Raw genomic sequence first — 144,179 nt, 5'->3', positions numbered from 1 at the left:
ATGACCACTTAACAAACGTAGTGTACTGTGTGCTGGGCTCTGGCCTTAAATTATTCCTGGCCCTCCCTCATCATATCATGAAGCTATCTTTTCTTCACCTGGGACTGACTTAGTCTCTATTTGGGCAATTCCTCATCACACAACATCTAGATATTATCTCCTGCAAGCCCAAGAGTAAAAGAGGGAACTGGTTTAGGAAACCGGGAAAAAGAGGTCCATTTTCTTGGCGCTTTCCAATGTCATGGTATTTAAAATTAGCAGGCTGTCTCTCTATAAGTCGTTAAGAGCTCAAGCCCAGGGAAAATAAGTTGAAGACCAAGAAGACCCCACCTTCACTTCTTGTCCCTCTTAGGGCTAATGTGCCAAGAAGCAGGGAGAGCGACAAGCCAAAGAGCAGGGCTAACCCCAGGGATCCCTAGAGCAGCAGTGAGAGCCAAGCTCCCTCAAAATTTTGACCAGAGGGTCAGAAGGGCTATAGGCATGTCACATAACAGTGTCCAACATTTTCACAAAGGTCTTTGAAGCCCACCCCAAAGCAATTTTCCATTATGTGACAATAAGGTTAGACTTATCCTATTTCTAAACAGATAGAAATTTAGGAAATGCAGCACAATTCATGATTGTCAGAGAGATTTACTTCTCAAGCAAAACTGCACAAAAACGCTCATGTGCCAATTTCTCTGGGACTCTTGCCAAACCTGATTGATGGCAATTCTTTTATTATGAGTGCCTCCTTCCACTGGAACTCACACTTGGCTCAGTAATTGTTTATAAAATTGACTTTACTGAGTTTGATAAAGGAGGTGTAAGGACCAGAAAATGTTATGTGTTTTCAGCAGCATGGAACAAGTGGGAAAAAAAAAAAAACAACTAAACTAAACTAAATTTTTAAGTCAGACAAATCTGAGATCCAACACTGGACTTTCAAAAAAAAATAAGTATTACCTATGCCATAAGAACGTTGGGAGAATTCAACCTAAAAGAAATATGTGGCACCTGTTCTGTACTATTTTGCTGAGTGCTGTAGGTATAATGACAGACAAAACAAACATATATTTCAGTTCAGTGAGAGGATAGAGACAAGTAAAAGGCCATTCTGATATGGACATATATTATAGCAAGAGAAAACAGCACATAAAATGTAAATGAATAAAATAATTTCAAGTGACAACCATAAAGAGAAAAAAAACAGGGTACGGATACTTGAATGAGGAAAAGGAACAAAAAAAGGCAAAGTTATTCAGGAAGAATTTCTGAGAAGAGGGAGTAGTGAGTAACTAAGCCCTGCAGTGAGAAAGAGCTGGTTATATTTTTTCAGAGAGAGAGAGAGAGAGATCAGTGCAGCTGGGACTTGGTGAACAAGAAGCTGAACAGTAGAAAAGACACAAAAAGCAAGTCAGGTGTTCTACCATTTCAGCCCTGTGTGTAATACTGAAGAGTTTGGATTTTATTTTAAGTACACAAGGAAACCGGTGGAGGGTTTTTAGCCAGACATGGTTAGAATCAGTGAGGGTGACAAAAAGACAGATTTGAGCTAGAGGTGAGGAAGGAGATACTGAAATTAGAACCACTGAATGAACTATCATCTTGCAACCATTCTGGAGCTTATGGTAAAGGAAGAGATTGTGTGCCTTCCAAAGTCTTCAATAGGTAGTATTAGCACATTGTTTAGGTAAGCAGCCTCCTGCGTCAGATTCTTTAGATTAAAATATTGGATTTATCATTTGCTAGCCTTGCAACACTGGGCAATTTGCTCAGCCTTAGTGTCATTGTGTAATAAAATGGAGGTTAGAAGTTATATCTACTACATAAGGGCATTGGGATGATTTAACATGATGAGGAATGTAGGTTTTTTAGTACAGTGCTTGGAACACATTAAAGTTTAAGAACACATAAAGGCAGGTCAACTTCTGGAATGGCTGATTGAGGGGCTTAGAAAATTCTTTCTATAAAAAGCAGTGATAAACCAAAAACACAATCAATGAAAGAAATGATTGATTAGTTGGACTTCATTAAAACTCAAAAACTTCTGCTCTTGGAAAGACATTGTTAAGGGAATGAAAAGACAAGCCACAGACTGGAAGAAAATATTTGTAAAACATGTATTTGTCAAAGAACTAGTATCCAAAATATACAAAGAACTCTTAAAACTCAACAATAAGAGGGGCGTCTGGGTCAGATGAAGTCAATTAAGTGGCCCACTCGATTTCAGCTCAGGTCATGAGCACAGGGTTGTGAGACTGATCCCCACATCAGGCTCTGTGCTAAGTGTGGAGTCTGCTTAAGACTCTCTCTCCCTTTCCCTCTGCCCCTCTCTTGTGCTCTGTCTCTGCTCTCTCTCTCTCTCTCTCAAATAAATAAATAAATAAATAATCTTTTTAAAAAATCAACAGTAAGAAAACAAACAATCCAGCTTTTAAAATGTGTAAAATGTCTGAGTAAGTATCTTGCCAAATAAGATATATGGATGTCAAATAAACATATAAAATGTTGTTCACCATCATATGTCATCAGACAAATGCAAATTAAAACAAGGAGATGCCACTACATACCTATTAAAATGACCAAAATCCAGAGCATTGATAATACCAAATGCTGGTGAAGATATGGAGCAAAAAAGAACTCTTATCTATTGCTGGTGGGAATACAAAATAGTATAGCCACTTTAGAATACAGTTTGGCTGTTTCTTACACAACTAACCATTCTCTTACCAGTGGTCCAGTAATCACGATATTTGGTAATTACCCAAATTAGTTGAAAACTTATGTCCACATAAAAACTCTCGCATGAATTTTTATAGCAGCTTTATTCATATTATTCAAAACTTGGACACAACATAGATGTCCTTCAACAGGTGAATAAATAAACTGCAGTATATCCAGAAATGAACTATCAAGGCATAAAAAAACATGGAAGAACCTTAAATGAGTTATTCATAAGTAAAAGAAGCCAATAAAAAAGGCTATATAATGCATGATTCCAATTATATGGCATTCTGGAAAAGGCAACACTATGGAGCCAGTACAAAGATCAGTAGTTTCCAAGGATTGGTAGAGGTTGAGGAGGAATGAATAGGCTGAGTATAGATGATTTTTAGGACAGTGAAAATATTCTATATGATATAGTAATGGTGGATCCATGTCATTATACATTTGTCAAACCCAGCACAAGTGAACCCTAACATAAACTGTGGACTTTGGTTAATAATATGTCAATATGTCAATAATATGTCAAAATAATAATAATATGTCAACATTGGCAAGTTAGTTATAAAAAATGTACCATTCTAATGAAAAATGTTACTTACTAATAAGGGAAACTGTGTAGGTGGGTAGGGAGGGAAAGTAATCTGTACTTTTCACTCAATTTTTGTGTAAAACTAAAACCACCCTAAAGCTCTGAATTGTGTAAGGTGGTTGAATCACAGACCTGTACCTCTGAAACAAATAATACATTATATGTTAAAAAAAAAAAAAAGAAGAAGATAGTAGGAAGGGAAAAATGAAGGGGGGTAATCAGAGGGGGAGACGAACCATGAGAGACTATGGACTCTGAGAAACAAACTGAGGGTTCTAGAGGGGAAGACGGTGGGGGATGGGTTAGCCTGGTGATGGGTATTAAAGAGGGCACTTATTGAATGGAGCACTGGGTGTTATATGCAAACAATGAATCATGGAACACTACATCAAAAACTAATGATGTAATATATGGTGATTAACATAACATAATAAAAAAATAAAATAAAATAAAACTACCCTAAATATAAAGTTTATTAATTAAAAAAAAAAGAACCAGCAATAATAAAACTTTGCAGAATTGTCAGAAACAAAAACTTCAAGACTCTGGAAATTGACCACAGGCATGCAACAATTTGAGAAGCAGTTATTCGAGAGAAAACATTGAACCCTGGTAAGAACAGTGGGATTTCATAACATTTTAGCCTGAGTCTGCTTCCATCTCCCCTACCAGCTCTAATTCCATGGAACTATTGTCCTAGAAGGGCTGGGCAGGTCATGGGGACCATGAGGCTTGGTAAATTAAAGAATCCAGACTCAAAAGGGGGCATATTATATTCCATTCATATGATATTCTGGAAAACACTAAAAAATAGGAAGAGAAAGTAGGCAGTGGTTGCCTGGGGCTGGAAGTTGTGGAAGGGTTTGTCTACCAAGGGGAAATAATGAAGAAATTTTTGAAGAAAACTGAATTTTCTCAGTTTTCATTTTGGTAATGGTTAAACAACTGCATGTGTTTGTCAAAAGTCATAGAACTATTTATCAGAGAGAGAAAATTTTTCTTTCAGAAATAAAAATGTGAATAAGAAATAGACAACCTGAACCTTATGAACACATGTATAACTTGATGACTAATGAGCACTCAAATGGCTTATAGGAAGACATTAGGATTACACTGCTTCACCAGTTATTTATTTATTTTTTTGGAGGGGGCAAATCATTTACTGTCTCCTTTCTCAGTTTACTCATATATAAGATGGTAATAACAATAGTTATTTAGATTTAATCTCATAAGGATTTAATAAGAAAGTGAGTTAATCATAGGGATTTAATAAGAATAAAGTGAGTTAATCAATGTTAAATGCTTAGGATATTATGTAAATAAAATGAGTATTAGGTTTTTAAAAATTTCATGTTGATTGGAAAGTAAAAGTAAAACTGTCTTATTCTTTTTTTTTATTGTTATGTTAATCCCCATACATTACATCATTAGTTTTAGATATAGTGTTCCATGATTCATTGTTTGTGCATAACACCCAGTGCTCCATGCAGAACGTGCCCTCCTCAATACCCATCACCAGGCTAACCCATCCTCCCACCCCCCTCCCCTCTAGAACCCTCAGTTTGTTTTTCAGAGTCCATCGTCTCTCATGGTTCTTCTCCCCCTCCGATTTCCCCCCCTTCATTCTTCCCCTCCTGCTACATTCTTCTTCTTTTTTTCTTTCTTAACATATATTGCATTATTTGTTTCAGAGGTACAGATCTGAGATTCAACAGTCTTGCACAATTCACAGCGCTTACCAGAACACATACCCTCCCCAGTGTCCATCACCCAGTCACCCCATCCCTCCCACCCCACCCCCCACTCCAGCAACCCTCAGTTTGTTTCCTGAGATTAAGAATTCCTCATATCAGTGAGGTCATATGATACATGTCTTTCTCTGTTTGACTTATTTCGCTCAGCATAATACCCTCCAGTTCCATCCACGTCATTGCAAATGGCAAGATCTCATTCCTTTTGATGGCTGCATAATATTCCATTGTATATATATACCACCTCTTCTTTATCCATTCATCTGTTGATGGACATCTTGGCTCTTTCCACAGTTTGGCTATTGTGGACATTGCTGCTATAAACATCGGGGTGCACGTAGCCTTTCGGGTCCCTACTTTTGTATCTTTGGGGTAAATACCCAGTAGTGCAATTGCTGGATCATATGGTAGCTCTATTTTCAACTTTTTGAGGAACCTCCATACTGTTTTCCAGAGTGGCTGCACCAGCTTGCATTCCCACCAACAGTGTAGGAGGGTTCCCCTTTCTCCGCATCCCCGCCAACATCTGTCATTTCCTGACTTGTTAATTTTAGCCATTCTGACTGGTGTGAGGTAGTATCTCATTGAGGTTTTGATTTGGATTTCCCTGATGCCGAGCGATATTGAACACTTTTTCATGTGTCTGTGGGCCATTTGGATGTCTTCTTTGGAAAAATCTCTGTTCATGTCTTCTCCCCATTTCTTGATTGGATTCTTTGTTCTTTTGGTGTTGAGTTTGATGAGTTCTTTATAGATTTTGGATACTAGCCCTTTATCTGATATGTCATTTGCAAATATCTTCTCCCATTCTGTCAGTTGTCTTTTGGTTTTGTTGACTGTTTCCTTTGCTTTGCAAAAGCTTTTTATCTTGATGAAGTCCCAATAGTTCATTTTTGCCCTTGCTTCCCTTGCCTTTGGCGATGTTTCTAGGAAGAAGTTGCTGCGGCTGAGGTCGAAGAGGTTGCTGCCTGTGTTCTCCTTTAGGATTTTGATGGACTCCTGTCTCACATTGAGGTCTTTCAACCATTTGGAGTCTATTTTTGTGTGTGGTGTAAGGAAATGGTCCAGTTTCATTCTTCTGCATGTGGCTGTCCAATTTTCCCAACACCATTTGTTGAAGAGACTGTCTTTTTTCCATTGGACATTCTTTCCTGCTTTGTCAAAGATTAGTTGACCATATAGTTGAGGGTCCATTTCTGGGCTCTCTATTCTGTTCCATTGATCTAAGTGTCTGTTTTTGTGCCAGTACCATACTGTCTTGATGATGACAGCTTTGTAGTAGAGCTGAAAGTCTGGAATTGTGATGCCACCAGCTTTGCTTTTCTTTTTCAACATTCCTCTGGCTATGCGGGGTCTTTTCTGGTTCCATACAAATTTTAGGATTATTTGTTCCATTTCTTGGAAGAAAGTGGATGGTATTTTGATGGGGATTGCATTGAATGTGTAGATTGCTCTAGGTAGGATTGACATCTTCACAATATTTGTTCTTCCAATCCATGAGCATGGAACGTTTTTCCATTTCTTTGTGTCTTCCTCAATTTCTTTCATGAGTATTTTATAGTTTTCTGAGTACAGATCCTTTGCCTCTTTGGTTAGATTTATTCCTAGGTATCTTATGGTTTTGGGTGCAATTGTAAATGGGATCGACTCCTTAATTTCTCTTTCTTCTGACTTGTTGTTGGTATATAGGAATGCCACTGACTTCTGTGCATTGATTTTATATCCTGCCACTTGACTGAATTCCTGTATGAGTTCTAGCAGTTTTGGGGTGGAGTCTTTTGGGTTTTCCACATAAAGTATCATATCATCTGCAAAGAGTGAGAGTTTGACTTCTTCTTTGCCAATTTGGATGCCTTTGATTTCTTTTTGTTGTCTGATTGCTGTGGCTAGGACTTCCAATACTATGTTGAATAGCAGTGGTGATAGTGGACATCCCTGCCGCGTTCCTGACCTTAGGGGGAAAGCTCTCAGTTTTTCCCCATTGAGAATGATATTCGCTGTAGGTTTTTCATAGATGGCTTTTATGATATTGAGGTATGTACCCTCTATCCCTATACTCTGAAGAGTTTTGATCAAGAAAGGATGCTGTACTTTGTCAAATGCTTTTTCTGCATCTATTGAGAAGATCATATGATTCTTGTTCTTTCTTTTGTTAATGTATTGTATCACGTTGATTGATTTGCGGATGTTGAACCAACCTTGCAGCCCAGGGATAAATCCGACTTGGTCGTGGTGAATAATCCTTTTAATGTACTGTTGGATCCTATTGGCTAGTATTTTGGTGAGAATTTTTGCATCCATGTTCATCAGGGATGTTGGTCTGTAATTCTCCTTTTTGATGGGGTCTTTGTCTGGTTTTGGGATCAAGGTAATGCTGGCCTCATAAAATGAGTTTGGAAGTTTTCCTTCCATTTCTATTTTTTGGAACAGTTTCAGAAGGATAGGTATTAATTCTTCTTGAAATGTTTGGTAGAATTCCCCTGGGAAGCTATCTGGCCCTGGGCTTTTTTGTTTTGGGAAATTTTTGATGACTGCTTCTATTTCCTTAGTGGTTATAGGTCTGTTCAGGTTTTCTATTTCTTCCTGGTTCAGTTTTGGTAGTTGATACATCTCTAGGAATGCATCCATTACTTCCAGGTTATCTAATTTGCTGGCATAGAGTTGCTCATAATATGTTCTTATAATTGTTTGTATTTCTTTGGTGTTGGTTGTGATTTCTCCTCTTTCATTCATGATTTTGTTGATTTGGGTCATTTCTCTTTTCTTTTTGATAAGTCTGGCCAGGGGCTTATCAATCTTGTTAATTCTTTCAAAGAACCAGCTCCTAGTTTCGTTGATCTGTTCTACTGTTCTTTTGGTTTCTATTTCATTGATTTCTGCTCTGATCTTTATTATTTCTCTTCTCCTGCTGGGTTTCGGCTTTATTTGCTGTTCTTTCTCCAGCTCCTTTAGGTGTAGGGTTAGGTTGTGTACTTGAGACCTTTCTTGTTTCTTGAGAAAGGCTTGTATTGCTATATACTTTCCTCTTAGGACTGCCTTTGCTGTATCCCAAAGATTTTGAATAGTTGTGTTTTCATTTTCATTGGTTTCCATGAATTTTTTAAATTCTTCTTTAATTTCCTGGTTGACCCATTCATTCTTCAGTAGGATACTCTTTAGCCTCCATGTATTTGAGTTCTTTCCGACTTTCCTCTTGTGATTGAGTTCTAGTTTCAAAGCATTGTGGTCTGAAAATAGGCAGGGGATGATCCCATCTTCTGGTACCGGTTGAGACCTGATTTATGACCTAGGATGTGATCTATTCTGGAGAATGTTCCATGGGCACTAGAGAAGAATGTGTATTCCGTTGCTTTGGGATGGAATGTTCTGAGTATGTCTGTGAAGTCCATTTGGTCCAGTGTGTCATTTAAAGTCTTTATTTCCTTGTTGATCTTTTGCTTAGACGATCTGTCCATTTCAGTGAGGGGGGTGTTAAAGTCCCCCACTATTATTGTATTGTTGTCGATGTGTTTCTTTGCTTTTGTTATTAATTGCCTTATATAATTGGCTGCTCCCATGTTAGGGGCATAGATATTTACAATTGTTAGATCTTCTTGTTGGATAGACCCTTTAAGTATGATATAGTGTCCTTCCTCATCTCTTATTACAGTCTTTGGTTTAAAATCTAATTTGTCTGATATAAGGATTGCCACCCCAGCTTTCTTTTGGTGTCCATTAGCATGGTAAATGGTTTTCCACCCCTTCACTTTCAATCTGTGGGTGTCTTTGGGTCTGAAACGAGTCTCTTGCAGACAGCATATCGATGGGTCTTGTTTTTTAATCCAATCTGATAGCCTGTGTCTTTTGATTGGGGCATTTAGCCCATTTACATTCAGGGTAACTATTGAAAGATAGGAAATTAGTGCCATTGTATTGCCTGTAAAGTGACTGTTACTGTATATTGTTTGTGTTCCTTTCTGGTCTATGTTGCTTTTAGGCTCTCTCTTTGCTTAGAGGATCCCTTTCAATATTTGTTGTAGGGCTGGTTTCGTGTTAGCAAATTCCTTTAGGTTTTGTTTGTCCTGGAAGCTTTTGATCTCTCCTTCAATTTTCAATGACAGCCTAGCTGGATATAGTATTCTTGGCTGCATATTTTTCTCATTTAGTGCTCTGAATATGTCCTGCCAGTCCTTTCTGGCCTGCCAGGTCTCTGTGGATAAGTCTGTTGCCAATCTAATGTTTCTACCATTGTAGGTTACATATCTCTTCTCCCGAGCTGCTTTCAGGATTTTCTCTTTGTCTTTGAGACTCGTAAGTTTTACTATTAGATGTCGGGGTGTTGACCTATTTTTATTGATTTTGAGAGGGGTTCTCTGTGCTTCCTGGATTTTGATGCCTGTTTCCTTCCCCAAATTAGGGAAGTTCTCTGCTATAATTTGCTCCATTATACCTTCTGCCCCTCTCTCTCTTTCTTCTTCTTCTGGGATCCCAATTATTCTAATGTTGTTTCGTCTTATGGTATCGTTTATCTCTCGAATTCTGCCCTCGTGATCCAGTAGTTGTTTATCTCTCTTTTTCTAAGCTTCTTTATTTTCCATCATTTGGTCTTCTATCTCACTGATTCTTTCTTCTGCCTCATTTATCCTAGCAGTTAGCGCCCCCATATTTGATTGCACCTCATTGATAGCCTTTTTGATTTCTACTTGGTTAGATTTTAGTTCTTTTACTTCTCCAGAAAGGGTTTCTCTAATAACTTCCATGTTTTTTTCAAGCCCAGCTAGTATCTTTAAAGTGATGATTCTGAACTCTAGATCTGACATCGTACTAATGTCCGTATTGAGTAGGTCCCTGGCAGTCGGTACTACCTCTTGTTCTTTTTGTTGAGGTGATTTTTCCGTCTTGTCATTTTGTGCAGAGGAGAATAGATTAATGAGAGAACAAAATGCTAGCAGGGTAACAACGTCCCCAGAAAATATACTCTAAACAAATCAGAAAAGACCTGAAGCAGTGGGAAAAGAAAGGGAAAGAGAGAAAAAAGAAAAGGAAAGAAAAAAAGAAAAAAGAAAAAGATAGAGTAAAAACAAACAAAAGCAGAACAAAACAAAACAAAACAAAAACAGAATGTGATCAAATATGATCAGGCTGGATTATAGATCAGTGCCACACACTAGATTTTGGGTGTATTTTGGTCTGTTAAAAGAAAGTCCCTCCCAAAATTTTAAAGAAAGAAAAACTTATATATGTACAAAAATAAGGGTTGATATGATGAAGGGATGGAAATTGACTGTAAAGATGGAAATTATAAAAAATTTTAAAAAAGGATTTGATAAGTTGTTTGTAAAAAGAAAGAAGAGGATTAAAAAAAAAAAAGAAAGAGAAAAGGGAGAGAATGTGATCAGGCAGGGGAGTAGAAAAAAACCATACACTAGAGATTTAGAGTATATTTTGATCTGTTAGAAGAAACTATCTCAAGATTTTAAAGAGAGAACAACTCATATATATATGCCAAAAATACAGGTAACTACTATGAAGGGATAGAATATGACTTTAAAAATGAAAAATAAAAATGATTTTTTTTAAAAAAGGGATTGATAAGATGTTGGTTGAAAGAGGGAAAAAGAAAAATTCAAAAAAAAAGAAAAAAGGGAAAAAGAAAAAAAGACAGTTAAAAAAAATAATTAACTTTGAAAGACTAAAGAATCATGGTAAAAAAGCCATGAATTCTATGTGCAGTATTCCCCTAGCTCTGGAGTTCTGCCGTTCTCATTGATCAGTAAACTTGGTCTTGGCTGGCCGTTCTCGCTGATCTTCTGGGGGAGGGGCCTGTTGCCGTGGTTCCCAAATGTCTTTGCCGGAGGCGGAACTGCCCCGCCCTTGCCGGTCCTAGCTAAGTAATCTGCTGGGGTTTGCTCTCCGGAGCTTTTGTTCCCTGCAAGCTTTCCGTACATCTTTGGAGGTGGAGAGTGAGAATGGCGGCCTCCCAGTCTCCGCCCCGGCGGAGCTGAGAACTCGGGGTCCCGCTCCTCAGCGAGCCCCCAGAGAAAAGCAGTCAGTCACTCCCGTCTCCCCGGTCTCCGGCCACACTCCGCGCTCACCCGGCCTGTGACCGCGCCTTTCTATCTGGCACCTGACCCCGGGTGGAGTCTCCAAACCCAGCAGATCCCCGCGGTGCGTTCCTGCACCTCTCCTCCCGGGGGGAAGAAGGTGAGTCTCTTCGGATCTGCCACTTGTTGGGTCCCTGCTGGAGGAGCAGTGGCCCGACTGTGTCACGGATCATGGTTTATAGCAACCCCGAGCTGAGAGCCCGCGCCTGGGCTCCGTCTCTGCAGCCGGCTTCCCTGCTCCGATACCTGGGAGCTCTGCCGCACTCAGGCACCCACGGTCTTTCTGTGACCCCGAGGGTCCTGAGACCACACTGTCCCGCGAGGGTTCCACCCCCCACTTCACCACCAGAGTGATGTCCCTCAGCGGAGCAGACTTCTAAAAGTTCCGATTTTGTGCTCCATGGCTCTATCACTTGCCAGAAGCGGCCGACGGAGGACCCTCCCCCGCCGTCTATCCTCCCGAATATCGCCTCGGATTCACTTCTCCGCACGTCCTACCTTCCAGAAAGTGGTTGCTTTTCTGTTCAGAGAGTTGTTGCTCTTCTTTTCATCGATCTCCTGTTGAGTTTGTAGGTGTTCAGAATGGTTTGATCCCTATCCAGCTGAATTCCTGAGAGGAGAGGAAATCCAGGTCTCCTACTCCTCCGCCATCTTGCTCCGCCCCCAAAACTGTCTTATTCTTATAAGACATCCTTGTCTAAGCAAAAACAAAAGCTAAGAAATCTTAAAACAATATATAGAATTACCAAATACATTTAAAGATGTCACAATATGCCATACTGACTTTTTTTTTAAGGATTTTTATTTATTTATTTGAGAGAGAGTGAGATAAAGGGAGCATTAGCAGGGGGGGATGGACAGAGAGAGAGAGGGAGAAGCAGACTCCCTGCTGAGCAGGGAGCCACATGCGGGACTCAATCCCAGGATCATGACCCGAGCTGAAGGCGGTTGCCCAACTGGCTGAGCCACCCAGGTGCCCCTGCCATACCAACTTTTAAAAATTGCATTTTTGTATACTAGTAGCAAACCAGTTTTTGTGACATTTTTAATTTTTAAATTATCTTTATTCAAGTATAATTAACCCACAATAAAGCTCAACAATTTTGAATGTACAATTTGATGAGTTTTAACAAATATAGTCATGCAATTACCACCACATTCATAATATAAAATATTTCCTTCACTCTAAAAATTTCCTCAGAAATCCTTTGCTTCTATCCCTTCCCTACAGTCTCAGCTTCTGGCAAACATTGATCTGCTTTGCTATATATAGTTTTTCTTTTTCCAGAAATTCATAAATTATTAATCTAAAAAATGCCCTATCTCGTATCTAGCTTTTCCCTTCAAATATATGCCCTTTAGAATGGTGAAAATTGCATCTATCTATCTATCATCTATCTATCTATCTATCATCTATCATCTATCTATCTATCTACCCTCAGTTTGTTTTTCCGAGTCCATCATCTCTCATGGTTCATCTCCCCCCTCCAATTTCCCCTGCTTCTGAGGGGAAGAATGAAGGGGGTCATATAGTTTTTAAAATACAGGTCTTTCACTTCCTTGTTAAAAATTTATTACTAGGTAGTTTATTATTTTTTATGCAATTGTAAATGAGATTGTTTTCTTAATTTCTTTTTTCTCTTTTTTCTTGATGAGTCTGGCTAAACATTCATTGATTTTGTTTATCTTTTCTAAGTAACAGCTCTCAGTTTCATTGGTCTTTTTAAATTTCTATTTCAGTTTCTATTTCACTTATTTTCATTCTGATATTTATTATTTCTTTCCTTGTCACCTTGGCATTATTTATTTATTTTTTCATGCATTTATTTATTTATTTTAGTTTCTTTAAATATAAAATTAGATTGTTTATAGTTGGTTTTTCTTGTTTCTCGAAGTAGGCCTGTATTGCTATGGATATCCCTCTTAGAACTGTTTTTGCTGCCTCCCACAGATTTTAGAATGTCGTGTTTCCTTTTCATTTGTATTAAGATACTTTTTAAAAATTTTCTCCTGATTTCATTACTAACCCATTGGTTGTTTAATAGCATGTTGTTTAGGGGCGACTGGGTGGCTTAATCAGTTAAGTATCTGTCTTTGGCTCATGTCATGACCTCAGGGTCCTGGGTTTGAGCCAGGGAGTCTGCTTCTACCTCTCCCTCTATCCTTCCCCTCCTGCCCCTGCTCTCTCTTTCTCTGTCAAATAGATAAATAAAATATTTTAAAAAATATCAGGTTGTTTAGTTTCCATGTGTTTATGTTTTTCCAATTTTCTTCTTGTAATTGATTTCTAGTTCCATAATGTGTGGATTATGAAACTAGAAAGAAAGAAAAGATGATTGATATTATTTCATTCTTTTTAAATTTATTGAGACTTGTTTTGTGGCCTAACATGACCTGTCCTGGAAAATGTTCTACATGCACTTGAAAAGAATGTGTATTCTGTGTTTGGATGGAATATGCTTTATATATATATATTAAGTTTATCTGGTCTAATGTGTCATTCAAGACTACTGTTTCTTTCTTGATTTTCTTTCTGGATAATCTGTTCATTGATGTAAGTGGGCTATTAAAATCCACTGAGTTTGACATTTTTAAATAAAGTTGAACATACACTTAAATTATGATACTGCAATCCTCTCAGACTTATTTACCTACTAAAATTGAAACATATGTCCACAAAAATACTTACATCTAAATGCAAAGAAGAAAAAGTAGCAAAGCTTTTCAGAACTAAACATATAATATATTCATGACTTTGGGGTATTCATAATAGTAAAAAAACTGATCACAAGCCAATTGCCCATCAACTGGTTAATGGATATACAATTTGTGATATATTCATACAATGGAATATAACTTAGCAATTATGTATAGATCAAACTAATACAAAACCATAAAATAAACATTATACACAGTGGTGAAAAACTAAAAATTTACGAACCAAAATTAGAAACCAGAAAGAAGGTCTGCTATCACAACTTCTATTTTACATTGTACTGGTCATCCTAACCCATGTAAAAGAGGCAAATAAAAAAATAGAATATATGTGAACTGGAAGGGAAGAAATAAAGTGTTAGCATTTATAGAAGTTTGGTTACTAACACAGAAAACCAGCAAAATCTATGGAAAATTTGAGGATAAATAAGTGAATTTAACAAATATTTTGGATACAAAGTCAGTGTACAGATATATGCAATATACAAGATATTTTTATATACCTCCAAAAAACAGGTAGAAAAAGAAAATTTAATTTCACAATAGCACAAAAACTTCAAATTTTTAGGAATAAAGCTGAAAAACATGTGCAAGATCTCTATTCAGAGAACTATAAATATTACTGACAAAAGCTAAAGACAAATAAATGGTGATTCGATATTCATATATTGAAAATTTTGCTATTGCTAAGATATCAATTTCCAAATTGAAATGATCTTTAGATTTAATACAATCCAATCAGGACCCCAGCTCTGTATTGTGTGTGTGTGTGTGTGTGTATCAACATGTTGATTCTGTAATTGACATGAAAATGAAAGAATCACAATACAATATTGATGGAGAAGAGCAAAGGTAGTGGATATTGAATGCCAAATATTAAGACCTACTATAAAAGTAGAGTGTTAAGAATAGATAAATATATATCTATCTAAGAATATTTAAAAATCAAGAATAGATAAATATATATCTATCTAAGAATATTTAAAAATCAAGAATAGATAAATATGTCAGTGGAGCATAATAGAGTCCAGAAACAGACGCATAGACTTATGTGGTCAGCTAAATTATGGAAAAGGTAACACTGCAGTGTCTTCTCAATACACATTTCTGGAACATTTAAATATCCATATAAAAAATGATAAATCCTTATTGCTACCTCATATCATACAAAAAGTTAATTCCCCCTAATAAAACTATATGTAAAAAAAATAAATCATACAAAATTAAACAAAGAAGACTATATTAATGACCTTAGGTAAGATTTTTCTTGGTACCCAAAAAGCACTACTACTTATATGTAGGAAAAAAGTACACATGATAAACTGGATTGCACTGAGATTAAGAATTGCTGCTGATCAAAGATAACTTTGAGTGAAAATGCAAGAGAGGAAGAAAAATATTTGCATACATATACACAGCAAAGGACTCACTGAGAATATATAAAGAACTTTTATAAATTAGAAATAAAAAGGCAGTACAATAGGAAAAAAACTAGCTGAAGGCTAGAATGGAACTTCACAAAAGAGTCTATGCAAATTACTAATATGCCCATGAAAAGATGCTCCACTTTCTTAGCCACAGGACCCTTATTAATTTAAAACCACAATAAGGGGGCTCCTGTGTGGCTCAGTTAAGCATCTGACTTCAGCTCAGGTCCTGGGATCTAGCCCTGCTTCTGCTTCCTTGGGCTCCCTGCTCAGTGGGGAGTCTGCTTGTCTCTCTCCCTCTGCCCCTCCCCCTGCTTGTGCTCCCTCTCTCTCTGCCAAATAAATAAATAAAATCTTTGAAAAAATAAAACCACAATAAGGTATTACCACACATCAATCAAAATGGCCAAAATGAAACAATAACTAAATTAACAACAGCACTACTATTATTTTTTTATAATGAACCAGCATAATCGAAACCTTTATATACTCCTCATGGAGGGATAAATTGGTAAAACCATTTTTTGCCATAGGTAACATTATCTATTAATCCTGAAGATACTATCATGACCTGCAATTCCACATATACTTATATAAACAAAATGCTTATATGTGTGCACTGAAAGACGTATACGAGAATGTTCCCAGCATGGCGCCTGGGTGGCTCAGTCATTAAGCGTCTGCCTTCCGCTCAGGTCATGATCCCAGAGTCCGGGGATCAAGCCCCACATTGGGCTCCCTGCTCGGCGGGAAGCCTGCTTCTCCCTCTCCCACTCCCCTGCTTGTGTTCGTGCTCTCGCTCTTTGCCAAATAAGTATATAAAATCTTAAAAAAAAAAAAAAAAGGTTCCCAGCAGCATTTTTAGTAATAGAATGGAAACAAAATCAGTTAAAAAGGGAAAAAAAAATCTAAATATCCATCAGCAGAAGAATAGAAATAGCTTGTGACATATTCATACAACAGAATACTATGTATCAGTGAGAATGAATGAATTACAAATACATCAGCATGAAGTAATCTGTCAAAAATTAATAAGAGAGGAAAAAAGGCCAGGCACAAAATGGCACAGAAACAGACAAATAGAAACAGATAGACAATCTGTTATTTTTTAATTCAGGATAGTTGTTATCCTCAGTGGAGCCTTAATGGCTGAAAAGTGCACAAGGGTGACTTTTGCTGGTAATATTGCTTCTTCATCTGGGTAGTGCTTACAGGGATGTGTTAACTTGATCAAAATTAATCTAGATGTATACTTAAGATTTGTGCACTTTTAATATATTTTAAATGAAACAAAACTGTTTTGTCATATAATCACAGGCTGATCTGAACAAACAATTGCCCAGTCCCCCCAACAACCATCTTCAAAGGAAGATTATCTGGTTCGACCCTGAAATTCTGTCATTGGCTTCTTTATTCCAGGCATTGTTCTTGGCCTCTCAGGGATGGGAGGGGGAACTAATGTTCTAATTATAATACAGAAAACACACTACCAACTAACTCAACTTTTTGTTATGTATCTTATTCCTCACTCCATGGAACTGGAGGATAATCATTTACTTTGCCTTTACCTCCCAACCCCCCCCCCCCAACAGCATACACTTATTCCTTCCCCTTTATGCAGCTGACTGATCAACACTTTAAAGATGTTCTATTTTCATCTAAGCCTCCAACATTTCTGATGAGAAGTCATTCATTTCTGTTTCTCTGCATATGCCATATCTTTTTCCCGTAGGATTTAAAAAATATATATATTCTCTTTACTCTTGGTTTTTAACAGTTTGACTGTGATATGCCAAGTTGTATTCTTTGTATATATCCCATTTGTGGTTACCTGCACTTTTTGGATCACTAAATTGTGAGTCCCTATGCAGGTATCTGACTCCAAACCATGTACAGCTTCTTCTTTTTGAGGGTCCTGCCTTACAATTTCCAGTCACTTCAGCTGCCTGGAATTCTGATTTCTGACTTCCACTGTCTTTCTCTTGAGATTTATCTCCTGTGCCAAGGCAGGAGAATGCCAACAGGGAGAAAATTGGATTGATTATCAGGGTTTCCTTCATGTGTCTCTCTTCTCCCAGGGATAACAGTCCCAGCTGCTTGTTGTTCAGTGTCCCTCCTATCATGTCCAGCTTATGAAGAGATGGTAAGTACCATGCTATTTATTCCATCAAGGCCTAAATCAGAAGCCTTCACTCTTTGTTGTTTATTTGTGAAAAATATGAATCTATGTTCTGTGATAGTCTGTCTCTATTCCCATTCCTCACTTTTGTGCAAACCTTTAATTTTCTTCGCCATCATTTCCCATGTTCTGTTCAATTTGATGTCTAGTTTCAGATCAATTTGTTTTTTTGCCTAGAATAGATATTCAGCTGTTTTGTTGTAAAAGTTCAAGGGCTCAAACTGCTTCATACCCTTCAGACCTTTCCATAGACTTTTCACAATAATCTACATTTTGGTGCAGACAAAGACCCAGCACCTCCCTGTTTCAGTTACTGTTCTCAAATGACCAATGATTATTTCCAGTAAATCCCTGTTGGCTCTTTGAGGATTCTACTTGTCTCAGTTCTATCAAAGACCCTTGATACCCTCTGCTTCCTCTCATACAGATGCGGGTATGATATAGGGCTTTTTACTGTCAGAAGTTGGTCTCCAACTGCTTATATTTTGGGAGTCTTGGAAAGATATTGCCACTTGACTTCTTGTAGATGTAAATAGTTTTTGGTTTTCTTAACCTATTTTTTTTAAATGATTAGATTTAGTGATATTCAAAATTACACTATAGAGAGGGGGCAGTTTAATATGGCAGCATAAGAACACCCAAAACTAGGGGCACCTGGATGGCTCAGTTGGTTAAGCATCTGTCTTCGGCTCAGGTCATGATCCCAGGGTCCTGGGATCGAGTCCTGCATCGGGCTCCCTGCTCAGTGAGTTGCCTGCTTCTCCCTCTCCCTCTGCTGCTCTCCCTGCTTGTTCTCTCCCTCTTTCTTTCTCTCTCAAATAAATAAATTAAATTAAAAATGAGCACCCCAATCTCACTTCTTCCCACAAACACATAAAATCTATAGTGATATATGGGATAATTCTTGCTGAAAAAGAACTGAAAACTGGCTGAACAACTCCCTCCACAAAAAGAGGTAAAAAAAACATGTATCAAGACATGTAGGAGAGCAAAAATTTGGTCTCATCAAAAACCCCACCACTGGTATAGTGACACATTATGTAGAGGGATCTCACTGGTCAGGAGCTTTTAAGGAGTGAGGTGTTTCTGCACCACATAGGGCACTCCAAACCTTGGGACCTGCACTAGAGAGATGAGGCCCAAAAACATTTGGCTTAAAAAAAATGGGGCTTATGTCCAGAGGCCACAGGAGCTGTAGGGATCTGAGATATTTCTTTTGAGGGGCTTGCACACAGACTTACCCATCTTGGGATCCAGCACAAAGGGAGCAGTTTAATATGTGACTGGATTATATGTGAAGGAAATTTATTTGTTAATGCTAAAGCATCTGCCAGATAGGCAGATACCAGTTGAGACATTCTTCAGGGACAGAAGTGCTGATGAGTATCATTTTTACACACTCCTTCTGCCTTGCTAAGTGCAGGTGAGCATGCACAGACACAGCCTCGCTAAAGTTGTGGGTTTGCCCCACCTCTAGTGGTCGTCACTAAGGCCACACAATGTGCCCCACCCCAGTGATCATTCCCAATCTTGCTAAAACTGCAGGCATGCTCTGCCCCCAGCACTCTTCCCCTACATCTCTAAAGCTGCAGAAATGCTCTTCCCTCAAAACTCTCGCACAGCCTTGCTAAAGTCAGTGGGCAAATGCAGTCCACACAGAGGATGCCTCTAGATCACTGGGATCTGGTGTCCAGAAGGCCTTGCATTCCTGGGCCCCATGGACTGTAAAAATTAAAAAAAGATCGTTAAGGACAGGCTACCAGTCCCAGGGTACTACACTGAGAACAGACTGAAACATAGCTCATCTGTCTGTGAAAAAGGCCCATTTACTTGTCCTGGAGCTTCAACTGGAGGGACATTCTTCAGGTTTGCCACATATATAGAGGCTACCAGGGGTGCTCTCAGAGAACATAGGCAAGGATACATTATGTTTTTGCTCTCCTTTAAGGGTTACCTCCAAGAAAGGAGCTTGTACTCTTGTTTGAAGGCCTGATTCTTTCACCTGTCACCCAAGTGTCACTTTCAGATCTCCTAATCTAGAGGTCGCAGGGTCTACAATTATGATTCCACAGGACTATATATATTTGCACACTTTAAAAGCTGATGCCTGAGGATCTGGTTTCCAGTTGGCCTGAAACTAAGTACTGACTTACCACTGCCCTTAGAACACTGACAGGTCTTGCTACTCACTCAACAATTGGGACGCATCAAGAATAAATCAGGCTAGGGGTGCCTGGGTGGCTCAGTGGTTAGGAGTCTGGCTTCGGCTCAGGTCATGATCCCAGGATCCTGGGATCAAGCCCTGCATCGGGCTTCCTGCTCAGTGGGAAGCCTGCTTCTCCCTCTCCCACTCCCCCTGCTTGTGTTCCCTCTCTCGCTGTGTATCTCTCTATCAAATAAATAAATAAAATCTTTTTAAAAAAAGAATAAATCAGGCTACTTAGACAATCACGAAGGTTTGAGAGATAACCAACTGCTAAGACAAGGTTGATGATAAGGCTCATCGCCTACACAAGACCACTCCTTCAAGACAGGAAGAGACATAATGCATAGAAACAAGCATAGAAACAAGCACAGAGAGTCAAGCAAAATGAAGAAAACAGGAATATGTTCCAAATGAAAGAACAAGACAAAATCTCAGTGAATGATCTTAATGAAATGGAAATAAGTAATCTACCTGATAAAAAGTTCAAAGTAATGGTCGTAAAGATGCTCACCAAAAAGAATGGATGAGCAGTGAGAACAAACAGATAAAAAAATATGAGAAAGTATCAAAAAGAAGTCACAGAGCTTTTAAGAATACAGTAACTGAACTGAGAAATACACTAGAGTGGTTCACCAGCAGATGAGCTGAAGCAAAAGAAGGGATCAGTGACCTGGAGACTGGGCAGTGGAACTCACTCAAACAGAGCAGCAAAAAGCAAAAAAAAAAAAAAAGAATTTAAAAAGTGAAGTAGAGGTATGTATATATATGGTAACCACCAAGCAAAAACCTATAGATAAACAGAAGATAATGAGAAAGTATTCTAAACATAACACTAAAGAAAGTCATCAAACTACAAAGGAAGAGAACAAGAGAAAAATACAGAAACAGAGAGGAACTATAAAAAGAGCCAGAAAACAATTAATAAAATGACAATAAGTATATACCTATAAAATTACTTTAAATATGAATGGACTAAAGTATCCAATCAAAAGATATGGAATAGCTGAATAGATTTTAAAAAATACAAGAGTCATCTATATGTTGCCTGTAAGAGACTCACTTCAGATTTAACAACACAGAGAGACTGAAAGGGAAGGGATGAAAAAAGATATTCCATGTAAATGGAAACAAAAAGAAAGTTAGTGTAGCTATATTTATATCAGACAAAATAGACTTTAAAACAAAGACTATACTAAAAGACAAAGAAGGGCCTCACATAATGATAAATGGGTCAATCCAACAAGAGGATATACTAAATATCTATGCACTCCACATAGGAACACCTAAATATATAAAGCAACTACTAACAGACCTAAATGGAAAAACTTGACAGTAATACAATAATATTAAGGGATCTTAATACACCATTTACATCAATGGATAGATCATCCGGACAGAAAATCAACAAGGAAACATCAGCTTTAAATGACACATTAGATCAGATGGACTTAACAGATATATACAGAACATTCTATCCCAAAGCAGCAGAATACACTTTCTTTTCAAATTCACATGAAACATTCTCCATGATAGATCACATATTAAGCCACAAAACAAGTCACAATAAATTTAAGAAGATTGAAATCATATCAAGAATCTTTTCTGACCACAATGGTATAAAACTAGAAGTCAATTACAGGAAGAGAACTTGAAAAATTACAAATATGTGGAAACCAAATAACATGCTACTGAACAACCAGTGGTCAATGAAAAAATCAAAATGGAAATCATAAATACCTTGAGGCAAATGAAAATGGAAATACAACAACCCCAAATCCATGAGATGCACTGAAACTAGTTCTAAGAGAAAAGTGCATAGTGATACAAGCCTACCTCAAGAAATAAGAAAAATCTCAAATAAACAAATTTTATACCAGAGAAACTAGACAAAGAACAAACAAAGCCCCAAATTAGTAGAAAAAATAATAAAGATCAGAGCAGAAATAAATGAAATTAAGACTAAAAAGACAATCAAAAAGATTAATAAAACCAAAAGTTGGTTCTTTGAAAAATCAGCAAAATAGGAAAAACTTTAACTAAACTCACAAAGAAAAAAAAGAAGACAAAGACTGAAATAAATAAAATCAGAAATAGAAGAGGAGATTTTACAACTAATACACAGACACAAAGGATTGCAAGAGACTACTAAAAACAATTAAACACCAACAAATTGGAGAATCTAAAAGAGATAGATAAAGTCATAAATATATAATCTTCTAAGACTGAATCATGAAGAAATAGAAAATCTGAATAGAATGATTACTAGTAAGAAGATTAAATAAATAATCAAAAAGCTCCCAGAAAACAAAGGTTTTGAACCACACAGCTCCCAAAAAAACAAAAGTCTTGAACCACACACCTTCAATGATGGATTTCACCAAACATTCAAAGATTTTATAACTTCCTCAAAGTCTTCCAAAAAATTGAAGTGGAGATAATACTTCTTAAGTAATTTTATGAGGCTAGTGTTACCCTAATACCAAATAAGGACACATGCAGACACACACACACACACACACACATACACATGCACACACATGCACACAAAGAAAGAGAGAAAAGAAGAAAGAGAAGAAAAGAAAGAAAATTACACGCTAATATCCCTGATGAGCAAAGATGTAAAAATCCTCAACAAAATATTAGCAAACTTAATTCAACAACACATTAAAAGCATCATACACTATGATAAAGTGGGATTTATTCTAAGGATGAAAGAATGGTTCAACATCCACAAATCAATCAGCATGATACAACACATTAACAAAATGAAGGATAAAAATCATTTGTCATATCAAGAGATGCAGAAAAAGCATTTGATAAAACCCAACATCTATGTATGATTTAAAAAAATCAACAAAATTAATATAGAGGGAATGTACTTCAGCATAAGAAATGTCATATGTGACAAAACCACAGCTAGCATTATATTAAATGGTGCAAAGCTGAAAGTTTTTCCTTAAGATCCAGGAACAGAACAAGGTTGCCCACTCCCATCACTTTTATTCAACATAATATTGAAAGTCTTAGCTACAGAAATTAAGCAAGAAAAAGATATAAAAGCAACCTGATTGGAAAGGAAAATATAAAACTGTCATTATTTACAGATGAAATGATACTTTTTTAAAAGATTTATTTATTTTAGAGAGAGAGAGTGAGTGGGAGAAGGGGCAAAGGGAGAGAATCTTCAAGCAGACTCCTTGCTAAGGACAGAGCCAGACACGGCGCTTGATCTTACGACCCATGATATCAGGACCCATGAGATCATGACCTGAGCTGAAACCAAGTCAGATGCATAACAGACTAAGCCATCCAGGTGCTCCAGATGAAATGATACTTTATATAGAAAACCCTAAAGACTCCTCCACCAGAAAGCTACTAAATCTCATAAACAAATTCAATACAGTTGCAGGATACAAAGTCAATATACAAAAATCTGTTCCATTTCTATACACTAATTACAAATTATCACAAAAATAAATTAAGAAAACAATCCCATTTATGGTCGCATCAAAAAGAATAAAATATCTAGGAATAATTTTAACACAGGAAATGGAATAATTGTACATTGAAAACTATAAGTCATTGATGAAAGAAACTGAAGAAAATACACAAAAAAGTGGAAATATATTTCATGTTCATGGATTAGAAGAATTAATATTGTTAAGATATCCCTAATACCCAAAGCAATATAAGATTCAATGTAATCCCTATCAAAATTCCAATGGCATTTTTCACAGAAATAGAACAAATAATTCCAAAGTATGTGTAGAGCCACACACACACACACACACACACCCAAATAGCCAAAGCAATCTTGAGAAAGAAGCATCATGCTCATTGGTTTAAAACTATACTACAAATCTATAGTAACCAAAACAATATGATATTGGTATAAAAACAGATACATAGATTAATGCAACTGAATAGAGAGCCCAGAAATAATCCCACATATGTATGGCCAATTAATTTATGACAAAGTGGCCAAGAATATACAATGAATATACAAGAATAGTATTTTCAGTATATGCTTTTGGGAAAACTGGAGAACCACATGCAAAAGAATCAATCTAGACCACTCTCTTACACCATGCACAAAAATTAACTCAAAATGGATTAAATACTTGGATGTAATGAAGCCATAAACTCCTTGAAGAAAACATACATGATAAGCTCCTTGACATAGGTCTTGGCACTGTTTTCTTTTGTGTGTGTGTGTGTGTGTGTGTGTTTGTGTGTGTGTGTGTTTGTGTGTGTGTTTAATCTGACTTCAAAAGCAAAGGTAACAAAAGCAAAAATAAACAAGTGGGACTACATCAAACTATAAAGCTCTGCACATAAAGGAAACCATCAAGAAAAGAAAAAGGAAATTCACTGAATGTGAGAAAATATTTGAAAATCATATATCTAATAAGTAGTTAATAACCAAAATATATAAAAACTCAAACCAACTCAATAGTATAAAAACAAAAATGGGCAGAGAATCGAAATAGACATTTTTCCAAAGAAACATGCAGATAGCCAACAGGAACATGAAAAGAATTTCAATGTCACTAATTATCAGGAAAAAACAAATTAAAACCACAATGAGGTATCACCGCACACCTGTTAGAATGGCTATTATCAAAAAGACAAGAAATGAGTGTTGGAGAAGATGTGGGAAAGAGAGAATCCTCATACACTGTTGGTGGGAGTGTAAATTGATGAATAAATGGACAAAGAAAATGTGGTATGTGTATATGGATATATACAATGCATAGACACAATGAAATAGTACTCAGCCAGAAAAAATGAAATTTTGCCATTTGTAATGACATGGATGGATCTTCAGGGTATTGTGTTAAGTGAAATAAGTCAGACAGATAAAGACAAATACTATATAATTTTGCTTATAAGTGGAATCTGGAAATCAAATCAAATACAAAACAAAAATCATAGATTCAGAGAACATTTTGGTGGTTATCAGAGGGGAAGGTTGTCAGGGGATGAGAAAAAGGAATGAAAGAGGCCAATTATATGGCAACAGACGGTAAATAGACTTACTGTAGTATATAAAAATATCAAATTATTATGCTGTACACCTAAAACTAATATAATGTTATATACCAATTTTACTTTAAAAAAATGACACTGTCAAGATCATCATCTTCCCAGAATTCTCCTAGGAAGATCTAATTTGTGCTTCATAAGTCTTAGAATTTGACTGATAGTCACTGTGAGATCTTCAAGATGAATTAGTAAAAGATGCTTTCAGTCTGTTGCACTCTCTTTGCCCACAAGAGATGTGGAAGTGGCAATTGACCTAATTATCTACTGACATCCCGGCTCAATAAGCAGTGTCTTGTAAATGATAACATATTTTACTGAAAGAGCAAATACATTAGCCTATAAAATGTGACTATCTGTAAGCCAAAAAGAAGTATTAGAAAATCCCAGAATATGTAATGGCTTTTTTTTTTTCTTTCCTGTGGATTCTCAGATAATATAAAACTTAAATTACTGTTGGGAGCAAGGTATAATCTCAGCTCCCAAGAACCTGGATGACACAGCTATGTTGTAGAAAGCATAAGTTACGGAATAAGAACAAAACCAGTCATAGTAAAAACAGATAAACCATTAGGAAGAAGCTTAAATTTCAGAGATTCTTAATAAAGCTTATCTCTAGTTTTATTTTCTAACCTGATTACAAAATTTTTTGTGAATTTAAAACTCATTTATTTCTAAACTTCTAAAAGACTTTTGGAACTTTTTTCAGGGTGACAGTTTCTATTATGGAAGATAATGTTTCACCTTTGAAGAACTTCCTCCTATTAACCTCACAGAAGTAATAAAACAAGTCTTCTTTCCTTATACCTAGCTTCTAGCTATTGAAAACATTCAAAACACATTTCTCATGTGTCAAATACAGGGTCTATCCGTCAGGGTCCATGCAGCAAAGAAGCAAGCTAGTTGAGGCAATATTAACAAAAAGATTCTTTTATAAAGTTGTGGATATAACTTACAGATACCAAGAAGAGTTGTTGCAGTCTCCTGGGTCAGGAAAAGATGTAATCTGTCCTAGGGGATAAGGGACAGAACACAGAGATGCAAGTAGGTAACTACACTCTCCATCCATCTGCCAACCTTCTCCAGAGCTATTCAGGTCAAACATATCCTAAAAGTTATCCATTGTTCCATCCATATGGGTCAAATTCTGGTATGTATATCAAATAGGAGAGTATGTATATCAAATGTGGTGGGATAACTTGAAGTTCTCCAGCACATATAGGTGCCAAGGATATACGAATGAACAAAATTATCAAAATCCTGCCTCTTGAAGCACTTACATACCAGTGGAGAAGACAGGCATTAAACAAATAAGCATAATATATAAAGGTATAGCATGTAGGTAAATGTTATAAAGCTAAACTAAAACCAAGTAAAGGAAGGGGACAGAAAGTGACAAGGGTGTTAGGACTGGAGGTCTCTAAAAGGTCTCTTCAAGAGAAGCATCTGAATGAAGTAAGGATGTGAGCAATGACAATACCTGGACTGGGATGGAAAACACTTGACAAGCTCAAGGCCCAGAAGGGAAACTGTCAGTATCTCTAGCTTGCAATAGGGCCAACCTCAAGATTTTCCAATAATTTCACCAGGCACAAATAAACAAGAGGAAATATGTTGCATATCTCAATCTCAATGGGGGATAAATCATCAGAAAAATAGAGAAACTGCAGCGGGAAGAATTCAGTTTACAATAATAAGAATTGCTTTTTTAAATAAAATGTCTGAGATAGTTTAGGTCAGCCATACTTATGTTTCAATCCCCAGCTAATTTTATGATGGTTAAAATTAGTTTTACCTCATGACTTGAGGGACATTAATGAAACTGGAAGCCTGGAAAAGATGAAAATCCTCTCCTGAAGATTACTAGGAAATGAAGAGTAAGTCAGGAGTGGAATTCAGAATACTGAGAAACCAACCTAATTGAATCTTATAACTAGAATTCTGAGCTTCCTGGAATGGCCAACATTGACTGAAAACACCAGGTTGGTGGAAAAAATAATCATGAGAATAATAATAAGATGAAGGGGGAACAGGAGACTAAGAGCAGGAGAAGAACCCAAAATAACAACTAAGATTTACTGAGTTCTGAAGCATTGTTGTAAGCACTCTACCATGTACTAACCCATTAATTCCAAATCTGAGAGTGTTATGCCTTTTTACACTTGATAAAATGGAGGTGTGAATAGGTCAAGTAACTTGTTCCACATTCAAACAAGTAAGTGGAGGCCTAAAAGAGAGAACTGCAATTACAGAGCCAGCAAGAACTTCCACTGCAATCAAGGCAAAGAAGGAAATCGCTACCCCTACTTGCCAATCTCCAAAACCCTTCATTCAGCTCTTGGAGGTCTTTATATATCTCCCAGAGTGGTCCTTAGTTTTATTATGCACTTGAATTTCACTTGGACCAAATGTTAGAGGAATTTAGGAAGAAGGGAAATGGCAGGGAAATGTGATTTTTGCGTTTTCCCCTCCCAGGGATAACCCTGCCTTCAGTCCACAGAGCCACAATGCCTTCCACTGCACTACCTACAAAACAGGTCATCTTTAGAGATTGACTAGGATTTAGGCAAGAAAGATCTGTCACACCCAAATTAGGAGTTTGAGGATTTGAGTATAATAAGGGGACTATATATAAAGTTTTGGTAGTGTAGACTTTAGTACCACCAGGAGATAATCTAGTACCCTGGAAATTAGTAATAGCTGAAATTAGGTACCTAACTTCTGTATCTTGGCCTGAATGACTGAGGAGATGTAGCCTATTGTGAGAAAGAGGCATGCATAGAGTGCTGCCCAACAGGAGATAACATCTTTTCAGGAATAGCCAACCCATGGAAAGAAACATTTCCAGAAGGGGCCCAGGGAACAAACGTTCTGGCCTCATTGTCCTGCTGTCTTCTTCAGCCAGTGATCCCCATTTATTGAATTCAGTTGGAAGCCAGAGGGAGAAGGATGCCACTGATGCAGTTTACACAGGTCAGTCTCCAGAGCACAGAGAAAAGTGAAGAAGGGTGAAGATTGGATCTGGAGGGGTAGATGGAAAGATACCCTATACACTCAAGCAATTCCTGGCTGAAAGGAAAATGGACTGGGTAATAAAGCTTGAGTATGGGAGAGTCAGTCATTTCACATCAAACCATTGTCCTGTGGCTGGGGGCTTATGGCCCCTAAAATCACATGGTATTAAGAGAAAATTATTTATATTTTTCTATATCCTAGATCCTGTAATGTTCTGCTCTCCTATGTCTTTATTATTTTTTTTTCAGTATTTCTTAATACTGAGTCTTCTACATTTTGTTGTATCCTGTAGGCTGCAGTGTAACCAACATAATATGAATAAATTGTTTGACTTCTCTTTGAATCTACTAGGCTTAGAAATAGCTGCATCACAAGTGTGCCAGTGCTCCTGCAGTCAGAAAGAGGTCAAGGAATGACAGCATGGCAGGGAACTCCCTAGGGATGTTGCCCAAAAAGATTTCAGAGGTGGTGATACATTCTATATCCTTGAGAGACTCAATAGTCAGACAGCCCTTAGAAAAGGTCAAAATCACAGTATAATGAAAATACTCCCCAGTTGATCTTTGATTTACAGGTGACAGACCGCTTTCATAAGTGTTAGCTTATCTGAGGCTCCAACAACCATACAAAATAGGTGTTATTTTTATTTACAGTTGATGGATATAAATAGTAAAACCAGATCTTGAACAATAGCCTTCTGATTCTAATACCTAAATCACAGCACAGAAAAATGAAACATTATTTCCAGCATTATGCTTATATCCATAACCAGAGGAAATGAATCAAGTCAGCATTAAAGAATTCAGGTCAAATAAAAAAAAAAAAAGTCTGTTTTAGAGAAAGGATACTAGATCTTAGAGTGGAATTCCCTGCGGGAATCTAAATTATTCTACTGAAGTTTTAAAGCATGGACAAGAGATCGCTGCCAGAGACAGATATCTGCCATTTATAGATGAAAAACCCAATGATTTTAAGAGGTACAAACAGTCATCTAAAGAGATAGCTATGGGCCCAAAATAAGCTCTAAACAAAAGTATAAATTCTGAGAAGAAAAGCCTCATGAGTGTTTATTTTCACGTTATTTTTTTTTTATTATGTTCCATTAGCCAACTTATAGTACATCATTATATCCTTTTTTTTTATTTTGATGTAGTGTTCAATGATTCATTTGTTGTGTATAACACCCAGTACTCATCACAACATGTGCCCTCCTTAATACCCATCACCCAGTTACCCCCTCCCCCACCCCCCTCCCTTCTGTAACTCTCAGTTTTTTTCCCAGAGTCCAGAGTCTCTCATAGTTTGTCTCCCTCTCTGATTTCTTCCCATTCAGTTTTTCCTCCCTTCCCCTGTGGTCCTCCACATTATTCCTTATGCTCCACATATAAGTGAAACCATATGATAAGTGTCTTTCTCTGCTTGACTTTCACTTAACATAATCCCCTCCAGTTCCATCCATGTCAATGCAAATGGTGGGTATTCATCCTTTCTGATGGCTGAGTAATATTCCATTGTATATATGAACCACATCTTCTTTATCCATTCATCTGTTGAAGGGCATCTGGGCTCCTTCTACAGTTTGGTTATTGTAGACATTGCTGCTATGAACACTGGGGTGCATGTGCCCCTTCTTTTCACTATGTCTGTATCTTTGGGGTAAATACCTAGTAGTGCAATTGCTGGGTCATAGGGAGCTCTAGTTTTAACTTCTTGAGGAAACTCCATACTGTTTTCCAGAGTGGCTGTACCAGTTTGAATTCCCACCAACAGTGTAAGAGGGTTCCCCTCTCTCCACAACCTCCCCAACACTTGTTATTTCTTGTCTTGTTAATTTTTGCCATTCTAACTGGTGTAAGGTTGTATCTCATTGTGGTTTTGATTTGTATTTCCTTGATGGCTAGTGATGTTGAACATTTTTTTCATGTGTCTATTAGTCATTTTTCTGTCTTCTTTGGAGAAGTGTCTGTTCATGTCTTATGCCCATTTCTTGACTGGATTATTTGTTTTTGGGGTCTTGAGTTTGAAAAGTTCATTATAGATCTTGGATACCAGCCCTTTATCTGTTATGTCATTTGCAAATATCTTCTCCCATTCCATGGGTTGCCTCTTAGTTTTGTTGACTGTTTCCTTTGCTGTGCAGAAGCTTTTTATCTTGATGAAGTCCCAAAAGTTCATTTTTACTTTTGTTTCCCTGGCCTTTAGAGACATGTCTTGAAAGAAGTCACTGTGGCCAATGTCGAAGAAGTTACTGCCTGTATTCTCTTCTAAGACTTTGATGGATTCCTGTCTCACATTTAGGTCTTTCATCCATTTTGAGTTTTTATGTTCTTCTTACAACTGTAATATATCCTTTCCCCCCCAGACCTACCCACAACATCCTCATTGGCTTCATTCTACCACCTTCATCTCCATTCCTCTGTCCTATTTCCTCCAATCCTGGGTTGTTAACTGATTGCTGAGGTGCTAGTTGACAATAACGATTGATCCCTTGACAATTATTTGGATATTTACTTTATAGGAAACTCATCATTAGAGAAATTTCCTCCCCCTCCTCATGTGCATACCCACATGCCTGTCTGGATTCCCAACCCTGAACCTTAAGGAGTGAAGAAGCAAACACTTGGCCTAGCATTTCCCAGTGGTTTCTGACTCTAACCTAGGATGTTTAATAGAGAATCTGAGTAATCCAGGGAGTGTGCTCATGACCAAATGAGACTTGCTCAGCCCTAAGATCCCATAAGGCATAAGGAGATCTGGCATTAGAATCTTGCATAAAATCTGAATGGTGCATTTCAGACTTAACTAACAGGTTCAATACTCCTTATTTAGCAATGAGAGATCAAAATGGGAGCCAAGATACCTCTAAGAGTTGGCACAAGTATTAGATTATGGCTGTTCAATTTCCTGAGTGAGAGCAATGCCTCTTCCTGTGGAGACCCATTCATTGTGCAATGTTTTCAAATTGTGAGACACATGGACCACAGATTGGGATGGTGTCCTTGGGTGTGGGAACCGAAGGTGCCTGGAAGATGGGATTTGACAGCAATGGCTTTAATTTTTCTTGTTCAAAGAAAGGCAACGGGATCATGAATCTATAACGCAGTAATGGAGATGAAGATGGGGTCTGGGAGGAAGCTCATGAAAAAAGAAAAAGGACTCTCATTGAGCTATCTTTAATGAGGAGACCTTTGTAAGGATAGGGAAGAGATGAGAAGAGGGATTTTTCTGATAGGACAGTGACAGTCCCTTGCACAGGATGGATTATTTCCTTAGTCCATGACAAAAACGCCAGGCCTTTGTTCTTCCCTGAGACTATACATATTGGCTCTGTGTTAGGGGATCCTTAAAAACTGATGTACTGGAAAAATAACTAGAGTTGGAATCAAGAGACCTGAAATTTAGTCTTGGTTCTTTCATTAGCTAGTGAGGTGGCTTTTAGAAAGCCAACTTCATGGTTTGTCTCCTCTGATTTCACCTTATTCCATTTTCCCCTTTCTTCCCCTGTGATTCTGTTTTGTTTCTTAAATTCCACATATGAGTGAAATCATATGATAATTGTCTTTCTCTGATTGATTTATTTCACTTAGCATAATACCCTCTAGTTCCATTCACATCATTGCAAATGGTAAGATTTCATTTTTTGAGGGCTGAATAATATTCCATTGTATATTGGGCATTAAGGAGGACACATGATGTAATGAGCACTGGGTGTTATATACAACTGATGAACCACTGAACTCTACTTCTGAAACTAATAATACACCTATATGTTAATTAATTTAATTTAAATAAAATTAAAAAAATTAAAAGAAAAAAAGCCAGTGTACATCCCTATATAAAATGTGAAACTAGCTTTAAGTTTGTTTTAATTTATTTAGAGAATTTTTGATGGTGAAGTGTCAGCCTTGGACTACTTAACTAGTAGTAACACTTGTCATTCTCCATAGTGAGATAATCTTTTTATTTGAAGGTTCAACCACATAGTCCATTAGTTCACTTACACTTACTTGTTTGTTCACATTATCTCTTTTAACTAATCTGATTGAAGCATATGCCATTCATCAAGGTATGACCCATTTCCCCATCAGGTGTTATTTCTCTATGAAACTGCATTCATACCATGCACAAGGGAGCAAGGAGGCTCATCTTCAAAATGCTGTGACACCACAGGCAAATCCCACCCTTGTTGCTCTCTCTCAGGCAGCCATCACTTTGGTCCCACAAATAAGCCACATCACTTCTCCAAGTGGTATCCAGAGATAAAATTAGTGCTGGGATTGCTTTTCTTGGTGTCACATTCACTTCCATTCTCAGAAGAAAAATAAAACAACAACAATAGTAACAACAAAAACCTCTACCAGGCCTGGAATCTAAAGCTTCCCTCCCTTAGAAGTTCACAGTGATTTCCTTTTTAGCTTCTGAGACTGCTTTCTCATGGTTCTTGCCCAGAGTCCCAGTTCAAAGAATATCACTCAAGGACCTCAGGGCCATAGTCTCAGCCCTGACACTTGGGAGAAGCTAATTCACTTTCCTGTCTCCCCTCAAGGCTCCAAAACATCCCAGTGGGTTAGCGAATATTCTCCTACCTGAAGCTTTTAGTTTTCTTTTATTTTTTCTTAACACAATTAATTTGGTTTCCACACATTAACTGAATATGAGTTCCTGGTCAAGTGGGCTTTCTCAAACTAGTCATTCAGAGATTCAATCTTCTTCCATTGTGTGACTTCAACATATTCAATATGTAAGAAATTTAAGTGGGGTGCTTGGGGGAACTTAACTAAAGTTTAGAATAAAGCAGTCAAGTTTCACTTAGTGTGTTAACATTAATTGATGGTAACGGCTTTCCTGGAGTATTGCATTTAAAAGGTATTGTATGGTGACTAACATAACATAATAAAATAAAATTTAAAAAAAAGAATATAACATACCAGATAAAAAGGCCTAGTTGGTAAAAATAATAATAATAATAAAAATAAATAAATAAAAGATATCTGACTCAACAACCAGGAAGGAAAGATGACAACAATCATTTAGTGTTGTCACCTGTCATGGTTGCAATGGAAGAGCATGGAACTAGAAGTGTGAAGTATTAGCTATCCTTGGTGTAGAGCTAATGACTTGGCCATGTCTTTTAGATGTAATATTCTATTTAAAATTCATGATTTCATTTTCAAGTGTAAGGTAAATTAAGGTAGAAACCATTTGGAGGTGGGAGATAGTAAACTGAAATATCTTCTAAGTCATCTGCAGAAAAAAAGAATCAACAAGTAAAGCTTAAAGCCTATGCTCTGCCTTCAAAGTCTCAGCTCTTCTGTTCTCCATTCCACCTCCCCAGCATAAACTGCACTGAATCTTCATTATAGATTATGAAGCCAGCTCTGCACTAGCATGTTATGGACAGTGTGCAGTCACCTGAGTGCTGTTTCTTTGGAAAAGATAGAACACATCATCTATTCTCACTTTTCATGGACAGTGAATTTTATTTTTCACTCATTATACCACTTTCTGGCTTATTTTAGCTGATGAAGCTTTTTCCTACCCTTACAATAGATGGATGACCATTATTCCTGCTTGCAGCTGAAATAAATATAAAGATGAAGAGAAAAGAACAGAATTAGAAGGAATAAGGGAAGAAGAAAGGACTTTATTACCTTAAGGATATATTTCAAAGTTTTCAGCTTCTAGTTCTCAATGAACAGATCCACAATTCAATTTCCAACTTAGGTTTTTTTCTAAAAGATCAAGCTGAATAATTTGAGGTTTCCCAAAATGAGTCTTGACTCAAGAATACAAAATCTTCCTCTCTCCAGACATTTGCACTTGCTCTTCCCTCTGATGATGTAACATCCCCCTGAGCTCTCAGCATGGCTGAATCTTCTCATTCTTTATTCTCAGCACAGGCAGACATAACTTCTTTTGAGATCTTCTGTGCAAAATACCTTTTCTTCTCCCACTTCCAGTCTATTCATTAACCTTTTTTTTATTTTCACCCTATAGTACTTAGCACAATCAAAAATCTATTTTAGTTATTTGTGTGGTTATTTACTAATTGTGCATGTCCTCCAGTAGCATGTAATCTTCAAGAGGTCAAGGACCCTGGCTGTGTTTACCACTGTATTTTTAATACAGTGCATTGTTAACACTCCCTTATATGGATGGGAATTATCAGAGGACATTTGAAGTATTTGGTTTTCCTTCACGTATTGAGACCCTTGAGGGTGCTTTTCTTTCTCTTCTTCCTCCACAACAGCAATAATATAAAACATTTCTATCATGATGTACAAGTCACAAAGAATTCCCTGATAATATCTCATTTAGTACAGAGAAAAAATCTTGCAAAGTATGATTATCTCCATTGTACATATGTTAGAACTAAGGCTTGGGGGTGCTAAATGTTTTGTTAAAGGAAACATAGCTAAAGACAATCATGGACCCAAAGAATGCAGAAAATTGGACAGTACACCTGGGTTCCCTAAGCCCTGAACGGCAGTATGAGTTCTTACTGACATTCCTGTGGTGATGTTGCTGGAATATTAGCCACCCATAGAGACAGCTGGCATTGAGGTTGGGTCTTTCCAGAAGGGGACTGGCCGGAAAAAGTTCTTAGTAGGCATGAGATACAGCATACAAAGAGAAACATCTGTTCAGCAAAGGATGAAGGGTAAAGAAATACCCAGAAGAATTCCACTTCCAAAAAGATGAAACAGACATATTTTCCACTATTCTTCCTAATAAGTACAACTGTAAACCTGGGCATTATATATAAAACCAATATAAAGTGGAGAGATGATTTCCCATACTGGCTGGGGAAATCTCAGGATCAAGGAAAGACATATTGGTGAGTTTCAGTTTTCTTTTTACTATATATATATATATATATATATATATATATATATATATATATATATATCTCCTAGACTCAGAACTGAAGAAACAGGCAAACTGAAAATGTCAAAAAGCATAAACAACAATAACAAATCCCCTAAAACCTGCTTTCTCATCCAGAGAACCAAGAAAGGGAAAACCTAGATATACAGAAAACTTTAAGGTAATAACCACTTTTTTGCAGCCAAATGCCATAGAATAAAAGTGGTTCTCTATGCCTACCCTCCCTACCCTATGCCAGGAGGGCCAAATGGGTACACTAGATTTATGCTCTTGCCAGGCTTTACTATGGCATCCTAGAACTCCCACCCACTCATCCTGCAAGGGTGGTATCAGAGACAGCTGCTTAGGGAGCCAGGACTTCTCTCCTTGACATGTGGTAATGACTCCCCCATCCACCATGTGAGTGGAGACTATGTAGAGAGCTTGAATTTGCACCTTCACTTGGCAGTCATGAGGCATACCTTCCTCTCCCACTGAGGTGATGTAAGAGGAGGTCTAGAGGAGGGTCAGGACTTTGACCACCACCCAGCAGTAATGAGGCCATCCCCCATAGTGGTGTCAGTAGAGGTCACATGGGGAGCAGCATCACACTCATACACCTCCCAGCCAGGGAGGTATCAGTGGAGACCTAGAGCAGTGCCAGAACAACCATCATTAACAAACAGTAACCAAGAGCCCACACTGGCTTAGGTGTTAATGGGGGCCAAGTACCGAACATAGACTTTTATCCTTACCTGGAAATAATGAGGCAGAGCTATCTTCTTCTCATGCTGGAGTAGCTTCAAGGAAGCTACTTAAAATAAAAGGTGTAAATAAGACCCAGAGTCTCAGAGAATAAAATGCTTAGCTTTCAATCAAACATAACTCTTCATACCAAGAACCAGGGAGATCTCTAAGTGAATGCAAAACAAAATTAAATAAAAGATGACAACTATAATCTGACAAGTGTTTAAAAACAATCTTCATAAAATTATTTTAATGCATGATTATGTACATGACTGAACCAAGTAAAGATAATAGACTTAGACTTTCTTAACAAATAAATAGAAAGTATCAGCAAAGATGTAGAAATACAGACTATAAAGAAGAATCCAAGGGAAATTATAGAACTGAAAAATACAATAACAACAACAACAACAAAAAAACACCAAAAAAAAACAAAAAATCTCAATGGATGGGCTAAATATAAGAGTTGATGTGACAGAGGAAAAATCATGGAGCTTAAGAATAGAACAATAGAAATTACCCAATCTGAACGAAAACAATAACAACAGCAAAAACCCACAAATAGACTGGAAAAAAAACCCAAAAACCCTCAGGGACTTGTGAAACATAATAAAAGATTTAACATTTGTCATTTGTGTCATTGTAATCCCAGAAGGGGAAAATAAACTGATGCCAGAAAGTATTCAAAGAAATAATGGCTGAAAACTCCGAATGTGCCAAAAAATATAAGTTTACATATTGAAGAAGCTCAGCAAATCTCAAATAGGACAAATCCAATAACGTTTGTGCCAAGACACATCATAGTCAAAGTTCTGAAAACTGAAGATGAAGGGAAAAAAACAAAAAACAAAAAACTTGAAAGCAGCCAAAGAGAAATGATGCATTATCTGTAAGGAGAAAACAATTTGAACAGCAAATTTCTCATAAAAATTTATGGAATCCAGAAATAAGAACTCTCAACCCAGATTTCTATATCCAGCAAAAAATATCCTTCAGGAATGAAGGGGAAATCAAAACATTTTAAAATTAAAGAAAACAGGAGTGCCTGGGTGGTGCAGTCGGTTAAGCAACCAACTCTTGGTTTCAGCTCAGGTTCTGGTCTCTGGTGGTGGGATCAAGCCCCACCCATGCTCAGCATGGAGTCTGCTTGGAGTTTCTCTCTCCCTCTCCATTTGCCCCTCTCCCACTTAAATAAATAAATAAATCTTAAAAAAGTAAAGTAAAATGAAAGAAAACAACTCTGCTAAAGAAGTTCTCCAAGCAGAAAGAAAATAATAAAAGAAAGAACTTTGGAACATTAAGAAGGAAGAACAAAAAGCTAAAAATATGGATAAATACACTAGATTCTCCTTTTCTTCTTGAATTTTCTAAATTATATTTCAGAGTGCAATAAAAAATATATAACACTACTTAATGTGGTTCTAAATGTATGTAGAGTAAATGTTCAAGCCAACTACATTTAAATGGGGCAGGAAGAAGAGATATAAAAGGAGGTAAGTTTTTTACACTTAATTTGAACTGGTTGAAATGATGACATCAGATTGTGAAAGGTCATATAGATACAATACATAGTAACCAGTAAGAAAGCTATACCAACAGACATACTAAAAACAACATAGATAAATAAGACTTCAATTCTAAAAAGTATTTAAGTAAACCTGAGGAGGTCACAAAAAGAACAGAAAAATGAAAAACAGAAAACAAAATAAAAATGGCAGATTTAAGTCCTAACCTTTCAAAATTACATTAAATATAAATAGTTGGTATCAGTTAAAAGACAGAAATTAACACAATGAATTAAAGGCACTGCCAGACTCTATGTTGCCTACAAGAAATGTACTTCAAAATATAGAAATGTAGGCAGATTGAAAGTAAATAGATAAAGATAAATCATACAAATATTAATCACAAAGAAACTAGGAATGGCTATATTAATATCAGATAAAATAGACTTCAGAGAAAATTATTAGACACAAAAAGCGACATGACATAATGATAAAAGGGTCAATCCAAGAAGAATTAACAGTCCTAAATGTGTATGAACCACACAACATTGAGAAATATGTGAAGCAAATATGGATAGAAATGAAAGAATTTATTATTTTTTATTTTTTTAAAGATTTTATTTATTTATTTGAGAGAAAGTGAGAGAGAGATAGTGAACATGAGCAGGGGGAAGAGGGAGAAGCAGACTCCATCCCTGAGCAAGGAGCCCAATATGGGACTTGATCCCAGGATCCTGGGATCATGACCTGAGCCGAAGGCAGACACTTAACTGACTGAGCCACCCAGGCACCCCAGAACTGAAAGAATTTAAAAACAACTTTACTATTATAGTTGGAAGCTTCAATATTCCTCTTTTAGTAATTGATAAAACTAAACAGAAAACGAACAAAAATATAGAAGAACTAAAAAAAAACATCAACTAACAGGATGTGATCACCATCTATGCATGATTTCTCCAATACATTCTTTTTAAGTTCTTAAAAAACAAGACCCTATCTTGGGCCCTAAAAGAAACCTCAACAAACTCAAAGTGGTTAAAATCATACAAACTATTTTTCTTACCACAGTGGAATCAAATTAGAAATCAATAACAGAAAAATCTCCAAATACTTAGAAACCAAACACACTTCAAATAATATATATTAAAAGAGGAAGTCTTAAGGAAAATAAAATATATATTCAACTTAATGAAAATAAAAACAGAACATATTAAAATTTGTGGGATGAAGCTAAAGCAGTTCTGAAAGGGAAATTTATAGCACTAAATGCATACACTAGAAAAGATGGAAAGTTTTTGACCAATATCCAAGCTCACACCTCAAGAACTTGGAAAAAGAACAAAATAAACTCTAAGGAAGCAGAAGAAAATAAATAATAAAGAACAGATTTTAAAAGTTGAAAATATAAAAGCAAATAGAGAAAATGATGAAGAGAGTAGCTGGTTCTTTTAAAATATTAATATAATTGACAAACCTCCAGCTAAACTGACCAAAATATAGAAAAAAGATACAGTTAACAATACTGGTAATCAATATTACTATACTATTACTACAGACCCTGCTGATATCAAAATGATAATAAAGGAGTGCTATGATAAAGAAATGCTATGAACAACTCTACACATGTAAATTTGACAGTTTAGATGAATTGGACCAATTCCTTCAAAAGTACAGACTTCCACAACTTACTTAATGTGGCATACATAATTGAATATCCCTATTAAGAAAATTGAGATAGTGATTTTAAAATCTCCCCATTCCCCCCCAAAAAGAATCTCTAGGTCCATGCGATTTCACTGGAGAATTCTACCAAATGTTTAAAGAAGAATTAACACTTACTCTATAAATCTCTTCCAGAAAATAGAAAAGAAAGGAACACTTCCACTATTATCCCGATACCAAAAGGAGACAACACTATACAAAAAAATAAAATCACATACCAACATCTCTCATGAATATAAGCACAAGAATCCTTAGCAAAATATTACACATGTAATTTAGTAATATATAAAAATAATTATATACCATGACCAAATGAGCTCTATTCTAGGATGCAAAGTTGGTCCAATATTTAAGAATATTGAATATTTAGAATATTTAAGAATTAATCATTACAACTCATGTTATTAACATGCTAACGATTAAAAAGTACATGATCATATTGATGCAAAATAAACACTGAAAGTGTAATATTTATGTTAGAAAAGACTCTCAGAAAAATAGAAATTTATCCCAACTTGATAAAGAGCTAACATTATTCTTAATGGTAAAAGACAACATTTTCCCACTAGAATCAGGAACAAGGCAAAGATGTTCACTTTTACCCTTTTATTCAACATAGTGCCAGCTCTTCTATTTTATCACAACTAAGGCAAGTAAAGGAAATAAAAAAAACAAATAAGACAGAAAAAATTGTCCTTATTTTTATTTACTTTTTAAAAAAGATTATTTATTTGAGAGAGAGAGAGAGAGAGCACAAGTGGGGTAAGGGCAGAGGAAGAGGGAAAGAATCACAAGCAGACTCCCCACAGAGCAGGAAGCCCAACGCGGGGCTCAATCCCACAACTCTGGGATCATGACCTGAGCTGAAACCAAGAGTCAGATGCTTAACTGACTGAGCCACCCAAGAACCCCCAAAATTGTCCTTATTTTTAGATGACATGATTATGTGGAAAATCCCAAGGAATTTACAAGATCTCCTAGAGTTAAATTCAGTAAAGTTGCAGGATAGAAAATAAGCATGCAAAGATCAATTGTACTTCTATACACTATCAATGAATTTTTGGACTCTGAAAGTGAATATAACATCATTTACAATTTCTAAAATGATACACCTAGGTCTAAATTTAAGAAAACGTGTATAGGACTTGTATGTTGAAAACTGCTAACCAGTGATATACAAAATTAAAGGTGATCTAAACAAATGGGGAAGTAATAGCATTCATGGATTGGAAGACAACATAGTAAAGATGTTGATTTCCCCTAAATTGGCAAACAGATTTAACACAGTTATTACCAAAATCCTATCAGGTTTTTTTAGACATAGACGAGATTATTCTAAAATTTATATAGAAAGGCACAGACACTGTAATAGCCAAAAAAAATTGAAATGAAAGTAAGAGGAGTCAGTATATGCAATTTCAAGCTACAGCAATCAAGACTAATAGTATTGGTGGAGGAATAGGGACATAAGTGAATGAATAGAACGGAGAATCTAGAATTAGGCCCACATATTAGCCCAACTGATTTTTGACAAAGGTGCAAAAGCACTTCAATGGAGGAAAGAACATTTCAACAAATGGTGCTGGAAGAGTTGAACATCAACAAATAAACAAACAAAACCAACAACAACAAAAAACCCTATGCTTCTCACTTAGACTAAAATTAACCCTGGATGCAGAGTAATTCTGGGGTGGTTCAGCAACTAAATGATAATGTCTGGAAGAGCCCACAGTCCACCTTTCTGTGCTGCCATCCTCAGAGGCTGCAGATGTCTCCATTAATATTTGTAGTTCCATGCCCACATCCCAGAATGAAGAAGAGTCACTTCCATTCTGGCAACTTTTCATGGAGGAGTACACACCTCAGAATTCCCCATTAAGCTTTTTTCTCAGGTCATATTGGCCAGCACGGGGTGTTGTCCCAGCGACCTATTTGTAAGGAAGGCTTGAAATGGAATTTCTGGCATTTTCTGCCTCTCTAATAAGAGATAGGCTTACCCATAAAGAGGGATGAGGTTTTGGGGGGAGGTAGTGGTTTGTGGAAAGCTACCAGCATTGTTTGCCACAGCCCTCTCATTGAGGGGCTCAATGTCCCCAACGATGGTAGGTTGGCAGTCACCTCTGTGCCTTTGTCTCTCTGTCCTGTCTCTCCACTCCCACCCATTTCTTCCCTTGGCAAACTCCTACTCCTCAGTCTACAAAGTTCACTCACTTCCCCTGTCAACCTCCTCCGTCCCTCAGTTACAGTAAGTTGCTCCATTAGGTAGAGCTTATCACAATGTATTTCATTAATTTACATATAGTTTACAATATTATGAACATCTTGATTCATGTCTTTATCACTATATTTTGCACCCCACCCCCATCCTTTCTCCTTCCACAGCGCCTAGCATAGTACTTGACAGTACTTGGCTTATTGTCAATGCTTCTTACATTTTGATGACTAAATCATGAATGAATGAGTGAGCAAGGAAACAGTTGAATATGTTTGAAGTATAACATAAATGATACTTTCTTTGGGACTTTTTGAAATGTATGATGAAGCAGCACATAGGATGACCCTCTCTAAATCAACAGCAGTGTGACTTTTTTATTGGTTTGTTCACTGTCTCTGTTCAGAAGAAGAAAGTGATGCAGCCTGGCTGACAGCATCCGGGCCTTGCTTCATGTAGTGAGATGTAAGGGGTCTTGCCTATTTGTGACTATAACACCTGACATTCTCAAACTTTGCACTGACAGTATTTTCACTTCCATTTTCTCACTTGAGACAAAGAAGTAGAAAACTCATTAGGCCTCTGTTTTAGAGACTGAAATCTAGATTAAGAAACTGACCCCATATCACACACCTGACCAAGTGATAGCTGGGTCTAGTACCCAGCCTTGGACACCAAGTCATATGTTGGAGGGAAGTTCTTCCTGCCAACAGGTTCCATTATTGACGCTTAAATGAGGTGTGCACATTGTTCCTCCCCAGACACTGAAAAGTAAGCAGAGATGCACAGGATGAAAGGGACTCACCTGAAGGCTGCACCTAGTATGTAGGGCAGAAACTGCTGGCTCTATATTTCTCCTGGCAGTGTGGATGTTTTATAGAATCATGCCCCACCAAAGTGCTCAGGGGAGTCTCTGCAGGCTCTGCAGTGGCTGGGGAGACCCTGGCAGCATTTGCTATCCTATGAGCCTCTGTACAAAGGTGCTAATTCAATTTCAGCGTTCAGCATCACTGCACTCAGAATCCTCTTGGTCTGCTCAGAGGAACCATGTCTCCAGGGAGAAGGAGGCTTTTGTGTTGCATTTCTGTGGCAGGCACTGCTACTGTGTGCCACATTTCAAGCTAATTATTAATAATTAATGACTTTAAATGTAAAAAAAAATGAAAAATTTAAACGCTTAAATTCTAATATCTTTGGAGAATGTGTGCAGCGATCTTGTTATTAGGGAACGTGTTGGGTTTTCTATTTACCTATTAACTGATTTATCATTATTAAGGGTCTAAATGCAGTATTGTATGAGTTAATATGAAGAACGTGTTTTTTTTTTTTTCTTCTTCTTCTTTTTGTTTGCACTCTGATAGAAATTTCTTCCAACTCTGTGAATATTTCCAACTGTGGAAAGAGCCAAGATGTCCATCAACAGATGAATGGATAAAGAAGATGTGGTATTTATATACAATGGAATATTATGCAGCCATCAAAAGGAATGAGATCTTGCCATTTGCAACGACGTGGATGGAACTGGAGGGTGTTATGCTGAGCGAAATAAGTCAAAAAGAGAAAGACATGTATCATATAACCTCACTGATATGAGGAATTCTTAATCTCAGGAAACAAACTGAGGGTTGCTGGAGTGGTGGGGGGTGGGAGGGATGGGGTGGCTGGGTGATAGACATTGGGGAGGGTATGTGCTATGGTGAGCACTGTGAATTGTGCAAGACTGTTGAATCAAAGATCTGTACCTCTGAAACAAATAATACAATATATGTTAAAAAAAAAAAAAAAGAAGATAGCAGGAGGGGAAGAATGAAGGGGGGGAAATTGGAGGGGGAGACGTACCATGAGAGACGATGGACTCTGAAAAACAAACTGAGGGTTCTAGAGGGGAGGGGGTGGGAGGATGGGTTAGCCTGGTGATGGGTATTAAAGAGGGCACGTTCTGCATGGAGCACTGGGTGTTATACACAAACAATGAATCATGGAACACTACATCAAAAACTAATGATGTAATGTATGGTAATTAACATAACAATAAAAAATTAAAAACAAAACAAAAAAGAGACTGGATTTCTTTGGGACAAGATTGTCACCACTAGCCTGTCAGGATTATTTACTTCTCTTAGTTTTAGTAGTGATTTGTTTTGGAATACAGTGTTGTGTTGGTATGTGGGAAGGGATCAAAGAGGAAGTCTGGAAGGTGTGGAGGGGTCCCTGAAAGGGAAACAACTAACCTCATTATCACTTCTTCCTTTTAGAATTTGCTTATTTTATGTAAATTACACACATTTATTTCTCAAGGTTCTGGAGGCTGTGAAATTCAAGATCTAGGTGCTAGTTGATTCAATTTCTGGTGGGGACATTTCCTGGTTTGTAGATGGATTCCTTCTTGCTGTGTCCTCCCACAGAGAGGCAGAGAGAGAGGAAGCAAGCTCTCTTCTGCCTCTTCTCTTGAAGACACCAATCCCATCATGAAGACCCCACCCCAACCTAATTACCTTCTAAAGGTCCCACCTCTAAATACCATCACTGGGGATTAGGGTTTTAGGATATGAATTAAATGGTGACATAAATATCCATAATAGATATGTTAACTGGCTTGATTATAGTGATGATTTTACAATATGTACATATATCAAATCATCAAATTGTATACATTAAATATATACAAGAAAGAAGACACTTGGGGAAAAAAAGCAATTTATTTTTGAAAACTTAAATAACAATAAACTGAAAAGAAAAAAAAGAAAAGAAAGAATATTTAAGCCTTCAAACCTTGTGCTATGTGATGTAGGAAAGAACGTTAGGGTTTGAAGCAGAGGGCCAAGAAAAAATTCTTGAGATGTCTTTGGTGCAAAAAGGTGACTTTAATAAAGCACAGGGACAGGACCCTTGGGCAGAATGAGCTGCAATGGAGTCATGAGGAGTGGCCCATTATATATTTTCAAGTTGGGAGGGGATTAGGGATAGCGTAAATCTCTAAGGAATTTGAAAACAATGTTTTCAGGACCTTGAGGGGGCTAGCTATTATTGAGAAAATATCATTTATTATCCTCTAATAAAACCTTAGTCATGAGACCCTTCAGATGTATATAGGTGGGCCATATGCTTGGGGGATGATTGCCAACACGTATCTTGGGGGGTTTAGATATAAAGGAAGTTTCCAAAAGGATTTTCACATGTTAAAGTATTCTTACAGGATCCTGGGGGGTGGGGCTAAGATTGTCTTTTGCCCTTAGCAAGGTGTTAAAATCCAGGCAGCTGAGTTCCTGGAGGAATGTTTTAAGGACTTGTCAATGGGCTGTAAGTAGTAAGGAAATTTAATAATTTCTATTCTGCCTTTGTTTCCCACATCACTGTGGACTGAATGTTTGTGTTCCCTAGAACTTGCTATTTGGACCAGCTCCTACACTTTAGGATGGTGGATCTATGGACTGTAATGGGGATATTCTAGGAATAAGAATGAACTGGAAGAAGAAATTAGGCACTCTCCACCCTGAAATGTGTTTGGGAAAGTAGTAAAGACCGAATTCCTGATTGAATTTCACCATTCTCAGTAAAGAGACCAGTTCTCAAAGAAGCCTCTCATTTCTGGTCCACTGAAGGAGAATGCACCTCGGTGGGCACAGCATTACTTCCAGGGTTTTATGGAGCACTTGCAGGCGTAGAACTCGGAAAGGATCCCTGAGCAGGAGTAAGAAAAGTTCTAACCTATAGTCATGTGGAAAACCCGAAGACATGATTATGGACACAAAACTACACAAGCACACAAAAAATACACAATCAAATAGGCACACACAGACACTGTTAATTTTCTTCACAGAACTCATCATTAAACTCAAATTATTTTGTAAATTTACTGTTTTTTAAAATAGCCTTGGTCTCTCTATAGCATAGACTGGCTGGCTACTCAACTCACCAAGTCAATGGTTTCTTCATTCTGGATACAGGCCTGGGTGACATGCCCCAGCCTCCTGCACAGCCCAGGCATGCTCACAGGACAGCTCAAATGTGAGTGTGAGTGATGTGCACCATTGTCTGGCTTGAGTCATATAAATCCCACACGAATGAGCCTCTATGCTCTTTTTCTCTTTCTGCCAGGTTTATGGAATACAATAAACCAGAAAAAGAATAAGCATTTAAAGATAGAAAATGAAGGGGCGCCTGGGTGGCTCAGTCAGTTAAGCGTCTGCCCTCAGCTCAGGAGCTCAGGTCATGATCCAGGGTCCTGGGATCTAGCCTGGCTTAGGGCTCGCTGCTCAGCAAGGAGTCTGCTCCCTCTCTCTCTGTCCCTCCCCCTGCTCATAGGTTCTCTCTCTTACGCACACACACTCTCTCAAATAAATAAATAAAATCTTTTTAAAAAAATAAAGATTGAAAATGAAGAGTAAAATAGTCTTTATACATAGACATCACATTTGTTAATGCAGAATCCTTAGATATCCATAAAAACTGTGCGAGCTAATAAATGAGTTTAGTGAAGTTTCAGAACACAAAAATCTATTGTATTCCTAAACACTATAAAAATTGACAATGGTGTTTTAAATGTTTATAGTAACATAAATACATAAAATAATTAGAAATAAATTTCATTCAAATATGAAAGATCTTTACACTAAAATCTGCAAAATTTTGCGGAGAGAAATTAAAGACAGGTAAGATGGAGAGATAATTGCATGTCCATGAGTTGGAAGAATCAATATTGTTAAAATGTTAAATCTCCCCAAATCAACCAGAATTTGGATGTCATCTCAATCAAAATAGCAACAGCAATTTTTGTTATAGAAATAGAGAAGCTTATGGGAGCCTGCGTGGCTCAGTCGGTTAAGCGTCTGCCTTCGACTCAGGTCATGATCCCAGGGTGCTGGAATTGAGTCCTGCATTGGGTTCCTTGCTCAACAGGGAGCCTGCTGCTCCCTCTGCCTGCCGCTCCCCCTGCTTGTGCTCTCTCTGTCTCTCTCTCTCTGACAAATAAATAAATAAAATCTTTAAAAAAAAGGAATAAAAAAGAAATGGAGAAGCTTATTCTTAAATTTATAGAGGAATGCAAATATAACATATTTAGATCTAAGAGAGCCAAAGCAAAAAAGAAAAATCGAGTTGGCTGAATTACACTACTTGATTTTACAATTTTACTTGATTTTAAGAGAATACAATAATTAATACATGGAATTAGACTAGAAAAATAGGTCCCTGGAATAGAATAGTGCACCCAGAAACAGACCTACATGTGGGTGCCAAGGTAATTTAATGTGGAACAGAGTCTTTCAAGAAATGGTACTGGAGCAAATGAAGATCCACATAGAAAAAAGTGAATGTCTCCCTTAATCTCATACCAACACAGGCAAATAATTTGAGATGGGTCACATATCTAAATATGAAGAAGAATTCCACAAAACTTGTAGAATAAGACCTAGCAAAATATCTCTGGGGCCTTTGGATAGGCAAATATTTTTTATCCAAGAACAACAACAACAATGCATTAATAATAAAAGAAAAATAAATGATACTTTGGATTTCACCAAAATTATAAACTTGTCTTCAAAAGACAATGTTAAGAAAATGAAAAGGCAAGCCACACAATTGGGGAACTATTTCCAATATCTGACTAAGATTATAGATGAGCCAATCTTATCTGTCTTTAATTTCTCTATAGTTACCCACTTTGATCTTTAGGAGTTTGTCTTAAAATAGCATCTGCAAGTCCTAGATTTTCCAGAAATGCCTGTGTCTTTAGTATGTCAGAATTTATTAGACCATAGAGTCCAATTTTGGATTAAAAAACCATAGCATCAAGGGCTCCTGGGTGGCTCGGTCGTTAAGCGTCTGCCTTCGGTTCAGGTCATGATCTCAGGGTCCTGGGATCAAGCCCTGCATCGGGCTCCCTGCTCAGTGGGGAGCCTGCTTCTCCCTCTCCCATTCCCCCTACTTGTGTTCCCTCTCTCGCTGTGTCTCTCTCTCTGTCAAATAAATAAATAAAAACTTAAAAAAAAAATAGCATCCACTTTTCTAAGCCATTGTCAAAAAGATAAAGCCTAGCTGCTGCATTTTCTGGTTATTTCCACAGCACGCCTGCCAAGTATTTTGTTCCCCATTCTCCAATACCCCACTATCCACTGCACAGGTTCTCTAGCCCCCAGAGAACAAGAGAGTATAAAGATGGACTACAGGACTCCTTCTGACTTCCTCATTAGCGCTCCATCCCTGGAAAGAGGTCAGGAAGCCTCCAGGGAGAGATTTCCTTCTCTTCTGGTCTTACAGACTTCTTTAGACTTCTAAAGCCTAGCTTATGAGAAGCTGGTGTGGGGAAAAGCAGAGCTGGGAAAGCTGAGATTTATCACTAAACAGACTGAGATACAAGCAGCCTAACTTGCCTCTGCATCTGGGAGAAAGTGGTCAGCAAAAGGTATGAACACTGTAGTGAAAGTCAGAGTGGTGTAATTATAAGGTATAGATTAATCACCATCAGATATGAAGCTGAATAATAATCATGGAGATAAAGGCACATAATTAAGTTAATAAATTGTAATGGATTCCCAAAACTCATCATGGACCTTCCCTCCTTCTCTCACTTTATGGAAAATATGATGCTTCTCTGTCCCTATTTTTTTTTAAAGATTTTATTTATTTATTTGTCAGAGAGAAAGAGAGAAAGTAAGGGAGCACAAGCAGGGGGAGTGGCAAGCAGAGGGAGAAGCAGCCTCCTTGATGCGGGCTCGATCCCAGGACACTGGGATCATGACCTGAGCTAAAGGCAGGGGCTTAAAGGACTGAGCCACCCAGGCACCCCTTTTCTGTCCTTAATTAATCTGTCCTCTTTTCTCCCTCCTCAGAACTTGAAGCATCCTCTGCAATGGGCTATATTTTGCCCAAGAATGGAAGCAGTCCTTCTTCATTCTGCAGTTCTTCCAAGTTTGTAAACCCTTCTTGCTTCTAGAAAGGGGACTTTTGGATGCTTTCAAGCCTGGCAGAAACCAGCCAAAAGTCCTATTTCCTGAAGTTTGCTTTGGAGAAGGTGATGGGAGCATTATTCATGGTCTCCATCATACTAAACACCTCCGCCCTATATGGCATTTTTGTAAACTTTTATCATTTTGCTTCTATTATTAGAAGTTTAACAAGCAAAAGAAAGTAAGGCCAGGGGGTGTCTGGAGGGTAGATACTATACATCTGTGTGCCAGTGTCAGTATAGCTGGGGTCCGTACCTGGCTCTGCTGGGCTGCCAGTAACTCACTGCATGACCTCGGGCAAGTTAATTACCCTTTTGAACCTGTTTACTCATAGGTAAGTGAGTGTGCTGGAAACATGACCTCAAGACCACTACTGGTTCTAAAGTCTGGGATTCCAACTTGAAGCACCAAGTGTGAAGGCTTGAGAGAAGCTTAGGATGCCCCTGCTTGCTGCATGGATGGAGGCTGACCTGCTTAAATCCAGCAGTGATGGGGGAAAGGGAGATTTCCATGCTTCCTTCCTTGAGGGCATGGCTCAGCACGTTCAGAGGACTAAAGAGTCACCCCATGTCCAAGCATGGCTGACCCCCCTCAAGCCGGTCTTCATGCCTTCTTTCCCCATTGGCATCCCTCTAGGCTGAAGTGAAGGTTTGCTGGACCTTTGTGGTCACATCCCTCAGTGTCCTCTCCGGGAAATAACAGGTAAAGCAGAAGAGGCCCAGAATCCCAGAATGTTAGAGCTCAAGATGACTTACCCAGCTGTAAGCTTACCCTGATGAGGTAGAGATAAGGAAACCAGGAACCAAGAGAAACATCATTTTTTTCCCAGCTCTGACACTTGTCAGCTTGTGGCTTTGAGAAGATGGTGTCATTTTAGTGCCCTCAGTCAAAGAAGGGGCGTAACAGGACTCAATTCTTCATGTTGTTTTGAGGAGTAAATAAGATTATATATGTTTAGCTCCCAATTTGGTAGATATTACATGCAAACTCAACACTCAAGTCTTAAAACGAAAGGAATGAACATCAGGTCTGCTGTGAGAATCCAGGTCTGCTGTTACCCATCTTCTGATTTTCTATAACACTAGGTTGCTTTGGAAAAGAAAGGACTTTCCCTAAAACACACACACACACACACACACACACGCACGCACGCACTGTGAAGGTGAGCAATCGGGTAGGAGTGAGGGCATCTTATTAAGGCAGGCAAGGGTATACTAGTCCAGGAGAACAAAGACCTGATTAGTCTCAACTCCACAACAAACTAGCTGTGTGACTTAGGGCCAGCACTTACAACCATCTGTCCTCCTGCTTTCAACTACCCAACAAGAATAATAATACTTTCCTTGCTGACTTCATGAAGATATTGTGAGGATCAAATAAGATGGTATATTTGAAAGCATAAGATATATAAATTATAAAATATACAAAATGTGTTTAATAGTATAAAAAGTATATATTTTAAAGAGTAAAATATGGAAAAATAGTAATCCGTTGGAAAGAACTGACAGTATAATTTTTTAACTGCTATATTATTTGTGCATCCAAAAACATGTAGAAAAAAAGAGTTTAGTGGGTGTTAAAATGCTGAGCAAATGCAGAGGGTCATTTTTACCACAAGAGAGGAGAAATTAGCATAGAAGGAGGAGCTCACCATCCATAGCACAGGGTTGTAGAGACAAGATCACAGAATTCTGACCCCCTCCTTCAGGTGGTTTTCCAAAACCTGTGTAAGATAGTGATCATGCACAAAGGCTAGAGCCGTGGGTGGGCTCCCAGCTGGGCTTGTCTGCCTGCTTTTTCTTCTTCTATTACAAGTCCATTTGTCTAGGTAGCTTCCATTTTCAGAAAGGGCAAATTTAAATAATCATAAATCATATTGCTTTAGTCAATGTTTTAATCATCAGATTAGTTTTAATCATGAGTTTGAAGGCTGAGAGTGCAGAGGTGGGTTGGTAAAGACATTTGCTTGGGCAAGACATTTTAATCATGAGTTTCAGTTTCTTCATCTGTGAACTGGGGATGGTGATCCCTCTCTGCTCACATCACAGAACAGTTGTCAGGCCTGATAAAATAACAACAGCTGCTTCTTATAGAGAAATTCCATGTAGCAGGCACTGTACCCAGTGCTCTACGTGAATCATCATATGTAGATCACTCAACTATCCTACCAAGCAGATATTATTACCATTGAGGAAATGAAGGTTCAGAAAATTTGAGTAGCTTGTCCGAGGTCACACTGCTGGTAAGGGACATAGCTGGGCCAGTAACGTGCTCCAGAGAACAATGTGTGTGGAAGCAGATGAAAGTTGAAAAGCCCATCTGATGAGCCTCCCTGTTGCCATGGGATGGGGACAACACAGGTGGGTATCTCCATGGGAAGTGGCTGCTCATTGGCCCAGCTGCAGGTGCTTTATTCTTCTCTGAATGGGACAGAAGCCAGGGTTGCTCAAGGCTCAGTGGGAGAGGGGCTCAGCTAGCCTAGGTCAGTCTGCTCCATGAACTTCTGTCTTTGCCGGTCATTCAGAGGGAGGCTCACTGCCTCTGCAAAGGCCGTTTGGCTGAGTTTACCAACCCACCTCTGCACTCTCAGCCTTCATAATTACTTAATTTATGGACTCAGAACGTTTCTATCACTTGTCTACGTGAGTGACTCTGTCACTAAACCATTAGCTTCTTGAGGTTAAAGTCTGTTTTGCCTTCCCAGTTAGGCCCTTGAACATAGCTTCACACCTAAATCACTAATGGGTGTTATATTGCATTAACTTCCCTTCAAGCAAACAAACAGACATACTTTATGGAAGCCAATAGACCTTGTCCTGAGGAGAGGAAATGAATTACATAGGAAAAGAGAGGCTGAGGTTCTCTTCCAGCCCAGGGCTCCTCTGTCTTGTGGGCTACTTAGTCCTGAGATGGTGGGCATTGGAGACCCCTGGAATCTCCTATTAAAGCAAGGAGCTACATCAGTGGGGTCAGGTAACAAAATGAGATGCAGGGGTGTGGGCTCCCCGTCCACTGGGGTTGGGTTCTGCCCTGGGGAAGCTGCTGTCATATATTTGGTCATGATACGTTAGATAGCTGCGGCAAGGCTTGAATCTCCGTTTTTCTAATTGTAGAGGGGGCCTTTGTTTCTCAGAGACAGTGCACCTAGAGGGCGCTAATGAGAGCTGAGGGGCAGGCTAAGGGAACTCCATATTTCTGTTGCAAGTGGCTTCAGGCCCACCCCTGCCTTTCTCCTTCCACTATGAACCTCGGAGCAAGGACAAGTCTAGGCATTAGTGTGACCTGTGCCGTATCTGACAGCAGGCATGGCAGGGAAAGGTAAAGGCAGAAAGTAGCTATGGTAGGGTCCGTTAGCCCCTGCCCCTGTTCTGCCTAGTTACTTCCCAGGAACAATGAGTTCTGTGGTCCAGGGGAGTGGGCTGATAGGTAACACAGGTGTGTGTGTGCATGTGCTCAGTCTAGCAGCTATTTAGCAAATGAAGGACTTCAGTATTTTAACAAATAATTCTGCCACTCTAGTGTGTGTTGAGTAACCACCCTGTACCTGGTTGGAGAAGAGGGCAGAGGAGGGAATGATCTGGATGGTGTTCAAAGGCTCTTCCCATGCCCCACTCAAATAACTAGAGTGGGAAATGGTGATGATTTGGTCCCAATCCTGTCAGCAGTTCTTGGGGCTGAGTGCTTGGAAGGGCAGGGGCTCTGGAGCTCTAAACCAGACAGGCCTGGCTGTGTGTGTCTTGGTTTTTGGCCTCACACTCTCAGACCTGGAATCTGAACCTGGGGGCCGAGAGGTTCAATTCCTGGCTGATTAAGCTGTGCTCAGCCTTCCATCAGATCACTGTCTCCTGGCTTACTCTGGTGCACCTCAGTGTGAGGGAGGATGGATGAGCATTGGTCAGAGGGCAAGCTGCCAAGGCTGCCATGTCTTCAAATAGGCCTAATGCAAGACTCTCTGAAAGCCATCTCATAAAACCACAGACCTGGGGCTGGATCCCCACACCTCCTGTGTTGTCCATGACCACAGAGGACAGACTAGGGACTAGGCAGCTAAGAACAACCTCACTGCTCAGAGGTCCAGGCTCCAGAAATCTTGCTTTGCTCTAGACCATGAGGCGTTATCCCTTGTGCCTTGTTGAAGTGTCCCAACCTGAAGATGTGGTTTAGTAATGCTGTCTTTTTTTTTTTTTTTTTTTTTTTAAAGAGAGGGTGGGGAAGGGCAAAAGGAGAGAGAGAGAATCTTAAGCAGGCTCCATGCACAGCATGGAACCTGATGTGGGGCTCAATCTCATGACCCTGAGATTATGAGCTGAGACAAAATCAAGAGTCTGACACTTAACTGATAGCCACCCAGGTGCCACAGTAATGCTGTCTTGACCCAAAAGGGTTCTTGCATTATTTCTAGTTTTACTATAAATGCAAGGAGGAAACAAGGAAACAGTTTTGTTTGGTTGCTGTGGCTATGTAATGGCTAAGCAATATCAACAATTGTTATAATGCTCTAAAGATGAACATAACTTCCAACTTTACATGGGATTTGGTGTTTCCAAATCACATTACGCAAACACTATTTTGTTTATTCCTGACAACAACTCTGAGAACTACACAGTTCTATTTTCTTTATTTCTCAGAGGAAGAAACTGAGGCTCAGGGAGGCTAACAACTTGTTATAAGGTAGAAAATAGAGGAATTGGGATTCAAGTCCAAGATTTCTCACTCAAAATTCCATGTTCACCAGGTTCTAGCACCCTAGGTAGGAGAACTCTTTTCTTTCCAGGACCGTGAAATGGCCCAGGAGACAGAGGTCATTGCACACAGGATAAAAAGTAAGGGTGAGAATCAGAACCCAAGCACCTGGGAAAACTTATTTCTTTGAACTGACATGTACACCCCTACTCCACTGTAGTACCCTCCCCAGAGTGTTTGTGGAACTCCCTGAACCCGTGCCATGATAATACTATGCTAACTAGGAAATGCTCTGGAGATTCATGGGCTTCTGGAATTGCTGTTCATGCACACCTATTGACAAGAATCTTTCTTTTTTCAAGGCATAGAGACCACTCAAGATGGGGAAATACTAGTTCCCTCTAAGAGGTTTTTCTACCCTTTGGAATTCAGAGAAAATTCAAGGGCTGCAAAACTATTGAGCCATCAGTTTTTATAGCATATCTTCTCAGTACCAGCCCAAAGCATCCATATTAACACTTTTGTAAATGTTCTGTATTCATATTATTTGTGCTAAACCAGAGGAGTGTCCTAACTCACTTCCCCACATGTTCATCTTCCAAACGCAACTGGAACTAAATTATATTTATAAGTTTATTTAACAAGAACAACATATTAGGCATTAATTCAGCGACTATTATAAAAACTGGAAGATGGATTTCCCCCTTCTGGAAACAGACAGGACCCCCATTTAGAAGCCTGGTGTCCACTCGGCGTAGTTGAAGATAAAGGAAGTACCTCCACCTGCATTTTGTCTCTGTTGTGGTTCCAGTCTCCACCTTTGCAAACTCAACCTGAACATTTATTCTTTTTATTTTAAAGATTTTATTTATTTAGTTGACAGAGAGAGACACAGTGAGAGAGGGAGTGGGAGAGGGAGAAGCAGGCTTCCCGCAGAGCAGGGAGCCCGATGCGGGGCTCGATCTCAGGACCCTGGGATCATGACCTGAGCCGAAGGCAGATGCTTAATGACTGAGCCACCCAGGCGCCCCTGAACATTCATTCTTTCACTTGTTCTTCCAGTAGTAATCAATCACCTCTATGTCCCTGGCACTGCTAGGGAGAAAATAATCTGTCAACTCAAAACTACCACAGACACTTGGCAGCTAAAACAATTACAATAAAGCAGTGATTTTCAACTGGGGGTTATTTTGCATCCCAGGGACATTAGGTAGTATCTATAAACACTTTTGTTTTTGTAATTCAGGGGGTTGCTGCTGGCATCTAGTGGGCAGAAGTGGGTGCTGCTGAACATCCTGAAATGCATAGGACAGCCCCCACCATCTATCAAGAATTGCCTGATACTTTCAATTGTGCAGAGGTTGAGAACTCCTGCAATACTGTCAATGCTACAGCAGGGGAAGTCAAAAGGGTGACGGTATGAAAGCACGGAGAATAGACACCTAATTTCATTTAATGAATCATGGGGGGCCTTCTGGAAGAAGTGGCAGAATAAACAGACCTTTCCATTCTCCATCCTCTAGGAATTCGCAAGCCGCCTAGTGGTGTCTTGTAGCATCATCTATAGCCCATCATCTTGTTTGTTCTTTTAAAAAGTAGATAAACAAAACCTGAGAACTCCAGGCCAAACCATTTCCCAAGAATGAAATTTGGCACATTCCTCTCACTGTTGCCATCACTTTTTATCTCTTTCTCTTGTGGTTTTCTCACTTTTTCCCCTAAGTCACACCTGCTCCTCTGGGCCTCTCTCCCCAGCCTGTCCCCTGGCCTGTTTCTAAGGTCCACTGCTTCATGCAGTCACGTCCACTTGGAGACTCATGAGGTATTGCAGACTTTTGGTCACCAGGATGGTCAGCAGTGTTCACAGGGATGTAGACTATGTCGCTATATCAGCTTTGATGAAAGCCTCAGCCCACCCATACTTGCTTTCTAACTGATGAGAGTTCTAGCTGAAAACATGGGCTTTGGGGCCCCCTGGTCAGAGAAGATCCCTCACTCATCTCTCCACTGTACTTAGTCTCATCACCTTAAATTTGTGTTTCCTAGTCTCTCTGTCCTTTTAGAATGTGAGCTTCTTGAAGGCAGGGACTCTATCTCATTTCTGCCTGTGTCCATAGCACAGGGAGATGGGTGATTGGTAAAACCCTTATCTTCAAGGTCAGCTGAAGAGCCTGCCTATGCAGAGCACTTGCTGGGATGTTCTAGTCATGCTGCCCTTATGATCTCGGAGCACCTTCCAGAACAGGGGAAGAAGAGACAGGGTTATATGTGGATGGCATTTGATCTCCTGATCACTCCTCCATTCCTATCACAGAATTGGTCATTCCTTCTTGTGTTGTGTCTGTTTCCATATCTACATCACTATTGTACTGTAGTTTATCAGCTGATGTAGCTGCTTCTCTACTAGAATGTGAGTTCATCAGGGCCAAGGACTGTGTTTATTCACCTCAGAATCTCCAGAGCCCAGTGTTATATCTGGCACGTAGTAAGTCCTCAAGGATATGAACTCCCTGGTGCTGTTGAAAGAAATAACAACTAGAAGCTCAACCCAAATCTGACTAGTCAGTAAATCTGCTCACAACCCCAAAGCCTAATTGAGTAGGGACACAACTTTGTTCTAAGTAATTATATAGCTCATACTATATATCATTCTGGGTTTGTTGCTGTTGTTGTTGTTGTTGTTGTTGTGGCAAATATATATATAACATAAAACTTATCATTTTAACAAAGTTTAAGTGTACAGTTCAGGACATTAAGTACATTCACACTGTTGTGAAGTCAAAATCACTATCCATCTCCAGAACTTTTTCTTCATCTCAAGCTGAAACTGTACACCCATTTAGCAGCTACTTCCCATTCTCCTCCCCCAACCCCTAGCAACCACCAATCTGCTTTCTGTCTATATGTATTTGACTACTCTAGGTACCTCATATACTGTGATAATACAGTCATTTGTCCTTTTCTGTCTAGCTTATTTCATGTAGCTTAATGTTTTCCAGGTTCACCCATGATGTTGCATATAATCAAAATTGCATTCCTTTTTTTAAAGTTGAGTAATATTTTGTTGCATGTAAATACCACATTTTATTTATCCATTCATTCATCAGTGAACATTCAGGTTGTTAGTAACCTTTTGGCTATTATGAATAATGCTGCTATGAACACTGGTGTACAAATATTTGCTCAAATTCCGGCTTTCAGTCCTTTTGGGTATATAACCCAGAAGTCGAATTGCTGGATCATATGGTAATTCTATGGTTAATCTTTTTTTTAAATTTTTTTTTATTGTTATGTTAATCCCCATACATTACATCATTAGTTTTAGATACAGTGTTCCATGATTCATTGTTTGTGCATAACACCCAGTGCTCCATGCAGAACGTGCCCTCCTCAATACCCATCACCAGGCTAACCCATCCTCCCACCCCCCTCCCCTCTAGAACCCTCAGTTTGTTTTTCAGAGTCCATCGTCTCTCATGGTTCTTCTCCCCCTCCGATTTCCCCCCCTTCATTCTTCCCCTCCTGCTACATTCTTCTTCTTCTTTTTTTCTTTCTTAACATATATTGCATTATTTGTTTCAGAGGTACAGATCTGAGATTCAACAGTCTTGCACAATTCACAGTGCTTACCAGAACACATACCCTCCCCAGTGTCCATCACCCAGTCACCCCATCCCTCCCACCCCACCCCCCACTCCAGCAACCCTCAGTTTGTTTCCTGAGATTAAGAATTCCTCATATCAGTGAGGTCATATGATACATGTCTTTCTCTGTTTGACTTATTTCGCTCAGCATAATACCCTCCAGTTCCATCCACGTCGTTGCAAATGGCAAGATCTCATTCCTTTTGATGGCTGCATAATATTCCATTGTATATATATACCACCTCTTCTTTATCCATTCATCTGTTGATGGACATCTTGGCTCTTTCCACAGTTTGGCTATTGTGGACATTGCTGCTATAAACATTGGGGTGCACGTACCCCTTCGGGTCCCTACTTTTGTATCTTTGGGGTAAATACCCAGTAGTGCAATTGCTGGATCATATGGTAGCTCTATTTTCAACTTTTTGAGGAACCTCCATACTGTTTTCCAGAGTGGCTGCACCAGCTTGCATTCCCACCAACAGTGTAGGAGGGTTCCCCTTTCTCCGCATCCCCGCCAACATCTGTCATTTCCTGACTTGTTAATTTTAGCCATTCTGACTGGTGTGAGGTGGTATCTCATTGAGGTTTTGATTTGGATTTCCCTGATGCCGAGCGATATTGAACACTTTTTCATGTGTCTGTTGGCCGTTTGGATGTCTTCTTTGGAAAAATGTCTGTTCATGTCTTCTGCCCATTTCTTGATTGGATTCTTTGTTCTTTTGGTGTTGAGTTTGATGAGTTCTTTATAGATTTTGGATACTAGCCCTTTATCTGATATGTCATTTGCAAATATCTTCTCCCATTCTGTCAGTTGTCTTTTGGTTTTGTTGACTGTTTCCTTTGCTTTGCAAAAGCTTTTTATCTTGATGAAGTCCCAATAGTTCATTTTTGCCCTTGCTTCCCTTGCCTTTGGCGATGTTTCTAGGAAGAAGTTGCTGTGGCTGAGGTCGAAGAGGTTGCTGCCTGTGTTCTCCTTTAGGATTTTGATGGACTCCTGTCTCACATTGAGGTCTTTCAACCATTTGGAGTCTATTTTTGTGTGTGGTGTAAGGAAATGGTCCAGTTTCATTCTTCTGCATGTGGCTGTCCAATTTTCCCAACACCATTTGTTGAAGAGACTGTCTTTTTTCCATTGGACATTCTTTCCTGCTTTGTCAAAGATTAGTTGACCATATAGTTGAGGGTCCATTTCTGGGCTCTCTATTCTGTTCCATTGATCTATGTGTCTGTTTTTGTGCCAGTACCATACTGTCTTGATGATGACAGCTTTGTAGTAGAGCTGGAAGTCCGGAATTGTGATGCCGCCAGCTTTGCTTTTCTTTTTCAACATTCCTCTGGCTATGCGGAGTCTTTTCTGGTTCCATACAAATTTTAGGATTATTTGTTCCATTTCTTTGAAGAAAGTGGATGGTATTTTGATGGGGATTGCATTGAATGTGTAGATTGCTCTAGGTAGGATTGACATCTTCACAATATTTGTTCTTCCAATCCATGAGCATGGAACGTTTTTCCATTTCTTTGGGTCTTCCTCAATTTCTTTCATGAGTATTTTATAGTTTTCTGAGTACAGATCCTTTGCCTCTTTGGTTAGATTTATTCCTAGGTATCTTATGGTTTTGGGTGCAATTGTAAATTGGATCGACTCCTTAATTTCTCTTTCTTCTGACTTGTTGTTGGTGTATAGGAATGCCACTGACTTCTGTGCATTGATTTTATATCCTGCCACTTGACTGAATTCCTGTATGAGTTCTAGCAGTTTTGGGGTGGAGTCTTTGGGATTTTCCACAAAGAGTATCATATCATCTGCAAAGAGTGAGAGTTTGACTTCTTCTTTGCCAATTTGGATGCCTTTGATTTCTTTTTGTTGTCTGATTGCTGTGGCTAGGACTTCCAATACTATGTTGAATAGCAGTGGTGATAGTGGACATCCCTGCCGCGTTCCTGACCTTAGGGGGAAAGCTCTCAGTTTTTCCCCATTGAGAATGATATTCGCTGTAGGTTTTTCATAGATGGCTTTTATGATATTGAGGTATGTACCCTCTATCCCTATACTCTGAAGAGTTTTGATCAAGAAAGGATGCTGTACTTTGTCAAATGCTTTTTCTGCATCTATTGAGAGGATCATATGATTCTTGTTCTTTCTTTTGTTAATGTATTGTATCACGTTGATTGATTTGCGGATGTTGAACCAACCTTGCAGCCAAGGGATAAATCTGACTTGGTCGTGGTGAATGATCCTTTTAATGTACTGTTGGATCCTATTGGCTAGTATTTTGGTGAGAATTTTTGCATCCATGTTCATCAAGGATATTGGTTTGTAAGTATCCTTTTTGATGGGGTCTTTGTCTGGTTTTGGGATCAAGGTAATGCTGGCCTCATAAAATGAGTTTGGAAGTTTTCCTTCCATTTCTATTTTTTGGAACAGTTTCAGAAGGATAGGTATTAATTCTTCTTGAAATGTTTGGTAGAATTCCCCTGGGAAGCCATCTGGCCCTGGGCTTTTGTGTTCTGGGAGATTTTTGATGACTGCTTCTATTTCCTTAGTGGTTATAGGTCTGTTCAGGTGTTCTATTTCTTCCTGGTTCAGTTTTGGTAGTTGATACATCTCTAGGAATGCATCCATTACTTCCAGGTTATCTAATTTGCTGGCATAGAGTTGCTCATAATATGTTCTTATAATTGTTTGTATTTCTTTGGTGTTGGTTGTGATTTCTCCTCTTTCATTCATGATTTTGTTGATTTGGGTCATTTCCCTTTTCTTTTTGATAAGTCTGGCCAGGGGCTTATCAATCTTGTTAATTCTTTCAAAGAACCAGCTCCTAGTTTCGTTGATCTGTTCTACTGTTCTTTTGGTTTCTATTTCATTGATTTCTGCTCTGATCTTTATTATTTCTCTTCTCCTATTGGGTTTAGGCTTTATTTGCTGTTCTTTCTCCAGCTCCTTTAGGTGTAGGGTTAGGTTGTGTACTTGAGACTTTTCTTGTTTCTTGAGAAAGGCTTGTATTGCTATACTTTCCTCTCAGGACTGCCTTTGCTGTATCCCAAAGATTTTGAATAGTTGTGTTTTCATTTTCATTGGTTTCCATGAATTTTTTAATTCTTCTTTAATTTCCTGGTTGACCCATTCATTCTTTAGTAGGATGCTCTTTAGCCTACATGTATTTGGGTTCTTTCTGACTTTCCTCTTGTGATTCAGTTTTACTTTCAAAGCATTGTGGTCTGAAAATAGGCAGGGAATGATCCCAATCTTTTGGTACCGGTTGAGACCTGATTTATGACCTAGGATGTGATCTATTCTGGAGAATGTTCCATGGGCACTAGAGAAGAATGTGTATTCCATTGCTTTTGGATGGAATGTTCTGAATATGTCTGTGAAGTCCATTTGGTCCAGTGTGTCATTTAAAGTCTTTATTTCCTTGTTGATCTTTTGCTTAGACGATCTGTCCATTTCAGTGAGGGGGGTGTTAAAGTCCCCCACTATTATTGTATTGTTGTCAATGTGTTTCTTTGCTTTTGTTATTAATTGCCTTATATAATTGGCTGCTCCCATGTTAGGGGCATAGATATTTACAATTGTTAGATCTTCTTGTTGGATAGACCCTTTAAGTAGGATATAGTGTCCTTCCTCATCTCTTATTACAGTCTTTGGTTTAAAATCTAATTTGTCTGATATAAGGATTGCCACCCCAGCTTTCTTTTCGTGTCCATTAGCATGGTAAATGGTTTTCCACCCCCTCACTTTCAATCTGGGGGTGTCTTTGGGTCTAAAATGAGTCTCTTGCAGACAGCATATCGATGGGTCTTGTTTTTTAATCCAATCTGATAGCCTGTGTCTTTTGATTGGGGCATTTAGCCCATTTACATTCAGGGTAACTATTGAAAGATAGGAATTTAGTGCCATTGTATTGCCTGTAAAGTAAATGTTACTGTATATTGTTTGTGTTCCTTTCTGGTCTATGTTGCTTTTAGGCTCTCTCTTTGCTTAGAGGACCCCTTTCAATATTTCTTGTAGGGCTGGTTTCGTGTTTGCAAATTCCTTTAGGTTTTGTTTGTCCTGGAAGCTTTTGATCTCTCCTTCAATTTTCAATGACAGCCTAGCTGGATATAGTATTCTTGGCTGCATATTTTTCTCATTTAGTGCTCTGAATATGTCCTGCCAGTCCTTTCTGGCCTGCCAGGTCTCTGTGGATAGGTCTGTTGCCAATCTAATGTTTCTACCATTGTAGGTTACATATCTCTTCTCCCGAGCTGCTTTCAGGATTTTCTCTTTGTCTCTGAGACTCGTAAGTTTTACTATTAGATGTTGGGGTGTTGACCTATTTTTATTGATTTTGAGAGGGGTTCTCTGTGCTTCCTGGATTTTGATGCCTGTTTCCTTCCCCAAATTAGGGAAGTTCTCTGCTATAATTTGCTCCATTATACCTTCTGCCCCTCTCTCTCTTTCTTCTCCTTCTGGGATCCCAATTATTCTAATGTTGTTTCGTCTTATGGTATCGTTTATCTCTCGAATTCTGCCCTCGTGATCCAGTAGTTGTTTATCTCTCTTTTTCTCAGCTTCTTTATTTTCCATCATTTGGTCTTCTATCTCACTGATTCTTTCTTCTGTCTCATTTATCCTAGCAGTTAGCGCCCCCATATTTGATTGCACCTCATTGATAGCCTTTTTGATTTCTACTTGGTTAGATTTTAGTTCTTTTACTTCCCCAGAAAGGGTTTCTCTAATAACTTCCATGCTTTTTTCAAGCCCAGCTAGTATCTTTAAAGTGATGATTCTGAACTCTAGATCTGACATCGTACTAATGTCCGTATTGAGTAGGTCCCTGGCAGTCGGTACTACCTCTTGTTCTTTTTGTTGAGGTGATTTTTTCCGTCTTGTCATTTTGTGCAGAGGAGAATAGATTAATGAGAGAACAAAATGCTAGCAGGGTAACAACGTCCCCAGAAAATATACTCTAAACAAATCAGAAAAGACCTGAAGCAGTGGGAAAAGAAAGGGAAAGAGAGAAAAAAGAAAAAGAAAGAAAAAAAGAAAAAAGAAAAAGATAAAGATAAAAACAAACAAAAGCAGAACAAAACAAAACAAAACAAAAACAGAATGTGATCAAATATGATCAGGCTGGTTTATAGATCAGTGCCACACACTAGATTTTGGGTGTATTTTGGTCTGTTGAAAGAAAGTCCCTCCCAAAATTTTAAAGAAAGAAAAACTTATATATGTGCAAAAATAAGGGTTGATATGATGAAGGGATGGAATATGACTGTAAAGATGGAAATTATAAAAAATTTTATAAAACGATTTGATAAGTTGTTTGAAAAAAGAAAGAAGAGGATTAAAAAAAAGAAAGAAAGAAAAAAGGGAGAGAATGTGATCAGGCAGGGGAGTAGAAAAAAACCATACACTAGAGATTTAGAGTATATTTTGATCTGTTAGAAGAAACTATCTCAAGATTTTAAAGAGAGAACAACTTATATATATATGCCAAAAATACGGGTAACTACTATGAAGGGATAGAATATGACTTTAAAAATGAAAAATAAAAATGTTTTTTTTTAAAAAAGGGATTGATAAGATGTTGGTTGAAAAAGGGAAAAAGAAAAATTCAAAAAAAAGAAAAAAAGACAGTTAAAAAAAAAATTAACTTTGAAAGACTAAAGAATCATGGTAAAAAAGCCATGAATTCTATGTGCAGTATTCCCCTAGCGCTGGAGTTCTGCCGTTCTCATTGATCGGTAAACTTGGTCTTGGCTGGCTGTTCTCGCTGATCTTCTGGGGGAGGGGCCTGTTGCCGTGGTTCCCAAATGTCTTTGCCGGAGGCAAAATTGCCCCGCCCTTGCCGGTCTGGGCTAAGTAATCTGCTCGGGTTTGCTCTCGGGAGCTTTTGTTCCCTGCAAGCTTTCCGTACAGCTTTGGAGGCCGAGAGTGAAAATGGCAGCCTCCCAATCTCCGCCCCGGAGGAGCCGAGAACTCGGGGTCCCGCTCCTCAGTGAGCCCCCAGAGAAAAGCAGTTAGTCACTCCCGTCTCTCCGGTCTCTGGCCACACTCCGCGCTCACCCGGCCTGTGACCGCGCGTTTCTATCTCTGGCACCCGACCCTGGGTGGAGTCTCCAAACCCAGCAGATCCCCGCGGTGCGCTCCCGCGCCGCTCCTCCTGGGGGAAGAAGGTGAGTCTCCCCGGATCTGCCACTTGTCGGGTCCCTTCCGGAAAGTGGTCGCTTTTCTGTTCAGAGAGTTGTTGCTCTTCTTTTCTTCGATCTCCTGTTGAGTTTGTAGGTGTTCAGAATGGTTTGATCCCTATCCAGCTGAATTCCTGAGACCAGACGAAATCCAGGTCTCCTACTCCTCCGCCATCTTGCCTCTATGGTTAATCTTTTGAGAAATTGACATACTCTTTTTCACAGTATTGCTACCAGCAATGCACAAGAATTCTAATTTCTCCACATCCCCATTAACACTTAATTTCTGTTTTTTTTTTTTTGCTTTGAGTAATAGCCATCCTAGTGGACCTAATGTGGTATCTCACAGCAGTTTTGATTTGTATTTCCCTAATGACTTGTGATGTTGAGCAACTTTTTACATGTTTCTTAATCATTTGTATACCTTCTTTGGAAATATATCTATTCAAATCCTGTGCCCCTTTCTTGAATTGGGTTATCTGATTTTTGTTGTTGAATTGTAAAAGTTCTTTACATATTTTGGATCATAATTGTTCATCAGATATATGCTTTGAAAATATTTTCTCCCACTCTGTGAGTTGCCTTTTCCCTCTTTTGATAATGTTTTGTAATATACAGAAGTTCTAAGGCATGAAGAAGTCCAGTTTGGCTTCTTTTTTCTTTCTATTGTTGTGCTTTTGGTGTCATATCAAAAAAATAAATCATTGCTAAAACCAATATCATGAAGATTTTTCTATTTTTTTTCTAGAAGTTTTATTGCTTTACCTCTTTTATGGAGGTCTTTGATATCATCCCTTCTTTATTTTTTTAAAGATTTTATTTATTTATTTGACAGAGTGATAGAAGCACAAGTAGGCAGAGAGGCAGGCAGAGGGAGAGGGAGAAGCAAGCTCTCCGCTGAGCAGGGAGCCTGATGCAGGACTCGATCCCAGAACCTTGGGATCATGACCTGAGCCGAAGGCAGACACTTAGCTGACTGAGCCACCCAGGTGTCCCAATATCATCCCTTCTTTAAGAAACTCATGGGAGAACAACAGAAGGAGGTATATAAAATAATGTTAATAAAGAGTGACAAGATGTTTTCATAGTGGCTAATGATATGAGCTATAGAATCCCGTAGATTCTGAGCAATTTAATTAATATGAACCTCAGTTTATTTATCTTAAAGTGGGGATGTTTTTTCCCTGCTTCATAGTAATGGATATGGATGAGGGAGTAGAGGGCTGAGAAGAACAAGGTGGGGGAGTCTCCTGATTTAGTGATCTCTCCAGAACACACCCATGAAAATGTGACAAAGACTGCTCACTAGGGAGCACAGAATAGGGGTGCATGTGTTATTAGACCCAATTTATAGAGGAGAAAACTGATGAAGAGACATGAAAGTGTTGGTAGTTATAAAAGTCCTGGAACCCAGGGCCCTTTCTACACCCCTGAGGCCCTAAGAACTATGGGAGAACAGCAGAATTGCTGTGTATTCAGAGGGTGGGAGATAACCTGAGCCTGGATCAAGCCTGGCCTGGAGCCAAAGGGCACCTCCAAGATTAAAGGTTAATATGTTGCCCTGTTAGCCAATGGGGAGAAGGGAAACCTGAGTTGGGACAACACAGAAACTCAGGGAGGAGAGAGGAGGAAAACAGAGGAAGCTGGGCAATAAGATCTACTGAGGAAGCCAGACAGAAGCTTCCAAGAAGAAGGGTGCTCCCAGTGAAGCCCCTCTGAAGAGGAGAGCCCAAGACTACCCACAGGGGCACAACCTGGGGCCCAGTGATCCTTTTACCTGCAGTAAGAGCTTTGTCAAGATTTCCATTCATTCACTCACCAAACACTCATAAGGTGCCCCCTCTGGCCAAGCAGAGACTGGCCTGAGAGCTGAGGCTGGTGACAACTGCTTACCCAAGGGGAGCCCAGTGGACCCCAGCCCCGCAGGGCTAGCAGTGAAGGCAGTAAGCCTGGGGGAATTGTGCTGGCCAGTCTAAAGCCCTCGCCAGGGACCCAGAGGGCATCTGTGGGGACACAGCAGTGGAGCAGGTGCCCTGGTCTTCCTAACCTCCTAGCCACTTGTAGCTCGGCCACGGCCTGGCTGGGCCCTGATGACACAAAGGACACAAGCCCTTCCCAGGCCTGACTGGGTTTGGCCTTGCCAACATGTGCAGGCTTCTGCACTGTGGAGAAATGAAAACCCAAAACAATTTTCTTTTTTTTTTTTTTTTTAAGATTTTTTTTTTTTTTTTTTTATTCATTCGAGACACAGAGATACAGAGAGAGAGAGTACATGAGCAGGGGGAGAAGCGGGGGGGGGGGGGAGAAGCAGGCCCCCCACTGAGCAGGAGCCCGATGCGGGGCTTGATCCCAGGACCCTGGGATCATGACCTGAGCTGAAGGCAGACGCTTAACCATCTGAGCCACCCAGGCGCCCCCCAATTTTCTTTTTTTTTAGTACACAAGAAGAGAGGAAGTAAAAAAGTATATGGCAGTGAATAATTAGGGAGCCACTCAAATTCGCTCTAAGCTAATGAATAAATAAACCTTTGACAATTTCCTCCAACTGCAGTTGACAGGATAATTGGACCTAATATCTTAATTTTAATGCTTTTGATGCATTTGACTTTAGTTAATGAGATGTAAATATGCATGGCAGGATTGCAGGTTTGTCTGTTGCAGAACAACTAAACTGTGGTTGGCCAAAAGGTTAGTCTTTTATTTATTTTTATTGGTATATTGCCCTTTCGACCAAAGAAAATAAAGTTGGGTGGGGGGAGATATTTCGTCTTTATTTGGTTTGGTATTATTGTTTACTCTCCCTTTCCTCATTGTCCTTGGGAAATAAAGAGGGAAATCAGGTACTTGCAGTAGAATGGGTGGTCTTGGGGTGTAGGAAAGTGGGATGGGGCTCAGGGCTGCTAGAAGTTTCTCTCCGCAGCCTAGCATGCTGCCACATTCCTCATTTACCAACCAATGTGGGTAATTCTTTCCTGTCACCCTGAATGCCAGAGGAATTAGACCTCGACCAGCTGCGTATCTGGGAAGGAGGATGGGTTCAGATCAGTGTCTGGTGGGAAGATAATGACAGCACCAGGGATGGGCCCATGCAGGAGAGCAGCCTGGGCCCAGGAGAGGAGCAGAGGAAGGTGGGATGAGGGTGTCCAATGCTCCCCATCTCTTCAGGGACACAACAAGGGTCTAGGGTCATCAGAGGGGTCAGGAGTAGTAGAAAAGGCCCCAATCTAAAGTTCAGGTCAGAGACTGTGGCCCCAGTCAGGGTGACTTTCCTGACTCTGGCTTCCTAGTGTGCAAAGTGATCTAAAACTTTGTGCCTAACTTGCTTTGAAGGTCAAATAGTTCATGCTTGTGAGGTACAACCTTATGAGGTCAGTGCTGTCTAATGGGGTGGGGGACATTCTCTTTGAAAAGGAGACCTGCCACTGCCTAGTGCAGAGGACTCTGGGTCTAGGCACTCCCCGGTTCCAGTAATAGGAGGACCCTGTCTTCTGACAGGGTCACCTGCCAGGAAAGGGGGATTTGGGAGCCTGGGGACTAGGCATGTCTCACCCAAAAAGCTCTCTGCTCCATCACAGAAGGCCCAGTATGAAGAGAATGACAATGAGGATGTCATTTGGCCCTGAGTCTGCACATTATCTGAGTAGGCAGCCTCCCTCTTCTTCCTGTATGGCTCCTGTATTCACAAGCCTGCCACACTCACAACACTCTGACATCAGACGTGTGTGTGCGGTGGTCCAATACCAAGCAATTCTGTGACAGCACTGTGTTCCCAGAGCCAGCATCAGATCCCACAGGTTAAGGGCTCAGTCCCACAAGACTGCCCCACCACCTGTCTCTGCTGCAGATGCAGATTGTCACCTGTGCCTCTGACCAACTGGCTATAAATTGGAGGCTTCCACAAGTCCTCCTTGGTTTTATTTGCTGGAGTGGCTTACGGAACTTAGGAAAAAGTTTACTTACTGTTTACCAGTCTATTGTAAAAGAATATGATAAAGGATATTGATGAGAGCCATATGAAGAGATACATAGGATAAGGCCTGGGACGGTCCCAAGCATAGGAGCCTCTATCCCCATGGAATTAGGATGCATTGCCTTCCTGGTATGCAGATGTGTTCACCAACCTGGAAGCTCTCCAAACTCTACACTATTGGGATTTTGTGGGGGCTTCATCATATAACCACGATCAATTATCAACTCCATTTCCAGCCCCTTTCTCCTCTTTGGAGGGTAGGTTAGAGCAGAGCTAAAAACTCCAAACTTCTGGGGCGCCTGGGTGGCTCAGTCGTTAAGCGTCTGCCTTCGGCTCAGGTCATGATCTCTGGGTCCTGGGATCGAGCCCCGCATCGGGCTCCCTGCTCCGCACGAAGCCTGCTTCTCCCTCTCCCACTCCCCCTGCTTGTATTCCCTCTCTCACTGTGTCTCTCTCTGTCAAATAAATAAATAAAATCTTTAAAAAAAAAACCCAAAACTCCAAACTTCTAATCATGAAAATTCCAAGCTTCTAAGTTTGGTCTTTCTAATGACCAACCCCCATCTAGCCCCCATCCAGGAGCCTACTCAGAGTCACTTCACTAGAACAAAAGACACTGCTGTTACCCAAGAAACTCCAAGGGATTTTGGAACCCTGTGGCAGGAACTGGAACCCATTATTTCCGTGATTTCACGTTATCAATTTAAGAAGATTTGCCTATGCTACTCTTGGCTCTGTGCTCAGTTGAGGTTTGAGTTGAAGCTCACAGCACAGCAGCAACAACAGAAAGATGCCCCTGCTGGACTACAGTCCCCTGAGGGTCCCTGGCCAGGCTGAGACCAGAGCAGATCCAGGCCCTTCATAGACATGAAGTCCTTTCCAATGAGGGAAGGCGACCCTTAGCTCTGGCTATGCTAACCCACTCAAACTCCTGTTGCTTGCAGAGAGAACCCAAAATGGCCTCAGCATTTCATAATGGCCCACAAATACATTATCCCAAATGTGGGGTAGGGACTACTCCGCAGAATTATATAAGATTGGGGAGGAATAAGATGTATATAGCTTAAATATTTTAATATAAACTTTTTATTGAAGTGTCATTATGTTTGAGAACAGCACACAAATCATAAGTGCGCAGAATTTTCAGAGCTCAGTTCAAGAAGAACATCACCGTTGCCCCAGAGGGTCCTCCTATGCCCTAATCCTAACACCCACCGAGGGTAACTGCACTTCTGAATTCTTTTTTTTTTTTTTTAAGATTTTATTTATTTATTTGACAGAGAGAGACACAGCGAGAGCCGGAACACAAGCGGGGGAGTGGGAGAGGGAGAAGCAGGCTTCCCGCAGAGCAGGGAACCTGATGCGGGACTCAATCCCAGGACCCTGGGACCATGACCTGAGCAGAAGGCAGAAGCTTAACGACTGAGCCACCCAGGCGCCCTGCACTTCTGAATTCTAACAGCATGGCTAGACACTGGTGGTTTTCAGACTTTATATAAGTAAAATCTTACATTGTGTACTTTTTTCAGGGAAAAATGTACATGCAGTGAAATACACAAATCTTAACTCTATGAGTGATTGTAGACAAATGCATACACCATGAAATCCACAGCTGTACTAAGACATAAAACACCTTTTTCCCTGCAAAAAGTTCCCTAGTGCCCGTTCCCAGGCAGCCACTTTTCTAACTGTTTAATCCCATGTATTAATTCTGTGTGGTCCACATCTTCATATACACAGAGCCACACAGTGTGCATTTTTTGACAGGCTCCTTTCACTCAGCATGTCATCTGTGTGCATCATCCATGTCATTTTATGTATTAGTAGTTTGTTGGATTTTATTGTGAAATAGTTTTCCATTGTATGTCTATAGCATAATTTATTGACTGTATGTCTATACCACATTGCTGCTCTACCTCCCTAACACTGAATTCAGTTGTACTGCAGAGTCTGAGCAAACACAGAAAAATAAAGGGCTCTCTATTTGGCTTTGATCCACAGATTGTAAATTCCCAGAGGACCCAGAACCCATATCTCTACTGAAGCATTTTTTTTTTTTAAGATTTTATTTATTTATTTGATAGAGACACAGCGAGAGAGGGAACACAAGCAGGGGGAGTGGGAGGGGGAGAAGCAGGCTCTCCACTGAGCAGGGAGCCCGATGCGGGGCTCGATCCCAGGACCCTGGGACCATGACCTGAGCTGAAGGCAGACACTTAATGACTGAGCCACCCAGGTGCCCCGATATTGAAGCACTTTTGATTGAATTACAAAGTTATCCTTGCGTGTCCAGATTAGGAAAAGATGTCTTCCCCAGCCCTATGCATCTCGTGGACCAGGAGCTTACCAAGCAGAGCTGACCATGATACTTCTCCCACTCCTCTTAAGCCTGGTGATGCCTGAGGTGACAGGGGTCTAGTCAGAGACTCTGGGCCCTCTGGAGAGGTCTGGAGTCTATGTGTGAGGTGACCATTGGGCTCTGGAATCTATGCTGGGTTTGCCTTCTGACTTTGTCATCTGCTGGCTATGTGACCTTGGGCAGGCCACCTCGACCTCTGAGACCCCACCTCATGTGTGAAAGGTAAAGCTGGGCTCTGGGGAGGGGCCCATGAGGTAACACATGTGAGGTCACTCTGTAGATCATAAGGCTCTATATAAATGTACAGGGCCACGATGGTGCTTGGTAAGATTGTGTCTCTGCAAATAAAATTTGAGCTCCCTGGACAGCAGCCAACTTAGCTCAGGTCACCTGTGTGGAAACTCTCCATGATACTGAATAAAAGGCATATTCTTCTCAGCCCCCCCTGGCCCTAAGTGATAGGAATGAGCAAAATGTAAACATGAGGAGTTGGCTTGTTCTCCATAAGTCCTCAGTGCCACTTAAAGTTTTCATCATCTTAATCATCTTGAATAATCATCAAACTCCCACACTGAAAAGAGCTTGGAAGACACGGCAATGGGAGAGTAGTTGGGTATTTATGCAATGTTGATTTCCCCTTGAAATGGAAATGCGGTAGCTATCATTAGAAGTATGCCAGACGCTTGCCGATGGGTGGGTGGGGGGAGGAGGGCATTTATTGCTTGCCTTGTTCTGAAAAGGCAACAATGCTGGTGCTCTTAGTCCCCCGAGTCTCCTGATCATTGCTTCCCTCTGGAGGTGACATGAAGGTTTGATGCCCCCACCACCTGAAGCTCCTTGCAGAGGGAACTAAATGGCTATGCCTAGCCCCAGCTGAACTCATGACAAGGACTGCCTGGGAGGCTGAAGTCAACACAGGCAGCTCTTCAAAGCCCCCTTGGAAAGTTTTGGGGACCCACCCATGCATGGCACCTGCTGGTGTTCCTCTGTAGCCACGCCTGCAGGGATGAGGGTGGGAGCTCTGTCTACAGCCACTGAGATTGGTTTCAGTGAGGCCTGCAGTCCCAAGGGCTCAGCAACAGTGCTGCCTCCTTGCCTTACTATGAGAGTTCCCCTGAACCCTGCCCTGCCCTGGATCTCAAGGGACAAAAGACAAGGAATTTTCTTTCAGATCCTGAAGCATCCTTGAGGTCCTCCTATGTTTCACTTCTCCTTCTGCCCTGAGAAGTCTTTTGTTCAGCCCCATCCTGTACAGGGGCACACAGCTAGGAGATGGAACCCCAGGCCAGCCTGGAGCATAGAGTCTCTGTTCATTTGTCTTCCCATGTATTCCCATCTTTTGGAGGAAGTTTTTGAGGAAGTGGCTGGGGGCTTCCCAAGTGGACTGGTTGGCACTGGATACATCTGAGGGACCGACTCTGCTTCAGGTTTCCCTATCCTGACCTTTATCCCCACATCGTCCACCCTTTGTGCCGAAAGTTATATAGAATCAGTTCCCAGCTCAGGGCAGTGGTGACCTGTGGGTAGGGGTGCAGGCCATAGCCAGCCTGGCACCCAAACCCTGACAGGAGGTCCTCCTATAAGAGTATCAGTTGCTAAGGATATACCCCAGCCTTCCAGGGTAGGAGCCCATGATGCATGGGGTCACTATTGCTCTAAGGCTGAGGATCCCTACACTGCCCTCAGCCTCACCTGCAGGGCTCAAAGTCAGAATTCTGACCTGCCTCAGCCCCAGACAGGAGGTTGTTGGGGTCAGGCTGAGGATGTGGCTGGTATGGCCCCAGATGTTTCTTTCTCTCCCCCTTCCCCCCCCCACCCCTCTTCACATGTGCCCATCCCTCCATGATTTGTAAGCACTCTTTACATAGTAGGCTAGGAGGGATATCAGTACTTAACACCTCATATAGGTTTCAAATAGTCCCTTGATCTGTTGTTTCCCTTTTAATTTCATTTATGGTATTTTTGAAACACAGAAGTTAAAAATACTGATTTAATCCATCAGTCTTTCTTCTAATTACTTCTTTTAATGTCATACATAAAAAAAAATCTTTCATTTGTAAACATTATAATTATTCACTAATATTTTCAAAATATATTACATCTAACATTGATTTTAGTAAATAGTACTTCCAATTTTTATATGATGAACATATATGACATTTATAATAAGAGAAACTGTGTTATTTTTACTCAAAGTAATAAAAGTCACATTTTTAAAAACCTTGCAAACAAACATAAAACCCTAGGCTTAGGGCATATGATTTCTTTTAAGACCTAGCTGAAACTTACTTCTAAGAAGCTTAGCCTTTGGGATGGATTTTGGTAAAATGACTTTTAATGCAGGAGTAGAGAGGAGGCCACAATCTCTTAGGGCTGTGTCTCCCCCACTTTTTTCAGAAGTCTACCCACTCTATGAGTGTTTTATGCCAGATAAAATGCAGGGTGCTCAGTTAAATATGAATTTTAGGTAAACAAACACTTTTTTAAGTATGTCTCAAATATTTCATGGGATATACTTATGCTAAAAGATGGTCTATTGTTTATTTAGAATTCAAATTTAACCAGGAGCCTTGTATTTCTTAATATTTTTATTTTAGGGGCGCCTGGGTGGCTCAGTCATTAAGTGTCTGCCTTTGGCTCAGGTCATGATCCTGGGGTCCTGGGATCGAGCCCTACATCGGGCTCCCTGCTCAGTGGGAAGTCTGCTTCTCCCTCTCCCGTTCCCCCTGCTTGTGTTCCCTCTCTTGCTCTCTCTCTCTGTCAAAAAATAAATAAAATCTTTAAAAAAATAATATTTTTATTTTAGAATTGTTTTACATTTACAGACAATTTATTTGCAAAGATAGTACATGGAGTTCCTATATTGCCTATACCCAGTTTCCTCTATTATTAGCGTCTTAAATTAGTATGGCACATTTGTCACAATTAATGAACACTTTAACACGTTGTAATTAACAATGACAGTATTATTAACTAAATACATACTTTATTTCCTTAGCTTTTCCCTGTCCTGTTCCTTTTCCATAATCCCACCTGGCATTTGGTCATCATGCCTACTCAGGCTCCTCTTGGTTATGATAGTTTCTCAGACTTTTCTTGTTTTTGGTAATCTAAATAGTTTTGAAGTCATGTGTTTAGTAGGCTGCCCATCAGTTGGGATTTGTCTGATATTTTCCTCATAATTAGACATGGGTTATGGGATTTTTTTGGAGAAAGAGCACAGAGATGAAGTGCCATGCTAATCACATCACATGAAGTGTACATATTATCAACATGACTTATCACTGCTGGCGCTGACCTTGATCACCTGGCTGACAGGTATATCTACAGTAAAGTTTATTCTTTTTCTCCCTTTTCCATATTGCATACTTTTTAAAGAAAATCACTATTCACAGATCACAGTTAAGGAGTGAGGAGTTATGTTTCACCACCATGCTGTCTTTATCTACTCCTGCCCAGAGTGAATTCTCCTTCTTCCAATATCTGGGGGCCCTGGGAGTACACAAACCATCACATCACCCTCCAACATCCTGTATTATTGCCCTCTGCTTATCATGTTTCCCACCTGCCCTCCCCACCAGTAAGACTGTCAGCTTAGGAGGGCCAAGGCTGGATCATATGATTGCCTTGTTCCCCAGCACCTGGACCAGAGCTGACCAATATGTGCTTGTTGGTCTAACTTGATGGATATCCTAATCCCAGGCTTCTTTTTCCTGGGGTAGAACAAAATGTTCAAGAATGAGTCCTGCTGAGCCAGGAGGCCCCCAGGCACAGGGCAGACAGTCTCTGTCAGGGTCAGCATCCATTTGGACTCTATAGATACTGCTGGGAAGGGGAGTTGGGTGTCCTGATTTGTATCTGTTCCAGAGGGAAGAGGAAATGCTCATCATAGACACCCTGTCCTCCTGCTTGTCCTTAGGGAGGCTAGTTAAACAGCAAGAGGTATCACTTGCCCTAGGATCTGGTGAATCCCTGTTCAGGATGCTCAGTGGCTGACCAATCCCAGCACCTCTCTGGATGCACCCTCCCTTTCAGGAAGGCCTTCCTATTTACAGAAGACTCTTATCCTGAAGCATGCTTCTGCTGGTATGGTGGTGGACCCTGGACCCACTCATCCTGAGAAAAGTGTTATCTGGCCTCATACCTCTCTGAGGGTGCAGGGACCTCACTGACAGAGCAGTCCCAGAGGCAAGATCAGAAACTTTGAGAGATCAGATCTGCTCCGTTACTCCAGGTGGCCAGGAAACCTGGAACTAAGTTGAGTGGCCAATAGTGACCCCTGGGTAGGAAAGGAGTCCAGGCCTTCAGATCCTGAGAGCACACATGAGTGGATTCTGAGGCAGAAGAGCTCACCACAGTCCCAGGGTTGGCATCACAGTGGGGTGGGTACCATCTGCATCTGGCCTCACAGAAACTTGCCAGGGGCTTGGGCAGCAAAGGTTCTGGGCAGGGGCAGGTGGGGAAGTGAGGTGTTCTGCCAGGGCTGTTCACATGATGACCCAGGTCCTGAGCTTTGGTAGAGTTGAACATTCACTTGGATCTAGAAGAAGTTCTGGAAGGAAGTGAGGCTGCTTTTCCCCCTACTAACTCACCCCCAGATCAAGCCAGTCCCATGGGCAGATCTTATCCTGGGATGGGTCGGATAGGCCATTGCAGTTGCTGAAGGTCATGGGTAGATAGGAGTATGGGGACTAGAGGGACCCTCAGGGCACTCATACTTACAGCAGCCAAGGAGTTGGAACCTGGCACCCACTAGGCAGAGCCCAACATCATGGAGAGTCATGGCAAAATCCCATTGTGTCCACCGGCATCCTGTGTGGGTTTGGCACAGTAACCTGTCCTCTCTTAGCTCCCTTTTCCCCATGGAAAGGTCAGGTAACAGTCTGTCTGCAGCTGCCTCCTGAGTCCTCAGTGCTCAGTGTCCTGTGAGGAGGTCCTGGAGCCCCAGGCTGGTGTGAGCCCTGACCTGGAGGCAGAGGTGCTCCCAGGACACCAAGTGAGGGGATGCTTAGGGAAGCCTCGCCTTAACCCTAGGACCTGACTCTGACAAGGGGCTGGGGGAGCACTCTGGGTCCCCATCAGTCACTCCTATCATTGAGAAATCAGAGGCACTTAGTCAGGCATGCACGTGGAGTAAACTCAGCCTGGGCACAAGCTGAGAACTATGAAGAGAATAGCCTGTGTCACTCCACTTCTCCCTCTGAAAGGAAGGCTCCACAGGTACTGGGGTAGAACAGCAGATGGGGGCTGCCATCCCATTTTCCAGCAAGGGGGTGCTGATACAGAGAGTGGGGTCTGTCCACTGCCACATGGTAAGTTAGCAAATGTACTGGTCCCTAAGCAGTGCACTACCTCCTGAACCATGGTTGCTGTCCCACCTCCTTGTTCTACTCAGTGATGCAGGCTCCTGGGAGCATAGCCCAGGAGTGGCTGTGACAGGGAGGCTCCCAACTTCTCAGTCCCCATTTTCCCTTTCTATAAATCAGAAATCATAACAATACCTCCCCCAGGCTCGCTGTGAGGACTAAATACTGCAGTGCTCAGAATGACAGGGCTCTGTGCAGTGCCAGGCATGTGACAAGCCTCAGGCAGCACTAGCCTTGCCATCACCACCACCACATCCAGGGGAGTGGAACATCCAGGCTGCCCTTCACTCCAGGCTAGTGTTCCCTATCCTTGACTGGCACCTGCTCCCCAGCTCCTGATGCACCTGGAAAAACTGCTGCTTCCACTCTGCTCACAAGGTGAGGACCCTAAGGTCTTACTGGGGGAGTTTGCAGGAGCAAGTGGAGCAGGGTCATAATGGAGTCACCACTTGCAGCCTCCATGCAGGTGCCCATGGCCCTTCTGGACTCCCCTGCTGTGAGAGAGGAGATGAAGCCTTTTTACCCCAGGACCACACAGACCTGAGTGCCAGTGCTAGGATCTGGGCAAAATAGTTCCTTATTGGACACGAGATGATGTGGGTATGAAGACATACCCAATGAGATGATGTGGGTATGAAGACATACCCAATGAGATGATGTGGGTATGAAGACCTTTAGCTGCTTTCAGTGCTGAGTAGAGGAGCAGGTTTTCATGTTCATAGGGATAGCCAAAGGTTTTGAGCTTCAAAATCTTTAGGGAAAGCAAAGAAAGACTGAATCATAGAAAAATGATTCCTTCAACTACTTACCCTGGAAAAGGCCTGTCCTTGGGCAATATCCTCAGAATTAGGAAAATGGGAAGCTGGAGGCTTTTCTCTGGTGCCTCTTCCTCTTCCTCTCTCACCAGAGTCCCATAGGAGTGTCTTGGGTGGTGCAGTGTGATTGGACAGATATGAGTTGAATTGTGACTCATTGGCCAACCAGTTTCCCCAGAATTGTTGTGCAGAATATCTCTCAGTCCCCATGATTGCTCAACTCCAAAATGAAGGCAGGGTGTTTTGACCAAGGCCATTGGGGTTGGTTGCATTCACACTGGGAGCGTAACTCCAGGTAGAACATGACCCATAGTGAAGAGGTTATCTCACCATACCAAATTCTTTTACCAAATTCTACCTGGCTCCTCTGAGCCCTCTTGTTGACCAAACTTCATTCAACCTTGGCCTACGAGAACTGCAGACTCGCAGCACAAATGATTTCATCCATCCCCTACACTAAGTGATATGCATAAACACTGGCATAGCTTCCAACAGCTCAAGATTATTTCCCTGGCATAACCAAGCCCCCTGCTTAAAGTTTCTGCCTGAGAAATCTCACCCTGCCAAGAGATTTTACTGTCTGTTCCAACCAAAATCTGACTATATGCCCCTGACATTCCTATTCTTAGAGCACTTTAGAAAACTTGAAATTATAAATCCTTTCTCTGCCCCTTTGAGACGTAAAGCTTCAACAACCCAGAACTGTTTCCACCCCCCCCCCCAGGGACCTGGGAGTCATCCCTTCAAAATGTAATCATCTAAAAGAATAGGGTCCCTGTGCTCCAGTCTCTGTGGGAGTGTAGGAACTTAACCTCCTATAAGCCCCAGGTAGCAAACACAGATGGCCTAACCAACCTCACATTGACCAACCTCCCCCAATGTCCTCCAGTACCTTTCCTTCAGCACACCCTAGCACATAAGAATTTCCTACCTTTTGTTTCAGCAGAGTTGAGATAAATTTAGGCTGAAGTCTCTATGCTTTGTGACAGTAGCCTGAATAAAATCTGTCTTACCACCTTTAACAATGTCTGGCCCTGTTTCTCTTAGTTTCTTCACCAATCAGAGGTCAGCAGTAGACATACATCTAGAATGCGTGAACTTGAAAAATGGGCCAGGGGCACTTAGAAGGTAGGATTGAAGGATGCAGAAGAGAGGCTCACCTTTTAGAGATCATTTAGTCCGTATCTGTGCCTTGGGGCAGGTTTAGACAGAGCCCCCCCCAAGAGAGAGTAATCTCTCTCTCACCTTAACCAGAGAGGGACTGACTAAGGGGAGCTGGGCCTTGACTTACCCAAGGGAGCCCATTGGACCAGAGTTGAAGTGGGCAGTGGGGCTATTGGCTGTCTACTCACAGTCCACACACACTGGTCGCAACAGTGGTCCCTTTACCTTGTCTCCAAAGTTTCAATCTGCTGCTCTCAGTGGTCTCCATGCTACAACCCTTCCTGCCACATGAGGGTTAGAATCATCAATATGGTTGGCGTTACCAGGCTGCCTCTGCTGTCTGTGAGTCCTGGGAGTCTTCAGAATGTCCCTGTGGGCAGACTGGAGCTGTCCTGTCACTCAAGAAGCTGGGAAAGCCAAAAGACAGAGTTAAGTAGAGACACCCACAAGCTGATGGAGGCCATTCAACCATGAGGATCAACCTCCTCAGCAGGAATGGCACCAAAGCCATTCACATTAGACCTGGTGTGGAAACTTTGGGAGATCTTGCCACCCTGAGCCCAGCCTGATGTTATCCCTGTCTTGACCAACTGTGAAGGTTCTGGGTGAGAAGGTGGATAATTCAAATTGGCACAAGTTAGAGCTGTTGGTCTCACAAAGGGTCCAAGGAGGCCTAGCCTTCACTGTTAGTACAGACTCCTCAGGCCAGTCTGACCTCTCAACTTTTGGCCCAGGGGTAAGGAAGAAGGGGTTTAGGGGCTAGAGAAAAGGGTTGAAGTTGTAGAGACATAGAATGAGACATGGTATCCTTCATCCAGTTTGAGCAGGGACCATAGCAGTGGGACCAGTTAGAATGGCAAAAATTGACAAGGCAAGAAACAACAAATGTTGGAGAGGTAGTGGAGAAAGGGGAACACTCTTACACTGTTGGTGGGAATGCAAATTGGTACAGCCACTTTGGAAAACAGTGTGGAGGTTCCTCAAAAAATTAAAAATATAACTACCCTATGATCCAGCAATTGCACTACTGGGTATTTACCCCAAAGACACAGATGTAGTGAAAAGAAGGGCCATATGCACCCCAATGTTCATAGCAGCAATGTCCACAACAGCCAAACTGTAGAAAGAGCTAAGATGCCTTTCAACAGACGAATGGATAAAGAAGATGTGGTCCATATATACAATGGAATATTACTCAGTCATCAGAAAGGATGAATATCCAACTTTTGCATCAACATGGATGGGAATGGGGAGACTATGCTAAGTGAAATAAGTCAAGCAGAGAAAGTCAATTATCATATGGTTTCACTTATTTGTGGAACATAAGGAATAGCATGGAGGACATTAGGAGAAGGAAGGGAAAAATGAAGGGGGGGGAATTGGAGAGGGAGACGAACCATGAGAGACTATGGACTCTGAGAAACAAACTTAGCGTTTTAGAGGGGAAGGGAGTGGGGGGATGGGTTAGCCTGGTGATGGGTATTAAAGAGGGCACGTACTGAATGGAGCATTGGGTGTTATACGCAAACAATGAATCGTGGATCAGTACATCAAAAACTGATGATGTACTGTATGGTGACTAACATAACATAATTAAAAAAAAAAAAAAGCTCAGTGTGGAGAAGGCATCCTTCGAGAGCAGTCGTCTGACCATCAGCCATGCTTCACAGGTTAGAGCCCAGGGCACAGGACAAGTGAGAGGCAGAGCCACCGTATACTGACATTCCCTGCTCCACCTGGAATGTGATTGAGATCAGAAGTCTCTGGGTCCTTGGCAGGCCCTGGAGGCTCAGGCCATCAAGCTCTCAGGGTCTTGGGACCAAGCCTCAGGCAGCATTCTTCTCCCTGGGGTCTCATCTCACTCAGTGTCATCATGGAAAGGACCCGAACAGGTTGCCCCCTGAAAGACCTTTCCTCAGAGACAGAATTCCCCAATCCTCCCCCAATCCGTCCCTGGGGTAGTCAGTGTGGGGTTTCCTTTATTTACTAAAATCCAGTGGGAGCACTTCAGGCACTTCTCAGCCATAAAGTGAAGGCCTGGCAGGCAGGTGGTGGGACAGAGACCATGGCTGTGTACCCCCCCTGGGGGGAGGGCAGTTTTCTCTGTGAGGAGCAAAGAGAAGTAGATGAACTTGGCCTGAGGTTGAATGAGAACCCTACCCCTTCCATCTCCAGGCCAGTCCCTCCGAGCTGGGGCCCTTCTGCTTCCATTGGCAATTATCATTACAAAATAATTCCATGTTCTTTGTTACATTTCCATTATTGACAGACTGCAATAACAATCACATCTTAATAGCGAAGTTGGGATACATTGACTGGTGGTAGGAGATGGTTGTTTTGGACTCAGCCAGTATCAGACAAGGAAGGAGAAAAGTACAGATGTCAGGTAAGGGGCCACAGCTTGGCTGAGAGGCCCCTTGGCCCCCAGAAATTGATGCTCATGGCTTTGTTGTCACCTCCTCCAATTTCCAGGAGCTCAGAATGCCCTACAATCAGCATCATAGAATATCAGAAATGCCATTTCATCTTATCAACCTCTAATTTTATACATGGGGAAGCTGAAGCCCAGTGAGGTTGCATGACTGACCAGAGTCACCCCGAGAACCTGGTGGGAGGGCTCCAATGTGGGGAGGGGACTACACTGCTTGGCCTCTTAGGAGTCTTGACCTCATATCTGAAGCCTTTAGCCTAGTCCTTATACAGAGGTCTAGGGTCTCTATTCTCTTTTGTTACTTGTTTGGTAAATTCTCATCACTTCAGCAATCCTGAAGTCTGATTTCTGCCTCCTCAATTCAGCAAGGAGGAATGGCTCCGCTGAGACAGGCAGGGTATACCTGGATCACATTGAGAAAATGCCACCAACAAAGGACCCAGGTGAACATGAGGCCACCTGCTACATTCTCATATGTTTCCTTTCTCTCAGGGTGTAGAGTTCTGCCCAGCCTGTTTGCCAATGCCTGAAACATTTGCTTCATATATCCTATCCAGTTTTATATTTGTCTATCATGAAGGGGCAGGTCCAATATCATTGATTCCACCATTCGTGGGGACAGGAATTTGCTTTTTCCCCATGCCGTGGCACTCAGGTTCAGACTTGGGTTAATCATAGTGCATCTGTGGTGTGTGCAATCCCCATCTTGTCACATTGTGCTTTATTTTCCCCTCCCATTTCATTTCCCTCCCTTCCCATCTTCTCATAGGAACCATACCAATGGGTTTAATATTTAATATTCATATGGGTATGAATATAATAATTGTTTGGATATGCATGTAACTAAATAAAATGTCATTTTGCTTTAGATCATGTTTTTTTTTTCACGTGTTTCCTTTATTCAACACCATCTATGTTGCTGTGTGTGCACATTACTTTGACTTCTGTATGACATTCCTTAATGTGCTTCAACTGTACTTTATGTACCCATTACCCCACTGGTGGGCTCCGAAGTTGCTGCTGGCTCCTGCAGCTATCAGGATCAAGACCTCACTTGACATCCCCACATATATCCTCTTAGAGTTTGGAAAAAATTATATTGAATTTTGGACTTAAAACAGAATCAAGATGCCAGGGTTATAGACATCAGAAATGACCACTGAGGGAAAATGTGGTATTGTCATCCTTAGAGATTTGTAGGACGGGCATGAGTATAGCAGAGTTATAGTTAACTTCTTCCCTTATTCTTACCCCAGCACACAGAAAGAAGAATCAGTTACTTCCCCAGCATGTATGTATCCTAATTTTCCATTATATACTTTTTTATATTTCTAGCAAGGGAAACATTTGATCTGACAGGAACATGTCATTTAGACCTGATGACTGTGGTTACTCACCTCCAGCTTTCTCTCTTTGGAGGGCTCCCTCTGTGGGGTTCTCTCTCTCCTCTTTTTTTCTCTAAAACCTTCACTCCTGGTGTCAATACTTACTGAATCTGAGCCCAAAATTTTATGATAGGCAGGGATTGCTGTTGAGTTCTGGCTGCCTTTTTTTTTCTTTCCTTCTTGAGAACTGCCCCTGAGTTGAAGAATCGGAAGCATAAAAGGATCTAATTACTTGCCTGAAAGGAGAATTGAGGAAGAGAAAATACCAGGAGAACAAACACAAAGTAATTAATATTTATACAAATTATCATTTTTGTTTAATGAGTAATCACGCACAGCAGAATTGTGAAAGGGAAATGCCTGATTGTCCAATTTAGAGAAATCTGAATTTATACCCTGTTATTACTGAACCCCTCTAAGCCTCCATTTTTATATATAATAAATATTTTCTATATCCTTAGGACAATTGTGAGGATTAGAGATGTGGTATCTTGAGCTACCTAGTATGGGTTAAGGTCCATAGTAGGTTATTTCATCTTTGTTAGTCATTCTTATACTACAGATCATGCTGGTGCAAGGTCAATGTGAACAAGCCTGGAAGCTCTTGGTATATTTGTGCAGGGCTGAATTATGTCTGGTGCCATGGTCATTCTGGGCACCTGCACCGAGGATAGATTTTTTTTGAGGCCATTGTAAACTATGGACTCAAGCACCCATCTTCCCACTCCTGCTTTGCATACCTGTGCCTGTGAGCTCCAAGAAGCTCTGTACTAAATAGATCTAGAGATCTCAGCGGCATTTCTTAAAATAATCCCACAATTACACCTTATTCACAGAAATTCCTGGAAAATGAATCTAGACACTGCTTCTCTATTATAGCCTTCCAGGTGCCCCGAGGACCCTGCTGCTTTGGAGGGGGTGTTGTGCTCAGACCAGACATTAATGGGGACATTGGAATTCTCTTCCAGGTTAGATTTGCTAAGACCCAGAGCTGGTGCCAGAGCAGAGAAAAAACAAACAAACAAACAAAACCCAACACCCAGTGGTGAACACTAACTTCTCCATCTTTTATGGTGTCATTATTTACGGCCTGAGGGAGGAGAAGAAGGTTTCATAAATGTGTTGTATGATTTGTTTCAGAATTTACAGATGGAATTTTAATGAAGAATGTTGACTTTATGTGATATAGTTTGGTGCTTCTGTGTAATGACTGGATTTGAAACTCATGGCTCAGAGCTGACTTTTGGAAATGAACCCCAGGGCATAATTGAGGATGAAGAAGAGCAGCCTTATCCCTTTGGTGGAAGGTTTTTAGATCCTGGACAGGCTGAGAGAGAGAGAGAGGCCCTGAAGATGGGATGAATCTGCATCAGAAATGGAATGAGGGTCTCAACAAACTGACCTTCTGGACTGTCCCTTCTTCTCTGCCTCAGCCTGAAGGATGAATACCACATGATTATGTCTCCAAAGACTCCAAAGGCCAATACTGGTAGTTGTGTGGACACAGAGGCAGAATTCCTTTGAGAGCAGTTGACTGGTATCATCTTGAACTGCTAACCCTGCAGAGGCAAGATATGTGCAGATGGGCTGAAGCAGATTAAAGTATGTGGGGGAGATGAAAGTTAGGAGGGGACTGAAGAGAGCATGGGGAAACCTGAGAGCCAACCTGGTGGAGAGCATTCATTGACTGCCACGTGGCCTTGCACTATGCAGGGTGCAGACGAGAGTGTGGGGTAGGCTAAAGAAAAGGAAATAGAAGGGAAGTCTCTGCATTTGGGGAAAATAAGACGTATACTGGAAAATCAATGGCTTTGAGATTTAAGCAGAGGATGAGTGTGAGTCCCGGCATCCAACAAACATGTGTTCTGGGTGCTGGGACCCTTGGCTGACCGACTGAACGGTCACTCAGAGAGGACAGCTCAGAGTGAGCTGTATTAAAGGACTCATCCAAGATGAGACTCACAGCATCCCATAATGTTACTGTTGGTAGGGACCTTATGAACCACCAATTTTCTGTCTAATGTGAAAATACTCTTTAAAAAGATATTTTCAATGTAAAGCATAGATGTATTCATACAGATGGTTTTTATTTTATCACCTGGCTCCATGAACGTGTGTGTGTATGTGTGTGTGTGCTTGTCAGCACCCATGCATATGTACCTATGTGAAAGGAAGGGCACAATCTGTTTTTCACCCTTCTTGCTGCTTCCAAGCTTTGGCAACTTAGCAGGGGTGGTGCTGGTCCTTCCCCCTTCCACCTCAGCTCCTGTTAGTGCTGATCCTTGACATATGGGTAATTTGGTCCTCACCTCCTCACCTATGATCTGTCATTGACAGAACCTGAGACTGCAGGATGGATATAGTGGTGATACCTTTAATTACAACCCAGGAGACCTGAATTCTTTTTACACCTCTGCTCAATCATCTGTGTGGTCTTGAGAAAACTCAACACCTCCAGTCTTGGTTTTCTATTGTTTGGCACAAAGGATTTGAGGTAGGAGCTGTACCATGATCATAAGATCCCTTCAAGTTTTAACATATTGCAGTTAAAACATGCTGTTTAAAACATTGAGATTATACACTGTTTTTATAGAAGCCAAACTTTCAAGGTTACCTATTTTAGGTAAATAAAATATTGAGGAAAATATATGCTAGGTCCACATTTGGAGATGGTCACAGTTTGTCAGCCTATAGATGAACTAGAAAGTCAGCTCTGAGAACCAAGAAGATTAGAAGAAAAAAATCTAGAAGAAAAAGCTTGGAGGGTGAGTATATGTAGAGAAAGGAGAGGCGGAGTCTGCTTCATAGAGCACAAGCAAAGTATCACCTGATCTCTTTAGGAGCTGACAGGTATTTATTTTCCTATAGGATTTTGGACTGGATATTCAAAGGAGAGGAGTATTTTATCCCTTCTTTGTCTCCCACGAGCTCATGCAAGCATGTGTGCGTGTACACACACACACACACAATGAGGTGTGTGCATCATGAGCTGACATTGATGAGGAGGAACATCTGAAAGGACATGAGTGTTTGTAATGAATCTAGGTCTCCTTGCCATCTTCCTGAGGGTCTGCAGGACCCTAAGAGATGGGGGCTTCATTTTATACTTTAAGGATTAGCAGGCACTAGAGGAATTGATACTGGATTTGTTTAGATGAGAAATTAGAAATTATTATTGCTGGGGTGCCTGGGTGGCTGTCAGTTAAGCGTCAGACTCTTGATTTTGTCTCAGGTCATGATCTCGGGGTCCTGAGATTAAGCCCCACCTAGGGCACTCTCCCTGTGCCTCTGCCCTTCCCCTCTCTCATGTGCATACACACTCTCTCTCTCTCTCTCAAAATAAATAAATAAAATCTATTAAAAATTATTATTGCTTAGGAAGGAACAAGCCTGAAGCATAAACACATCAGATTGTGCAGCTGTACTCCCTGCTAATGATGCATTCACCCTGAGCTAAATCTCTTGGCGACTATTTAAAACAGTGAAAGGACATGAACCACCTCCTTCAACTGTGGGTGAATATTTTCATGGAGAACAAGGAAATGACTGCTTTGTTCACACTCAGTCTTGAATTAGGTAGGGTTAGGCCTTCAAGTTTGGCCTTTGCATATCCTTATGAATTTTTAAATTATTTTGTTAATTTTTAAGACAATATTGCTGGGACTTTGGAAGTGCATTGAATGTGTAGATCAATTTGGGAAGAATTGGTAAGAATGTTGAGTCATGACCCCTAGTCAGGCGTAGTTCCTCCTTTATGCAGGTCTTTTTCTCTTGGCAATGTTTTGTAGTTTTCAGTGTTACACATCTTTTGCTTGATTTAGTGTTAAATATTTCATATTTTTTATCTTATTCGAAATAGTATTTTAAAATCCTTAAGTTCCAAAATATCCTTTGTTAGTATTACAAAATACAATTCATTTTTTGTCATGGATATATATTTTTAGGCAGACTTTATTTTTTAGAACCGTTTTAGATTTACAAAAAAAGTTGGGAAGAGAGCACAGAGAGTTCATATATATCTGCCCCAGTTTCCATCACTGCAAATAACTTATATTAGTATGGTGCATTTGTCACAATTAATGGGCCTATATTGATGCATTATTGTTTACTATAGTCCATAGTTTATTCAGATTTCCTTAGGTTGGTTGGTTTGTTTGTTTTTGTTTTTCCCTAATGTCCTTTTCCTGTTCCAGGATCCCATCCAGAAAACCATATCACATTTTGTCAGCATGTCCCCTTGGTCTTCTCCTGGCTCTAACAGTTTCCCAGACTTTCCTTGTTTTGGATGAATTTGACAGTTTTGAGGAGTACAGGTCAAGTGTTTTGTAGAATGTCCTTCAATTAGGGGGTGCCTTGGTGGCTCAGTTGGTTAAGCATCTGCCTTCAACTCAGGTCATGGTCCCAGGGTTCTGGGATCTAATCCCGTGTTGAGCTCCCTGCTCAGCAGGGAGTCTGCTTCTCTCTTTCCCTCTGCTGCTCTCTCTCTCTCACTCTTTCTCTATTCTATTCTCACTCTCTATTCTCTCTATTCTCACTCTCACTCTCTATTATTTAAAAAATAATAATTAAAAAAAAAGAATGTCCTTCAATTGGGATTTCTCTGATGTTTTTCTCATGATGAGACTGGGTTTACAGATGTTTTGGAAGATGGGTGATCACAGAGATAAAGTGCTATTCTCATCACCAAAGGGTCCACCCTATCAACATGAGCTATTGTTGTTACTGTTCCCTTCATCACCTGGCTTGGCTGGGGCAGAGTTTGTCAGGTTTCTCCACTGCAAAGTTATTCTTTTTTCCCCTTCCCATATTGGACTTTTTAGAAGGAAGTCACTGTGTGCAGCCCACACTTAAGGACTGGGGTATTATGCTATCCCTGCTTGAGGGCAGAGTATCTACATAAATTTTTTGGCATTCTTCTGCATGGGGAGTTGTCTCATCTTCCCAGTGTATTTGTTTATTCAGTCATTTATTTATATCAATGTACACTCATGGATATTTATTTTATGCTTAACTGGGTTATAATCCAATACTAATTTATTTTATTGCTCAATTTTGATTTAGTTTTGGCCATTGGGTATACTTTCAGTTGGCTCGCACTTCTCTTTGACATGCCCGCATCAATGTGGCTTTGTTGTTCTTGTTAGCACTTTCTTACTTTCTGCTCCAGGATTCTCTTGTCTATTTCTTGTCCAGACTTAGAATCAACCATTTCTCCAGGGATCCCTGGTTCCTTTTATTGGAGAACGATATTAGAAACCAAAATATGAACAATAGGTATAATTGATTTTTGTATAATGAATTTGTATCCTGCAAACTTGATAAACACATTTATCATTTCCACTATGTGGTTTTCTTTTGTTTTGTTTTTTGTACTTTCTGTTTTTTTTTAACTTGAATAAGCATATCATCTGTGAAGAAAGACAGTTTAACTTATTTCTGTTCAATCTGGATGTCTTTAATTTTCTTGCTTCTTTAAGTGTTTAGAGGTTCTAAAACAATGTTGTAGATAAGGACCATATGTCTTTTTTTTATTACTGAGGGAATTTTGAGGGAAGTATTGAATCTTCACTGTTAAGCATGACATTAACTTCAGATTTTTCATGGATTCCTTTTACCAGGTTGATAACTGAGAGTTTTCATTATGAATGGATGTTAGGTTTTTGTCAACTTCTTTTTCTGTATCAGTTGAGATAATCACATGGTTTCTCTAATTTTAGATTGTTAATATGGTTAGTTACATTGACTGATTTTCTAATGTATTCTGATACTAAAGGATTTGTCCTCCACAAGACTGCCTCACTTGAGACGCCAGCCAAACTTTGGGATCCCTAGGTCAGGTGCACTCAGACCAAGTGGCTACAAATCCAGAAGGTCCCCACACCTTGCTCCAGTTCAGTAATTCATAAAACTCAGGAAAACACTATTATGAGTACTACTTTATTGTAAAGCATATAGATCAGGACTAGCCAAATGAGACACAGAGTAAGCTATAGAAGGGTCCTCAATGCAGAGCTTCCATGTTCTCTCCCTCTGAAATCAGGGCATCAATTTCTGTTTTCAACTTCTTTTGAGTTTAATGTTGTATTTTCATTTCTGCCAGACCAAACTATATTTTGTAATTTTAATGTTGATTTTTCTTTGATCTGAGTGTTTGTTTATAAGTGTGTTATTTAGTTTCCAGATAATTGGAACTTTTCAAGAGATATTTCTGTTATTGATTTCTAATAAAATTGCAATATGGTCAGAGAATGTGTTTTATGTATTAGCTTAATTATTTTAAATTGATTGAGATTTTTTTGTGGCTGAAAACACAGTCTAATCTTGGAAAATACTCTGTGTGCAGCTGAAAAGAAATGGTTATGGTGCTTTTTTGGGTGTAATATTCAATAAATGTCAATTAGGTCAAGTTAGTTGATAGTATTTTTCAAATCTTCTGTATTGCCACTGATTCTCTCTATACCTGTCCTATGAATTATTGAGAAACAGATACTAAATCCATGATTAAAGTTGTGGATTTTTCTCATTTCTCCTTGTAATTCTTAATTTTTGCTTTAATATTTGGTTATATTTTTGATATGTTTGATATTTGTTATAGTAACTTGTTATTAGGTCTAACTCTGTTATTCTTTTGATATTTTGAAACTGTGTTTAGAATGGTTATGTGCTCCTGATGAACTGATCATTTTTATTGTGGCCTTCTTTTCTGTTAATATTCTTTGTTCTGGAATCTACCTTGTCTCATACGATGTAGTCACTCCAGCCTTCTTTTGACAAGTACTCGAACAGTATATCTCTTTCAATCTTTTTATTTTTTTTTTTTTAAGATTTTATTTATTTATTTGAGAGAGAGAGAATGAGAGAGAGCACATGAGAGGGGGGAGGGTCAGAGGGAGAAGCAGACTCCCCACTGAGCAGGGAGCCTGATGCGGGACTCGATCCAGGGACTCCAGGATCATGACCTGAGCCGAAGGCAGTCGCTTAACCAACTGAGCCACCCAGGCGCCCTCAATCTTTTTATTTTTAATGCATCAGTGACTTTATTTTTAAAATCGGTTTCTGCTAGGCCCCATATTAGTGGATCTTGGTATTTGTATCCAATTTGGCAATCTCTGCCAGGGCTTTCAATTCCTTTATTTCTATATTAAATAATCTATTTATTTGTTTAGATTTATTTATTTAGATGCCCCGCAGGTATCATTTTTTTATTCTGCCTGGAAGTTTTCTTTTAATCGTTCTTGTAATGCAAGGCAGTAATTCAACTGAACTACTACTACTACTACTACTACTACTATTATTAAATTTTTTTAAAAGTTTTCGTTTTGCCTTTGTTTAAGAAAGTTATTTTCACTGGATATACTATTCAAAGTTGACAAAGTTGACGTTTCAGTACTTTTAAGATGTTGACCACTGTTTTCCCACTTGCTTTGTGTCTGACCAGAAATCTGCTGTTATTCTGTATCTGTTCCATTGCATATAAACTACCTTTCTTCTTTAGCTGCTTTTGACATTTTCTCTTCATCACCGGTTTTGAGTAACATGATGATGATGCACCTTGGTGCACTTTTATTCATGTTCTTGTGCTTGGAATTATTGACCTTGGATATGTGACTTCATAATTTTCATCAAATTTGAAAAAAAAAAATTGTCATTATTTCTTCAAATATTCTTTCTGTTCCCCTCTTGACTCTCATCCTTAAAGGACTCAAATTACACATATATTAAAATAGTTGAGGTTGTCCCAAACCTCACAATATTCTGTTCCATATATGTATGTATAATATTATGTATAATTTAAATATATATAATTTCTCTTTCTCTCTCTGCAATTTATTTTGAAGTTCACAAATCTCTTCTGTGATATCTATCTGCTATTATTCACAATCCAAAATGTTTTGCATTTTACACAATTAAATTTTTATTTCTAAAAGTTTGATGGGGGCATTTTTTATATCTTTTATATCTCTATTTATATTTTTTAAAAATATAGAATACAGATGTAATAATTGTTTCAGTGGCCATGTTTACTAATTCTAATATCTATGGCAGGTTTTGGTTGATTTCAATTGATTTTTGTCATCATGGATCATATATTCCTGCTTCTTTGTATGCCAGGTAAATTTTTACGTGACACCAGTTATTGTTAATTTTACCTTGTTAGGTGCTGGATAATTTTTACATTCCTGTATATATTATTGGGCTTTGTTCTGGCATGGTGTTATATTACTTGGAATCAATTTGTTCCTTTGTGTCCTACTTTCAACATTTCTTAGGCTGGATTGAGCTACTGAAACAAGAACTTCCTGCATACTGTAGCCAATGTCCCATGAATTATGAGATTTTCTAGTCTATCTGGTGAAAGCAGGTACTACTCTTATTCTCTGTGACTGCTGAGTACTGTTACCTCTAATCGTTTTGGATAGTTATTTTCCTGACCTTGGGTGACTTTCTTACACCCATGCACTGATTAGTGCTCAATTACCCAGATTTGGTTGTTAATACTACAATGTGTAAGGCAAACCTCCTGGGAGGAATTTGACTTGCTCTTTCCAAAACCAAATGCAAATAGATTAATTCTCCCCTCTTTTGAAGATTCTAAGCCTTGGTTCCCTTTCCTCTGTAATACAGGTACTTGACAACTGGTGGGTTGTGTAAATGGAATATTTTCTTCCTCCTCTAGGTGACTGGACAGGAGGACAAGAAGCCCTAGACCCCAACATCACCACTGGTACTTGACCTGGCTAGGGTATGGGACATGTGCTCCTGCATGCTGAGCTAGTCCCAGGCAGGGATCAGCTTCCCCAGGAGGATAGAGTCTCCTGGGACTTATTAATTCTTGATTCTAGTAGTTTATTTTTTTTAATAGACCTTCTTCTCTATTAAAACAATAAGATAGTCCTTGAATAGAGTTTAGTTCTTAATTCCTAATATGTATATCTTGTATTTATTTTTCTTGACTTAATGGACAGGCTAGGAGTTTCAGTATAATGTTCAGTACATTAGAAGTGTTGGGGGTACATTCTTTTTCCCATTCATGGTTTTTTACAAAGTAGGATATTAGATATAGGTTTTTTTTTTTTTTTTAAGATTTTATTTATTTGACAGAGAGAGACACAGTGAGAGAGGGAACACAAGCAGGGGGAGTGGGAGAGGGAGAAGCAGGCTTCCCGCGGAGCAGGGAGCCCGATGTGGGGCTCGATCCCAGGACTCTAGGATCATGACCTGAGCTGAAGGCAGACGCTTAACTACAGAGCCACCCAGGCACCCTATAGGTTTTGTTTTTTATTTATTTGTTTGTCTCCTTGTTTTACCCTTTATCAATTTGAGAAAAGTCTCTTTTATTCATAGTTAACCTGAGAGTTTTATTATAATTAGATGTGGAAATTTGTGAAATTCTTTAATTTTTCTTCCATTGAGACAAGTATGTTTTTTCTTTTACTTGGTTAATGTGATGAATTATACTGATTGATCGATGAATGTTAGACCACATCGGCATTGCTTAGATAAATCCAAACGTGACATAATGAATTACATTTCTTTGTGTATTTGTGCATGTGTGTTTGCTGTATTCAATTTGCTAGTATTTTATTAAAGACTGTCCATTTCATGAAGGATATCTTTCCATAGTTTTCTTTTTTTATAACTTTATTTGGTTGTAATATTATTGTAATACTAGCTTCATATAATGAGGTGGGGAAATGTTCCTTCCTCTATTTTAAGAAATAATTTGAGTAGTATGGGTATTATTTGTACTTAAATATTGATAAAATTAATCAGCGAAACTATCTATATATTTTTTCGTCTGATAGTACTAACATCTGTTTCATATTTCAGTCTGGTTCTAATGATTACTTTGTTTCTTAAAAGTGTATTTTTTGCTTGCTGTTCCATCTTCTTTGTGGTATTCCTGTGGAAGCTGTGCATCTTGTATAGCACAGTAGATATTGAAAATATCTAATAAATAGGTATAGACTTAAAAGTCGGCATACCTTTTTGTCTACTAGGCAAGGGCTTGAGTAAATCTAATTTTGTGATGAACTGGATTTGAAGTTTGTTGTTTTTATGGTTACCCGGGGAGCACAACAATATTAAATTCTTCTAGAGATATCTGGAGTTTAAGGTGAGGGTTAGTTTGGATATGTTTTCCTAGGGACTGTTGCATCCATACCCTGAAGTTTCCCTTTGCATCAGCCACAGAGAGAATCTGTCTCTTGCAACTTACTTGTACTCCATGCTTCTTACCCTGATGAGGTCTGGGGAGTGAAAGGGAATTCTGTTGATCTGATTAAGCCATATCTCAGTCATAGATAGGCACTATGTCCCTATGTCTTGGGAGGGCAGGCTTAGATGTGAGGTAATCCTGCCTCTCACCTGGTGTAGTTCTGAGTCTGGCACATATTTCTCCCCACTCCCAAGGTTGATTTTTTTTTTTCTGTTCTTTTTCCCCAACTGCAATGAGATTTCACCAGTATCCTAAGACTGACAGTGTTTTTTCCCCTTTCCCTTATATATATTTTTTCCAGATGTATTCAGATATAATTGATATATAACATTGTGTAAGTTTAAGGTGTACAAAGTATTGATTTGAAACACACATAGCAAAATGATCACTACAGTTGAGTTAGTTAACACTTCCCTCACTTCACATATTCACCATTTCTTTTTTTGTGGTAAGAACATTTAAGATTTATTCTCTTAGCAACTTGCAATTATATAATACAGTATTATTAGCTATAATATCTATCTATATCTATCTATATGTATATCCATTCATCTGCAGATACAGTTCATTTGCATGCCTTGGCCATTAAAAAAAAAGATGCAATGGACATGGAAGTGCAAATATCCCTTCAATATCTTGATTTCATTTCCTTCATATATATATATATATATATATATATATATATATATATATATTCATTTCCTTCATATATATATACATATATATATATATATATATATATCCAGAAACAGGACAGCTGAATCATATGGTAGTTCTATTTTTAATTTTTTTAGGTACCTCAGAAATGCCTTCCATAATGGTTGTACCAATTTACATTCCTACAGTGCCCAAGGCCTCTCTTTTCTCCACATACTTGCCAACTATTTGTCTCTTATCTTTTGGATGAAAGCTATTCAAACAGGTGTGAGGTGATATCTTATTGTGGTTTTGATTTGCATTTCCCTGATGATTAGTGATGTTGAGTATCTTCTTATGTACCCATTGGCCATTTTTATGTGTTCTTTGGAAAAATGCTTATTCAGCTACTCTGCCCATTTATTAATCATATATATATATATATATGCTATTCATATATATATTTGCTATTCAGTTGTATGAGATGATTTCCTTATGTATTTGGGATGTTAACCCCTTATCAGGTTAATGTTTTGCAAATATTTTATCCCATTCATATGCATAACAGGAGGAAAGCTAAGAAGTTCATAAATATATAGAAATTGACTAACACTCTTAAACAACCAACAATGAAGAAAAAATCAAAAGAAAAATTTATATATATTAATAAATATAATAAATATAATATATAATAATAAAAATAAGATATATAAAATTATATATAATTTATATATAAATATAAATATATATATATTTAAACAACAACAAAAACCCAACACACTATTTTTCCCTCTTAGTACTTTAAATACACACTTTCATTATCTTTGGGCTTGCATTGTTTCTAATGGCAATCTGCAAACATTTTAATGTTTTCTCCCTTTATAGTGGTTTTTGTGCCCTGCTTTTTTAAAGATTTTCTGTTTATCATTTTTCTTCAGCAACTTGATTATAATGCAACATAGTGTGGTTTCCATTGGATTATGTGTCCTTGAGTTTTGTCAAGTTTCTTGATATTGGCCCGTATGTCATTGTCCTGCAAATTCCAACAGCCTGTCTCCTTGGCTTCCAATTGCTTCTTACTTCAGTGAAACACCTGTGCCCCACTGGGATTCCCTCTCCCTGTGCCACAGGTAGGAAGGGGACTCCAGAGAAAATATCTCCTCTCAGACATCATAGTTCTGTACTGTGTGTTGTCTAACTTGGGAAATACTGTTACTTCACATATATAGTTCAATTTCCCCATTGTGTAGACAGGAGGTCAAGTCTGGTACCTCTTAACTCTCTTAGGGCCAGAAGTGAGGCTTCTTTAGTCACTCTTACTTAAAGGTTCATCAGTTAGCCACTCATGTGCACCTTTACAAGTCTCTCCTCTCCGTATAACTATAAAGTTGTGATGTGTACATAAAGCAAATCAAATCTAATATTTAAGAGACTGATTTCAAATTAAGTTAAACTGTAGCACTTGACACACTCTTGATTTTTCTGACTTTGTTTTGTGTATTGTTTGCTTGCATCTGGTAGTTTGTGTTGCTCAGAGATCCCATTAAATGATCCCCTTTCCCTGTCATACCACATGCCCAGTCTCTACTTGGGCCCATTTTTTGCACAGTGGGACCCCTCCACTGGAAGGGAGCTGGTCTTTTCTCAGTTTTAGTGGGAACATGAATCCCCACTTACACACCTGTCACCAAAATGACTAGGCCTAATTTGGCCCTTGTCCTCACTGACCCCAATTCTTTTAGGAGAAGCTCTAGTCTAAGTCCTGTCATCTTTTGGTTGGCACTCAATATCAGCATGAATTAAAGAGATAGCAAGGAAAGTAGATGGCTTATCTTTATGATGGATTGAGGTGATAATAAGCATTTATTGAGGGTCTAGGCACAGGGGTGGTGCTGATATACACTGGTATATTAGACCAGTGTGGTCTCTGGCCCTGTGGAGGTTAGAATCTAAAATATAGTTCACACAAACAGAAACTACTTTAATATCACTTGTCAGTAAAAATTTCCTTTGTTTGGATTAGTAAATTTCATTTTCCCCTTTTAGAAATGTCCTTGCTGTGAATTAGACCAGCAATTGGTATAATCCTCGAAATCACCCAAAATTTTATTGTAATGTATGCTCAAATAGGCCCTTAATAGTGACTTAACACATCATTGATACTTAGAGCACATCTCTGATGTATCCCTGGAAACAAATAGGTAAGACCATTAGATTAGAACATCAGAGGAATACAGACAAAGTGTATCAAGGAATCCTGAGCATTTTCCAAGGAATACCCTATACTCCAGGAATCATTGTATCCATCATGCTTCTGCTATGTGTCACCATCTCTGTAAGGCACTTACACAGTGAAGCCATTCTGGTTTAGTAGCCAATCTTCCACTGCCTGGAAGACCATTTGACCCTTTCCCATTGTTACCATTGTTACTTTAGAATAACCAGTTTTCTGTGAAGCCAATATAATTTCAATTTTCAATGGTCAAGAAATTTTTATATTTGCCACTTTGGGTCTAAAGTGATAAAAACCCAATCATCTTGGAACAAAGGTGTTTTGTTTTTGTCTTTTGAACAGTTTAGCATGAATGTGGAATGTACAGCCATCATCCAGCAGAGAGAAATATTGGCCCATACTTATTTTTGAGAAACAAGTACCTCTTCCTGCCTCTTTCTCTGATCCTGAAAACTAAATGTATTTTTAAGGTGCTGCACAGAAAGCTAAAGCAAGAAACTAACAAGTTCATGGAGAAATGTGGTGTTTTCACTGAAGAATAACTGTGTTTTTTAAGTTTTTCTCTATATTTTACAATGACCCCCTGGTGGCTAATATGTCTTCCCTTCTCCTAATGCTCTCCTACAGCTTTTCTCATTCCTCTGCTCACTGAGTAGAACCAAACTGGTTGATGTCTGTATGTCAGAAGTCTGCAACTGAGCAGAGTTTTCACATTAGGCATTTTTCATTTCAGGATACCATTCTTCAGTATTAGCTTTCCATTATCAGACCTCCTCTTCTCGTTTTGCTAAGGAGGGCAAGCTGCAGTCATTGATGGAATTGATTGTCTTCGTCCCTCCCTCCCTCCCACTTTTCTCCCCTCCCTATCTTTATGTCATGACCCAGGTTAGGAACTGGATGGTATAATGCATTTATCATTTTAAATCTCTCCTTGTTTATTCTAGTGTGAAATTGTTTTCCAGGTAGTATTCAGGCAAGACTTCCTCCTCTTGTTGGATAATTTGCAATATTTGTGGAGAAGATGCTAATTTTGCTGACCTGTTATCGGAGTTGTCATTAGAGTTTTGTCAAACATCAGTTCCTATATTGTCTTCTGTCACTCAACCAAGCCCATGCTCCATTATTCATTCTTCATGGATATTTTTCTTGGGTGGATGATCAGTGAACCTAACAGCTTCTTTGAGATTAAATGGGTAACTTCAAAGGCATAGAATAAGGAGAAAATGCAAAGTCTTGGGTACAGTATAGACAATCCCAGACTACTGTGATTCTCCAGGCAGTCTGTTCATCTAAATTTTACTAGGAAAAAAAAAAAAAAGGGTCAGAATATCTTAAATGTCAGTTCAGGACTAGGGCATGTCAAGAGCTCTTGGGTCATGTATAATTCCATAGAATCTCCAGGTAACTGTCCAATACCTAGTGAGGTAGGTGTACTTTATCTTGCTATCCCATTTGATTAGAACTTACCTTGGAATTCACCATGACTAGCAAGACTTAGGGGAGGGCTTAGTAAGATATTGTAACAAGACTCTCCCACTCAAGCAAGGAGTGGTCAGTTGCTGATACGGATGGAGGAGTCCACTGGCTGAGCAAGACAGTGTCCAAGTGGATATGGCAATGGTGGGCCTGGTAGAAGTCAGGGCAAGTGGAGTCAAGAAGAAATAGCAAAGGAATATCTAGTATACAGTAGAGTTGGGGACTGAAGGCACAGGACATTGGCATCAGGAAGTTCTCTCCACATGGAACTTCAGATACTAGCCTGGAATGGAGGACTCAGTTCTCAGGCGAGGCTGGATCTCAAGACTAGGAAAACTCTGAGGCATTAGGATATTCACTAAACAGGGTTCAGGGCACAAACACAGCCATGAGAATTGGGACCATGGTAGAGCCGGGGGCTCATAGACTGAGTGATAGTCATGTTTTCTGGTCCAGGCCAAGATCACATGGTGAGCCACTCATGCTTAACCTATAGGCATGTGGCTGCAACCGGTAGAATCTTAGACTTTATGTTGCATCCAAAATTGGTCCTGGAGACGAGGTGAGGGAATCCAGAGACCTCATTTTTGGGACAAGTGGCTACATATTGAGATTGGCTACAAGATGGAGCCTGCCAGTTTGTATCACTGTACATGGGACCAAAGTCATCGGTCTTCATCTCTCTGTGACTCTCAAATTAGCACCATGCCACAGCCGTGGAGGGGACTATATACCTGACATTTTTTAATTCACTTGCAATAAGCATGAACACAAGTGATGATTAGGATGTTTCCACATAGAGGTCAGTTCTGTTGGAACAAGCTGGCAGCAAAATTACATACAGGGAGTCAGCACCAGAGACTCCATAGCCAGAGCTTCTTTTTTTTTTTTTTTTAATTTTTTTATTGTTATGTTAATCCCCATACATTACATCATTAGTTTTAGATATAGTGTTCCATGATTCATTGTTTGTGCATAACACCCAGTGCTCCATGCAGAACATGCCCTCCTCAATACCCATCACCAGGCTAACCCATCCTCCCACCCCCTACCCTCTAGAACCCTCAGTTTGTTTTTCAGAGTCCATCGTCTCTCATGGTTCTTCTCCCCCTCCGATTTCCCCCCCTTCATTCTTCCCCTCCTGCTACATTCTTCTTCTTCTTTTTTTCTTTCTTAACATATATTGCATTATTTGTTTCAGAGGTACAGATCTGAGATTCAACAGTCTTGCACAATTCACAGCGCTTACCAGAACACATACCCTCCCCAGTGTCCATCACCCAGTCACCCCATCCCTCCCACCCCACCCCCCACTCCAGCAACCCTCAGTTTGTTTCCTGAGATTAAGAATTCCTCATATCAGTGAGGTCATATGATACATGTCTTTCTCTGTTTGACTTATTTCGCTCAGCATAATACCCTCCAGTTCCATCCATGTCGTTGCAAATGGCAAGATCTTATTCCTTTTGATCATAGCCAGAGCTTCTGAATGTGACTCTGGGGCACAGCCCATTTGCTTGCTAGAACATGGGCAAGACTGGATCCTCAAATACAGATTCCATCAAGAGTGGGTCAGAAGCTGGCTTATGTTTGAGGCAAGAAGATAAATTTTAGGACTATTTCCAGTTGTATTTGGTCCAAAGGAAGCTTTAGCCAAGAGGTCTCATGGACTGGTTTAAAAATGTTCATGTGATATTGGTTATCAGTCAGGTATCCATGTTCAAAGTGGGTAAATTCTGAGAGTCAGAGGGGGACCTATGAAATTTTTGCTTGAAATACCTGACCCCAGGATGCCAGAAGAAGACCATCCAGCCCCTCAAACAGTATTTTCTCCTTTCCCAGAAGAGGGCAATATCGTTTCCAATGCGGGTTCCTGCAAATTCTGTGTGCGGGGGAAAATCACCTCCACTTCTTGTGAAAATTCAAGAAGCCTAAAAGACACCTCAGACTTCTGGGTGTTAAGTCCAGAATGATATTATTTACATTTTATTTTTAAGTTAGAAGAAAGACCTAGTTTCTTGGTTTCAGTTCTGTCAATAATTAATCTTGTAGCCTGAGGCCATCCACATTAACTTTCCTAAGTATCACTTTGCTCATCTTTTAAATGGGAGTAGTAACCCCTTCCCTGTCTACCCACTTAGTGTTTTTGCTGAGTCAAATGAAACAAAGTGTTTTAAAGTTCCCCATGAAGTGGATACTGTTGTCAAAGATAAGAGCCCATTTGGAGACATCACTCATTCTTGATAGTGAAATCAATCGAAAGGAGCAAGAGGGGGTGTGTGTATGCGTGTGTGTATGTGTGTGTGTATGTGTGTGCACATGTGTGTGCGGCTGTGAGCTCTGTTGATATCACAGAAAAGACTCAGGCCCTTCAGGTTGAGAGCCTTGCTAGGGGAGGCACTGAGGAGAAGAGAAAGATAGAGATAACAAGGCAGGTGCTCTCCCTAGGACTCCTGGCTCCTGGAGGGACAGTGGGAAAGAATGCAGACAGATGGGCTGGGGGGGCCAGTATTTTGTATCCTAGCCTAGTGGCATACCCTCTCCTTGGGATAGGGAGATGGCTGGGGGAAGGATCATTCTTTCCTTCTAGGAAAACATCAGAGAGATGATGGGGAATGCTCTGATTTACACCAAGACCAGAGAACTTCAAATAAGAAATGTGCAGGAAAGTGATCATTTCAAAGGCCAGGGAAGAAAGAGCCAGAAAGCAAGGTTAATAGTGGAAAAATGGGAGGCAAGAAATCCCCTGCCTTGTTTTAGTTCTAAAAATAAAGGCCTGGGGCACCTGAGTGGCTCATTTGGTTAGGCGTCTGCCTTCGGCTCAGGTCATGATCCCAGGGTCCTGAGATCGAGTCCCACATCTGGCTTCCTGTTTAGCGGGGAGCCTGCTTCTCTCTCTCCCTCTGCCCCCCACTTGTGCTTGTTCTCTCTTTCTTTAGCACTCTCTCTCTCTCAAATAAACATATAAAATCTTTAATAAAATAAAATAATAAAATAAAATAAAATAAAAATAAAGGCCTCTGGATTCCTAACAATAAGTTAGGAAATAAATTTACATTAGAATATCATATTAAATATTGTTATTCAAAATGCTCTGTTTCATTAAAGCTTGGATTTTTAAAAACAGAAATTATTTAAACAGAGACAAGTTGTAAAGTTCCCAGCCATTGCTGAGGGGAGAGGCAGATTGCATTTAAATATTCAATACACTCTTTTTAAGGGTATCAATTTCTCTCTTCTTTAATTATAGAGTTTAAATTATCAGTTTAAGTATGCCCTACATAGATTTTTTTTTTCTCCTTCTTCATGTGGAAGAAACGTCAGAAGAACCTATAAGAACTAAAGCTTGGAGAGAGCTGCTCAGAGCCAGCAGCTTTGAGGTTTCTGACACCAAGCTGTTCTGAAGCCATGGAACTGAAATTGCAGGAGGTATTTGGTACCTTGATAGACTTTATAGCAAGTTCTAAGAAAAATGTGGAGGAAGGAAGGTTGGACAGGGGAACATTGTAGCCAAAGCCTGGTCTTAAAGCTTTGGAATATATTAAGTGGTGACTGATAGACTAATAACAAGAATGTACTGAGTTCTTATTACCTGGCAAGCTCTGTTCTGTGTTCTTTATATCCATTATTCATTGGCCTATCACCACAACTCCAGGAGGTGTATCTATTACTGGCACCATTTTAGCAGATGAGAAAACTAAGTCTTCTGGAGGGCAAGTAAAATTTCTAAGGTCACAGAGGTAGTGCATAGTAGGACTGAGATTAGCAACCCAGAGACCATATTACTAACCACCGTGATAATCTGTCTTCCATGACAAAAACCTGGAGGGAGAACAAGAGAGGATGCATTAGATTTGTTATATTTAAATTTGTCTTTAAATCATATCATCTTTAGAGATATCATTATCAAAATTATATATGGATACATATATTAACAAGATTTATTTTAAAAATAATAAAATTCATTTACCAAATCTAATCTTATAGCAAATGAGTCTTTTAGTTTAGATCTTGAAGCAAGTGCTGGTTTTGGATTCTTTAATATTTTATTTCAATTTTTGAATCAATATTTGTGATATTAGTCTATAGTTTTCCTTCTCTTCTATGTTTACCAGGTTTATATAAATGTTATACTTGCTTCATAAATAATTTAAATATTTACTTCACGTTCATTGGTTGGAACAATTTATTTAGCATTGGAACTATCGATTCTTTGAAGGTTTGGTGGAACTCACCTATGAAAGCATTGGGGCCTGGTGCTTTGTGTGTGTGTGTGTGTGTGTGTTGGGGGGGTGGGTAGGATCTGGATAACTTTCTATATTTATTTTATTAAAATTAATCTGTTTAAACTTTCTATCTCTGCTTGGATAAATTTGCAGAACCTGTAATTTCCTGAGACATTATATATTTCACTTTTTCTTTTGTAGTGGTATACAAATAGCCAATTTTAAGATTTTCTCTGTCACTTGTTTTATATATACATCCTTCCATTCTTTCTCAATGGTCAATGGTTTATTTGTTGATTTATTAATTAGAGCTGATTTTTCTTTTTTTTTTTTACATCATTTGTTTCTGATTTTGTGTTCAAACCTCTTCTCTTTTAACTTATGTAAGAATTACTTTTTTGTTATTTTTCTAGATTTTTAATTAGAAATGTAAGTTATTCATGTTCAGTCTTTTACTTAAAATGAAGAATTTGAGAAAGTTCAAGAATGTGGGAGGAGACTGGGATTTGTTTCTGGTGTGAAAATCTTGGTAGAAGAAATGACTACAGGACTGTTAAATATAAGAATGTCTAATACATAACATTATTTATCAAATAATTAATTTAGTTAGTTCATTAGCTTGGCTATGTTATAATCCTCCTCTGAGATTCTCAAATCCTCAGTAAAATTCTCTACACATAATTGTCTTGTGTATTGGTGTTTTGGAAAAAGCAAGTTAAATGCCACATTGAGGATATTAAATTCCATGTTCAGTATGTCAGAGAGTAGAGGGAAGCAAAGAAATTAAAATGATAGATAAAGCATAGAGAGGAAGCATTCTGAAGGAAGAGGAAACCAGAGAGGGAAAAAATGGGAATTCACAAAAGTGTTGAGAGCTGAGCATTGGACTTTGCACAATAATTAAGATAGAGGATGGAAGGATTTTTGCTTGATTATTAAAAGTATTTGGTGACCTCATGGAGACACCTAGGTTACTAGGTCCTGCCTTGCACAAACCCTTCATTGTCTCCAAAGTGGGAAGTATTATTTATATTTCTATATTCATGGCATTGAGATTAAGAGTCCATAAAGAATTTAATCCCGGCAATCTTGCCACCAATTCCACATTGTCTTAGAAGACATCTGAGCTGTCTCCTGCCAACTGCATGAGACTAAGGGACATGGTAAACTACTTGAGAAATTGTCATTTATCAGTACTTCTGAGGAGATCCCATATAACTGGGAGTTTAACAGAAGTTCTTTGGTAATAGCAAAGTAGAAAAGTACTGGTGTATTTTTCTTCTAATTACACACAGTTCAGTTATTTAAAAAAAAGTAAATTCTACCTCTCTGAGCCTCTATATAGTTTTTCTACTTACCAATGCCCTATTTTATCCTTCTCACTAATTAGTTCCTATTAACTTATCCTACACCCTTGCGTGATAAGTGGAAATAAAGATCTGGGCTGTCAGAGGGGCTAATTGCAGTTATCCTAACAAGTACCACCCACTGTACTCGCTGCTGCTTCCTCTTGGCCCCAGTTCTTAGGCATGAGTCCCTTCCACAAGATTGTTCCAAAGCCACTGACAGAAAGGTAAGCAGACTAATACTTGGTTCCAGAAGCTTGTTGCTTCCCAATGCTTCTTGCAATAAATCGCTGCTCAGTATCTCTGATGGACCTGCTACCATGCAGGTCATCTCCATTTCTGACGACCTCAAGTCAAGCCATGGAACCCCTACAAGCCTCTGGCAAAGGAGCACTTGATAGACATTACTCCACACCCATTTTCCTGGACCATAATCCTACCAAACACATTTTTATGCTTCTCCTCCTCTTAATTTGCAACTAAAACACCTTTTCTTTGGCCACAAATCCAAGCTGATCTCAAATTTGTTCTTTCTTTCCACCAGGAAGAATTTAGTTGCATTTTAGGAATGAAGTCTGTTTGATAAGAATCCAGGGTCTTGAATTGTAGTTCTAATTCAGTTATTGATGTGGAGTTTGATTCTGGCTGTCTTTAAAATGTGTGTTAAAACTTCATGGGTACCTATGTCTGCTTCCACTGTGAGATCTCCCCATCAGCAAGGCATTCCATGTGATCCTCATGCTAAGTGGCATTGTTCTCCCAAGAACTTGGACTTAGGACAAAGTCAAGGGTGATAGAGACACTGGATGGGTGTGTCCTGGTCCTCTTTCTTCACTGCATCAGCTGTTCATACTAAACCAGACAGGACTTCAGAGCAGATGAGGTAGGACTGATAATTCTACTCTGCCATGCTGCCAGCAAATGCTAGGCAAAGGCTTACCCACTGAAATCCTGCACAGGACCAGCAGAGGCAGGGTATGATTGAATACACCATTCTTATGGGAGGAGCAAGTGGGTTCCCATAGAACTATGCTGTAGTCCATTATTCACCACTCAGCATCTTCCGCTATTAGTAGAGAAGCAAGAATATGTGAGGTTCTCCAGAGATTAAGATGCTGTAACCCCAACACTGGCCAGATTCTCACTGTTGAAATCTTACCCATGCTTCAAGGCTGAGCTCAGGAAGATAGTCATGACTACTCATTGATTGCACCTTTCTTTGAATTCCTATATTGTTTTTTCTATAAACCATTTCTTTTTATATAAATTGTAGTCTGATTTGAGTTATTTAGATGCTTGATGGATTTATTAATTTAGTTTCATTCTCTAGACCAGGGCAGGTAGCTTATGCTATGCTTTAGCACTCCTTCCTCTTCCCATACACATAACTCTTAGTAGAATGATCATGATTAGGCAGTGTTAGGGATGCCTGGGTGACTTGGTCTGTTGGGTGCCTGCCTTTGGCTTGGGTTGTGGTCTTGGGGTCCTGGGATTGAGTCCTATATCAGGCTCCTTGTTCAGCAGGGAGCCTGCTCCTCCCTCTGCCTGCCACTTCCCCCACTTGTGCTCTCTCTCTCTGATTAATAAACAAACAAACAAACAGACAGACAAATAAATAAATAAATAAAATCTTTAAAAAATGATTAGGCAGTGTTTGGTGAGTGCATATTGAGCTATGCTAAGTTGAATGATTGATTGTCCATTGTGACCACTGAGCAGAGTGGTGAGAGAGGGCATCCTTCTGGGGAAAATCAGTCAACCCACTGGAACACATCTCAGTGGAGGTGCTGTGGCCTCTAAACTTGATCATGTGAAAAAGACAGCACTGACCTTTGATATCAAGGGGATCTGGTCTTCAGTATGCCACAGAGGCTTCAATATGTCTCTTGTCTGACTGCTTGTTAAAAGTCCCTTACCTAACTATTGGGGAAATATGAGTGACTGCACCTTCAACCCCCCAACCCCCAGGAACTAAATGACTTACTTTTTTCTTCTTCTTTTTTTTTTTAAGATTTTATTTATTTGAGAGAGAGAGAATGAGAGAGAGAGAGAGAGAGAGAACATGAGAAGGAGGAGGGTCAGAGGGAGAAGCAGACTCCCCGCTGAGCAGGGAGCTCGATGCGGGACTCAATCCTGGGACTCCAGGATCATGACATGAGCCGAAGGCAGTCGCTTTAACCAACTGAGCCACCCAGGTGCCCGACTTACTCTTTTCTATTATAAAACTTACTCAGTTTCTATTATAAAGCAAATTTGGGGGGGGGGGCACCTGAGTGACACAGTTGGTTGAGCCTTTGCCTTCAACTCAGGTCATGATCTCCAGGTCCTGGGATGGAGCCCCACATCAGGCTTCCTGCTCAGCAGGGAGTCAGCTTCTCCCTCTCCTTCTGTCCCTCCCCACTGCTTGCGTGCTTGCTCTCTCTCTCTCTCTGTCAAATAAATAAATAAAATCTTAAAAAAATAAAGCAATTTTGGTGTAGTCAATATATTATTAATGCAAGGATAGACAATCTGATTAAAGAACAAAACAGTCAAAAATGAGATGTGTGAGTACAGGACTACCTAATTTATGATAAAGATATCGCTCAATATGGTGGGTTAAAGAATAGTCTTTCCAATACACAGTGCTAGGACAATTAGGTCCACAATAGAAAGTCCTACTATGTGGCCTGCAGTGGCCTGGTGAAGTAATTTGCCTAACAATGCAGAGGTGTGTTTAGAATGCAGGAAACTTTCATAAGATGTGTCCCAAAGGATAATGAGGTGCAGCCTGGCAGGCCCCTACTTACAAGACCAGGTGTCCCTGGAATCTTTAGAAAAAGACCTGGGTTCCCCTTGCTGGGTTTTCTTCTCCAGTTTTTTGATTCTCAGATCTGTCCCAGACAAGATTACTTCCTATTCTTGTGTTTTTTGTTTTTTTGTTTTTTTATCTCAACCATTATGGTAGGTGCTTAGTGATATTTCATATATTTTTCTCTGATGGCTAAAGACTATGATACTTTCTTATGTCTATCAGCATAAGAGTATTCTCTTACGAAGAGCCTTTTCATGATTTTTGTCCATTTTTTAAAAGATTTTATTTATTTATTTGAGAGAGAGAGAGCGTGCATGAGAAGGGGGGAAGGGTCAGAGGGAGAAGCAGACTCCCCACTGAGCAGGGACTTGATCCCGGGACTCCAGGATCATGACCTGAGCCAAAGGCAGTCGCTTAACCAACTGAGCCACCCAGGTGCCCGATTTTTGCCCATTTTTAAGGGTCATCTGTGTTTCCTCTTAATTAGCTCATATTCTAGATATGAGCTCTTTTTCAGATATGAGTATTGCATATCTGGGTTATCTTTTCACATTCTTAATTGAGTATTTTTTGACAAACAGAAGTTCTTTTTTTTTTTTTTTTAAGATTTTATTTATTTATTTGAGAGAGAGAGACTGAGAGAGAGAGCACATGAGAGGGGGGAGGGTCGGGAGGGTCAGAGGGAGAAGCAGACTCCCTGCCGAGCAGGGAGCCGGATGCGGGACTCGATCCAGGGACTCCAGGATCATGACCTGAGCCGAAGGCAGTCGCTTAACCAACTGAGCCACCCAGGCGCCCCATAAACAGAAGTTCTTTATAATATAATTTAAATTGACATCTTTTTTGCTTGTTTTCCTTTTTAAAAATCTTGCGTAGTCTTTGGGAAATCTTTCTCTATTTTAAGATCATGAAGATGTTCTCCTATGTATGCTTCTTAAGTGCTTTATTGTCTGGTTTTCAGATTGAGCCTGCAATCCACCCAGAATAGGCCTTTTGTTGTTGCTATGGTTTATGGTGAAAGGTAAGGATCAGACTTACCTGACAGTATGGAGTGTCTCTGACTTGCAGGCCCAAGGTCTTCACATATATGTCTGATTGGCTCAGCAACATGTATTAAAAGAATATTATTTTCCCCACTGTATTGAATGATGCTTATATCATAAATTAAGTGATCGTATACTCACACATCTCCCTCTTGATTCTATTTTGTTCCCTTGGTCAGAATATCTATCCTTACACCACCAATTTACTCCCTAAACAAGAATTGCTTTACAGTAGACCTTGATATCTACAAGAGTCATTTGGTTTTGCTCTTTAAAATTACTTTGATTCTTTGATTATTCTTTGTACTTTGTATTTCCATATGAATTTTAGAAACGACTTGTCAGATTTATAACCACACATGCATACAACTATGGGAAGTTTGATTGGGATTGTTTTGAATCTGTAGATTACTATGGAATGATGGTCCTGGCTTTGTGCTGCCCTGTCTCATAGAAACCTTTAGAAAAGCCAATTTAAAGCAGGGGCACTCTATATATTGGTTTATAGGCCCATTAGTACACTAGGACTGTGAGCTCATTAAGATAAACAGACAAAAGATCAATGTGGCTTTGAACCAGCTCATGCTGACTGTCACATGGCTGCCCAAAGCACTGCTGGCTTCTAACTTTTGTCCTTTTATTGCCGTCATTTGCCAAACCATTAGGGGGATTTGGAGATTGTATTGTTTCAGTGGGAACTCTGAATTTGACCCCCCAAAGCAGGCCCCCCAAAACCATTTCAAAACCCCGATTGGAAATATTTTATTGTTGCCTTCAATACATTTAAAAGCAGTTTATGGTGAAAACCAAAAAAAAAAGCTCAGCCCAGGCATCAAGGAGCAAGACATATTACAATTTTCTATGAGGGGCAGCAGAAAGAAACTTAACAGCCCATACATACCCTTCCTTGCAAATGACCTTCTGAGTTATACCTTCTGCTTCGCCAGATTGTTACTTTCCCTTTGCTAGACTGGCAGGTTGCCTGGCCAGAGAGACGAAGTGCATTTGGAGCATTATGCAGGTCCAACAGGAGCTCATGGGAATTGCAGGTCCAACAGGAGCTCATGGGAATGGAGATAGAGTCACACACCTTTATCCCTCAGATCTTCCCCCTTAGAAGAGATGCAGCAAAATGCTTCAGCAGTCAGATTTGCCCTCCACTCTCACCTGTCTACAGCACTTCTTCAAAATGAAAAATGATTTGCCCAAGTAATCTCTGCAGGGTACACAGTGGGTGGGCCAGATCTATCCAAATCTAGGGCATAACATTTTCCCCCTAACTTTAATTTTTTTCAAGCATTAGAAGTTGAAATAATTGTATAGTGAGCTATCACATACTCAAACTCAGATTCTATCATTAACACTCTATTATACATGCTGTACCACATATCTATCCATCTATCTTCATATTCTATCCACCTACCAAATTAACCTATTGTTGCTTTTCGAAACTAATTGTAGACTTTGAGGAGATGCCCTTCTGGCAGGATAAAGTAGCAGGGTTTGACTTTCTCTCCTGACTAAAATAATGAAAAAGTGGACAGACATGAAATAAATATTTTTTATTTATTTATAGTTAATTTATTTATAGTTATATTTAAACTATATAGTTATAAATATATTAAATATATAAATATTTAAATTTAAATATATATTTATTTAAATATATAAAAATGTATTAAATATATAAGTATTTAAATTTAAATGTATTTATATTTATTTATTTAAAATACATTTATTATTTACATATAAATGTATTTATATTTAAATATAAATATAGAAGGCAGCATGGAATAATGATATCTGGGATATATAAAACAAGGAGATGAGCTCTAGAGTAGATGCCGGTTACTACCCCAAGGATATTGCCAGGCTGCAAAGCAAAATGACAGAAACCGGGCAGTGACTGGCTAAGCCGCTGCATTGCAGAGATGGAGCTGACAGTCTGGGGAGACCAAGACAGAGTTCACAGAATTGAGTTCTAGAGAGGAGACAGATGTTCAGAGATGAAACTCCCAGAGATCTGCAAAGGGTCTCCTTTGGGCACTTGGCTGCACACTACTCAGTGCATGTGAGAAAACCAGTCAAGGTCACTAAAAGATCACCAAAACAAAAAGGTAACAGTGCCCAGAACTCACAAAAAGGAAGGAATATTAACTAGTCTTACCGGTCAGACTAGAAAACCTCACTATTCATTCATATGGCATTGGAAACACAGAAGGGTCTTATCTCCATGGTTGGGAATACTCAAACCTACACTCAGAAATTATGCAATTCCACCCAACAAATTTTAAAAGCAAAGTCTAGAAAGAACAAAGTGTTTTCAAGTAACTTAATTGTAATCCAGAACAAAGTTCAAGATTATGCTTGGAATAGAACACTAACACTATAAAATATAAAATTCACGATGTCTGCAATCCAATAAAAAACTACTATGCATGAAAAAAAGCACTAAATATTATCCATAATAATGACAAAAAAATAAATGAAGACTAACCTAAAAGTGGTGTAGTTATGGGAGGTTACCAGAAATAGCAAAGTCAATAGGACTAAGGTTATTATGCAGATTTAAGTCCTTGTCTTCTCCATTGATAAGATTTCCTAGAAACTTAGTTATCCTTCTTATCCTGAAAGACAGGAAGATACCTTTACAAATAGAGATTTCCATTATAAATGTAAATTTTCCTTATGAAAGGGTAACTTTTATTCAGTTTTCAGAGTTTCTCCTGTATCTGCTCTTTTTTAAAAATAACAAGCTCAAGATAATCCTCATGTCAAAGAGACATATTTTGGAGTAGCAAATTCTGTTCACCTTCATCAGGAGCAAGGCATGGATGTCTTCTCTCATTACTCCTATTCAACATAATACTGGCAGCCTACCTAATGCAATAAGATAAAAAATAAATAAATAAAAGAAAGAAAAGTTACATGGATTCGGAAGGAAGAAATAAAATTATCTTTGTTCACAGATGACATGATTGTCTATATAGAAAATCATGAAGACTTGACAAAATAGTCTTAGAATAAGCAATTATAGCCAAGGTTTCAGGATAGAAAGTTAATATACAAAAGTCAATTGTTTCCCTATATACTAAGCATGAGCAACTGGGATTTGAAATTACAAACAGCATTTACATTGATCAAAAAAATTAAATACTTAGGTATAAATATTATAATATATGTACAAGGTCTATATGAGTAAAACTACAAAATATTCATGAAAGAAATCAATGATCTCAATTAGTGGAGAGAAGATATTCAATATTCATTAATAGGAAGATTCAATATCATTAAGATATCAGTTTTTCCTACTTTGATGTATAGCATTAATGCAATCTCAATTGTATTAATTTCTTAGAGCTGCTGTAACAAAGTACCATTCACTGGATGTTTTAAAACAACAGAAATTTATTCTCTCACAGTTCTGCAGGCTGAAAGTCTGAAATCGAAGTGTTGAAAGGGCCATCTTCCTCCAAAACCTAGTCTAGATGTGTATCCTTCCTTGTCTCTTCAGCTTCTTATAACCCTGAACATTCTTTGGTTTGCAGCAATATAGCTCGTCATAGGGCCATTTTCTCCCTGTATATCTTTGCAGCATCTTCCCTCTCACATGTCTATCCGTGTGTCCAATTTCCTCTTCTACTTTGATCATCAATCTTATTGGTTACAGCCCACCCTAATAACATTATCTTAACTTGATTACATTGGCAAAGACCCTATTTTCAAATAAAGTCACATTCACCATTTCCAGGGGTTAGGACTTCGATGTATATTTGATGGAAAAACAATTTAACTTATAACACCAATCAGAATCTCAGTAAGTCATTTTATGGATGTCAACAAACTGATTCTGAAGTTCACATGAAAAGGTAAAAGACCCAGAATAGCCAACACAATCCTGAAAAGAGCAATGTCAAAAGACTCATACTACCCAGATTTAAGACTTGCTTATAAAGCTACAGTGATCAAGACAGTTTAGGATTGGTAAAAAAATAAATGAATAGATCAATAGTGGCCCAAAAATAGACACACAAAAATATACTCTACTGATCTTCGACAAAAGAGCAAAGGTAATTCAATGGAAAAAGTGTAGTCTTTTCAACAAATGGTGTTTGAACACCTGGATATCCACATGTAAAAAAAAAAAAAAATCTAGACTAACACCTTTTACAAAAATGAATAGGGTGGATCACAGATTTAAATGTAAAATGCAAAACTATAGCTTCTTTTTTTTTAATTAAAAAAAAACAACTATAGCTTCTAGAGGCAACATAGAAAAAAATCTAGGTGACCGTGAGTTTAGTGATAAAATTTTAGATACAATACCAAAAGCACAGCCCATGAACAGAAATATTAATTTTATTAAAATTAACAATAACAAAAAATCTGTTCTGCAAAAGACACTATTCAGAAAATGAAAAGATAAACCACAAAGTAAAAGGAAATCTTTGCAAAACATAAACCCGATAAAGGGCTGACATCAAAATATACAAATGACACTTAAAACTCAACAGTAAGGAAAAAAAAAACTTTAAAAAATGGACAAAAGATCAACAGACACCTCACCAACAAGACATACAAATGATGAATAAACATATGAAAACGTCATCATCATAAATGATGGTCATCATCATAAATCATTAAGGAATTTCAAATTAAAACAAAATACTATACCTTTATTAGAAGGGCCAAAATCGATTCAGGGGGAGGGGTAAAGATGGCGGAGGAGTAGGGGACCCTATTTCAACTGGTCCCCGGAATTGAGCTGGATATCTACCAGACCACTCTGAGCACCCACGAAACTAGCCTGAGATGTAAGAAGATCTGGATCTCTACAAACAGAATATCCCAGGCAGATGGTTTTGAGGTACGAAGCGGAGAGCCGTGATTCTGTGGGCAGATATCGGAGGATAAACGGAGGCGGGAGGGTGCCTGGACGTGGGGATCCTACACCGCGGGTGAGTGACAGCCTTGCACGCTGGGGACGGGGCACAGACTCGCAGACCGGTGGCGTCGGGAAAGGACTTTAGGGCAGCCCCCGGGGTGGAAAACCAGACCAGCGGGGTCGCGCGCAGGCGAACCACAGCCCCCCCAGACAGAAACCCGGAGCAACGGTCGCGCGCATGTGAACTGCAGCCTCCAAGATGGAAACCGGTGTGCTGGGGTCGCGCAGGTGAACTGCAACCCCCTGGGTGAAAACCCTGAGCAGTGGAGTCGCGCGCGCGAACTGGGAGCGGCTGGCGGTTTTAGAAGCACAAAGGGCAGAGACGTGCCCGACCTGGAGGCAGGACTGGGAGCGCTGCGGAGGGGCACACAACCCAGGACGCTGCAGTTTATAGCAGCACGGACAGAAACGGAGACGGTGTGGCCTGGAGAGCTCACTGAAGAACAGACTGCGGTCTCTCTGCTCTGAGGCAGAGGGTTGGAAATGGTCTCTTCTGCTCTGACTCGCGGAAGAGATGCGGAAAGCTGCCAGGGAAAGGTACCAGAGAACAAAAGCCCCAAAGACTGATTCCCACTGAGCCCATCCCCCACCACAGGGGCGCAGGGCAACTCCGCCCAAACAGGGTTGCCTGAGTAACAGCACAGCAGGCCCCTCCTGCAGAAGACAGGCTGGGAAAACAAGAGGCCAGCAACCCTAAGGTCCCTAGAAAACAGGTGTATCTTGCTTGGGTTCTGGTCAATAATTTGGACTCTATACATTCCCTCAAACACCCATCAACAGAATGACTAGGAGGAGGAGCCCCCAAAACAGAAAAGACTCAGAGATTATGACTTATGCTGCAGATTTACAAATGGATGCAGATATAACCAAAATGTCAGAGATGGAATTCAGGCTAGCAATTGTGAAGACAATGGCTAGAATGGAGAAATCAATTAATGGCAACATAGAATCTCTAAGGGCAGAAATAAAAGGTGAATTGGCAGAACTTAAAAATGCTATCAATGAGATCCAATCCAATCTAGATAATCTAACAGCTAGGGTAACTGAGACAGAAGAGAGAATAAGCGACCTGGAAGACAATATAATAGATAAAAAGGGAAAAGAGGAGGCCAGGGAAAAACAACTCAGAATCCATGAAAATAGAATCAGAGAATTAAGTGACACCATGAGGCATTCCAATGTCAGAATCATTGGAATCCCGGAGGGAGTGGAGAGAGAGAGAGGACTAGAAGATGTATTTGAGCAAATCGTAGCTGAGAACTTCCCTAATCTGGGGAATGAAACAAACATTTGAGTCCTAGAGGCAGAGAGGACCCCTCCTAAGATCAAGGAAAACAGGCCAACACCCCAGCATGTAATAGTAAAACTTGCAAATCTTAGAACCAAGGAAACCATCTTAAGGGCAGTTAGGGGGAAGAGATTCCTTACTTACAGAGGGAGGGACATCAGAATAACGTCAGACCTATCCACAGAGACCTGGCAAGCCAGAAAGGCCTGGCAAGACATATTCAGGGTACTAAATGAGAAGAACATGCAGCCAAGAATACTTTATCTGGCAAGGCTTTCATTTAGAATGGATGGAGAGATGCAGAGCTTCCACGACCGGCAGAAGTTGAAAGAATATGTGACCACTAAGCCAGCCCTGCAAGAAATATTAAGGGGGGTTCTATAAAAGGAGAAAGATCCCAAGAGTGATCTACAACAGAAATTTACAGGGACAATCTATAAAAACAACGTCTTCACAGGCACATGATGACAATTAATTCATATCTTTCAATAATCACTCTCAACGTGAACAGCCTAAACGCTCCCATAAAACAGCACAGGGTTGCAGATTGGATAAAAAGACAGGACCCATCCATATGCTGCCTACAAGAGACTCATTTTGAACCTAAAGATACATCCAGACTGAAAGTGAAGGGATGGAGATTTATCTTCCATGCCAGCGGACCTCAAAAGAAAGCTGGGGTAGCAATTCTTATATCAGACAAATTAGATTTTAAACTAAAGTCTGTAATAAGAGACACAGAAGGACACTATATCATTCTTAAAGGGTCTATCCAACAAGAAGATCTAACAATTGTAAATATCTATGCCCCCAACATGGGAGCAGCCATCTACATAAGCCAACTGTTAACCAAATAAAGAGTCATATTGATAACAATACGTTAATTGTAGGAGACCTCAATACTCCACTCTCAGCAATGGACAGATCATCTAAGCAGAAAATCAACAAGGAAACAAGAGCTTTGAATGATACATTGGACCAGATGGACCTCATAGATATTTACAGAACATTCCACCCTAAAACAACAGAATACTCATTCTTCTCGAGCACACATGGAACTTTCTCCAGAATAGACCATATACTGGGTCACAAATCAGGTCTCAACCAATACCAAAAGATTGAGATTATTCCCTGCATATTCTCAGACCACAATGCTCTAAAACTGGAACTCAATCACAAGAAAAAATTTGGCAGAAATTCAAACACTTGGAAGCTAAAGACCACTCTGCTCAAGAATGTTTGGGTCAACCAAGAAATCAAAGAAGAACTTAAACAATTCATGGAAATCAATGAGAACGAAAACACATCGGTCCAAAACCTATGGGATACTGCAAAGGTGGTCCTAAGGGGGAAATACATAGCCATCCAAGCCTCACTCAAAAAAATAGAAAAATCCCGAATTCACCAACTAACTCTACACCTTAAAGAACTAGAGAAAAAGCAACAAATGACACCTAAGCCACGCATTAGAAGAGAAATAATTAAAATTAGAGCAGAAATCAGTGAATTAGAAACCAGGAACACAGTAGATCAGATCAATGAAACTAGAAGTTGGTTCTTTGAAAGAATTAATAAGATCAATAAACCACTGGCCAGACTTATCCAAAGGAAAAGAGAAAGGACCCAAATTAATAAAATTATGAATGAAAGGGGAGAGATTATGACTAACACCAAGGAAACAGAAACAATTATTAGAAATTATTATCAACAACTATATGCCAATAAACTGAGCAATCTGGATGAAATGGAGGCCTTCCTGGAAATGTATAAGCTGCCACGACTGAAACAGGAAGAAATTGACAACCTGAATAGGCCAATAACCAGTAACGAGATTGAAGCAGTGATCAAAAACCTCCCAAAAAACAAGAGTCCAGGGCCTGATGGATTCCCTGAGGCATTCTACCAAACATTCAAAGAAAAAATAATACCTATTCTACCGAAGCTGTTTCAAAAAATAGAAACAGAAGGAAAACTTCCAAACTCATTCTATGAGGCCAGCATTACCTTAATCCCCAAACCAGGCAAAGACCCCATCAAAAGGCAGAATTTCAGACCAATATCCCTGATGAGTATGGATTCCAAAATCCTCAACAAAATCCTAGCTAATAGGATCCAACAATACATTAGAAGGATCATCCATCACGACCAACTGGGATTTATCCCCGGGGTGCAAGGGTGGTTCAACATTCGCAAATCAATCAATGTGATAGAACACATTGATAAGAGGAGGGAGAAGAACCATATGGTCCTCTCAATTGATGCAGAAAAAGCATTTGACAAAATACAACATCCTTTCCTGATTAAAACTCTCCAGAGTATAGGGATAGAGGGAACATTCCTCAAGTTCATAAAATCCATCTATGAAAAACCCACAGCAAATATCACCCTCAGTGGGGAAAAGCTGAGAGCCTTTCCCTTAAGATCAGGAACATGTCAAGGGTGCCCACTCTCACCACTGTTGTTCAACATAGTACTAGAAGTCCTAGCAACAGCAATCAGACAACAAAAAGAAATAAAATGTATTCAAATTGGCAAAGAAGAAGTGAAACTCTCTCTTTTCGCAGACGACATGATACTTTATGTGGAAAACCCAAAAGACTCCACCCCCAAATTACTAGAACTCATCCAGCAATTCAGTAATGTGGCAGGATACAAAATCAATGCACAGAAATCAGTTGCTTTCTTATACACTAACTACGCAACTGTAGAAAGAGAAATTAAAGAAACGATTCCATTTACAATAGCACCAAAACCCATAAGATACCTCAAAATAAACCTAACCAAAGAGGTAAAGGATCTATACTCTAGGAACTACAAAACACTCATGAAAGAAATTGAAGAAGACACAAAAAGATGGAAAAATGTTCCATGCTCATGGATCGGAAGAATAAGCATAGTTAAAATGTCTATGCTACCCAGAGCAATCTATACCTTCAATGCCATCCCGATCAAAATTCCAATGACATTTTTCAAAGTGCTGGAACAAACAATCCTAAAATTTGTATGGAATCAGAAAAGACCCTGAATTGCCAAAGAGATGTTGAAAAAGAAAAACAAAGCTGGGGGCATCACGTTGCCCGATTTCAAGCTATATTACAAAGCTGTGATCACCAAGACAGCATGGTACTGGCACAAAAACAGACATACAGACCAATGGAACAGAATAGAGAACCCAGATATGGACCCTCAACTCTATGGTCAAATAATCTTTGACAAAGCAGGAAAAACCATGCAATGGAAAAAAGACAGTCTCTTCAATAAATGGTGCTGGGAAAATTGGACAGCCACATGCAGAAGAATGAAACTCGACCATTCTCTAACACCATTCACAAAGATAAACTCAAAGTGGATGAAAGACCTCAATGTAAGACAGGAATCCATCAAAATCCTAGAGGAGAACATAGGCAGTAACCTCTTTGACATCGGCCACAGCAACTTCTTTCAAGATACATCTCCAAAAGCTAGTGAAACAAAAGCAAAAATGAACTTTTGGGACTTCATCAAGATAAAAAGCTTCTGCACAGCAAAGGAAACAGTCAACAAAACAAAGAGGCAACCCACAGAATGGGAGAAGATATTTGCAAATGACACTACAGATAAAGGGCTGGTATCCAAAATCTATAAAGAACTTCTCAAACTCAATACCCAAAAACCAAATAATCAAGTCAAAAAGTGGGCAGAAGAGATGAACAGACACTTCTCTGAAGAAGACATACAAATGGCTAACAGACACATGAAAAAATGTTCATCATCATTAGCCACCAGAGAAATCCAAATCAAAACCACACTGAGATACCACCTTACACCAGTTAGAATGGCAAAAATGGACAGGGAAAGAAACAACAAATGTTGGAGAGGTTGTGGAGAAAGGGGAACCCTCTTACACTGTTGGTGGGAATGCAAGTTGGTACAGCCACTTTGGAAAACAGTGTGGAGGTTCCTCAAAAAGTTAAAAATAGAGCTACCCTATGACCCAGCAATTGCACTCCTGGGTATTTACCCCAAAGACACAGATGTAGTGAAAAGAAGGGCCATATGCACCCCAATGTTCATAGCAGCAATGTCCGCAATAGCCAAACTGTGGAAAGAGCTGAGATGCCCTTCAACAGATGAATGGATAAAGAAGATGTGGTCCATATATACAATGAAATATTACTCAGCCATCAGAAAAGATGAATACCCAACTTTTACATCAACATAGATGGGCCTGGAGGAGATTATGCTAAGTGAAATAAGTCAAGCAGAGAAAGTCAATTATCATATGGTTTCACTTATTTGTGGAACGTAAGGAATAACATGGAGGACATTAGGAGAAGGAAGGGAAAAATGGGCAGGGGGAATTGGAGGGAGAGATGAACCATGAGAGACTATGGACCTGAGAAACAAACAGGGTTTTAGAGGGGAGGGGGGAGGTGGGATTGGTTAGCCCGGTGATGGGTATTAAGGAGGGCACATACTGCATGGAGCACTGGGTGTTATATGAAAACAATGGATCGTGGATCACTACATCAAAAACTAATGATGTATTGTATGGTGACTAACATAACATAATAAAATTTTTAAACAAATTACTTAAAAAAAAAAAAAAAAAGAGAACGGCCAAAATCCTGGGGCACCTGCGTGGCTCAGGCAGTTAAGAATCTGACTTTTGATTTTGGCCAGGTTATGATCTTAGGGTCGTGAGATCGAGCCTTAAGTCAGGCTGCATGCTGAACATAGAGCCTGCTTAAGATTCTCTCTCTCTCTCTCTGCCCCTCCCCTGCTCACGTTCTCTCTCTCTCTTTCTCTAAGAAAAGAAGAAGAAAGCCCAAAATCTAAAATACTGACAACACCAAATGCTGGTGAGAATGTAGAGCAACACTCATAAACTGCTGGTGGGAATGCAAAATGGTATGGAAGATAGTTTCCTACAAAGCTAAAGGTTTTACCATTTTATCCAGCAATCATGCTCCTAGGTATATATTCAATTGAGTTGGAAAACATGTCCACACAAAATCCTGCACAAAAATGTTTATAGCAGTTTCATTTATTATTTCCAGAAGTTACAAACAAACTAGATGTCTGTCAACAGGTGAATAAACTATGGTACATCTATACAACAGAATATTATCAGTAATAGAGATATAAAGAGAAATGAGCAATCAAGTTTTAAAACAACATTGTTGGGCACCTGGGTGGCTCAGTCAGTTAAGCGTCTGCCTTCAGCTCTGGTCATGATCCCAGGGTTCTGGGATGGAGTCCCTCATTGGGCTCCCTGCTCCGCAGGGAGCCTGCTTCTCCCTCTGCGTCTGCCTCTCTCTCTCTCTCTGTTTCTCATGAATAAATAAATAAAATCTTAAAAAAAAACCAACATGGAAGAAACTTAAAAGCATATTACTAATAAAAAGAAGGCTGTCTGATAGGCTATGTACCATATGATTCCAATTATATGACATTCTGGAAAAAGCAAAACTACAGAGATCATAAATGATCAGTCAATGATTTCTAGGGGCTCAGGGCAAGTTGGGGGCAAGGATGAATAAGTGAGAACACAAGGAAAGAAATGAAATTCTGTGTGATACTATAGTGCTGGATACATGACATTATGTTTTTATCAAAACCATAGAATGTACAACACAGATGTGACCCCTAATGTAAACTAATGACTTTAGTTAGTAACACTGTATCAATATTGATCCATCAATTGTAACTACTATACTACACCAATGTAAAATGTTACTAATAAGATAAACTGTATATGGGGGAAATATATGCACTTTTTTTATAAACCAAAAATTCCCTAAAAAAAATCCATTGAAATATTTTAATTAGTCATATGGAATTCAACTATAGATGGTAACAGAAATCAAATTGGTATTTGTTGGGGGAGGGGTAGTAGAGTAAGGAGGGGCATGATTTAGTGATATCTTATAAGTGTAGAATTATGACAAAACTTTTCAAATTCTACAATTTAAATGTGAGGTTTATTGTATGTAAAATATACCTCAATAAATCTGTTAGAAATATTACAAACATTAGTACATTTCTCATTAAACACTTCATCATGCTTATCATTTATTAGAGTTCAAAATTTATTTATTTATTTTTGTTTTGAGATAAAAGTCACACAAAATGAAGTATTAAAAATCTTAAATGAACAGACACATGAAAAAATGTTCAACATCACTTGACATCAAGGAAATGCAAATCAAAATCACAATGAGATACCACCTCACACTGGTCAGAATGGCTAAAATTAACAAGTCAGGAATCAACAGATGTTGGTGAGGATGCAGAGAAAGAGGAACCTTCTTACACTGTTGGTGGGAATGCAAGCTGGTACAGCCACTCTGGAAAACAGAGCTACCCTAAGACCCAGTGATTGCACTACTAGGTAATTATCCAAAGGATAGAAAAATAGTGATTCAAAGGGATACATGCACCCCAATGTTTATAGCAGCATTATCTACAATAGCCAAGTTATGGAAAGAGCCCAGATGTCCATCAACAGATGAATGGATGAAGAAGATGTGATATAGGAGTGCCTGGGTGGCTCAGTCAGTTGAGCGTCCAACTCTTGGTTTTGGCTCAGGTCATGGTCTCAAAGTCATGGGATTGAGCCCTGTGTCAGGCTCTGCACTCAGCATGGAGTCTGCTTTAGATTCTCTCTCTCTCTTTGTGTGTATGTCTCTCTCTCCCCCAAATAAATAAAAAACTCATTAAAAAAAGATGTGGTATATATACACAATGGAATTTTACTCAGTCATCAAAAAGAATGAAATCTTTTTCATGTGTCTGTTGGTCATTTGTATGTCTTCTTTGGAGAAATGTCTGTTCATGTCTTCTGCCCATTTCTTGACTGGAATTTTTGGGTTTTGGTGTTGAGTTTGATAAGTTCTTTATAGATTTTGGATACTAGCCCTTTATCTGATATGTTTGTCACTTGTGAATATCTTCTCCCATTCTGTAGGTTGCCTTTTAGTTTTGTTGATTGTTTCTCTTGCTGTGCAAAAGCTTTTTATCCTGATGAAATCCCAAGGGTTCATTTTTGTTTTTGTTTTCCTTGCCTTTTGGACATGTGTCTAGGAAGAAGTTGCTGCAGCTGAGATCAAAGAGGTTTGCTGCCTGTGTTCTCCTCTAGGATTCTGATGGATTCCTGTCTCACATTTAGGTCTTTCATCCATTTTGAGTTTATTTTTTTGTGTATGGTATAAGAAAGTGGTTCAGTTTCGTTCTTCTGCATGTGGCTGTCCAATTTGCCCAACACCATTTATTGAAGAGACTGTCTTTTTTTCCATTGGATATTCTTTCTTGCTTTGTCAAAGATTTGTTGACCATAGAGTTGGGGGTCTATTTCTAGGCTCTCAGAGTTGGGGGTCTATTTCTAGGCTCTCTATTCTTTTTTTTTTTTTTTTTTAGATTTTCTTTTATTTATTCATTTGTCAGAGAGAGAGAGAGAGCACAAGCAGAGGGAGAAGCAGGTTCCCCGCTGAGCAAGGAGCCCGACGCGGGACTCGATCCCAGGACCCCAGGACCACGACCAGAGCCGAAGGCAGATGCTCAACCAACTAAGCCACCCAGGTGTCCTTAGGTTCTCTATTCTGTTCCATTGATCTATGTATCTGTTTTTGTGCCAGTATCATACTTTCTTGATGATCACAGCTTTGTAATACAGCTTGAAGTCCAGAATTGTGATGCCTCCAGCTTTGGTTTTCTTTGTCAACATTCCTTTGGCTACTCAGGGTCTTTTCTGGTTCCATACAAATTTTAGGAATGTTTGTTCCAGCTCTGTGAAAGATGCTGATGGTCTTTTAATAGTGATTGCATTAAATGTATAGATTGCTCTAGGTAGCATAGACATTTTAACACTATTTCTTCTTCCAATCCATGAGCATGGAATGTTTTTTCCATCTTTTTCTGTCTTCCTCAATTTCTTTCATAAGTGTTCTATAGTTTTTACAGTACAGATCCTTTACCTCTTTGGTTAGGTTTATTCCTGGGTATCTTACGGGTTTTGGCGCAATTGTAAATGGGATCAGTTCCTTGATTTCTCTTTCTCCTGCTTCATTGATAATGCATAGAAATGCAACAGATTTCTATGCATTGATTTTATATCCTGTGACTTTGCTGAATTCCTGTATCAGTTCTAGCAATTCTTTGGTGGAGTCTTTTGGGTTTTCTACATACAGTATCATGTCATCTGTGAAGAGCGAAAGTTTGACTTCTTTGCTGATTTGGATGCCTTTTCTTTTTGTTGTCTGATTGCTGAGGCTAGGACTTCCAGTACTATGTTGAACAACAGTGGTAAGAGTGGACATCCACTCATTTTTATTTTTAGTTACACAGATTACTTTTGCTAGAACTAGATATGTATGTGTGATTTTTTTCTAGAACTTCATATAATGACATCATCAGTATATATTCTTTTGTATAAAGTATCTTTTACTTAGTGTATTGCTTTTTGGAGGGTTCATTCATGATGTTGTTTAAGCATCAGTTCATTCCTTTTTATTGTAGAATAGCATCCTATTATCCAAATATACTTCTGTTTGTTTATTCATTCTCCTAGTGATAGAAACCTGGGCTTTTCCCAGGTTTTCATTATTTTAAATAAAGCTGTTATTAATATTCTTTAACAACTTTTTTTTTGTCAATACATACTTTTAGGTCATAAGAAATAGGTAGAACCGTTTTCAAAGTAGCATTTTATATTCCACCAACAATGGTTGAGAGTTCCAGTTGTTTTGCATCCTCACAAACATTTGGTGTTTTATGGTATCTCATTTCGACATAACTGTGCATTTCATAGTCTACTTCACCAACACCCTGCATATCAGTTTCTACATAGTACCTGGCCCATAGAGGGAAATTAGCAAAAAGCTATCCTTCAGGAAGTGGAAAGGTAATGTTTTTTACTGTGTGGTTTTCATGTAATCATTCTGAGTCATAGGTCTCTTTCTTCTTTTCTTTTTCCAAAACACATTCCAAGTTCTCTGAGACAGCCTTCTGATTCTCTCTTAAATTCCGCTCTCCTTACTCATGAGCATATTTAACTGCATGACTATAACAATTGTGGACACCTAATATACATGCAATGACTAGTCACTAGGAACATTTGAATATTGTAACAAGTAATTAACAATTTTAATAGCTGGGTCTCTTCTCCAGAGACTCTTTCTTATTAAAGAGAACTGTGTCATGCTCCAGTCAATTTTAAGGAAAAGTGATATGTTTGCTTCCCTTTGAAAGCAATTTGCATCGTTTGGGTACTCTGTAACAATATAATACTATTCCTCTTCAAGTTTCCTTTATTGATTTTGTCTTATTATGGTGGCATTGTGATGGTACTCATTTGGCCACCTCTGCCCCAGCCAGCATAGACAAGTAGAAAGTTCCTGGTCAGATGCCACCACTTTTAAGGGTTACTGGAGGACTCCCTGGGACTGATGAGGCCACAGAGGTGGCCGGGGAGTCAGCACAACCCACAAAAGGACACATTATTGCCTAGTAGGAAAGCACAAGGACAGTACCCAACAAGTGTGCCTATGATAATGATGATAAACATAATGTCATTGTCCATACATCACACATGCCAACCAGAGGTTGGAGTTAGGCAGCCAGGTTACAATCCTAGTTTTGATGTTATGAACCTGTTTCTTTATCTAAAAACTGGCTTCAGAAATAATTGTTTCTCAGGATGCCTGGGTGGCTAGTCAGTTAACTGTCTGCCTTCAGGTCAGTTCATGATTCCAGGGTCCTGGGATTGAGTCCTGCAGCAGGCTCTCGCTGAGCAAGGAGCCTGCTTCTCTCTCTGCCTGATGCTCTCCCCTGCTGGTGCTCCCTCTCTCTCTCTCTCTCTGACAAATAAATAAATAAAAATCTTAAACAACAAAAAAAAAAAAACAAAAGAAGAAGAAGAAATAATTGTTTCTCTAGATTAGCATGGGACTTAACAAAATAAATATTAAGAGACTGACAAGGTCTCTGATACATTATGGTCAGTTTATATATGTTAGCTTTCCAAAGTCCCCTTGGAAACAGCCCATCCTTTTTTTTTTTTTTTTTTTTTATAGCACTGTCAGGAGGTGTAAGTATATACCTGTTAGTAATCAGTGTCAGGAGAAACCAGTGTCTTGTCCCATGACTCTCTTTGTTCCTGAAATGTACCTTTGATTCTGAAAGCAATGATTAGAGGGATGTATTAGTACCTCCTCACAGGCAGAGGCTTGCTCTTTCATGATGGCACATGCGGATTTCTGAAAGAGCCAAAACAGTAGGTGAAATAACTTTAACAAATGCCAGGAGATGCTATGTGGCGCTGTCTGAAGCCACTAACTAACTAGTGCTAAAGCATAAACTTCCACCACCTGTCTTCAGATGGACAGGCTTTGTGATATAATTATACTCCAAATCCCTAGGGGATTGGACTGAGGTTAGACTTTTTTTTTAATAACTTAATTTTAGAGCAGTTTTAGTTTAACAACAAAATTGAGAGGAAGGTGCAAAGATTTCTCATATACCCCGTCTCTACACATACAAAGCACCCCCCTCATTATCAATATCATTCATCAGAGTGGTACTTTTTTTTTACTAAGGATGAACCTATATTAATACATCATAATCACCCAAAGTCCATAATTTACCTTGGGGCTCACTCTTGATGTTATGCATTCTGTGGTTTTGGACAAATGTATAATGATATGTGTTTATCATTATGGTGTCATACAGAATATTTCCATTACCCTGAAAATCATAATCCCTCCCCTTCTCCACTCAACCCCTGACAACCACTGATTTTTTTAATTGTCTCCATAGTTTTGCCTTTTCAGAATGTCATATAGTTGGAATCATACAATATTGTATACATATGTATACAATCATACAGTAACCTTTTCAGATTGGCTTCTTTTACTTAGTAATAACTCATTTCTTGATATCTCATTTCTTTTTAGTTCTGGGTAATAGTCCCATTGTCTGGATGTACCACAATTTGTTTATCCAATCACCTACTGAAGGACATCTTTGTTGCTTCCAGGTTTCTGGCAATTATGAATAAAACACCTATAAAATAAAGCTGCTATAAAAAATAAAGCTGCATTTATGTGCAGGATTTTTGTGGACTCATTTTCAATTCTTTTGAGTAAATACCAGGGAACATGAGTACTGGATCATATGGCAAAAGTGTGTTTAGTTTGGTAAGGAACCACCAAACTGTTTTCCAAAGTGCTGTACTATTTTGCATTCCCATTAGCAATGTAGAAAAGTCTTTATTTTTCCACACCTTTGCCAGCATTTCATGTTGTCTGTGTTCCAGATTTTGACTTTTCTAATAGGCATGTAGCAGTATCTCTTTAGGTCAGACTTTCAAAATACCTCACTTTTGTGTGTGTGTGTATACCTCACTTTTTTTCTCTCTCCTATCCTGTTTCCCTTACTCCCTTACAAGTATTTCCTCTGGGTACTCCCTCAGTGACCTCAGTGAAACACTTCCATAAGAATTCCCATCTCAAGGGAAGAATTCCCAACTCTAGGAAAGCTGACCTAAGACCGACAGAGTGCCAAAGTCTAGTTCAAAAAGTAAGACTTCCAACAACTACATGGATATTTCCAAATATCTCGATGTTTTGCCTTTAGTAGTAAAAAATATTCGGATACTTCTGTCAGCTTTGTCTGCCAGTGTTTGTCATTTATTTTATTTATTTTTTTAAGTTACAGAAATCATACTTTATTTTTTTTGAATAGGTATTTTTTTATTACGTTATGTTAATCACCATACATTACATCATTAGTGTTTGATTTTTAAAGAAGCCAAGAGACAGGGTCATCTGGGTGACTCAGTTGGTTAAGTGTCTGCCTTTGGCTCAGGTCATGATCCAGGGTCCTGGGATGGAGCCCCATGTAGGGCTTCCTGCTCATTAGGGAACCTGTTTCTCCCTGCCCTCCCTTCCCCCAATCCCACTCATTCTCTCGCTCTTTAAAATAAATAAAATCTTTAAAAATAAATAAATAAGATAAAGAAGCCAAGAGGACTAGGATAAGTCACTTGATTTATCTTTCAAATAAGTTGATGGGAAAATTTTCTTACAGATCTCTGAGGGTGATGTGGTCATGGGCATGCACAGAGGGTAATGTTCATATGTCTAAACTATAAACTTCTATTTTAGCAATTCTTGAGCTGCAAACCACATATTGTCATGTGTCATGTTGTTATTTTCATATGGTTCAAAATGTTCTCTAATTTTCCTCTTGATTTCTCCTTTGACTCACAGGTTACTTGTAAAGGTTTTACTTAATTTCCAAATATTTGGTGATTTTCAAAATATATTGTTATTGATTTTTTATCTAATCCTATTGTGTTCATAGAAATAATTCTGTGTAAGACTTCAGTCTGTTTTTTTTTTTTTTTTGTCTTTAACTCTGTTAAATTCATTGATAGCTGTTTTGCAACTCCAAATATAGTTTTTCTTGGTGAATGTTATATGTACATTTGAAAATAATGTGTATTCTGTAGTTGTTGGATAGAGTGGTCTATGGATGTCAATTAGATGACACTGATTGATAGACTTAAGTCTGTTATATCCCTATTGATTTTATGTCAATTTGTTCTATCAGTTACTGGGAAAAAAGTATTCAATTTCCAAATACAATTGTGAATTTGTCTATTTCTCCTTTCACTCTGTCAGATTTTGTTTCAAGTATTTTAAATCTCTGGTATTGGGTGTGTGCACATTTAGAATTGTTATGTCTTCTTGATTTATTTACCCCTTTATCATCAGAAAATATGTTTCTTTAAATCTGCTAGTAGTCCTTTTTCTTCAGTCTACTTTGTCTGGCATTATCATAGCCACCTCATCTTTCTTATGTGTAATGTTCTCGCAGAATATCATTTTCTACCCATTGGCTTCTAACATTTCTGTGTGTTTATATTTAAAGTGATTTTCTTATAGACAGCATTTACTTTGTCTTGGTTTCTTTGTCATCAATTCTGACAAAGGTTTTTTATTGAAGTATTTAGACCACTTGGATTTAATGTTACCAATTTTTTTTAGATTAAAACTATTTTGTTCTACTTTTTTCCATGCAATACGTGCTGTGCTTCATTTTAAAAATTTTATTGCTCTATTAGAATTGATTATTTGCATTGTCTAATATACAGTTAATCCCATCCAGTAAAATGTTTATTTCATGTATTAGTTTTTATTCCTAGATAGCCAATGTTGCTCATTTTTATATATTTCATTCTTCTCATTATATCCATGCTTGCCTTCAAATTATTATATATAGTGAGCATGTTTATAATAGCTGTTTTAATATACTTACCTGCTAATTTCATGATGCTTGTCTCATTTCTGGATCTTTATATTGATTGATTTTTTTCATCTGGTTATAGGTCACATTATCTTGATTTTTACCTTATAATAATTTTTGATTGGTTGTTGGAATTTTTACATTTCTGAGTACAGTATTTAGTTGTATTCCTTCAAAAAGTGGTGGACTTCATTCTGACAGGCAATTCAATTAATTGTATATCAGTTTGATTTTCTCAGGGCTTGCTTTTTTTAATTTCTAAAACAAATATCAAGAAAGATTTCTTCCAGTGAAATGTTACATGTGTTCAATGAGAGCTCTTTGATATGGCTGGTTGGGATTTGAACCATTTTCAGTCCTGTGTAAGCTGTGGGAATTTTATAGCTTAAAATTACTTTTGTGAGTGAACTAGATAAAGGGGATTAAGAGTACACTTGTCTTGATGGGCACTGAGTAATATGTAGAATTGCTGAATCGTTATATTGTACACCTGAAACTAATAGAACACTGTTGGTTAATTATACTTTAATTAAAAAAAAAGAAAGAAAGCTTTCTTTTTTTTCCTTGTAAGTTCTTCTTTCTTTCTTTCTTTCTTTTTTTTTTTTTTTTTTTTTGGTTTTGGTTTTGATTTTGCCTATACTCATGATGTTCACCCCATGCATATGCAGATTGGTATTCAGCCACTCAAGAGGAGCACTATACAGATTTCTGGGCTTATTCCTCTTAATAGCTTCTTCCTTTTGGTTCTCTGCTCTGCAAATTTTGGGTACCCTGGTCTCCTCAAACTCTGATCTTTGTTTCCTCAGCATAATGAGTCTTTCAGGCTCTGTTAGTTTCCATCTCCTTGCGCTGTGGTCCTGAAATTGCACTCAGACAGAAAGCCAGGTGATTGTAGGCTCACTTCCTGTGTTTCCTTATCTCAGGAATCAGTCATCCATTGTCTGTTATCCAGTGCATGAAATTAATTGTTTTATATATTTTTTGTATAGTCTTATAGTTGTTTACATGTGGAGATTAAGTCCAAAGTCTGTAGGATACTTTTAAAGAAAGAACACTGACCTTCAATTCAAAAGACATGTGTTCTAGTCTCAATTTGTCCACAATACAGGTGTGTTACTTTTTCTTAGAGCATAGATGTCCCATCTCAGGAGGCCTCCCTGATCTCACATGCTAGGCTAAGACCTCTGTCTTATGCTTTCCTAGTACTATAAATTTCCTGTTTGGTATCCCTATCCCACTTGTAATTATGTGTTTAACATCTGTCTTCTCTGAGAGACTGTAAGTTCTTAGAGAGCAGAAGATATGATGTCCATTTTGTTCACTACTCTGCAGAGCCTAAAATAGGACCTTGAGCATAGACTTTCAACAAATATTAATAGGGTAAATACGTGTACATTAAAAATAAGTTTATAGTATCAATTATTATTACCAGCTCAGTAAGTAACTTTGGGAACATATCTCATAGAACCTCAGTTTCCCTTCTCTGGAAATTAAAGAGATGATTGGATATTATCAAGGTCCCTTACACTGCAAAATTTTGTTTCTTTGATTCTCACAACTCTCTGTAATGAAGAATATATAATCATTTTAATTCTAAGAGTATAAATGAGAAAAAAAAATCAAGGAGATTAACCAATGTGTCTAAGATTACACAGCTAATTAGTCAAGAAAATGAGACTTAAATTCATTTGGCAATTAATCACACTCTATTTTGAGACATCCCTTCTGCTATAACTTAATCCCTCCATCATATTTTTTTTCTGTATATTTATGTGCTGCTTTCTCACCTAGATTGTGAGCTTCTTGAAGGCCAGAACAAGGTATTATATATTTTTGGAATTTCCCCCAAAGCCCTGAATATGACCTACAGAGAGTAATGAACAAGGCATGTTTATTTCTTTGATTTGATTCTTTATAAGATATTTAAACTTGGACCGCACACCTAGAAATATCCCTCCTTAAAATGTCTCTGTACCTTATGCTCCATACAGGAAATGTCCTGGGTAAGTGATCAGTAATCAAATCTGGTCTGTTAGACAAATGAAGAGTTGATGTAGCAGTATTCCAGGCTTTGAACCCCTAGAATCTTCTAGGCTCAAGGCTGCAACACCATAACACAGGTTCAATCTAGAAGAATGGTGATGGGAGATCTATGTGTAGGTATATGAAATTCACGACTCCTAACCTGTTCAATAACAAAATTCCACTGCACCATCAGTGAGATGAGTTCCAGATGATGAAATGGTTTCCATGGAAATGATTTAGCATGCTTTGCAAAAATATCTTGTTCCGAACATGAGAAAAAGTGAAATAGTAGCTTGAATCCCACGTGATCTCTCCCCGCTGCTAATTTAGCCTATGAGTATCTGGGACATGCCTTTGGTAGGAGCAGGAGTTTAGGAAATAAGGTCTATTCCAAACAACTTCTGTGGAAGAGCCAAGAGGTCTGCATTCCTGGGATTTGGTTCCTGCCATTTATTTGTTCCTCTTCACCAGAGACCCCAGAGGCTGTGAGCTCTCTGGGTCTAGATAGTGCACCTTGAGAGTCATGATGATTATCATTTTTTAGTACGTATCACGCACTGTCTAACAGCTCTAAATACATTAGCTCATCTAATTCTCACAAGAATCTTAAGTATGAGGGCGGTGTTATTAGGTCCTTTCTATAAAGAAGCTTTGGTTCAGATTGATTGTGCAATTTAGCCAAGGTCTTTCACGATCAATACAATAGTTAGGAGTAGAACCCAAGTCAATAAACCATGCTTTATTGACTCTGGGCCCTGCACAATGCATGGCTTCTGGTCGATGTTCAGATGAGTGAATGGATCTAGGAATAAATTAGTGAAGATAGGACGATGTTGATTAAAGTCTTGTTAACTGTCAAAAGTCTACTCAGGGCTGGGGGCAGGTTGTGGGGTTCACACCATAGATCTATCAGACACTCATGCTGGTAATGTCTTGCTAAATAAGTTGCTTAACCAAATCTGTCCAGCACCTACCTAGGACATTGGTTGACAGCTCCTGGGAGAACAATTCACTTAGGTCGGCTAAAGCTGAACCACTCAACCTAAATTCAAAGTGCATGGAGGCATAGTTTCCCCCAACCAGAAGCTCCATGTAAGGGCCCTGTATTCTAGCCCCTGGCCCTGATCTAACTCAGCCCCCTTTTCTGGCTCTGGCTCAGTCCCAGCCAGATGGAAGATATTTCTGGACATGTAGGATGGTTTAGGAGTTGTTAGCTTCCAGATAACAGAAGTGCTGAGTGGGCTTTCAAATACCACACCAGAGGGTAATGGGGAGAGAAATTTTCAGCAACTATGAATTCTTCCTGGAGATGAGGAGATATATATATATATATATATATATATATATATATATATATAATCTTTGCTTTGTCTAGATGTTGGTAAGCATTTATATTTCCATCCATAGTCTTTCAATGAAATCACCATGCCAAAGGACATCAAAGAGACCTACCACCCAGACTGGACATAGTGTTGCCCAATTCAGATGTACAGGGCTCTCTGATTGTTTCTCTTCTTCAGCCATAGGAGGTGTGGTTTATGTTCCTCATGGTAACAAGACCAGGCCCCCAGTTATAGAAGGTACAAAACAACAGGGAAGACCTGGTGTCCACCCATCAGATCAGAGCACAGGACAAATGTCCTTCCAGCTCCTCTCTGTGACTCCTGTCACTACATTTTACTCTGGACACCCACAACTTATAGTCATCACCTAAGATGTGACAGAGAGGACTGAGAACAGCTATAAAGCAGGGGCAGTTGCAAGGCCCAGAAGGGCTGGTTCCTGCTTCTTGAGAAATAGTAGAGAGAAGCCTCAGGATGCAGGAGACACATAGACTGGCTCCAGTTTGGTCTGCTCTTTCATCTCTGGCACAGCTGGTGGTTTATGGATCCTAGGGGAAGGGGAGACAGAACCATTATTTCTGATATTTCACAGGGTAAAAATCAGGGAAGATTTTTCACCTGTGCTATGTGCAAAGTTTCTGATGAGTTTCTTTTTATCAAATCTCTGCCCTAGAGACTCTTATAAACTATGTAGTAGATGGACATATAAAAACTGAATATATCTGAAGACCTAAAACCATAAAATTCCTAAAAGAAAACCTAGCCAGTAATCTCTTGGACATTGGCCTTAGCAACATTTTCCTGAATATGTCTCCTCAGGCAAGGGACAAAAAAAGCAAAAATAAATTATTGGAACTATATCAAACTGAAAAGTTTTTGCACATCAAAGGAAACTGTCAACAAAACAAAAAGGCAACCTACTAAATGGGAGAGGGTGTTTGCAAATAATATATCTGATAAGGAATTAATATCTAAAATATACAAAGAACTTGGGACGCCTGGGTGGCTCATTCTGTTAAGCACCTGCCTTCAGCTCAGGTCATGATCCCAAGGTCCTAGGATCAAGTCCTGCATTGGGCTCCCTGCTCAGTGGAGAGCCTGCTTCTTTTCCTGCCTTCCACTCCCCCCTGTTTGTGCTCTGTTTCTCTCTCTCTGACAAATAAATAAATAAACATATTCTTAAAAAAATAAATACAATAAAATATACAAAGAATTCATACAGCTCAAAATCACAAACAAGAAAACAAATAATCTGATTAAAAACTGGACAGAGGACCTGAATGTATTTTTTTTCAAAGAAGACATACAGATGGTCAACAGACACATGAAAAAATGCTTAACATCATTAATTGTCAGGGGAACACATGTCAAAACCACAATGAGATATCACATCACACAAGTAGGATGGGGGGCCTAGGATATATCCCAGCTCACCATGTAAGAGGCTAAGTTCCCTATGAAAGAAGCTTGGGCAGGACTTTCAATCTTGTAAAACTTTATGTTATTTACTATTTTAATTCTGGATCTAGTAATGGCATTTTTGACATAGAACTGTATGTTTGGGATGAAATAGTTCCCTATTTGAGACACTTCATTTTATTTGTAAAGGTAAACAGAGTTGGACTCCAAACAACTCACGGAGTGTCTTAAAAAATAGACATCCATCTTGGAGCAATACAAACAGTGGTGAAAAGATGGTGCTGAAACTTCCAGGTCCAAAAAGAACTCTGGGAAAGATGGTTAAGGCAGAGTCAGCATGGTCTTCCAACTGTGGCTGCATTCTTAAGCCAGACCTGGGGAAAGGAATCATTTCCTATAGACTTTTTTTGCCCCAAATCTTCAAACTTAAGTACTGAGATACTTTTTAAGTGCCAGGATATCTGTGAATCATTAGGTCTTGAAATGAAAATAGTCTTCAATTTTCACACTACACCTTAGGGATCTACCCAGCAAAATAAGCTAATGAGGAAAAGTTGGCCATGCTTCCTACAGGAATTAAGAGACATACTCATTTCCAAGATTGGGGGAAAGATGATCCTGTGATGGCTTTAAATAAAGATTAAATAAATCTGTGAGCTCACAAAGCCTACAGCAGGAATCCCTATAGGGGAAAAACGTCTTCTCTGTTTATAGACATCCTAGTAGTGACCTTTTCTGTATTATGCCTGACACTTTCATACATTGCTAAATTTCTGACTCAGGGAATATTAGTTCAGGGGGTTCCAGCTCTGTAGATTTTATTCATGGCAGGAAACCAGGTCTCCTCTAAGGTACTGAGTGGGATGGGTGAGAACAAGGATTTGGGTGAATAAAATAGCTGATATTTGGAATGTGAATAAATTTCCATCCCAGGACAGTCTTTATTTGTTTGGTTGTATTTGTCTTTGCTTTTTTGTTTTTTGTGGGTTTTTTTCTTTTCTTTTTTTAAGATTTTATTTATTTTTTTTGACAGAGAGACACAGTGAGAGAGGGAACACAAGCAGGAGGAGTGGGAGAGTGAGAACAGGCTTCCCAAGGAGCAGGGAGCCCAATGCGGGGCTCCATCCCAGGACCCCGGGATCATGACCTGAGCCGAAGGCAGACGCTTAACAACTGAGCCACCCAGGTGCCCCTGTTTTCTGTTTTTAAGACTTTCTGGAAAACCTGGTATTCAGATGGACACCTGACTGGAAGCGATTGGCACAGGCTGATGTTCAGAGGAGAGGAAGGATAGAGGCAGACAGGCAAAGATGAAATCAGGAGGATATAATACAAAGACAGAATATGGGGTGATGAGGAAGGTGAAATAAAAGATGAAGATGAGAATGGAGAAGACAGTAAGTGGAAGAGAAAATAAAAGGAAAAAGGGGGATTAAAAAGCATATGTGTATGGAGGGAGTGGAGGGGAATTAGGGAGAGAAAGGGGACATAAAGTGTATTCCAGTGAGAGAAGGGAGAGAAAAAACAGTGCAAGAGAGAGTCTTCAAAAGGGAGGGAGAAGTGAGTATAAAGACAGAGAGAAAGGGAACCATATCTGAGAGATGAGTGGAGGAAAAGCAGCTACCATAAGAGAGAGCTCTCAGTGGGCGGCAATGGAGGGATGTTGGCTGGGCCAGAGACAACTGGGGTCTTCTCCTGCCTCTGAGGTCCTAGACATTTATCTCATCTCAGAACCCCATAGCTGAGTTAGCTGGTGTGGTGGAAATAAGTGGAAATTTCTCCTCTTCAAGCTGGTGGCCAGACTGCAGTGTGATTAACAACTCCAGAGGCTGCTTTTCCAACTTTTATGTGTCTCTAGCATATGTTAAAAAAAAAAAAAAGTTAATCTCTTCATGAAATTGAACTGTGACTACCTTGTTTAGATGACAGTGCTCTCCTTGGGTCTGAGGCTGTGAGCCTGGGCATGCTGGGTTAGAAGTACACCTGAATAAGCAAAGATACTTTTTTCTTGGAAGAGATTCACTTTGGTTTCTTCTCTTAGCCTGTCTTTTAGGGCTAAGTGCTAAGCATTATAGGAAGAAGTTTGCTGCAACACTAACATTGTTCTTAGAGCCAGAGCCCATGGTAAGGACAAAAGTCTTAGGAGAGGATCTGGAGGAGCCATGATGTAAGACAATGTGTTCTGAATGCTTGCACACCAGCAGGTCCAGATCTACAAAACCACTGGGACTCAGCATTTATTATGGTGCATCAGCAGAAAGGCTCATGAATAAGAAGGCATGAGCCTGATTATCAACTCAGACAGGCATGGAAATTCCTGTTTGAAAGTCACTACCATTTGCCCTCGTTGGCATTGTGCTTCTTGAGGAGAACTGCAGTCTTATAATACAAAGTGACAGGGACCAGCCCCTCTCTGAAAAAGAGATCCTCAGGCTGGGGTTGGGGATTTCAAAGGTCATCATATCTAGTCTATGGCCTCCAGCTAGACCCCATGCCCCTGGGCTGGGAAGGACAGGTAAGCACAGCTCAAGGAGATGAAGTGGGAAAGCTGGAGCTACCATCCCTCTCTATCGCATGCTCATCAGGTCATTTTGTCCCGTGAAATGACAATCTTGGTTATAACTACAGAGATATGAATATTAGGGGAAATCAGAAGTCAGTTCTCTCTGGATTTGTCATTAGAAAACCCATGTTTGAATTCAAGTCCTTCCTTTTACCAGTGGGATAACTTTTATTAAAACTCAATCTCTCTTGGTTTTTTCACGTATAAAGTGGCATGATGATGCATACCTTATAAGCTCAATGTGGAAATTAAGGGCAACATAGGGCCAGTGTCACCACCCTTCCAGTTTATAATTGGTGACAGTACATAAAAGAATTATCATTACTGTCTATAAAGAACCTGATGGTCTGAACAAAAATTCATAAAAACCACATTTCAATTAGCTCAGACAATCAGGAAGAAACAATTCTTTCATAAATATTGTTTTGGATTATGCTGCATTTATATGTACCCTTCCCTCTGCCCCCCAATATTTCCTCATACTCTGCATCCTAACCTGCCCTCGGCAGGTCCTAAATAAATTTGTGGTCAAGGACAGGCCCTTGGTCATAAGGCTGTTTCTCCTGCAATGGTACAAAAGTTCATTCTCCCACCCCCTCTCCACTTGAGTGACTAAAATTGAATCAGTAGAATTCAGCAGATTAAGAAAAGTAATGTCATCCCACAACTTCATTATCTTGTAAGAGATAATGGCAACTCCAGATCCCAGAGGGCAATTACCAAACTATAACACATCATTCATGAATAAACCACACACATCCACCCCCTCCATTCCTGAGCTGATTTTCTCCCACATTCCTGCAGTTCAGAACACACCCATTCAGAAAGAACCTTTCAGCTCAGGAGTGCAGTGAGCCTGCCTTCTCAGCCACTTCTTTTTTTTTTTTTTTTTTTAAAGATTTTATTTATTTATTTGAGAGAGAGAGAATGAGAGAGAGCACATGAGAGGGGGGAGGGTCAGAGGGAGAAGCAGACTCCCTGCCGAGCAGGGAGCCTGATGCGGGACTCGATCCAGGGACTCCAGGATCATGACCTGAGCCGAAGGCAGTCGCTTAACCAACTGAGCCACCCAGGCGCCCCTCTCAGCCACTTCTTAATCATCAGCAGACATAGCTGCTCTCTCATCCATAGCATGTGAGAGAGAACTCAGTGCATAGCTGCATGTCACGTGCCTATCCAATAATGAGATATTACCTTTACAAAAAATGTCATTTATTATCTTAAGGATGCAAACTACCCTAAGGGCTGGGATGCAACTGTGCCTCAGGAATAACCAAATCTCAAGCACCTGGGTGGCTCAGTCGGTTAAGTGTCTGCCTTCGGCTCAGGTCATGATCCCAGGGTCCTGGGATCAAGTCTTACATCAGGCCCTCTGCTCAGCAGGGAGTCTGCTTCTCCCTCTACCCCTCCCCCTTGCAGATTGTCTTGTCCCTCAGACAGACATCTTCCACATGGTTGAATTCAACCTGGCCCTTGGATATGTGCCACTTGGTGTGACAAAAACTTTATCATCAGTGAGGGATTGAGCTTACTCTCTTATGTCTCAAGCTAGAGAAAAAAAAAAAAAAAAAGAGAGAGAATGGTCTCCAACCTATCTAGCTTAGGTCAAGGGTCTGCTTTTAGATCAATGGCTATGTTCAGGGAAGATCAATAAAAAATATGGCATCTCTTTTGGAAACCACAGTGTTAGAGTGATGGAAGAGGGATTATTCCCAGTAGTAGGGGATAAGGTAAAGTGTACTTTCTTGGATATTTAAAGACAAAGCAAAAAGTATGTATTATGATAGTACAGTGATTTACAGAAGCAAATCTAATGAAGATAGTTGCCCTTAATGTCAGTCCATCCTAAATAGGATTTTCTGCTTTGTCTGCCCTCTCTATTTCTCCATTGCAATCACAGAAGCTTAGTCTCTATGTGTTCACTTAGTGTTGATGTTGGATAAATTGGAAGAAAAGGAACACTAAGTAGTAACTCACCAACTGAAGACAGGGCACTCTGACTTTGCAAGCTCATTCTCTCCTCCTTAAACTTTAATGATTGAGGGTCTTGGAAGTTGAACTCTAGGCTCCTTTTTTTTTCACTTGTCTAATCCCTTTTATTGTGGGTATCATTCAAGTCATTACATACCATTATAAATATATGTAAACGGCACAGAGGCATATATTTTTTCAGTACACACTTTATCTCTAAGATCTAGACATACATATACAAGTGCCTTACTGATTTCTCTCCCTGAATGTTTCTAAAGCACACCAAGCTCATCATGTAAAAACTACATTCTTGACCTTCACCTAATTCTCTCAAACTCGTCATCCTTCACTGTGACCTAACAGATTAAATACAAATATTTTTCATCCAATAACATGAACCTGAAGCCTTCTTCTCCTTTAACCTCTATACCTAATTCATTACCAAGGCATTTACTAATTAAACACTTCTTTAAAATTCCATTTTTCTGTGTCTCAAACACAATTTTAGTTCAAGTTATAATTACCTTCTGCCTGAACTGCTAAAAAGGACTCTATTTGTTCTAATGTCCAACATTTCCACCTACAGCAAAAGTGACCTGTTCAAAACTAAATAAAATAGCTTTGCTCACATTGTTAAAAACTCTTCAATGCTTACATTAACCTGGGGATAAAGCTAAAAATGGTTCTTGTTGCCATGTGAAGCTGGTAGAGGTAAAGTTGGAGGCCGATACACAGTCAATTGCACTGAGTCCTGCATGACCCTCAGTGACAATTTCAGCACCAAGACCAGTAGAAGACATTTGGGATATAGGATGTTTGTCTTACTTGGGTTATACTCAGAGGCTATCAGAGGTTTTTGATCTTCGGGCATCTGACCTTTTAATCAGTGCTACCTAAATTATGTAAAGCATGGTTCCTGCTTAATTGTAACAATGGATCTTCAAAAACTGGCACACATGAAAAGACTCCAGTCATAAAAATCAGGAAGATTCCCAGACATAAATAAAACATAACTCAGAGAGACCTAAAATAAACCGGGACATGATGCAATATATTTTTGTATGTGTGGAGGTTGTGTATATGCATGTGAATATTGAGGAGGGATATTCAAAGATAGCAAGAAGCTCTTGTGAATTTCAAGCCCCCTAAAATAATTTTGCTGTCAAAATTTCTGATCAGCAAATATTAATTGTTTAACAAGCTATTTAACAGTGGTTAAAAACATGGACTCAGGAGTATTCACCTCAAAATCTGGCTCTGCTAGCATTTGCTGTTGCACTCTGGGCAAGTTACTTAACCTACCAGTGACTTAGTTTCCTCAAGTATGAGAGGAATGACATAATAGTACCCACCTCATTGGAGATATTCAGAGGATTAATTAATTTATGTAGAAAAAGCACTTAAAATAGTACCTTGTACATTACAAGTACTATATAAAATTTTAATATTATCTGTATTACCATATGGGGTGTAGTAGGCAGAATGATGCTCTTTTAAAGGGCATTCCATGTTCTAATCCCTGGGTCCATGAATATGTTACTTTATGGTAAAGAGACTGTATATATGATTATGATTAAGGGACTTGAGCTGGGAAAACATGACATGCTTCATTTTTTTTTTAAAGATTTTATTTATTTATTTGAGAGAGAGAGAGCACAAGAGGGGGGAGCGGGAGAGGGAGAAGCAGACTCCCTGCTGAGCAGGGAGCCCGATGCGGGACTCGATCCTGGGACTCCAGGATCATGACCTGAGCCGAAGGCAGTTGCTTAACCAACTGAGCCACCCAGGCACCCCGACATGCTTCATTTGAAGTATACCTTGACAATGAGAGCTTTTAGACCTGGAATGGCAAATACTCTCATGCTTCTGCTTCTCCATCAACAACTGATTATAGCCTCCTTCCCACCCTACCCCAACCATCTACCCTAAGTCGAAATAGAAACACTAAATATTTCTCCACTCAATCCCCAGCAAGCCACCACCAGCCAATTGGTACTAGAACACAAAACTAAACTAATTCTCTTCTCTGAGTTAGATGTGGCTAAAAGGCATTTCAGGTGGAGGGAACAGCATGGGTCAAGCAGCAAAGCCTCAGCTATGAGGAAGCCTGAGGAGAATAGAATAATGATAATATTAATAATAATAATTCATTTTGTGCTTGTTATATAATAAGCACCAGACATCTCAATTCTTACAACTCTGTGAGATAGGTACTATAATTACTTCTATAATATGGATGGGGAAATCAAGCTATGGAGAAATAAGTATCATACACAAAGATGAATGCCTGGTAAGTAGTAGATTTGGTAGATCTGAGATTCCACTTTTGGTGGTCTTGTTCCAGAGCTTGCTACATTAGCCTCTGCCCTACTCTAGGAATAGATCTGGGTTAGATTGTGGAGTATCTTGAATGACAGGGCCTATTCTATAGGCAATGGGTAATTACAAGAGGTTTTTGAATGGAATGCGATCATGTCAGAGCTGTGCTCCAGAAAGACTGATCTGGCATTACTCTGTGGATAGGTTCAGTGGACCACAAGAAGGAGAGAAGAGCTAGGAGGAGGATCCCTAGTGAAGAAAAGGAATGAAGATCCAAGAAGCAGCATTTGGGAGGGAAAGGCAATACTCGAATTGGAAGAGGTGCTTAAACTGCTTAGCTGGGAATCACTTTAGAAAATTATCGGGCTAAGTTTTGAACTAAGCACTGGGAACATCAATTTATATAGCTATAAAAGCCCAAAGCAGATGGCTGACTTGGTTGCTTTGGTAGTTTCTAAACTGAGTAATGCCATGTCAGAGAAGGGAAGACAGAGAAGTCTCAGCCATGAAATTTATCTTCAGTGTCTTCTTCAGCACGTAAATATGTTTGTGTTAACTTCATGCACATAAACAAAGAATTAGATAATCAGAGAGAAAAAGAACCTCATAAAACTGACAATGTTTTTTTAGGATAGATCACCAAGATGCCAGGGTATCAGGGCATGTTGAGACGATTCAATTCAGTATCCCTTCCCTCTCTGCTGATGGCTACTCTAGACATGGCTGGTAGACAGGCTAGATCCATAGTCAAAACCACAGTAGTCATAGTATTCCAAGACAAAGAAAGTTTGGGAGGACATATTGCCCAGGCTAGTTATTTTAAAGAATACTATTTTTCCTCAGATAGAAGAGTATTTACTCTTTTACTTAAATACATATAAAGATTAAACTTCTCTCTGCAGTATCATAGCCTTAGCAGTCAAATATCTGTTTTCTCAACATAATTTACCTCCTTGAAGGTACAATGCATTAGACACTGGAAAGGCAGTGGAAAGATGGTCATGCTTGGATTTACAAGCTGTGAGACCCCCTTAAATTCATCTAAAGGCCTCTGAGCCTCAGTTTCCTCATCTCTAGGATAGGCACAAGTATTTGCTTTGCACTATCAGAAGATCAAATGAAAGAATGTGTGTGAAAATTGTTTTGTAAACTGTAGAGCACCCACACAAATGTTAGTGCTGCTGTTATTTTTGTTGCTGTCATTGTCTCCCTAAGGCTCACATAGTATTCTACACATGGAAAACATTGTGTATAAATGTATAGATCTTGATGGCATAATCAGTGAATGTCCAAGAATTGTTTGAAACCACAGTGTATGCACTCACTCGTTCCCTTGTTCACTTGACCTTCTTCTCAGCCACATGGTCTCCACTCAGCTGTCACCTCCTCATGGAAACCTTCCCTGACTCCTAGTCTTGTTGTTCATTCTGTGTGCTTTGTGTTCCTTCCATCCTAACACTGCCATAACTTAAAACCATCATTTGTGTGTTTATATCCCTGGGATACAGTGACCTCCCTCAGTCACGTACCATGTCTTATTGACATTTCTTCCACAGTGCCTAGCACAACTGAAGATCCATAGTAGATGCACAGGATATGTTTGTAGAGGAAAAGAACACTTTTCTCCAGCTGAAAGGCTCTTTGCTCCCTTACTTTCTTCCTTGACAAGCTCTTCTCCTATGGCACCATTCTTCGAGGCTGGGGTTAGTTTTCCATATCTTCCGCGAAGTTGCCTCACCCCTCTTTCTTTCCTGTGAGGATGGATTCACTCTTTTCCCCTGAGTTCCTGCTTCCTTCTGCAACCACAACATTCATCTCTTGACTTTATTGTAAATTACCATCTCCCTGATGCACCGAGAGCTTCTAAAGGCCAGGGACTGTCTTTACATACTTAGCACAGAGCCTGCCTGACAAATAGTAGACACTTGGTTAATGTTTGCTGATTAAGTGATTAACTGATTGGATAAATGAAAAGAGTGTCTGCACTGGTAGCCAAAACACATGTCACTGTAAGTGTAAGAAAGAAGAAAAGGCATTTTTTTCTGTTCAGAGTTAAGACCAAACAGACCTTAATGATTGTGTTTGCATCACCATGACATTGTCTTTTAGTAAGGCAAGCTTATGGAAGAGTTATAGAAATGCAAAAGTGCCATAGTTATCCAGATTCACACATAACCTTTTACTGGAAATACTTTGAGCACATGCTAATAAGAAATTGTGTGCTCATGAGTAATGCAGCATTATGTCAGGATGCTATAATAGGAAAGTACACTAATTTTAGTGCAGTCACTTCCTCAGGGAAGGTGAAGCCTAAAGAAATTCAGAAAGATTGTCCTCAATTAGATTTGAAAAGGAGTTCCCTAAAGAGCAGACACCTTCCCTGAAAAGTGTTGCATACTGAAAAAGTGGAATATATTCATGAAACTGTGTTGGTCTCCTCAAAAGGTGCTGGGATGGTTTAGAAGAGTGCTAGAGGAGCTTGTTCCCCAAAATGAAGACCTGATTGTTCTCACTGCTCCTTTGAGTTTAGAGTGCCTAATGTGGCTGAGCCATGGGCAGCTCTCCATGGTATGGAAGGTGAACTTCCCACCACCTGGAATGCCTGCCCTTCACTCTTACCTAAGCTAGAAATGAACTTTGCCAGTTAGAGTCTGGTTGTCACAGTTTAGCCCACCCCAGCCCTCTTTTCCATGACCAATAACTGCTTTGGAACTTAACTACAAACTGAATTTCAATGTTCTGTAACTGAGGTGTGCATGTATGATAGTTATACCTCAACCTAAGGCCTTTGAGAGCAGGATCATGACTTTTGCTTCAATATTTAGGACATCATTTGCATTTTTCCTCTGGTTTATTTTTGGAAGCATTTGTGTAAACTTTGCGTTACTTTTTCCTTCAATGGAAGGATTCACTGGTGAAGACATGTAGGCTTAAACTTGTGTGTGTGTAGGTTTTAAATCATGTATTTAACTTCCTTAATACTTATTAGAAGTAATCTGACTTAATTTTCATTATTTTGTGTGTGCTTCAAGTTGTATTTTTCTAGGAATCTGTCATACCACCTGATTATTCAAATTTACTAGCATGATGTTAATCAAATATTGTTTTATTAGAGTTTTATTGTCTGTATTGATGTTATCTTTTTCTTTTCTTTATTTTTTAAATATTTTATTTATTTATTTGAAAGAGAGAGACACAGTGAGAGAGGAAATACAAGCAGGGGGAGTGGGAGAGGATGAAGCAGGCTTCCAGCCGAGCAAGGAGCCCGATGTGGGGCTCGATCCCAGGACCCTGGGATCATGACCTGAGCTGAAGGCAGACGCTTAACGACTGAGCCACCCAGGTGCCTCGATGTTATCTTTTTCAATACTGGTAGCAGGAAATTCTTTATTCTTTTTTTTAATCAGTCTTTATAGTGCTTATCTATTTTATGAACTTTTGACTTTCTTGATTATGTTTACTAAACATTTTCTTCTATTTCACTAATTTCTGTTTTTACATTTATTATTTCCTTCTAATTTTTGCATTTAAGCCCTTAGGACAATAGCAGGCACACAGTAACCACTCAATAAATGTTAGTATTATTAATGTAAAGAATGCTACTAGAGAATCAATTCAGGGTGTGTGTTATTAGAGTTTATTAGAAACTAGATCTTTTACCACCTCCTACATAAGGAGACCTCAGAAAATGTTCAATCTGTTTGACTACATCCAGGCTTTTATTCTAATATTTATTATACAGCAACATTCTTTTCATTGTTCTTCATTCCTTCTGGAATCTTTGTTTCCACCTGGAGTCATTTTCTTTCTGCTAAAAAATCTTTTTAAGTATTTCATTTACTGTGGATCTTCTAGTAATGAATTCTTCCATTTATCTATATCTGAAATGTTTTACTTTTATCTTCACATCTTAAGCATTAGAAGTGGTTTTCTTCAATACTTCAAAGTTGCCATCCTAGTGTCTTCCAGTTTCTATTATTTCTGTTGAAACATTAGCTAATAGTGTTATTTTTTTGTTCCTTCCTTCTAGAGGAAAATTTCCCTTTTCTCTTCCTGCTTTTAAGAATGTTTTCCTTTAGGGGCGCCTGGGTGGCTCAGTTGGTTAAGCACCGGACTCTTGATTTCCGCTCAGGTCATGATCTCAGGGTCATGATCTCAGGGTCATTAGATCAAGCACCATGTCCGGCTCTATACTCAGCGTGAAGTCTGCTTGAGATTCTCTCTCTCTCTCTCTGCCCCTCCCCCAACTCACTCAGTTTTTCTCAAAATAAATAAATAAAATCTTTTTTTTTTAAAGAATGTTTTCCTTTAGTTTTTAGCAATTTAGGTTTGATGTAGTTATGTATCTTTTTTTAAATTTTATTATGTTATGTTAATCACCATACATTACATCATTAGTTTTTGATGTAGTGTTCCATGATTCATTGTTTGTGTATAACACCCAGTGCTCCATTCAGTACATGCCCTCTTTAATACCCATCACCAGGCTAACCCATCTCCCACCCCCATCCCCTCTAGAACCCTCAGTTTGTTGCTCTGTGTCTTTTAATTTGTGAAGTTCTTTATACATCTTAAATCTATATATAAAGGCAATTAGTTACTTCATAAAATTTTCCAATGATATTTCCTCATATTATATTTTTACCCTATTCTGTTACTATTTTTCTCTGTTTCTCTCTTTTTGTACACATACAGGTACACATACACACATACATGCATATACATACATATATGTTGCACCATATGCATATGCATATACATTTACCACTTCCCATATATCTTCTAAGCTAGTTTCTATATTTACATCCTTTCCTTTCATCTATGTTTAAATCAAGATATATCCCATTCAATAATCATTAATCCCTTTTTCAATTATGCTCAATCTGCTATGAAATCAATTTCAGTTTGAATTTCTTAATTCCACTTATTGTCTTTAGTTTTGTAATTTCTGTTTCTTTTATAAATTCTACTCAGGTAAAAATCTGTACCTTGTTATCTAATTTTTTGAATATATTCATTATATTTATTTTAAACTCCATGTCTGACACACACCAGCATCTATTCATCCAATGGGTCTGTTTCCCATGTTGGTGGGCTTTTGTTTGTTTCTTTTTCAGTCACATGATCTTTTCTCCTGGTATGCCTGGCAAGCATTCATTGACTACCAAATGTGTATATTAAAAATTGTAAAGATAATTCAAATTCTGGCTGATATTATCTTTCTGCAGAGTGAAATTATATCTGCTTCTGGCAGATAATTAAGATAAAGAAAAATAACCTTAATTTAATCAGAAAGTAAGATCATTTCAAGTAAGACTTCAGAATTTCTGAGGGTCTTTTATTTCTACTTCACCTCAACTCTGAGTACATAGCCCTCTGTTGGTCCCAGTGATGGCCTTTTGTCCTTGGTAAGCTTTGAACTCCCATTTTGTTTCCCTATCTCCATTAGACTTCCAGAAGCTCTACTTATCTTCTAAGCTTCTCATTTTCCACACTTCTACTTACTTTTGCGGGCATTCAGTAAGCATTTGGGGGATGGCAAATGTTGGGATAAAGTCAGTACTAAATGTTGTCTCTGAATCTCTGTTTGTTTCTCTCTAGAAATTTGGTCTCTCAATTCTTTCCTTATTTTGAGGTCTCTAATGCTTTCAATTTTTTCACTACATTTTGACAAGCTTTTCTAGTTATCCTTAATTGATGGAATGTTCTGCTAATACTTGTTTATTGTTACCGGAAGCAACAATTTTAGTTTTTAGTCTAGATCATGAAAAATCATAGGAATTTTGGTATTCTGGAGATAATGTGATAAAAAGTTACGTCAGGAGGCATTGGGTAACTCAGTAAGTTGAGCATCCGGCTCTTGGTTTTGGCTCAGGTCAAGATCTCAGGGTTGTGAGATTAAGTCCTGCATCAGGCTCCATGCTGAGTAGGGAGCCTGCTTAAGATTCTCTCTCTTCCTCTCCCTTTGCCCCTCCCCCTGCTTTCTCTCTCTCTTTCTCTCAAATAAATAAATATTAAAAACAAGTTATGTCAGAATTTTAATCTGGTGGTAGTATGGAAGGCCATTTGATAGGAATACAGGGGCAAAAGTAAATTAATAGGGTATGGCTATAGATACAGTAAACAAGAGTTTTTATTAAGTATTCATGGTACACTAAGTGCTTAGTGTTTTCCTTCTTGCTTTCAGTATTTCCATATTTTCCATCAAATTAATTCAAATAAATTAAAAGGTTATTTTGGTCTTCAATTAAGTGTAAAATAGGAAATACCGACTAAAAGTAGTTAAAAACTAACATTCCGGAATAATTTTTGTGAACAAAAAAAAGAATCATGAACTTATATGGGAAAGTACATAGTTTTTGTGTTTCTGCTCAATGTCAGTGTCATACTGAATAGTCAATAAAAAAAAAGAAACCCCTTTAAGTAGAATGAACATTTAAATAGATAGAGAGGTAGGTAGACAGATAGAGAGGTAGATACATAGATAGATAATAGAGAGAGATGGATACAGATGTAGAAGTAGATATATAGACATATACAGAAACAGACATGCACACACACAAACCTGGGGAAAGAAAGGAGATTGGGGAAATTATCTGAGAGAGCACAAAAGGAAGGAGCTGAGTTTTGGAGGATGAGAAGGAGTTAGATGTATGAAGAATGAGAAAAAGTTTACTGAAAAATCTGTCAAGTTCTGTTGGAAGATCCAAGTTTTCCAAATTTTGAATTTTCACTTAAAAGCTCATATTTCTCAACAATACACAACATCAGTTGTTTTCCTTGAAGTTTTATTAATTTTTAGAAAATATCCATCCCATGAGGGGCGCCTGAGTGGCTCAGTCGTTAAGCGTCTGCCTTCGGCTCAGGGCATGATCCCAGGGTCCTGGGATCGAGTCCCGCATCAGGCTCCCTGCTCCGCGGGAAGCCTGCTTCATCTTCTCCCACTCCCCCTGCTTGTGTTCCCTCTCTCGCTGCCTCTCTCTCTGTCAAATAAATAAATAAAATCTTAAAAAAAAAAAGAAAAGAAAATATCCATCCCATGAAAAAAAATAGCTTGGCCAGCTTGCAAGTTAAATAATTGTGCATGTGGTTTTCTTCAAGATAACCATTATGCTTTGGCATACATCAGAAGTGCCTGAGATGTATTCCGTATTTCAATTTACAGAACATTAAAAAGATATTCACTCAAGGAATGAAATTTAATAACATTTATAATTTTTACTGTTCCATCAAGGACATTTTGGAGGATAACTGGCTTGTTTAATTTATTTTTTTTATTCTGTTTTGTTATCACTGTGCATATGTGGCACTGAAGAGTACCATGACTATAGTTTGTACCCCCTTCTTGAGCCATAGCTAGGCACCCAGAGTTGTCTCCATCTTTGATTTTGTAACATCAGTGCAAATGTCAGAGCAGTTGTATTATGAAAACTTGAGAATTGCTGATGTTAGAACTTAGAATGTGGGAAGAATCCTCTCTCTCCTCCTCCTCCTTTTTCTGATGTTCCTGTTTTCCTCCTCCTTCATCACTCTATCCTCCGAGTTTTACAAACACCTTTCCTATGGGTAGGAAGTGATGGGTGCTAAACCATTTCTAGATTGGTGAAGGTTCTTGCTTACCACTAGTTTTGACTCCTTTTGCCAGTTGCCTCTCTGTGTTGGCTCATCCAACCCTCACACTGTCAAAACAAATAAAATAAGAAAACGTGAATGCTAACATTTTTCCAGGGATTAATGTTTCTTGTGCACAGATGAGAAGTTTAAGGATCTTTTCTAAAACTTCCTCGTGCATTTTTTTCACTTCATATCACAGCAACCTTGAGGAGCAAATAAATACATACATTTATTGTCATTTTACTAATGAAGAAACCTAAGCTCAGAAAGGCTAAAGGTCATGGCAAAAATCTAACTTCAGTCACACCCCAGTTTTCCCCTTCTGAACATTCCAGTTCTCAAGGCAGGAAAACAATGTCTCTTCTTCTGGTCTAAAACAATCATCTTCAGATCCCTGTGTAGTCAACAGAAGAATGTCCTTAGCCACTGTAACATTTTTGAGAGCTTGGTTTAGCCTTGAAACAGCAGCCCACGTGTGGTGAGTGTGAAAAGATAAGACACAGATAGACTGCAGGACCTTGCTGTGGAATGTCCATTCTCCTTGCATTACTCCTTCCCTCTCTTATCTCTTCTCCCACCCCAACCCCCAAGCTGTCAGAGCCAGATCAAATCCCTGGCATGTTCTGCTCTGAGTTTTCTAAGGATGGCAACAAAGTGGGCTAGAGACAAGTAACTCCTCTGCTGTGTCAGTTACCTCTCCAGTGGAGACAGCAGAGAGGCCTGACCACCTATGAATTATCCTAACGAGATGCTCCTCGATGTGTAGACACTTTAATGAGCCTGCTCAGATTTGTGGCCTGACATTAGGGCAGAGGGAGAGAGAATAATTAGATGCCCCTGTCACAGGGACAGGGAGAAATAATGCACATGGTCAGAGGGCAGCTGGCTCAACAAGACCATAAGCCTTTCATTGGAAATCAATCTCTGCTTTGTGATCAACTCATCTCTGGAGATGTCAAGGTGATTGGCAGGTGCTGGGGTTGGAGATCAGAGGGAAAAGAGGGAGAGATGTCTGTGTTGCAGTTACAGAGAGGGGCATCCACACACTGCTGTGTTCCTGGAGCAGAAGAACCTCTAGCTTCCTCAGTGGCTTTCCCTTCAGAACCTTTAGTGATGTGAGATACCAGATATGAAATGACTTTCAGGATTTGGTGAATTCATCCCTTTGCCTTCAATACTTGAACTTTGCTGGTAGAGATGGGAGTTGAACCAGTTTTTCTAGTTTCAGTAAAGATTTTGAGCAAAGGAAATCTCTCTGACTCTGTGGAGAATGGATCCTAATGATTCTAGAAGGGCCTAAATCCTTGTCAGGGTCTCAAAATCTCCATCAGCAAATGCAGACTGTATTCAGAGTAGGTAGAAGAAAAATGTCCCAATCTTTGAGGTAGGTTATTAACCTTTATTCAGAGGAAGCTAGTTTTTCAGGATACAGCAACAACAACAACAAACAGGAATTCACAAATTAAGCATCTCCCTTCATATGTAACAGTCTGGTTTTCATACTCTAGGAAGTACAGCTTATTTTAGAAAAACTTGAAATGAAGTCACATCAAGGAGCTTAATGAGGGTAAGGACCACACTTGGAACCACAGGCCATCCTGTGACTTCTCTGGACTTGTTTCCTTGATGTTGAAATGAGGGGACAGAGTTTCTGACCTTTGGGGATGTTTCTAATTTTAGTCCATCAGTCACTGAGGCTCCTTGTTTTTCTTCCTTTAATA

The sequence above is a fragment of the Halichoerus grypus genome, chromosome 11 (genome assembly GCF_964656455.1).
Source record: "Halichoerus grypus chromosome 11, mHalGry1.hap1.1, whole genome shotgun sequence".
In the NCBI taxonomy this organism is placed as follows: Eukaryota; Metazoa; Chordata; class Mammalia; order Carnivora; family Phocidae; genus Halichoerus; species Halichoerus grypus.
Note: the sequence above shows the minus strand (reverse complement) of the source record.